This window comes from Galleria mellonella, unplaced genomic scaffold, assembly GCF_026898425.1.
Source record: "Galleria mellonella isolate WM207_F2 unplaced genomic scaffold, CSIRO_AGI_GalMel_v1 utg117, whole genome shotgun sequence".
Taxonomy (NCBI): Eukaryota; Metazoa; Arthropoda; class Insecta; order Lepidoptera; family Pyralidae; genus Galleria; species Galleria mellonella.
The window spans coordinates 2,396,507-2,535,607 of NW_026441980.1; the positions used below are offsets into that span (position 1 = coordinate 2,396,507).

A 139,101-nucleotide genomic window follows, 5' to 3' on the forward strand; every position below is an offset into this window, starting at 1 on the left:
TAGTATATCTTTCTATCGAATTTAATTGTTTAAAAATTTAGGATTTTATTCTGCAAAAAAAAAAAAAGACTTCACTTGTGACAGAAATACTTATTTTGATTTAAAAAATAGAACTATTTAACCAACTGAGATAAAATTTCTATACCACATAAGGCCCCCCATTTTATTAGTTATAAATTGACTTAACCTATGTTAGTTGCATAGTATATCTTGCATTGACAACCTGTCCCACCCAATATTTTAGGATAGGACAGTTTATTTTATCAGCAGTTGTCTTCAGGACACTGTTTGAGCTAACACGCACCCTACCCAACAGCGAAACAATTGGTTTGCGCCGTATTGCGTAAAAATCATCCGTACGAACTCGTGCAAACATGTGTGACGCACTACAGTGACTAGGTAGCCCTAACAGTGCCCTGAAGGCATTATTATATTGCGACCAATCTGCAAATTTATCCTTTCAGATAAAAAAAAAATCTAATTGAGGTAGATAATAAACATAATAAAATACGACCGAAGTGAGAACCTGCTTCTTTTTCTTATGAAATTGCGTTCCGAATGAGCGGTAATGGAAAAAATGACTATTGACTATTGAGAAAACAATGGGCGACCTTATAGCTAGAAGCGATCTCTTCCAGGCAACCTTTGGATGGAGAGGAGTAATTATAAATAGTTTGCTGCTTCTTTATTACGAGTATAGACGTTTCGAAGAAAATTTTTAGGCGGTTAAATTCCGATAGCGTGCTTAAAATGTCTCTATTTATTTCTAGGTTAACTTTTAACCCAATAGCTAGAAGTAAACCTAGAAATTGACAGGTAGTTAATGCAAATCTAAAATGACTTTCCACTGCCTATTCTCGATCCATCCATACGCCATTAAACCATCATTTCACAATAAACATATTGACCGAGTATCAACAGTAGGTCGCAAATGGAGAGCTGACATTGCGAATCAACTAAAACTTTCTTCACACTATAAAATGTTGGACATAAATCATCATACATATTTATCTAACACTCGCTCTTGCCCGCGACTTCGTACGCGTGGACTTCTTAGATGACCTGTTAAGATAAAACATACACTGTATCCTAAGTTAGTTTATTGTGGAGTGCTCTCGCTTGGCTGTGAAAAGAAGTGGATGGAGACACATTGCAAGGATCTGAATCGCGAAGAAGAGCATCAACGACGATCCACTATCATTATAAAGAAGACCACAAAAAGGATGGGATATGGCGTGAATTTACTAGGTCAGTTAGCCCATCGTGACAAATTGCACTAGAATCAATCATGATGGTTTCCAGGGAGAACCACGTGGAGGTCGACCTGATTGTATTGCTAGCAATGGGGCAGTTAGCCCCATTAGTAACAATTCCTTTCCCCCCTTGACATATATATTATAAACTATTATTATATTTAACTCAGAAAAAAAAAAAACAGTAAATGTATAAGAAAGTCAATATGAAAAAGATATGAAGATTGTCGCATTAAAACATAGCGACAGAAGTATACATACGTAAATATATTTTTTTTATATACATAAAAAAAAATCTTTCCCTCCGTCCGTTCACTGTATTAGAATAATATAGTCCGTATGTCATAATAAAAGTAACTATATAAAAGCACTTCTTATAAATGATATATACTATACAGCCATTTATTACTGCCTACTTGTTGTGACTAATTAGATTTTAAACAAAAGGCTTTGATCTAATATTCTTTCTTACAAAGGAGTAAGCACTTACTTGTGAGTGCTCTACATACTTTTTTTCCATTTGTTACTACCTATGTACCTACTTGCTTTTCAATTTAAATTGTATGCCGCTTCTTATATTCATTGTTATAATGTCATATATTTTAAAAATGTTTCTATAGCCTTAACAAGGCTCAGACTTAAGTATCTCCTGTCACTCTATTGAAAATTCTTATTGTCGGATTCATTACTGGAATTCAATATTGAAACTTATGCTCATGCAATATAGTTTAATATAACGTAATACGATTTGTTAATAATATGTTTCAATTGTTGGTATTACTTATATTATATTACTTTGTACAAAAGTCGATTGCTTGGGTACCTCTGTCCCATTCGTGTTTCTACCGTGAAGCAGTTGTGATTGCATGGCTGTGTTTCGGTTTGAAGGGTGGGTTATGGCGTGAATTTACAGGGTACAGAGGAATAACATCTGAATCCTCAGGAATGGCAACGCATGGGGGGTATCATGGGCGAAACAGTATACCTACTCTGTTATGTCCATGGTACTGTTCATGTCTATAGGCGACGGTTACCACTTTCCATCAGGTGGGCCGTCAGCTTGTTTGCCATTCTAAGTTGCATAAAAAAAAATTGTAAAAAAAAACTTGGCGTTGGTGTTACAAAGTAGATACATTTCATTTCATTTCGTACTGTCTATTTTGATGTAAAAAACTAACTTTGCTAGGTGGCTATTGTCACTTATTTGTTTCACAGAATAACTAGTGTACTTTTTTTATTTTTCTGGTCTGATCTTAAGATTTAGTATGTTCTAGTTGTTAAGCCATCACATTGTGTAAGATCGATGTGTATACTTGAATCGTGCTATATGTATCGAATTAGAATAAATAAATAAATAAAATAAAATTAAATAAAAATATCCTTTTTGTAAAATGATTATGTTGTATATTTATAGCATCATTATATTAACCATTAACTATTCACAGTTAAATATAGGCTTCCCCCTATTAAGAGGGTTTGCCAGTAGTTACTATATTTTAAAATATTTTTTTTTAATTCTTAGAACCAAAGATAAAAGAAGTTTGCATACAATTAGGTTTCATTCTCGTATTTTATGCATTATAGACTTACTAAAAAATTATAAACATTTTGGTCTTGACGAAAATATAAACAAAATTTTTTTTTCTGTTTATATTTTCGTTAAGAACACAGTCAAGCAGCTGAATTTAATATCTAGCTATGAAATCCATAAATAAAATTATTACCTACGTCAGACTAAGCTGTATAGGCTTTGTTCCCTTTGCCTATTAAATAATGAAAAGAAAGAAAATAAAAAAATAATAAACACCTACGAAATGGATAGATAGTATTTAATATTAATAAATCTCTTTCGACGACGACGTATTGTAAATCCGTTGGTTATTATTATTTATCTATGGAATAAATGATAAACATTAAGAAAAAAATACTGGCCGAACAATATTAAAAAGTTGAAAAATTAAAATGGCAGATTATTTCCATCATATGTTGTTTGAAATATCTCTATTTCTTAATTTCAGCTTTTTATCTTGTTGCAAGAATACTTAATGTAATAATAACATTTTTCTCATTTCCAGAACCACATCCAGACATGAGTTATTTGGAAAAAATGGACAAATATTTGGATTCCTTAAAAGTTGGTAAAAGTACGTAATTTATATCTAATAGTAATCTTAATGTTGTATTAAAAGTTATATTGGTAATGTTTTTATAATATTCGTGTTTCGATTACTGATAATTGTTGATTGCTGTCTTATTTTAATATAAGTGTAAAAATATTTAATGTTAACATACTGCCCTGGCTCTACACGGTTTTTTTTATTAATAAAATCAACTCAAGTTATTCGTTGATAATATAGCTTTCTTTATGTATTTTTTGAGTTTACCCAAAAAAGCAATAAAATCTTTCTTTATAATATTAGAGAATATTAGTTAAGAAGAATATAATTTAATAATCTATTCAATTCTGAGAATTGTCTGTTCCCCTAATAAAATATCGAAAATATAATAAAATAACAATACCTCCTAAAAATTATATAATACATCAGGATCTATGCTTATTAAAGTTAAAAACATATGCAGCAACTAAGAGCACTAATAATACTGAATGCTAATTTAAAAAAAAAAATGTGTATTCGTATTTTTATACTCTATCAGTTTTATAAGACTAGAGCTTCAGACAAAAAGATTTCTTTATAATATATAACGCCTATACTTTTATTTCGGCAATATACTATTTTGACAACATTGCTATATAAAACTTTCAGGCGCTTTAGTGGATTCCTGGTTCATGATGTCCGGTCCAGTGCCCATAATGTTAGTGGTGATCGTATACTTGATAGTGATACGTGTTGGACCCAAGATCATGAAGAACCGGCCGCCTTTAATAATGAACAAGCTGATTGCATATTACAACGCAGCACAAGTACTTTTAGCAAGTGCAATTTGTACTAAAGTGAGTAAAACTAAATATATTTACTTTTTTTATGAAACTTAGAATCGCAAACAAGTTGATTGTCAACCTGATGGAAAGTGGTAACCGTAGCCTATAAACATGAACAGTACCATGAACATAATAGAGTATACAGTGTCGCCCATGATACCCTAATGCGTTGCCATTCCACCTTTGACCTGCCTTTATCCTCAACATCTCACCCTCCACTGGTGCCGCGTTACTCAACTGGTACACCGTTAGCATAGAGGGTGCACCATTCCATCTTCATCCATTAAATAAAAGCTGCGATTGCTTATAAAAAATATCACTCAAGAAGTTTCAGAAACTTTTTCCTCCACTCGCTTAGGTTATGGAATGAGGGGAGCTCAGCTATCGAGGTTTTTTTCCAATAGATTGCAGTTTGGGGTTCTTAAAAAAGGGATAGAGGGTTAATAAACGCGCGTGTAATTTAGCTGGTAATGGAGACGTTCATAGCTTACGGTAACAGCTTACCATAAGGCGGGCCGTATGCTTGTTAGTCACTTCAGTGGTATAAAGAAATATCACTCCAGAACTTTAAGTTATATATGGTCAAAGTGTCACCACCTCGTCTTAAATAAAACTGTTTACTTTTCAGGCATTTAAACTGGAGCTATTCAAAGACGGAATACTTTATGCGGGATGCCGGTATCCTCATTTCAATCAAAACTCATCCGTAAGTATTAAGTTTAAAGTATCCATTAACAATTTATAGTAGTTCGATATAATTCAAATTTCGAGTTTGATCTTATCCAATTGCCATTTTACCTTTAATCTATCAAACAAAAAGTTATTATTGTATCATTTATGATGTACAGTGAATTTATTTTTTCACCTAAAAATCTGGCAAGTATTTGAAAAGTAACACAATAATATTATTCGAGAACTCCACTTACTCGCTGCAATGCATTTGTGGTCACCATTCCATCTAGTGGGGGGATTTTTTTTTATGGGTGAAAATGATATGGTAACCCCGCCTGCGCCAACGGTATACGCTGGCGAAACACCAGTGAAGGGTGATAGATGAGAATGAAAAAAGGCCAGTTAGTCCATTATGATGAATTCATCAGAAATTAACCATGATAGTTTCCAGGGAGAACCGCGAGGAGGTCGACTTGGTTGTGTATATTGCTAGCAATGGAATTCTCAGTCTCCATTACTAACAATCCCTTTCCCCCCTCTAGTGGGGGGATTATCCTACTCTGTATTTGCCTGTACGGAGTCGCCACTTAAGAAACTTTCTTCCCCATTGTTTGTCGATTCTTCGAGCTATGTAACTAGACCATTGTCACTTTGGTATCGTATTAGCTGTTAACTGTCCACACCTGAACATAGACTTCCATCATAAATGAAGATTTTGTCAAGAGTTACCATGCTAAGCAGACGGGTTGGCAACCGCAATTGGTTTTTAGTTGATCTTTTAGGAGTATTATGTTCCCTTACAACGCCCATGACAAACGAAGTAGCATATATACTTCAGATAAATTCATAGATTTTTTAATTAATATGTCAAATAGTGTGAGCCTAATTATATAATTCTCCCCAATAAATGAGCTATCAAATAGAAAACTAACCTTTCTAATTCTACTCTTTTGCCGAAAATTATGGCGTTAAAACAAACGAACTCTGTTGTCTATATTAGTATAGATATTGTCAGAGACTTGTGCTTTAAAAGCAAGATATCTAGTTTTTTATGGTTGAAAAGGCACCGTGTTCGTGATTTCGCAAATATGCTAGCCCTGTTGTAGAAACATGCCATTTCCTTTAATATTCTAAACTTGTTATTTTATTGGACACGCTGTGAGTTTTATATCGCCGGCATTTCAATTTTCTATGACCTAAGTTATAAAGCTAATAGTTTGTCCACCTTTTCTTCTTTTAAGTAATTTTAAACAATTTTTTTTATAAATTTTCTTTTATGAATTCCTTAAAAAAAATTTAATTTTTTTGAGGATTTCATTTGGTTGTGGAATTTCTCGGTTAATATCTCGAGGTTTAAGAATTTTCTTGTCCGATTTCTCTTGTTTATCAAACTAGAAAAATCAGTGTGTGAAACTTTAAACTTCTGATCCCATTAACTTTGTTGTCCAATTTCTCTAATTTGATAACTAATCAGTTTAACTATACGATAATTCTTAATATTGTTTTTTGTTATACATTACAGTTAATGGATCTAGGCTGGTGGTATTTCTTCGCAAAATTCACTGAATTGTTGGATACAGTATTTTTTGTACTACGAAAAAAAGAAAAACAGGTAACTTTAAGATTGCTCTATAAGTTTGACTGGCCTGTAATGTTTCTCTTAGTATTATTTTGATGTAATGTTTACTTAATAAATCTAATAAACTTAGCATCTAGGTATTTAAGAACGAAATATTTTAATTTTACACAATCCTTGTTAACATATAGTATACTTTTTCCAACATTCTAATATTATTGGAACTCTTAATAGCGTTATACTTATTAATATTAATTTATAAGATTTATGGATCATTAATTGGTATAAACTATTTACAATCAACTTTAATTATAATTCCAACAAGCCCTTATTATAGACCCCTTAATTATTTAAATATATATAATTTAATAACTATCCAATCTGTTTCAGATAACATTTCTCCACGTCTATCATCACGTGATAATGGCGTTATATTCTTGGAGTTATTTGAAATTTGCAGCAGCAGGCGACGGTGCAATATTGGCCCTCTTAAATTCTATAGTGCATGTGGTCATGTATACTTATTATTTGCTATCTGGTCTCGGACCAAGATTCCAAAAGTATCTTTGGTGGAAGAAGTACGTGACTAAATTACAACTGGTGAGTTATTGATTGAAATAACGTTTAAATGTAAGCAAACTGGATAAGCTTCCACAGATCAGTTTTTTTTTTAAACAACTAGATCGAAAAATATAAAATTTTACATAAAGATTCCATAAATAATTTAGTTTTCTACTAACAGTACCTATCAGAAATATTTGCGATGGAAACTTTAATTTCCAAAAATTTAAATCAAAATTTTAATAGAAATAAATAAGGAGTACCATATAAAAATAAGTACCATAGCAAAAATTTAAATGCGAATATATTTGCTAATAATTGAAGAAAAACTGTCAATTGAAATATAATTGAAATCGGTAATACGATAATAGCGTTTAATTTTATATCTTCAATTCTAATATTTAACAACAAGTGTTTTCTACACCTAGTAGTCATTCTTCTAGGCATATAAAATTAAAGCGTGCAATCCTTCAATAATTCAAATTTTGTCACTTAACAATTCTTATATTTTCAAATTATATTCATACATCAATTTTACAATATCTATTTATTTAAATACATAGAAATAATGATGTTTCTCAAATTTTTATTCATATTTTTAAAAATTACTAAGAGATTGTTGCCTTATCTTAAATTTAATATAACGTTTGTCTTTCTAGACGCAATTCATTTTGATGCTCCTGTACTGCGTCTGGACACATTTCTCACCGCGATGCCAATACGCTGCTCCATTTACTTACTTTATATCAGCTAACGTGACAATCTTTCTTGTACTCTTCTTGAATTTCTACGCTAAAAGTTACAAAAATAGAAAAGGCTCTGAGAAGAAAATTGAAAGTGATCAAACTACTCGAAATGGATTCTCAAGTGGTATCTGTAAGCCTAATGGAATAACACCAGATAAATTAGAGGAAAACGGAGTAAGCAAACGTGATTGCAAGAGTAGTGGAGAATTAGAAGAAATTCCCTATGAAGTTAATAAAGGATGTGGTGACTATACGAAAGACGGAAAAGTTTTTATGACAAGACGCACAGCTAAAGCTGCTTTCGGTCCAGAGTATGATTTCGACAGTATAATAGCTAAATGATTCGCTTTCAGAGACTATGGTTAGGATGGTTCAATTGAGACTGATGATTGTGATGAACTGATGAAGCCGGTTTTAAAATAGATATAAGACATAGGAAAGGAGGGGTAATTTTAAGTGCTCGTAGGTTTGTACTTAGTTACAAGTATAATTTCCAAGTAAGAGCTCTTTCCATTTGGGTCCAGTAATGAATTATATTCGTGGAGGAATACATTAAAATTATAAGTGTATAAAATTATGATTAGGTAAGATTGACTGGTTCTTTGGTTCTTAACAGGAATCTAAGATAGTGAATTATTATCAGAAAAATGGCGCGTTAAGTAGAATTGCTGTCTCTAAAGATTAACCCCTTATTCATAAAAATATTAAACCTTATAAACATAAATTTATTTTAGCTATTAAAATATTTTCTTCCTTTTGTGCAAAATTTTTAGTTTGAACGAAAATGGCAAGCAATGTGGTAGTTAAAATAAGTTTGTAGAAAGCATTAGTTTTCATGAACTAGCGGGTAAAGTTCGGTTAGTTTTTGCCATTACATTGAAAATATTGTATAGTAGCATTGAATTACGAATACACGTTAAATTTGAAATCCTAATATTCGTAGATTACAATTAAATATTTCCTTCAATTGATCTCTGAAGTTATAATTGTATTGGAAAAAATGGTATCTAAATTATTAATTTGGTAAATATTTTTAAATTTAAGTCTAATTTAATTTGATCCGTTAGGTTTATATTATTTTCATTACGGACGTCAGAAATAATTTATATTTTATTATATATCTAAAACATATAAAGCCCTATTTATAAGCTGATCATAGATTTATTTAGCTTATTTGGCATTGTTTTTAAGATTATTAAATTACTAGAGTAATATAGCATTGCTTTAATTATTAAACTTGATTGATATGTTAATTTATTTTGACATGTAATCCAAATTCACTGCTAATAACTGGGTTGGATAATGAGTAATAAAAATCAATGAAATTAGATAAAATTCGAAAGAGCTCTTGCCCATGTCTCGTTGTTATTTGAATTCCAAAAATGATCAAGTTACAGGACAAATTCTAAAACGTTGGCATATCGTAGTTTATAATCGCAAATGAATTTTACGCTGTTGAAACAATTTAAACCTTAAAAGTGAGAATAAACGCTTTACCGGGAAAAAATATATATAAATATTTATAATAATTGCCAATCGCACAATTAATTGTAATTTAGTTTGTAAGATTAACTACATGAATGCCTTTGCTATTAACTATATAGAAAAAAGCTTAAAATTTCAAAGTAGATTTTAATTTGCAATGAAAATTGGAAAAACATTAATTTCTTCTTTAATGAATTAATTGCTTGACTAGAACTTTCTCTCTTAGTAATATTAAATAGTTCAATTATCTTGTAGTTTGTATTTAGTAGTACAATAATAATTTACATTATTCCCTCCTCGATTAAAATCAGTTTAGTTTCTTTTAATTTTTAGATTAAAAAAATCTCTTTTGTGTGATTTTAATTAAACTGTTATTAATTCATACTAGTAATTATGGCTGTTAAAACTAACTAAAACTTTGTCATTATTTTTATATTAGTTATTACTTATAACTAATTTTTCTTATCTTAGTGTATAAATTTTTAGAATCCCAATTCATAATTTGTAATTTTTTCAAGGATACTAATATAGAGGATAATAAGTCACAATAGTTATTTGTTCTTATTTAGTAATAGGTATGTCACTAACTAAATTTCTTAGTTTTGTTTCCAAGTTCTTACTTTGAGGCAAAATTTTCACGGACACTAAACGTAAAAATACCAAAATATACATATTTTTAATAGTTGTGCTTGGCTGTGTTTCGGTTTGAAGGATGGGATATGGCAGTGAATTTACAGAGTACAGAACAATAACACCTGAATCCTCAAGAGTCTTAGGAAGTAAGGCTTTTATTAACTTTGAAAATTCATCATCATCATTTCAGCCTTTAACTGTCCACTGCTGAACATAAGCCTTCCTCATAAGGGGAGTTTTGCCAGTAGACGCCACGCTTGGCAGGCAAGTAGGCAACCGCAGTTAGGCTTTGGGAGATGTTTTAAGAGGGACACTGCTGCCCATCTCTCCACTCTAAGTTCTCTTAGTCGCCTCTTACGACACCCACGGGAAAGGAAGGGGGGTGGCCTATTCTATGCCGGGACCACATGGCTATTTTCATTATTTAATTTTTAATATAATTATAACTGTTAAGTATCCGAGAAGATGTTTTTCATTAGTTAAATAATTGCTTACAATTCGTTCTCTGTTTACTATTATTGATATTCGACTATACTTGTACTAATCGGACCAACACAATATTAAGTTTTAGTGTTATATAATTTTTAATTCAACATATATCTTTGTAAAAACAAATTGCGTAATGACAAAATAAACATGTAACAAGAAACTTCAACTAATAAGTATTGAATTGTTTGTGAAATGGGACGCGTAAAATATTGTGAAATTGTCAGTGTGTTGTGGTGTTACTACCTAGCAACTGTTATTATTTTTAAACTGCATACGCTTTGTAAATAAATAGATTTAATTCAAATTTTCAAAAATTCTACTAAGTTTCTAACGACACCAAATTACGATTACCATATATATATATATATATATATATATATATATATATATATATATATATATATATATATATATATATATATATATATATAAATTGGTGTCAAATGTATACAACAATATCCCAATGGTTATAATTAAGTACTATCTAATGCTTCTGACTACTCTTTCAGGGATTATAGTTTGAAGATATTTTATTATTTATACAGTCAAATGGCATGCAATGATTGATTATATATTAAATTGATTTTTTTATTTAAGATTAAAATAATATGTCTTTACTTTAAAATAGTAAGTTATATTTTCTTTAAATCTAATTTACTGTAGCATTAATAATTAAGGTACCAACTTTCCCTCCATCTCCTTTTCCCAACCTTTTTCCAATTCTTTGTTACTTAAATAGATTTTTTTTTTTTGGAATTTCGCAATGTAACATTATTTTTTGTTGATTATTGAAGTACTAGTTATAATAAAAACAGGTTACCCAAGTAGGGACCACGGTTTCGGATGGCGAAAAAAGGTGGTATTATTTAAAAAAAAAATATTGTATAAGTTGCGTCGAATGAATGATGTGCTAAGTTAGTCTGATTCGAGTACTGACCGAATAATCAAGCTCATAACCCACTTGGTGGTCGAGTGACTTCTTCTTATACGTTCGTATTCGTACCTTCTTCGTTTCATATTATACGTGTATACCAAATTTCATAGTGTTTGGTAACAAAAACAAACTCATTTTAACATTTATAATGGAGGAAACGAAAGAGGTTTATTTGAATCGAAGCATTTGGCGTTCCATTGTTTCTCCCTACCCTAATGGGAGACGGACGTGACAGATATGTAAGTATGTAAGGGTACGGATGAACAAATAAAATATAACAGTTAATATAAATGAGAAACAAAAATAATATTTGGTTTTAAAAAAAGTTTATTTATATAAGTAATCTATCAGTTATTTCAGTGGTTTAAGTTAATTATACTAAGTTTTGTATAACATTGATATAATAACAGTACAAATAATGTTAATTTAAGATGAAGGAAATAAAAAGTATTCAACATTTTGTCTATTTATTATATACACACATACAAACATTTCTACGTCTACTATAGTCACTCAGTGGCGACCGCGTACGGTCAAACGCAGTGTAGGACGACCTGAAATTCATTCCAGGGAGTCAGAGGATGTAGGTGGCTCGTAAACGGAGGCTTATGTCCAGCAGTGGACGGATAATGGCTGAAATCATGATGATGATGATAGTGACTCAGGATATTTACTGAACTCGGAACAGAATAGAAGATATTCTTAGCTTTGTTTTGTACGGGTATTGTAGGGTTATTTTATAATTAATGATAATGGAATGGTAACCCCGCCTGTCCTAATGGTATACACTGGCGAGGCACCAATGAGGTATGATAGGTGAGAATAAAAAGGCAGGCCAATTAGCCCATCGTAATGAATTCACCTGGAATTAAGCACGGTAGTTTCCAGAGGGACCACGTGGAGGTCGACATGGTTGAGTATATTGCTAGGATGGGACTGGCAGTCCGCATTACTAACAATCTCTTCCCCCTTCCAGGTTTATAAGGTTTTATACAAAAAGATGATAGAGGTATGACTGAAAGTTAATGCAATGACATGAAATAAGGAAGTTGGGTTAATTATTCAAAGAGATGGTTGAAAGAAGAATTACGAAAAAGATTTATTGACTTTTAGACTATCGAATAGCATGGTTTATGATTTATAAGATTTTGTGAGAAAACTTTATGAATAAACGCAATCATTTGGTAAACTATAGCAGGTCAACCTACACGCGGTCAACCCTGAAAACATTGTCGTTAATGATTGTTAAATTCGTCACTAGAATCAACTGACCTGGGGGCCTACCATGAAATGAAATTCCGAAGTTCACAATTCGGACTCAATTTCGTGTTTTCGTTCATACCTAATATGGCCCAACAAATGGAGCTTAACATTTCCTTCGTCACAAATCCTACCATAAAAGTATAAAGGAATAATATTTTAATATTTTTAATGTTTTTAAACGGTAAGTATTATGTAATTTTAACATCAAATTTGTGTTCGTTCGGTTTCGAAATTTCGGAAAACATTTCATGGTAGACCCTCTACTTTTATACTCATCTATCATCCTTCACTAATGCCCTGTCAGCGTAGCGATCAAGCAGGCGGAGTTACCATTCGATTCTCCTCTATTAAAAAAAAACCACTGACAAAGTAGTTAATACTTACAGAAATTGATATGTAGGCCAAATAGGTAATATGCTAAAAAGAGGCCAAATTAGAAGTACTCCTAAGCAGTAAACTTGTATAAATGGATTGACTTTAATCCATTTATACAACAGTAGTTTTTGCATGATGCCGTAACATACGTTAACATAACATTACCAGAGGGAGACTTTGTACAAAAGTCGATTGCTTGGGTACTTCTGTCTCATTCGTGGTTCAATCGTGAAGCAGTTGTGTTTGCATAGCTGTGTTTCGGTTTGAAGGGTGGGATATGGCGTGAATTTACTGGGTACAGAGGAATAACACCTGAGTCCTCAGGAATGGCAACGCATGGGGGGTATGATGGGCGAAACAGTATACTCTGTTATGTCCATGGTACTGCTCATGTCTATAGGCGACGGTTACCACTTTCCAACAGGTGGGCCGTCAGCTTGTTTGCCATTCTAAGTTGTATAAAAAAAAATACAAGCCGTTCGAGAACCACCATATTCACCGGACTTGGCCCCCGCTGACTTTTTCCTCTTCCCAAAACTGAAGACACCGATGAAAGGAAAGCGTTTTGCTACGATTGAGCAGATAAAAGAAAAATCGAAACAGGAGCTGTTTGGCGATACCAAAAAGCGCGTTTCAGAAGTGTTTCGAGAATTGGAAAAAACGCTGGCATAAGTGTATTATATTTGGGGGGAATACTTTTTGAAAAAATTGATAATAACGGTTATTTTTTTATATTATATACAGAGAGGCAAATATTTTGTAATAATTTAAAATTGTGTTCCAAAAAGAAAAACTGACTTCAATTGTTGCAAATACAATTATTTTGATTTAAAAATTAATCTACAGAAGCGATTTTAGTAAAATCTCTATGGGCCCAATCTATAAGTACATTCTTTTAGATAAAAAACAATTTTCCAAATTAGTTCATAATTGGCGAAATTATGAGGTAACAAACATATAAAAATATAATCGAATTGACAACCTCCTTTTTTTAAGACGGTTGAATATTACTGTTTTGCCATCTATTGGTATTAGCATCTTTCCCTTAATAGTAAAATAAATTAAATAATTAAAATAAGTTTTTCTCTTTTATATTATTACTTTTTTTAAATAGGTACCTATCTCTCATGTACAAACATCGTCGAGTTACAATTTTATTATACTACTAGTAAGTTGAGAGTAAGATAAGCGTAAGATAAGGGTAAGATAAGAATAAGATAAATATAATTATTAAAATATATTATCGTGACCTTCAAGAACGAGCGTATTCCTTTTTATAAAGCCGGTAGCACGTCTGCATTGCCTATGATTTTGCAAGCGCTCATGAGCGACCATAGTCAATTATCACCAAGTCAGCCGCATGTTCGTTCGCCTTATATGTTATATAGGCAGTATAGTATATATCTCCCCACGGTTCCTCCTAAAAAACATCATGGAAAATTCTTGTTGAATTCGATGGGCTACCTGTTTTCATTCTCACTTGTCATTCCTTATTGGTGTTCCGCCAATGTGTACCGACAGCGGGGACAGAGTTATCATTTATACCACTATATATAATATATACCATATATATATATATATATATATATATATATATATATATATATATATATATATATATATATATATATATATATATATATATATACTATTATCCTATTATATATCCTATTAGGTGCAGCTAGGAGTTCTATGATACATATATGAACAGTTATTTCACTTTAATATAATACACAATCAATAATATATTTTTTATTATTATCTAATTACTGGTTGCTATTGATTACATTATTGACATATTGCATATTGCAAGAGGAGCATATTGCAACTCAAGGAGGTAAGTACTTACCTAGTTTTTGTGGTCCTCGATTGAATGTGGGGATGATTCAACTATATTCGATATTTAGTTTCTTTAGCGTCTGTAGTATTACTACGTAAAAGGAAAATACTTATTCTATACGTATTTTATGTTTTTCGTGTGATTATTATTATTCAACATTGACAACGTCACAATTTATCATTCAATATATACCCACTACAAATTTATTATATTTATTTTATTTTTATTTTTTACACAAGACACTTTAAGCACACCACTGTGTTGGTCAAGTTTTCAAACATTATTGTTATTATTAGGACCCCGCGGGTTGGCGAGGCGCGTGCTGAAAATCAGCGCTGTAGTGTCCCTGACACTACAGCATAATGCTGAGCACGCGCCTCATTTTGCAGGTATTGCGACGCACGTACACACACACTCATTTTTGATGAAATTGTTATAATACGAATCGTTTTATTTTTCTTTTTTAATTTTATATATTTTTTTTTTATAAATATTTTTTTGTGCTGTTTCTTTATTATAATTCTTAATATATGGATTTTTTTTAACCCCTGTGTGGGTGCCGTCGCATATTTCTTGTAAAATAAAGTTTTTTCTTTCTTTCTTTCTTTCTTTCTTTCTTTCTATTATACTTAATATTTCTCTCCTTTCTCGTGGGTGCTGAAAAACAAATTAAATGTTCCTTGTTATCGTGTTAGAAAAGTCAGTACATCTTTCATGGGGTACTGTATAGGTTTTTATAATAAACTTCCAGATAATGTTTTACATTTAAATGAAAGAAAATATAATAAGATATATAATAAAAAGGAATCTAGCATATTACAAAATAAATTACTATTTAAATGACAAAAATCCATGGACTTAAATATAATATTAATGTGAAGTGTATTGTAATTGTAATTATTGTAATTTTTTTTTATCAATATTATTTTATATAGTAATTATTATAATATATAAAATGGCGTATCATAAAAGTTTGTAACAGATGTATATGAATAAAGATCTTTTGATTGATTGATCGAATGGCTTTGCTATTTCCTGTGTAATTTAAATAAAACCCCTATTTTCACATAAGTCATTTTTAAACGATTAACAAACTATTTAAGTGAAAAGGTATTAGCATTTATTAAGTTTAATTCTATTTTAGAAAGCTCAACGACCCGGACCGTTACATGACCACGTCACTATTATAAATAAACTACTATAATATGATTTAAATTGTTAATTGTCATATACAGTTAGAGTTACAGTTAGAAATAATTTTAGTAATGTCAGTGTATAAAGTACATACATACATACATATCTCTCACGCCTATCTTCCATTTGAGTAGGCAGAAACAATGGAACGCTAAATGTTTCGATTCAAACAAACCTCTTTCGCTTCATTTACATTCATCAATCTTTTCATACACGCTCGCCGGTTACGGGTACTTTTAACTTGGCCCTTCTTCAGCACGTCGCCTATTTGGTCGACATACGTCCGTCTAGGGCGGCCTCTACTGGCATCTCCATTTATTCTTATTCGATAAATCCATTTCGTAGTTCTTCTTTCATTTATTCCCTCCAAATGGTCAAACCAACGCAACATTCTCTTTTACATCTCTATTTCGTCTTTCAATCCACACTTATCTCTAATCATACTACATATTATAAACATACATATGTTAGACAATTGTTATTACAAAAATATATATACAAGTAAGCCTAGTAATATATTTATAAAGATTTTTATTAAAACCAGATAATATTTTTGACTAAAGCTGTTTATAGTCTGCAGAACTAGACAAGTTTGCAACATAATAAGATAAATGCTCCAATAAACCTATTTTAACTATTTTAATTACGGAATAATTCATAGTTTATGAAGAACTCTGTATAAACGTTAAATAGTGTTATTTGACGTTTTACCCAAAGAGCTCTTTAAACCTACAATGAGATCTTTTATGAATGAGTACTGTAAGTTTATACGAGTCATCGCTAGATGGCACTCTTCGTATTTTAAAAGACGACATCGTTTCGCTCTACCCTGAACAGTATATGATGATTTAGCACAAATAATCTTTATAGAATAAGTTCCAAGGTTTGATAAATCAATTTTTTTAGTCCCATCTTATCGTTTGGAATAATATTAATGTCTAATGAATATTTCTTGACATGCATTGCATTCTAATTTACCACGAATTCTTAAAAAGAATGTACTCGAAATTTCAACAACAACGACATGGTCTTCTCTTGGCCGCCGGATGATGTGTGGGCGGGCGAGGTAGGGGCCTCGGGGCGTACCCCATTACCTCGGCTTCTACTCCGTAGGCGAAGACCTCCGGGTCACTGGGTTTGCAACTAGCATACACTGTTGGTCTGTGAATGCCGGCGTGGTGTCTTACTCGAAATTTCAATTTCTGTTGAACATAAGCTACCCTTTGGGGGTTTTGCCAGTAGTTGCCACATTTGACAGGCTGGTTGGCATCCATATTTAGGCTTTTAGAGATATTTTAAAAGGGACGCTGATGCCCATTGCTCTCGCTCGTTTAGACGCCTCCATTTGGATCCATATCCATATCTGTTTTAATAGTGTGCAGGATAAATTCATAGGTAATTGGATAAGTATCAGTGTTCTGAAGGACAGATGGCAGGAGGCGGGATATTTCTTTATTTTTAACTAACTTTTAAAAAAGGAAGTTTTTAGTTAAGTTGTATCTTTTTATATTTACTACCTCAAAACTTCGTCAGTTGTAAACCGATTTGCAATATTTTTTTATTTTATCTGAAAGAATATATCTAAATATATGCTTTCAGGTAGTTCCATAGGAATTTTATCAAAATCAGTTAAAATAAGTGGTTTTGCCAGAAAATGAAGTTTTTTGTAGATCAATTTTCATTTTTTTTATTATATATAAGCATTTATACTGCTTTTTAACTCATTTACATCAAACTAGAACTACCAAAAGAGCAACTTTACATGAAAATCAAAAACCGAGAGTAAAATATTTAAACTGTATTTTATGTATTTATTCCATGTTATGCGACTAAGGAGCGTATTCTATGTTGGGACGACACGGTATTTCTATAGTAAATTTATTAAATTCCCATTGTCTGGTTATCGAAATTAATTCAAGAACTATACCAGTTGGTATTTTTTTTTGATGGGTGAAAATGGTATGGTAACCCCGCCTGCGCTAACGGGATACGCTGGCGGAGCACCAGTGAAGAGTGATAGATGAGAATGAAAACAGGCGAGTTAGCCCATCATGATGAATTCATCAGGAATTAATCATGATAGTTTCCAGGGAGAACCGCGAGGAGGTCGACCCGGTTGGATATATTGCTAGCAATGAGATTCTCAGTCTCTACTACCAATCCCTTTCCCCCCCATACCAGTTGGTAGGTACTGTTAGTTTTGTCGCCATGCAATATTTGAAATATTACAATCCACACGTAGTGTGATACCTACAACGCGCATCAAGGGGGGAAAGGGATTGTTAGTAATGCGGACTACCAGTCCCATTGCTAGCAATATACCTTATCGGGTTGACCACCATGTGGTACTCCCTAGAAACCATTGTAATGAATACACCTGGAATTCAGTACGATGGTTTCCAGGGATTTTCACTTTCTGCTGAACATAAGCCGTCCCCTTTGGGGGTTTTGCCAGTAGTTGCCACGCTTGACAAGCTAGTTGGCAACCACATTTAGGCTTTTAGAGATATTTTAAAACCATCGTGCTGAATCCCAGGTGTATTTATCACGATGGGCTAATTGACTTGTCATCCTCACTTATCATCCCTCACTGGTGCCCCGCCAGTGTATACCGTTAACGCGGGCAATGTTACCATTCCATTATCATCCATGAAAAAAAAACACACGCTCAATGCTTCTTCGTAGGTAATTTTCGTACACTGTGGCGTTGACCTTACACAGCTGATTCCCTGCGTCACGGTAGAATTTTAATACGTACATTACATTGCTGTTTTTTTTTCGTATTTCATAGTATTTCATTATAAAATATTATTATTTATTTATATTCTGACACAATATCGTAGATTACATGATTCATAATGTAAAAAAAAACAGGACAAAATTTGAAATTTTCGGAAAGAATTTCCACTGTTTTTCAGTTCAAAATAATGGTCTGAATTCACTTTTTCAGTTTTTGCCAACCTGTCCCTCACAGCTTTTGTAAATATTTATTATTAATTGACATATTTTTGTTTTATTTAAATTTATAATAGTTTATCTTTATGTTGTAACTGTTGTTAGTCGGGGGGAAGGGATTGTTAGTAACGGGGAGGTTAGTCCTCATTGTTATCAATATACCCTATTAGGTTGACCTCCCCGCGATTTACCCTGGAAACTATCGTGACAAATTTATCGTTGAATTCGTCACGATGGGCTAACTGACCTGCATTTTCATCCTCACCTATCACCTCTCACTGGTACCTCGCCAATGTATAAGCCGATAGTACAAGCGGGATTACCATACCATTTTTACCCAATAAAAAAAACTATCATTGGTCAAATAAATGCGTCAAATAAATGTTTTATTTTTCTTTCTTTCTTTCTTCTAAACGATGTCAAAACTCGTCGAAATACATGTTTAAAAAAATATTTCACTTCTATCAAATAAATTCAATTCGATTTATTCAACTGCGCGACATTTATAACTTAACCTAACAATCCATCGTGTCGCAATAGATCTAGAAACGGGTCAAGTTTCTGTTAAATAGAGCAACATTACGATTAACCAATCCCTTAATTAGGTTTAAGTGATACTTGTCAAGGTTATTAAGTACACATTGTTAGCTTAAATGTTCTAGAAACATTAAGAGACATTTTTTTATACCACATCGGTGACAACTTTCACATGTTTTTGATAATATTCATGGGAAATTTTAAGTGTGGATAGATAGGATAAGGATGTAAGGATGAATAGATCGATGTTTGTTACTATTTGTTATTGTATTTCACTGTGATGAATTGTGAAGAGAAAATAATTATTTGGGTACCTCTGTCCCATTCGTGTTTCAACCGTAAAGCAGCTGTGTTTGCATGACTGTGTTTCGGTTTGAAGGGTGAGATACGGCGTGAATTTACAGGGTACAGATGAATAACACCCGAGTCCTCAGGAATGGCAACGAATGGGGGGTATTATGGGCGAAACAGTATACTCTGTTATGTCCATGGTACTGCTCATGTCTATAGGCGACGGTTACCACTTTTCATCAGGTGGGCCGTCAGCTTTATTTGCCATTCTAAGTTGTATAAAAAAAAATATTATTATTTTACGCATATTAATTGTAATCTTTTGGAGGAAGTAGTAAAGAGAATTTATCTATCTCTCATCTACTGAGATATATATATATATATATATATATATATATATATATATATATATATATATATATATATATATATATATATATATATATATATATATATATACAGCCCCATCGCAAACAATATGCCTTATCAGATTAATCTCAGGTGGTTCTTCCTGAAAACTTCCTGAAATAATCTTGTCGAACTCTTCATGATGATCCAACTGATCTGCTTTTATCTTCATCTATCATTTATTACTAGTGCCCTGCCAGTTTATACCGTAAGCAGATGCGCAGTTGCTACTGTCATTTTCAGCCATTAAAGAAAGCATAATTACTGTTTACCATATTAGCCGTTAACTGTCTAATACTGAATATTGGGGTTTTCCCAGTAGTTGCCATACTTGGCAAGTGGATTGGCAACTGCAGTTAAGCTTTAATGACGTTTTTAAAGGGGCATTGATACCTATCCCTCGATTATTCAGTTTTCTTAGCCGCCTCTTACCACACTTACTGGATAAAAAAGCGGTGGCTTATTCTATGTCGGGACCACACGGTACATATAAGTTCTATAATTTGTTTTAATGTAAGTTAATGAAAATGTAAATTAAACGAATAATTCACCAGATAAATGCGATATGACATAACTAAATACTTTAGTATTTCAGTATGCCCATTTTTGCATGAACTAATTAATAAGTAATTTAATTAATTAATATAATAGACAATTATCTCAATTTTTTAGTTAATGATACGCTATTATGACTACCTAATGGCGTATGAAATATATTAGCAGTTAAGTTACATTTAATGAACCATACCTGCTCCATCATTCAACGGGATCATTATCATTAACATTTATCAAAGGGAGAATATACAAAAATCGCGTGTATGGGTACTTCTGTCCCATCCATGCTTCTGCCTTGGAGCAACTACTCTTGCATGGCTTTGTTTTTGCTTCAGCCTTAGAGCAACTATTCCTGCATAGCTATCTTTTTGCTTCAGCCTTAGGGCAACTATTCTGGCATGGCTATGTTTTTGCTTCTGCCTTGGCGCAACTATTTTTGCATGGCTATGTTTTTGCTGCTGCCTTGGGACAGCTATTCTTGCATGGTTATGTTTTGGTTTGAAGGTTTTTTTTTAAATGGGTGATAATGCAATGGCTAACCCGCCTGCATTGTTGGTATACGCTGGCGAAGTACTATTGAGGAATGATAGGTGGGGATGGAGTAGATCAGTAAGCCCATCGTAACGAATTCCATAAGAATTAACCATAAAGGTTTTCAGAGGAAAATGCGTGGTATATTGCTAGTAATAAGTGTCAGTTCTCATTACTAACAATCCATTTCCCCTTGGTTTTTAAAGTTGGTATATGATTTTTTATGCAACTTAGAATGACAAACAAGCTGACGGCCCATCTGATGGAAAGTAGTAACTGTCGCCTATAGACATAAGCAGTACCATGGACATAATAGAGTAGTGAAATTATAGAGTAAAGAGGCATAACATGTTGCCATCAATACACCCTATTAGCTCGACCTCCACACGGTTTCCTCTGGAAACCATCGTGAAAGATTTGTTGTTGAATTCGTCACGATGAGGCCAACAGACCTGCTTCATCATCACCTAGCATGTCTCACACCAGTGTGAGTGGAAAAAAAATGATAAAATGAATAAAATAAATTAATTACAGGGACCAGATAACATCGGTTCCCACAGGCAGCACTCGTTCACGAGTATGACGGATATTCTAGCCGTAACTGTACTTGGCGATACTTTAGGGATGTCAATAACCTGGTATATCACGCCACCACATGCCTTGATATTTTAGTGGGCATGCCTTATTAAAAACACCTAAATCAGTATCTATTAATAGATTCGATTACCATTCAATTACACATTTACCTAATCTGCATTAAACTAGTTTAAACTAACTTTTACCAGCGAGTTCTTTTGCATCTTAATCTTAGCAAAATATATCGTATTTTTTTACTCCATCCAATATAGTATATGTAACTATGCATATCAAATTTCATGGTGATTAATTGGGTAAATATGGCGCTATAGTAATATAGGTAACAGACAAACAAACTCAATTTCACATTTATAATTTTATTAAGAATTATCATAATTAATTATTAATTAATCCTTCCTATTCAAAGGTTGCCTGGAAGAGATCGCTTTTAGTAATAAGGCCGCCCATTGTTTTCTCACTGTGATCATTTCCTGTAATTGTTTGTAGCTATAATAAGTTTCAGCTGTGTGGTCCTAGCGTAGAATGGGCCACTCCTTCCTTTTCCGTGAGTGTCGTAAGAGGCAAATAAGAAAGCTTAATGGTCCATGAGGGGCAGTGGTGTCCCCAACACAAACTGTGTTAAACAATGGACAGATAACAGCTATGATGATGATGATGATGATGATGACTATTGTCACACACCGAGTAGTCTATAAACATTCGCATTGTATATTAGTTTTATTAACCTTGCATCTTGCTTACTTTCCAGGCACTACTGTATTACAAATGTGGTCGGTCAACGTTACTATCATCATTACTACTACTATCATGGTTAATTCCTGATGAATTCATCATAATGAGCTAACTGGCCTGTTTTCATTCTCATCTATCACTCTTCACTGGTGCTCCGCCAGCGTATCCCGTTAGCGCAGGCGGGGTTACCATACCATTTTCACCTATCAAGAAAAAAACATGATTTAAAGTATACCTTCAAAAACTATATAATCGAACCTAGAACCTCATTATTTTTTTAAGTCGAATTAAAAAAGCCGTTTAAATCCTCTTATTAACTTCAAGATCATTAACAAGAAATCATACATACACCTAATTAAGTAGTTATTATACATATTTCAATGCCGGTTTTAATACAATAATAATAGTTTAAAAATAAATCATGTAATTTGACCACTATGCTAGGAATTCGGTTTTATTACAGTTACATTAAAATCCCTAGAATGCAACAATAATGCACATAAATACCTCTACATTTATTAATTATTAACCTGAATATGATTTTATTGAACTTTATATCTTGCAAAAGATGTTTTACAGGTTTGCGTACTACATTATTTTTTCATTTCTTTTTTCAGCTAATGTTCGATCAAATTTTAAAGATTTATGAGTTTTTATTACCATGTGGTTCCAGCATAGAATGTACCACCCTTTCCTATCCCATGTGCAGCAGCGTCCCTCTTAAAATATCGCCAAAGCCTAACTGCGGTTGTCAACCCACCTAGCAAATATTCCAAGTACTGGCAAAACCCCCCTTATGAGGGAGGTCTAAATTCAGCAATCAACAGTTAACTGATTTTTTTTTATAGGTGAAAATGGTATGGTAACCCCGCCTGCGCTAACGGGATACGCTGACGGAGCACCAGTGAAGGGTGATGGATGAGAATGAAAACAGGCCAGTTAGCCCATCATGGCGAATTCATCAGAAATTAACCATGATAGCTTCCAGGGGGAACCGCGAGGAGGTCTACCTGGTTGGGTATATTGCTAGCAATGGGATTCTCAGTCTCCATTACTAACAATCCCTTTCCCCCCTAGTTAACTGATATGATATGATTGAGTTTTTAGTATAATATAAAGAATGCATAATTTCTTTACTGAATTCCGTCACCTATTTCATACAGCTCACGCTTAGGAAAGTTAAATGGTGTTAAATACATATAAACGATGTATTCCAAAATAATACAATCTACTTCTGTAGTTCCACTAGTGTTTTCTATATTCATTTTCATATTAAATTTACAATTATTAACATTACATTAAAACATACAAGAATGGTATAATAGACTTCAAAAAAAATCTTTTTCTTTTTTTTAAATATACTACATATATGGCTTTTTTATGAAACTTAGAATGACAAACAAGCTGACGGCCCACCTGATGGAAAGTGGTAACCGTCGTCTATAGACATGAGCAGTACCATGGACATAACACAGTATACTGTTTCGCCCATGATACTCCCCATGCGTTGCCATTCCTGAGGACTCTTTTTTAATTATATTACAGTTGTAATTCTTATTTTAATTTTTACACGTTTGAATTTTTATATTCAAATCAAAATCTGGCTGCATTCTATTATACTTAGTAAAGCAGTAATCATTTGTTTTTGAGTTATTCAAAATTCGAAGATTGATATTAAGCTATTTTGCATTTCTATCCAGACTTTTTTTTTATACAACTTAGAATGGCAAACAAGCTGACGGCCCACCTGATGTAAAGTGGTAACCGTCGCCTATAGACATGAGCAGTACCATGGACATAACAGAGTATACTGTTTCGCCCATGATATCTGTACCCCCCATGCGTTGCCATTCCTGAGGACTCGGGTGTTATTCCTCTGTACCCAGTAAATTCACGCCATATCCCACCCTTCAAACCGAAACACAGCCATGCAAACACAACTGCTTCACGGTTGAAACACGAATGGGACAGAGGTACCCAAGCAATCGACTTTTGTACAAAGTCTCCCTCTGGTGCACCCAGACTTTTTTCAGTGTAATTGTGCAACTCATCCTAATATAATATATAACAACTCATCCTAATATAATATATAACAACTGCTGTATGGTTGGCATACCTAAATATTTTAGCGTTATCAATTTTGATGAGAACAATCTGTTTAACAAATCGGTTTAAAACTTATGATCGAGTTATGAGGTGACAAACATAAATACAACCGAACTGGGAATCTTCTTCGTTTTGAAATCACTTTGAAACTGAGGAAAGAGTTCCTGTATAGATGTCGGTTTTTTCAATGGATGATAATAGAATCGTAACCACGCCTGCGCTAACGGTATACGCGGGCAGGTCACCACTGAGGGATAATAGGTGAGAATGAAAAAGAAGGTCAGTTAGGCCATCGTGATGAATACATCTGAAATTCAGCACGATAGTTTCCAGGGGGGACCACAGGATGGTCGACCTGACAGGGCATATTGCTGGCAATGGGACTGGTAGTCCGCATTACTCACAATTCCTTCCCCACTGTATAGATGTTTGTTACCACTTATCGTCAGATGGTGGCCGTGCGATTACCATTCCGTAGCGAATAAAAAAATTAATCGATTGCATTGATTTCGATAATCGAATCACGTGTAATTAATTTCCGTGAACTCATCACGAATATGACCCCAGACAGTTAAAAATGTCACTGCAATATATGTACATATTACTGATTCGATCAATCATTTGTATACAGACAGTGCACGCAGTTAGTAGTGTAATTGTTTGGTGAAAATATATATATATTTATATTATATATATATATATACGTATAGTGTTCTATTTAAACTATTATATAAATACAAATATTTATTTTATTTACATTATACAATAAATTAATAATTTCTTTAAACAAAATGGAATATAAATATGCGTTAAATAAAAGTGACATTGACAGTATTTGGAATTTCAAATCTAAGGGTAAGTCCATTTTTTACAACAAATATGGGTTTACTTATAGCCACGAGTTTTATTTCATAAGTGAAGTATATTCAAAAGGTGGCCACGTGGCTTGGAATAGTTTTATTTCAGTATTTTTTCTTTATTTTTTTGTTACTTTTGTGACATACTTGTGAAGCAATAACTAAAATATTGGTCTAGAAATAACGTAAAGGGTACAGATTCAAATCTTGAGTACTTAGATTTTTTTAAAATTGTTTCATCAATTTTTAAATTATTATTTCATATTTTAATGAAATATTTATATTTTAGTAATCATCAAATTAAAAGTTTATTTTGTCTCAAAAAACAAAATAAATTTATATTTTTTAATTTCTTTCTTTTTTTTTTTTTAATTGATTGGCAGACATGTAAACATTAAAGCTTGTTTGTAAATAAAACATGATATTCTCGAAAACCGGGTATCTGTATGGATTTATTTATTTATTCATCATATCTGTCTTTAACTGTCCACTGCTGTACATAAGCTTCTCCCTTGAGGTGTCATGCCAGTAGTTGCCACGCTTGGCAGGTGAATTGGCAACCGCAGTTAGGCTTTAGAGATGTTTTAAGAGGGACGCTGCTGCCCATCTCTCACCCTTCCTTAGTCGTCTCTTACGGCACCCACAGGAAAGGAATTGGTGGCCGATTCTATGCCGGAACCACTTATGGGGGAGGCCTATGTTTACCAATGAACAGTTTACGATTAATATAATAATAATAAAAACACCATTATACAAAAAAAATAGTAGTCGTGAGTTTGTTTCTTTTATATTACCATATAAGGTTGTGGAATGAGCTCCCTGCCGAGGTTTTCCCAAGAGACTACAGCATGGGGTTCTTCAAAAGGGGAGTAAAGAGGTTACTTCAGGGTCGGCAACGCATGCGTAATACCTCTGGTATTGCAGGTGTTTATAGGCTACGGTAACCACTTACCATCAGGTGGGCCGTATGCTTGTTTGCCACCTCAGTGGTATAAAAAAAAATTATTAATGAAGATTTTTTTTTTAATATTTTTCAGAGGAATACGTGGACAAATGGTTCTTGATGGAATCCCCAATACCCATACTGGCGATATGGGTGGCCTATATACTGTTTGTGTTAAAAATTGGTCCAGAAACGATGAAGAAACGTCCCGCCTTCCAATTGAGGAATGTAATCATTCTATACAATGCAGTACAAGTGATAGTTTCCATCTTACTTTTTAATTTGGTAAGTGTTAATTTATTTATTTATCTGTAATAAACATAGATAGTGCAAATGGCGGACTCAATACCATTCGCGGTTAACTACCAGTCGACCGTAGACAGGAATAACAGAAAATATAATTGACGGTACAACGTGGTGAGCAAATATATAGAAAAAATAAGACAATATTAAAATAAAACAGTAATTTAAAAATAACATATATATGATACTTATATTATTTACATTATGTATATATATGGTTTAAAGAGTGGGATATAGCAGTGAATTTACAGGGTACACAGGAATAACACCTGAGTACTCAGGAATGGCAATGCATGGGGAGTATCATGGGCGAAACAGTATACTCTGTTATGTCCATGGTACTGCTCATGTCTATAGGCGACGGTTACCACTTTCCATCAGGTGGGCCGTCAGCTTGTTTGCCATTCTAAGTTGTATAAAAAAAAATAGGGACCCCATTGCTAGCAATTACCCAGTCAGGACGACTTCCGCGCACTTACTCCTAGAAACCGTCGTGCCTGATTTGTTGTTGTATACATCGCGATGGGTCAATTGACATATTACATTCTCACCTATCTTCCATCACTGATGCTCCGCTAGTGTCGATAGAACAAGCAGAGTCTTAAAAAAATACACGCTGTCAAGTTGTCTTCCACGGTCACGGTTCCTGCCTGGAAACTATAGTAGTAAAGTCATTCTCAGTGATTATCCCTCATTGGTTCCTCACCATTTTGCTATCACCCGTTCATACTTAAAAAATCTCCTCCCCCCATACATCTACCTCATCACGATAGACCAACTGGTCTGTTTTCATTCCCATTTCATTATTACCCGTTCTTATTTTAAAAAACCAATCTTCTCTCCCATACATCTTCATCATCACATCAGCCATTATCTATTCACTGCTTTACATAAGCGTCGCCCTATTTGCCACCAGTTGCTATGCTTAATAGGCGGGTTGGCCACCTTAGTCAGGCGTTTGGTGATGTTTTAAAAGGGACACTGCTGTCTGTCCCTCGACTTCCTTTAGTCGCTTCTTAAGACATCCACGGTAATGGAAGGTATGGGCCTTTCTATGCCGGAATCACACGGCAAGTACCCTTTGTTACGTTAGAACAAACAGTAGGCACTGTCCCATTTTATTATTCATTTCTTAGTATAAGATATAGGGGGGAAAGGGATTGTTAGTAATGGGGTCTGACCCATGCCTAGCAATACACCATATCCGGTCGACCTCCACGCTGTTCCCCCTGGAAACCATCGTGGTTAGTTGTAACGAAATTCATCACGATGGGCAAACTGACCTGCTTTCATCGTCACCCACCATCCCTCCCTGGTGCCTCGCCAGCGTATACCGTTAGCGCAGGCGATCTCATCATACCATCATCACCCATAAAAAAAATTATAAGACATAAATATTATTTTTTGCTATATGTTGCTGTTCTAACAATATTTATTTATAATATGCTTATAGGTGATATAAATCATTACATATCATAATACTGCTAACATGCAATTCGTCTTGATAACTGATACGACCACGTGTTCTATATTATTCATAGAATAATAGAAATATTGCATACTATAGCCAATTAACTACCTTTTTACTCGCTGCTTTGTTCACGTGGTGTTTTTTAATGGATGATAATGGAATGGTAACCCCACATGTGCTACAGTATACGCTGGCGGGACGTCAGTGAGGGATGATAGATGAGAATGAAAAGGCAAGTCAGTTAGCCCATCGTGATGAATAAACCTGGAATTCAACACGACTGTTTCTAAGGGGGACCACGTGGAGGTCGACCTGACAATGTATATTGCCAGCAATGCTAGCAATATACTTTGTTAATAAGTGCTCCCCTGTACGTGTGGTTAGCAAAATGAATTAAATAGATCATTTCTGAATGATATATTAAAATAAAACGTACTTCAGTTTTTAAGTTAGACCTTCAGATATACAACAGCGAGAGTCGCATTCAATTTGGTACAGTAAGTTTAGCATGATACCCGAACAAATATACAGCCATACATAACAATTCGAAAAGAGTATCTGGTTCATCTCTTACGGATTATTCTCAATACATAACAATATTCCGAACCTAGCAATAGAATTAAAAAAAATATATAATTTAAATGAACTCGTAAACATGTTAAAAGACATTATAAAATATTGTAAATTTAAAATATGTCAAATTATATAAAATATTGTCTGTGTAAAATAATACTGTAATTGTAATAGGAGAAGATGACGCTGCTCATTTGATTATGTTGCATTAAAAGTTACTTTATTAAATTTCAGTGTAAACGTTATTGGATATTGTAACGTTTTCATAAGTATGTAAGCCACAATAAGTTATTTGAGTATTCACTGAGATACGAATACAGGTTCGACCTAGTTCTTTTAGTGGGGGGAAAGGGATTGTTAGCAATGGAATTTGACAGCCCCGTTGCTAGCAATATACCCTATTAGGTCGACCTCCATGTGGTTCCCCGTGGAAACCAACGGGAAAAATTCTTGTTAAATTCGTCACGATGGACTAACTGACCTGCTTCATCCTCATCTATCACCTCTTATTGCCCCGCCGCACAGTGGGAACTCGCCTAAGAAAGCCATCTCATAAATACTTTTTACAAAACTCTGTGGATATGCATGTATAATACCTCAAATTGTAGCTAAAGAGTTACTCTATCATTATAAGTATGATTCAAATCTGTCACTATTCATACTTCATAGAACAGAGCATCTAAAGTCAAGGAATGAAAAAAATACAAAAATAATTATGTAACTTAAATTTCGTTTGGTATAATTTTATAGTATCAAAACAATAGAAGTCATATAGTGTGATACCATTTTAGAATGCTTAGAATGTGTACTTTACTATAAAATAAAAATATATTTAGTTTAGTACAATATTACTTAACCAAAGATCCATATATCGTTATATGTATTATTTTCTTTTCTCAAACATTCAGTTGGAGATTTGACAGTTGCCGAAGTTTGCCGAAGTTCTGATTTTGGTTTAATTTATTAGGAAATATAATGTAATTTGAGGGCAAAAGATTTTTTTTTGCAGTTTTACTGCGTAATATATTTAAATCTAGTATAATATCATGGTGAGAATGTTTTTTTCTAAGTACGTATATTAAGATTTTTTTCTTTATTTGAGATTCTCTGTCTGGACACTCAAAAAGATACTTTTGTCTCAATTATTATTTTATATTTTATTTTTTGCGTTACTTTTATCAAATATATCACACAGTATTTAGTTCCCATTTCCATACAGACCTATTCTTTACCGCATAACCGCATAATGGTGAATTTTTTAAATCAAGTAATTTTGCACACGTCTATGATCATTATTAAGTATAAAATAATACATTTACATATGAAATATTACAGTTCTTTATAAGCATTTGTCATTTCTGAACAATTGTTAATTACTTATCTCTCCGCAATGAGTGAAATCTCGTGTACCGGACGTGACTTAAGTCTCTTATTGTTGAAAGTGATACAAATTATATTGATTCTATCTCAAACTATGTACGAAATAATATTACCGAATCTTCAGATGCGAATATAGCAAAAATTATCGCAAGTATTTAGAAGTCCTTCATAACTCAGTTTCGTCAACGCTATACGAAATGTGGTCGAAAGAAAAAACAGTTTTTAAACCAAAATAGCAATTGGTTTAATGTCATTTTTACTGTAAATCTAGAAAAAACTACATGCGAACCTGAACTTTCTACTTCGACAGAGAAAAGAGGAAGACCTTCTAAAAGATACGATGACAGTTCAGAGAGTACAAAGAAACGGAAAAACAAGGGACTGCTTGATACCTGTGGACTTGATTTCATACTGAACTCATATGTACAGGGTTTAAGGTCACGTGGTGAAGTAGATGAAGCATTCATCGTTGATATTTTACGACCATGGCCGTCAGAAAAAAAGAGTAAAATACGCAGTAATCTTCGTAATGAACCGACACTTATAACAGCATATTCAAAAGATGAAGATCTTAGCATTTTTGTAGAATTGGATCTGAACAAGGCACAGTATGAAAATATGATGAGTTGTTTGATAACAAAGAATTGCTTATTGTTTCCATTATACAAGTTGATTCGTGAAGTTACAGAATCTTGTATCCGCCAAAATCACAAGGTGTTGATTCATTGTGAAAGTGTGATACGTTACTTTTCTGTCTTGCCTCTTGGGCAACTTTCAGAAAATGCTCAAGAGTCACGGAACAAAGACTATAAACAGTTAAAGCTTCATCATGCAAGACAATGTTCGAGGGTAGCCACTAACGAAGATATTCTACACGCACTTTTATATACCTCTGACCCATACATAACAAGTTTAAGAAAACCTTCCAATAAAAAATATTTAGAACTTTTTGATGAAGTAAAGGAGCTCTTGAGTGACTTCTAAGTTATCTTTATAAGAGTTTTTGTTTTTTACGCAGATACTTTTACTTATTCCTGTATAAATTTCTTAGGACATAAATGTAAGTCTACAAAATTTATATTTCTTGTATTCCTATATTATTTATAACTATTAGAAATAAATTTTTACTCACAAAGCATACATAATTTAAAAGCATATAGGCAATTTTAGTATTTAAGATTATCAGAAAAAAAAAATCATGTACATATCTTTATTAATACGGAAGTTATAGATTTATGAGATGAAAAGGAGTCAAAGTTCCCACTGTGCGCCGGTGTATATCGATAGCGCGGGCGGGATTATCATTCCATTATCACCAATTAAAAAAAAAAGTTCTGTTAGTAGTAAATCTAACTAAATGTAAATGTATTTTTTTTGTAAGTTATATATTTTAAATTAATTTACACATACATTATTAAACAATCTACATTCAAATATCATTGTTATAATTTAAGAATGTGCACCACAAAAAAATCGGCTTCAATTTTGACAAAATAATTATTAATTGTAATTTTGATTTAAAAACTAAACTACTGAACCGATTTCGATAAAATTTCTATAAAACTAATAAGAAAATATATTCATTCAATTAAAGAAGAATGGCCGTGCAGTCCCGGCATAGAATAGGCCACACTTTTCTTTCCCGTAGGTGTTGTCAGAGACGAATACGTGAACTTAATGATAGAGGAACGGGCAGCAGCGTCCCACTTAAAACATCTCTAAAAGTCTAACTGCGGATGCCAACCCACTTGCCAATAGTGGCAACTACTAACAAAACGCCCCTTATGAGGAAGGCTTATGTTCAGCAGTGGACAGTTAACAGCTAAAAATGATTGCCATCCCTGCGGAGTAAGTGCTGGCGTGTATCTTCGTACGCTGTAATTTTACTCCAACACTCTTATGGGATTATTTAGTTATAATTATTTTTGGTTAATTCCATTACCATTAGTATCTCACTGCCAATACCCGAAGGTTGTCGATGCATAAATTAAATTAATCAATTCCTGTCAAAATGTGACATTTGCATGCTATTCTGTAATGGCTAAATAGGCACGAAACTTTATGTAATGTAAGACCACCGATACCTACCCTATTTAAAGCAAATAAATTTATTATTATTATTATTATTGACCACGATTGTTAATTAACAAACATACTAATGATAGCGGAATTAAACAAAATAATTCTAATTAAATTACTAGCAATTTAAACTTCCAATTAGACATATAGATTACAAATACGTTTTAGTAAAACTCTTATGGGAAAATTTGAAAAGTTTCATTCTCCATATCTCCCACGCACAACCACCCTTTGGAATCAACTTCCAGCAGCAGTATTTCCGAACCGATACGACAACATAACCTTCAAGAAAAGAGCATATTCCTTTTTAAAATGCCGGCAACACACCTGCAATGCCGTAGGTGTTGTGGGTGACCATGGGCGGCGGTAGTCACTTACCATCAGGTGAGCCGCATGCTCGTTTGCCCCCTGTGTTGTAAAAAAAAAAAATATCCAATGGTTTCCCTGTATCTCCTTTCTTGAGCTCATTATTTAATAAATATATTAATTTTGATTTTCAGGGTATGTCTATATTACAAGATGTCGGATACATGCACGTGACTTGTCAACACGACGATAAAACAGAAAGAAAAGTAAGTAAATCTTATCTTATCTTACTTTTAGCTTATCTCACTCATTATCTTATCTCACTTCATATCTTATCTCATTCCTTATCTTACAATTATATAAAACTATAATTAGACATCAAGATAGAGATATTTAAAAAAAAAAAAACGTGGGATTTACTACGAACAAGAGCAAAAAAAGCTGACAAAATATTTACTTTAATTTTAGTTTATCTATCTGTCTGTATTTTTGTTTCAATATCAGATAAAAATTATACATTGCCGCATCAAATTGAATGCGTTTTTCACGGTTGTGTTTCTAAACGTGTACGTTACAATCTAGCGTGCATGTCTTATCTTTAATACGCTATCTATGTATCATTTATTTACATACAAACTTGCGAACGAAAGATAAAATTCATTAATATTATAAAAGTGAAAATCCGTTTGTTTGTTACTACTTGGAATTTTGAAAATTTCACGATTAGATTTTTTTAATCGTTAGAGAGACAAACGAGCGGACGGTGAATGATGGGAAGCGGCTACCGTCACCAATAAACGCCTGTAACACGAGAGTTGCTTGTGCGTTGCCGACCAAATATTTACTTTGTTAAACGCCAAGAAATAATAAACAGACAAACGCTCGTTCACGTTTATATTAATAGTCTAGTTTCAAAAAAACCCGCGTGACCAAAATATATTGATTGACCGAAATAAAAAGTAGTTTATTAATATTTGTTTTAATGGATAATAATGGATGGATGGTAACCTATATACTCGTAGATGCCCAATATTTTGGTACACGTTAAAAAAAATGGAATCGAATCCTGAATCGAGACTGAGGTCTCGGACAGGTACTTGTACAAGTATTCGAATAATTTATATAAAAAATAAATGTTTAGTATTTTTTATTTTAGTAATTAAGTAAAGTATTAATAAATAAAATGTTGAACAATCATATCATAAGTACTCAAAATCTATATTTGAATACCTGAGTTCTATATGTTTAGTACTCGAATACCAATTATACTTTCCGGTAGTACTTCAATCAGGACTTGGCACATCACTACGATGAATTACCAATCGATTGATTCGTATCTGAAAGCAGTAGAAGAATGGAAACTTAAGCCGGAACCAAATTGGAAAGGAACAAATTGTTTTAATTATAAAATTAATTAACAAATCGGTCAATGACACTCTATTGTCTGTTTGACGTCGATATAGGATGAATTTATTGCTCTTAATGACATATAAATCGAGGAGGATCCATACAATGGGTGGTCGTAATATTTCTTTATTTGGTAATTAATTATGATACAGAATGCCCAATTTGAATGCAACGTTGTTAAACGAAATTTAATTAAACAATTTGACCATTACTTAATTCGATCAGTAAATAACTTAACCTGACTTTTTAAATGGCGACCCTTCTCAAATTGCAAGTGTTCATGGGTATCACTTTTTTTTTAATGGATGACAATGGAATGGTAACCTCGCTCGCACTATCGGTTTACATCGGCGGGGCACCAGTGGAAAATGATAGGTGAAAATGAATACAGGGCAGTTGGCCCACCATGAATTTGACAAAAATTAACTGTGATGGTTTCCAGGTGAAAACGCGTAGACGTCGACCTGAGGATAGATTGCTAGCAATGGGGGTATTAGACCTCATTACTAACGATTCCTTTCTTCCCTAACAGTAGCCACTTTCCATCAGTGAGACCTTCAACACGTTTCATTATCGTATCAGTCGTTATATATCCACTGTTGGACATAGGTCTCCCCTTTGGAGGAGGGTTTGCCAATAGTTGCCATGCTTGGCAGGGAGGTTGGCAACCGTAGTTAAATTTTGATGACGTTTTAAGAGGGACTTTGCTGCGCATGCCTCAAACATTAATTTCCATTAGTCGCTTCTTACGACATTCACGGGAAAGGAAAGGAAAAGGTGGGTGGTGATGAGGCCTATGTTCAGCAGTGAACAGTTAAGGGCTGATATGATGATGAATTCATTATCAGATCATGAATGAACATGGCGACTAAGGCAGGGCGAGACATGGGCAGCAGCGTCCTTCCTAAAACATCTCTAAAAGCTTAACTGCGGTTGCCAGTCCACTTGCCAAGCATGGCAACTACTGGCAAAACTTCCCTTATAGGGAAGGCTTATATCCAGCAGTGGGCAGTTAACAGTTGATATAATAATAATAATGATCATGAATAAGTCGGCAATGTTTTATGCTCATATCTCGAAACTTGATTTTATCAGACAGTCGCGTTTTAATTATAATATGGCAGTTTAATTATAGAACAGAAGAGAATAGAATAAAATAGAATTTTATTACTAACTGTGTATATATATATTCTTTTCAGCTATCCTGGGCCATCTACTTGTACTTCCTGTCGAAATTATCCGAGCTTCTCGATACAATTTTCTTCGTTCTTCGTAAGAAACAGAATCAAGTGTCATTCCTGCATATCTATCACCACAGTATCATGTTGTGGTCGACATGGTTCACGCTAAAGCTGGAGCCCTCCTATTATACGACCTTTTTGGGTACCCTGAACACGTTTGTACATATTATTATGTATACATACTACGGATTGTCTGCATTTCCGCCAATAACCAAGTACCTGTGGTGGAAGAAGTACATCACGTCTTTGCAATTGGTAAGTCGATATTTTTTCTTTTATTTCCATCACCATTATCCTCCGATCCTCGTCCCAACGGCGTGAATTTACTGGGTACAGAGGAATAACATCTGAGTCTTTAGGAATGGCAACGCATGGGGGATATCATGGGCGAAACAGTATACTCTATTATGTCCATGGTACTGCTCATGTCTATAGGCGACGGTTACCACTTTCCATCAGGTGGGCCGTCAGCTTGTTTGTCATTCTAAATTGTATAAAAAAAAAATATTTGAAGTCGGCGTATATGTCTCTTCTATTCTTCCTTTTTTCAGTCATTTCCTCATCCACTCCTATTTTAGTTATATCATCTTTCATACCATCCATCCATGTCTGTTTAGATCTTCCTCTGCCATCAAAATTCAAACTTAATATCTTTGTTGAAACATGCTCCTTATCCCTGTACATCACGTCTCCATATATTTCTCTTTTATCCCAAATTTTTCTTTTATTTACATTTCATATTAATAATATAATATAAAATATGAATTTGGTGAGTAGGTTTTTTTTTTTTATACAATTTAGAATGGCAAACAAATTAACTGCCCACCTAATGACAAGTGGTAATCGTAACCTATAGACACTAACAGTACCATGGATATAACAGAGTATACTGTTTCGCCCATGATACCCTCCATGCGTTGCCATTCCTGAGGAATCAGGAATTCAGGTTATTCCTCTATACCCTGTAAATTCACTGCCATATCCCACTTTTCAAACCGAAACACAATTGCTTTACGGTGGATACATGAATGGGACAAAGGTAGATAGATAGATAGATAGATACTCTTTATTGTTTCCTCCAAAAGATTACAAACGTAAACTTATTATAAATATAAATAATTACAAGAAATAATCACAATATCAAAAGACTAGGTATATTTGTATTTGTATATTTTAATAGAAGTGAAACTACAAGGTACGGAAGCATAATACCAAAATCTTCAAAAATGGCAACATATGAGGGGTAATTTGAGTATTATAGAATATTCTGTGGTGTTTATGGTACTTTTCATGTCTACCATATGTGCGACAGATACCTCCATAGCATATAAAAGACAGTACCTGCAGTTATCATTGATTATATTTGGAAACTCTGGCGCGTACCTCATGCTATTATTCAGACACTTCATATATATATATATATATATATATATATATATATATATATATATATATATAATATCTCACAAGTACAGACATTATCTAGTTATAGTATATATATTATATATATTAAATAAATAAATATTAGTAAGGTAATTTTTTTTTTGTTTTTCAGATACAATTCGTCATGATCGTGATACATATGGTCGCAAATTACATAACTACTGACTGCCCACCGTCATCAATATTGTCATCAGTAATATTGGTAAACGGTATATTCTTTATATATCTCTTTGGAGACTTCTACAAGAAGTCATACAATAAAAAAACAATACAAAATGACAATCAATTAAACAAATCCAACGAAACAACAGACGGCGTGAATAAAAAACATGAAAATGGTATAATATCGGATAATTTAACTAAAAGAAATTCTAGTACCAATTGTGGTAAAATTGTAAATTAAACACTCTGAACTTATTAAATTAATTGTGAAATTTTTTTCAGAAGACTTTACTATTAGATTTATATGTTATATTTATTAACAATACATTATATGTAGTAAAATTAAAAATAGGGTTAGACGGATGGAATGTTATGTGTTTAATAGATTTTTTATTAAATAATATAGTTATATTTTTTAAAATAAATTTTTTATATCAAAAATAACATTGTGTATTTTTTATTTCATCAAATTACAGAAATAATAAATTCTAAATAAAATATATTTATTAAAAATAAATATCGTGAGATATGAGGTAACTTTTAGTCATATTATGTTGGTAATATATAATAGATTAATTATTTTGTTTAGAAATTTGCTCTATTTATATTTTGTTATTTTTTTTTTTAGAATTTATATTTTATATATTCTGTTAAGCCCAATAATTGTGTTTTATCTACAAATTAACTCAGTCCAAAATAATTCAAATATAACGTTATAATATGATACTTTTTTTACGTCCAAAATTTTTTTATTACAAATCTGATACGCTCCACATGATATAGATGTATGATAAAATTAGCAATCACATTGTTTTTTGTTCAAACAAGTACAAAACTGTTAACTGTCCACTGCTGAACATAAGCTTTCGTCAATAAGGCAGTTTTGTCAGTAGTTGCCACTCTTAGCAGGCGGATGAACAAGCGCAGTTAGGCTTTTAGAGATGTTTTAAGAGGAACGCTGCTGACCATTCCTGTACCATTAGGTTCTCTCAGTCGCCTTGTACAACACCCACAGGAAAGGAAGGAATGGCCTGTTCTATGCCGGGACCACATACCCAAATTTCATTATATACGATACATTTAGATAAAATCACAATCATAAGGTACGAATCAATTTGAAGTAGATATACTTAAGTTATAAAAATAAATACGAATTTTTACCAGTATGAAATTCGTTTAATACTAATGATAATACCTAATATAAATTACAACAAGCTATTATTTTAACTTAATACATTATTTATTTATTTAAATAACTTTATTGGCCAAAAACATATGGTACAAAAGGCGAACTTAATGCCAGTATCATTCTCTACCAGTCAACCTTTGCATATGTAAATATATTCATATTTACCTTCAAAATAAGTTAAAATTTCATTTTAAAGTGTTTGTATTATTGATATCAGATGGAGACTTTGTACAAAAGTCGATTGCTTGGGTAACTCTGTCCCATTCGTGTTTCTACTGTGAAGCAGTTGTGTTTGCATGGCTGTGTTTCGGCTTGAAGGGTGGGATATGGCGTGAATTTACAGGGTACAGAGGAATAACATCTGAGTCCTCAGGAATGGCAACGCATGTGGGGTATCATGGGCGAAACGGTATACTCTGTTATGTCCATGGTACTGCTCACGTCTATAGGCGACGATAACCACTTTCCATTAGGTGGGCCGTCAGCTTGTTTGCTATTCTAAGTCGTATAAAAAAATCTTTCTTATTCTATTGGAAATTGAAGTGTCTCGCTGGAATAAGATTATTTTGAGTATTAAATCATAAATCTATCAAATTACAAGATATTATGATGGTTGCTAAAGATTGGTGATCTTACCACATAAAAAAAGTTTTTTTTTATACAACTTAGAATGGAAACAAGCTGACGGCCCACCTGATGGAAACTGGTAACCGTTGCACATAGACATGAGCAGTACCATGGACATAACAGAGTATACTTAAACTTGCGATAGATACAATACGTGTCTAGACATCTTAATACAAAGCGTATTTGATACGTTTTCATTCATCATTCACATCAGCCTTTAACTGTCCACTGCTTAACATAAGCCTCTTCTTTGAGGGGTTTTGCCAGTAGTTTGCATACTTGGTAGACAGGTTGGTAATCGCAGTTAGGATTTGGAGATGTCTTAAGAGGGACAATACTGCCCATCTCTCGTCCTCCTTTAGTCGCCTCTTAGGACATCCACGGGAAAGGAAGGGGTGGCCTATTCTATGCCGGGACCACACGGTGAACCTGATACGTGTTTATGTCTAAATAAAAGAAAATCTGCCTTATTAAAATCTAAAAAGCTATTTAAATCAATACAATTTATTACAATAATTTATAAATTTTGTCACAAAAAAAATTAAATTAAATATTTTAACTTAGACCAAATAATGTTTATTCACTTACCCCTTTATTCATAAAAACTAAAACACTTTTAATTAAGTTGGGTTGGTATTACCTCCATTAAGTTTGTAAAAATTGTCACTACCACTATTAAGAAAGGTAGGAATTGATATTCTGTCTAATAACTTGAATTATTTGAAATAATAACACTCATTACTCACACTCATAAGATTGGATGATATGAAATTTTTTTAATGGATGATAATGAAATGGTAACCTCGCTTGCGCTATCGGTATACACTGGGGGGTCACCAGTGAGGGATGATAAGTGAGGATGAAGCAGGTCAGTTAGTTCATTGTCACAAATTCACTAATGTATCAATCACGATAATTTCCATGAGAAACCCGCTAGGAGGTCGACCTGATATACCTTATATTACTATTTATGTGATTGCTAATCCCCATTACTTATAATCTCTTTTTCCTCTGAATGATATAAGTTGTACTTACCTCCATTAAGTTGAAAATCAAGAAAAACAAGAGGAAAGAAAAAAGAAGTGCATTCAACTATAATGTGGAAAGACAAAGCCCCATTACTAGCAATATAAGAAATGGAAACCATCGTGAACAATTCTTGTTGAATTCGTCACGATGGGCTAAGAAATAAAAAGTGGAAAAACCATTGATTGTCACCCATTAAAAAAATATAATGTTAAAGAAATGGAAAATGAAGAAAAGCAAAGAAGTAGAAATAAAAAGTAAAACAGTGATTGTCAATTTAGTTTAATTTGTCATGGGCGGTACTCTGTTACGTCCATGGTACGAGTCTATAGACGACGGTTACCACTTTCCATCAGGTGGGCCGTCAGCTTGTTTGCCATTCTAAGTTGTATAAAAAAAATGTTTCATTCATGAATTCATAAACTATTTTGATAATCACTTTTTTTTCCTATTACGCATTTTCTTTACGCATGTTACGTTAATGTATTACAGTTCAGGATGTTTACTGGGCAACAATTTTTAAGTTTACCTGACACGTTAGTGTCAGTTCGTAAAAAGGTAAGTAAAATAGAAATAAATTATAATATCAGGAAAATGTTAACACCTTTTGCACATACCTATAGTATGGGTCTCGTTTTTTAATTATGTATGTATAAGATATATTCTAAACTGCCTATTTTAGAAAAAAAATAATAATACCATAATTTATTAATTAAATTGATGTACCATTTGAACAAATATTAGTTTCACTGTGGCTAACTATTGTTAGCTAGATTTTATAATTTTTGTCTTCAATGGTTGTGACAAAAAATTCTAAAAAATATTGTTTTGGCTTCTATTGCTCATAATAAAATACCTTCCTTAATTTTTTTATTAAATATCATCCATTTACAAACCACATATCTTTGGAGATGTTTTAAGATCTTGCCTTACCTTAGTCGCCTCTTACGACACCCACGGGAAAAGAAAGGACGGCCTATTCTATGCCGGTACTACACGGGAATATAAATGTAAATGAATGAAATCCATTCTGGTTTATGTCAATCGAAGTTTATACATATATAAATTTATATAAAACAACACTTAACGATAACTACGTAGAAACTATTATTTGTTAACGATTTTATTAGTAACATCAAACAATCAGTAAGTGAAGCAAGTAAAGATATGATGAACTTGCAAAAGTAAATATCGTTGAAGAACTCACATAACAGTTTGTATCAGTTGCAGTGTAACAAAATAATCGTAATAAATTAGGTAACATTGTTGTAAACTTTACAAAATGGTTGCGACGCTTGTAACTAAAAAAATAAAGTTGTGATGTACCCTTATAATAATACATCCTTCACAAGAGTACTTAGTGTACTTAGACTTTTCTATTATCAATTAAATGATTATAAATTGAGATTAGCTTATTTATTAACAGTTCCAGAAGTCTATGTGATTCAATTTTAGCAGCTTTACAGTTTAGAATACAATGGAGATGCATGTGATATTATAGTAAATGCAGGATGAGTAGGTATACTTGCTTGCACAACGGTGTTCATTACTAAAAGGAAAATTAAAACTACTATGGCTATTACAAAAATCTCTCATCACTTCATTTACAATTCAATTAGTACGATTACAGATAATAAGCAGTTGTTTGATATTTTAGATCACAAAAAAGAAATGCCTAAAATATGTAGTACATAAGAATGTCCATAATATTGCCCATATTGTATAATATTTTGCTCAAACATGCGGTCGAGTGTGACAAAAATAAATAGTTACATACTTTAAGGATACTAAAGTTACCAATAATAAAGCTGTTAATATCGAAATCTCGATTTCTTAAAATTTTAAGAAAAAAAAGATTCAGCAGATTAAACTATGCATACAATACTGATATATTTTATATCTGGTAAACATACAAAAAATAAATTGATAATATTAGACAAATGTTGAAAGAAACCCAATACTGCTAAGAATGTTACAATATGCGTAAATGGCAAGAAAGAAAGTAAAGCGTAAGTGGCCTGGAAGAAAGACAAGAGTAACAAAATATAACAGTAGCCTGTTTAGATACAAAGTAAATACTGAAAACCATGCTGTAGTAAACAGGTACGTTTATTATTTAGTCAAAACTAAATTACAAGATCAAAGATCTAAATCCATACAGAATTAATTAATGTTTAATTCAGAAATAGATGAGAAATTTTTTGATTTGTTCGTTTTCGATAAAGGAGAGATGTAGTGTATGGATAGCTTTACACTTGATCTTTACTTCTAGATATTTACACTGTCTTGAGTGAATATACATACACGAGGGTACATACGTCACAAATGTCAATAGCGGTCAGTATTGCGGGAGCGATGCTCGAAGACAGACGTTATACCGCGGAGTGCGTGGACCAATTTGTGTAACCAAGCCAATGACGACAAGACTAACGATTCTTAGTGCCTCTATACACAGTCGTATCCCTCATACATACATACCCTTCAAATTGAAATACAATTGTTTCATGTAGAAAAACGTTCCGGGGAGGGGTCTGACAATATTTTCCAACTTTGCCTAAAATTACGAGATATCAAACTAAATAAATATTGTATAATGAATTTTATGCTAAATTATTTATTGGTGGATTTTGTACGTCACTTTTTTAAATCATTGAAAACCGCCTTTATTTTAATTAATACTAGTATATTTATTAAAATCAACACGCACATAGGTATATTAATATTACATCAGAAAAAAAAACAGGTCCAAATTTAAATTTAAATATTCAACTTGATTTGAGGCATTTTCAGTCTAGTTCTTTGCAACACTGAAAGAAAAAGCGCCTGTTCTTCTGATTTTAATAATATTAGTCAGCCAAACGTCAAATTAGCTGAGTAAATTTTGAGATGTTTTTAATATTTGATGCTCTTTTTATATAATCTAAAAAAAAAATAGTTTTAAAATGTACAAATGAAGCTTTTTCATGTGACGCCTCACTTTGACTAGTAGATCAATTTTGAAATTTTGAAAACCCCTTTTGTAGTAAATAAAATATCATTTATTTCCATTGAAATATATGTGGTCTAAAAATATGTAAAACTATTCAAAATTTAAAATCGATAGTTTTAGTAATTTTTAAAATGAAGGCCAAAGTCTCACTATGAAGATATTTAAAGTTTCTTTGCACCTTTTTTGTATGAAATCCTAAAAAAAAAACAAAAAAAATAAAAAAAAAAGCTATTTTAGCTACATTCCAAACCTAACAGTAGAATTATAAACATCGACGATTTAAAAAATCTTGTAAACGAATCTATTTGAACAAAGATTATTTTTAATAATAATAATTATTTATTTGTTTAAGTTTGATCTTTATAATTGGGCTTAAGCATTGATAGTGCTAAATATTTCACTTTATCTAAAGGCATGCAATTTATTTTTTATCTTAGTATAATAATTCTTAGTATTTATTATTTATATAAGTATATTTTTTATATCACTGAGGTGGCAAACAAGCTTATGACCTACCATCGAGTAAGCCTTATGGTAAGCGTTACCATCAGGTAAGCGGTTGCGGTAGCCTATAAACGCCTGCAATACCAGAGGCCTAACGCCCGCGTGGCTAACACCGAAGAATCTTTACTCCTTTTTTGAAGAACACCATGCTCTAGTCTCTTGGAAAAACCTCAACAGGGAGCTCATTCCATAACCTAAACGTTGGTTGAAGGAAATATCTCTGAAACCGCGCTGTACGCGACCATCCCAGTTCTAAGGTATGGGGGTGAACTCCCTGCCGATGGTGAGCTGTACGATAGTAAAAAGTGGCCATGGATGTCACATTGAACAATTCCTCTGAGCACATTCTGTTGTACTAGCGGTAGAACTCGCAAATTGAGGTATGACTTGAACAATTACTTAAGTCCAGTTATCATTTCAAACACACGAATACTTAGTCAACATTACGTTTAGTTGGTTAAATGTAGTACTAGTAACTTACGTAACATTACATATGTTTATAATTACAACATTTGTAAATAATAATCACTATTATTTAATCAACATTGTTTTTTAATTTTCTATTCTATTCCAAGAAGTCAACGAGTCATGTCTTTGCTCGTTTGCAGTATAAAATAAATCTATTATTAAAAGTAGGTCATCGCATTTTGCGTATTCGGTTGTTTTGGCAGTATTTATGTACATAAATTGTCAAGTTAATATGTTTTGCAAGTTATAGGTGTTAACTCCTTAATTTGTTTGTGGTGAGAAATAAATAAATATATTACGAATTATGAATGTTACCCCTACATTAAACAGCATAGTTGAGAACACTACATTTTGGAATGATTATCCTAAAAATTCAAATAATTACATTACCTTAAGACAAAGTATTGTAATTTGCTTTTTATTTATTAAAAATTTAACCAAGTGGCAACAGTTTTTAAAGTTATAAATGGAAAGTTTCAATTTATCGTGGCCTAATTCTGGTAAGTATTTTTTTCGTATTGGAATCTTGTGATTACTTGTAGTGTTATTCATCACAGCAGACATTAAGTGTCCACTGTTCAACATACGTCTCTTTAAAACGAAAGGGTTTTGCCAGTAGTTGTCACGCTTGGTTGGCAGGTTGGCCATCGCAGTTAGGCTAATGTTCTTAAATTCTCCTCTTAAGTTGTTAATGTTCTTAAGCTGCCCATCCCTCGACTGTTAAGTTCCCTTAGTCGCCTCTTACGACACTAACGAGAAAGGATGGAGTGGCCTATTCTATGCCGGAGCTACACGATAGTATAGTATTTTTATTGGGACTACAATTTTTATTTTATATTATTACCACTTTATTTGTATCAATCGTTAAATATCCACTGCTGAATATAGCCTTACGAGAGGTTTTGCCACGTAGTTAGCCAGTTTACTTGTGTTTTGATGTCTTAAGATGGAGCGGGTTATGTCAACCGCATTCTATGCTATTGCCTACGAGTTCTATTATCATTATCCTAATAACAATCATTACCAATGTATAATCGTATCGCATATATCTTTTATAATTGTTGCGTTACCGACATTAAAATTCTGATAAAATATTAATACGGTATAATAAATAAATATTTAAATGAAGAACCGTGATTCACTATTCTAAACAGTTTTTTTTTGTAGTCTTCAAGTCTGATAGAACTCGGTATTAGTGTTGCAACATCCTCCACAGCTAGGGATATATGATCGTTTGAGAGAGAAAACCCATCTTATAATTTCATTTAGTAAATTTAATTTTTTTTTATTCCACTGATGTGCCAAACAAGCATACGGCCCACCTGATGGTAAGCGGTTAACGTAGCCTATGAACGCCAGCACTGTCAGAAGTATTATCAATAAATAAATAAAATAATTTCTTATGTTGAATCTCAACTATTGTTAAACACTGAACCCAAGCGTGTTTTTGGTGATGTTTGTTTAAATTTTATATAAATAGTGCTAATTGCAGTTATTTTTCTTGTAATATTCAGATACAAAAATATATAATCCGTAATTATTTTAGATTTTTCGCTTCAGAGATAAGAAGAGATCTTTTTTTTTTATTATTTTTTATCACAACTAAAAAGCTAGGCAGCATATAAATAAATCAGCCCTATCATACATATGATACCCCATAAGTACTAGTAAGTCACTTCTAAAAACATTTGACAACCCTTTTTAAGGGCTCCCTGGTATAACAGAGTTATGGGGTAACTAACTTAAAAGCAAAAACGACCAAATTAAAAACCCACCACCTTTTTTGAAGTCGGTTGATTTAGACAAAATTATGACGATAATGAAGTACATCTCTTTCAAATAGCACAAATGTCTGACCGAATTGTAGGGTAGTTGTGTTTTTTTTGTAATTGTCAAAAAGTCCATTATTGACGGTAGGCACACATTAATTCCATAGAAGTTTCTAGTCTGCCAAGTGACGCGTTCTCAACACGTATCGGTTTTTAATCCACAATTTTATTAAAAGGTAAGTAAAAATAATAGTTACTATGATTTTTTTTTTTTTTAATATTTGTAAAGATTCTCTTCTCTCTGTGTCTTATTCATATTAATAGAATTATAAAGTTTGTCTAAATACTTTTTCGTTTCTTGAAAAAATTTACATGACATTTCAAGGTCGGGTTAAGTGAAAGGACGATTATGTAATAGAAAACTGTTACATAATAAGTAATTATCTTTAATCTGTTTTTTTTTTTTTTTAATAATAATAGGCTAGACATAGGCTTCCCCCATAAACTGCCATAAGGAACGGTCTCGAACCCCTTGTATCTACTGACTTCTTGCATTTAAAGTTGTCACTCTGCCTAGTGGGATGTAGTCTTACACTGCATTTGCCCGTACGGGGTCGCCACTCGAAAACATTTATATATTTTTAATAATATTTTTCCAGTAATGGTATGCATACATTTTCTTTTTTTAGGTAATATATAGATAATTTAAATTTATTTAAATAATAATTAAATACAAAGTCATTTTTTTACGTTGGGTCTGTTTATACTCATTTCTTTTAAACCACGCAATAGATTTTGGTACAAGCTTCATTATTGTTTAGACATTTTTAACCGACTTCAAAGTTAGGGAAGAAAAGGCAAGTCAGTTAGACCACTGTAATTATTTCAATTGGTAACAAACACGACGTATTCCAGCAACGACCGCGTAGATGTCGACCCGACTGGGTATATTGCTAGTAATAGAGTTTACTCCTCTACTACTAACAATGCCTTCGTACCCTTTTATTAATATTATAAAGTTTTATTTGTTTTTTTTACTTCTTGACCTTATAATGGCTCGTTATGAAGAAAAAGACATAGGACAAGTTTAACTATGCTTATTTTACACTTATTTATTATTTATATTTTCAACAGGATGGATACTCTTAATTCGGTTGTAATTTTTATGTAGATAGATAGATAGATAGATACTCCTTATTGTTTCCTCCAAAAGATTACAATAGTAAACTTATTATAAATATAAACAATTACAAGAAATGTATGTTACTTATATTCCTATTTACAACTCCGTCAATTCTAAAGCGATTTGGATATTTTTTTTTTATTTAAAACTATATACTTACGGATTATTCTCGTAGAAAATATATCAAAATGGATTCATTAATTTAGTTTTAGACTAAAATAACTAGTTTTTTCTTTTTTTTTTCTGCGAAACGCAATATTTAAATATGTAAAATAGATGTACAGTTTTGTATCAAAATAATACATCGGTAATAGACTATTGACCCGGTGTTATTGTACTTAATGACTGTACAAACATTATTCTATCAGTCATTTTCATTATCATTCACATAATGTGTACGTAGGTTTTTTATTTTGTAAATTAAATATCAAATAAAATGTTTTATAAATAAATATATAAAAGAAATATATTTGCGTGCATAATATTTGTACAGATATATGATCATTGTCGCGTCATCGTCATTATGTCAGCCTTTAACTGTCCACTGCTGAACATAAGCCTCCCCCTTGGGGGGTTTTGTCATTTACAAAGATAGCTCTTAATGCAATTAGCTACAAATAGTTAATATATAAATGTGAATATGCGTTTATGTATATATATATATATATATATATATATATATATATATATATATATATATATATATATATAGAGACTAAATACAATGTAACATTTGCATACCTCTACGGGGTGCTGCATGTTATGTACCTACTTGTATATGTAACTTCTTATTGTACCATGTAGCAAGCGAATAAATATGATTTGATATGATTATATATTTTTAATGGTTGAAAATGGCATGGCAACCCCGCCTGCGCTATCGGTATACACTGGCGGAGCACCAGTGAGAGATGATAGGTGAGGATGAAAAGGCAGGTTAGTATAGCCCATCGTGACGAATACAACGATAAACAAGTCACGATAGTTTCCAGGGGGAACCGGGTGGAGATCAAGCTGATAGGAGAGTATATTGGTAATAATGGGGAATAACCTCCCCATTACTAACAATTCCTTCCCCTCATTTTTATATATTACCCTACACAGAATATTTTTCTTGAAAATTTTATATATTTTAATCTATATCTTGATATATTTACATTGTTTTAATGGTGTGGAGGGTAAATCCATAGATAAATGGGTAATTATAGGAGTTCTGAAGAATGGATGGCAGTCATAGAAGTATTTTTAGGGTAGAAAGTAGTTTATATGGTCATTTGTTTCTAATCATAAAAATATTGATGACATTCCTAATCGGTTTACTATAAAAATGTCTGATGAGGTGGGGTAACACCCAGGGATACTTTACTAGGAATAGATAATATATGGTAATCCTTACTACTTATAACATTATTATTTTTTATACAACTTAGAATGGCAAACAAGCTGACGGCCCACCTGATGTAAAGTGGTAACCGTCGCCTATACACATGAGCAGTACCATGGACATAACAGAGTATACTGTTTCGCCAATGATACCCCGTTATTAGGTGTATAGGTGTTATTCCTCTGTACTCTATAAATTCACACCATATTCCAACCTTCAAACCGAAACACAGCCAAGCAAACACAACTGCTTTACGGTAGAAACACGAATGGGACAGAGGTGGCCAAGCAATCGACTTTTGTACAGTCTCCCTTTGAATGTGAAAAAGCGTTTGTTTATTACCTTATAACGCCTTAATAGCTTTACCAATCATTATGAAATTTGAGACGGAGGAGGATATAGGCTAATTTTCATTCCGGTCAGTAATCATCTCAGTCACGAGGATGAAGTCACGAGTAAAATCTAGTATCTATATATTGCAGTTATAATATTTATATACCAGTAACGACATATAAATTATATAAATTATCCAATATATTATATATAAATGAAGCACCTAATCGAAATGACCAACAGAGGGAGACTTTGTACAAAAGTCGATTGCTTAGGTTCCTCTGTCCCATTCGGGTTTCAACCGTGAAGCAGTTGTGTTTGCATGGCTATGTTTCGGTTTGAAGGGTGTGATATGGGGTGAGTTTACTGGGTACAGAATAATAACACCTGAGTCCTCGGGAATGGCAACGCATGGGGGGTATCATGAGCGAAACAGTATACTCTGTTATGTCCATGGTACTGCTCATATATATATATATATAGGCGACGGTTACCACTTTACATCAGGTGGGCCGTCAGCTTGTTTGCCATTCTAAGTTGTATATAAAAAAAAAATAATGAATCTTGATATCCAACCATTATAAGTGATATCGAAATGGTCGATGACCTTTTTCCAGTTATAAAGGACTAGAGGAACCCAATATAATATATATATATATATATATATATATATATATATATATATATATATATATATATATATATAATATATATATAATATATATATATAATCAGAGCGGTAGTAATATTACCTATTTATATCTTACTATTCCAGAAGATTATAAATAGATAGATAGATAGATAGTCTTTATTGTTTTCTCTAAAAGATTACAAGTGTTATGTTTCAGTACATTGTAATTTCACTGCCCTTAAACCAAAACACCATGTGGAAGGGAGTGTTAGTAATTGAGATCTAAAATCTCCATTGCTAGTAATATACTCTATCAGGTCGACCTCCACGCGGTTCCTCCTGGAAACTATCTTCATCAAACATTCACTGGTCCGCCATCATATACCAATAGCGTAGGGGTTACCATTCCATTATCAACCATAAAGAGAGACCAAAAAATGTCCATGCGAATACAGCTGATAAGTGGTAAAAAACGAATAGAACATTTAAAAATTACATTTTAAGGGGAAAGGGATTGTTAATAATGGAGACTAAGAATCCTATTGCTAGCAATATACCCACCAGGAAATTATCATAGTTTATTCCTGATAAATTCATCATGATGGACTAACTAGGTTGTTTTCATTCACACCTATCACCCCTCACTGGTGCTCCGTCAGAGTATACTGTTACCTCAGGCTAGGGTTACCATACCATTTTCACCCATAAAAAAACGGTATTTTAAAACATATAAAATAAATATTACCACAGATTATTTAGTTTTTAATTAATTTATCTGTTTAGAAAAAGTTTCTTATTTTATAAAAGCATGCATTAAAGATATTCCTGCAGTCCTTTCTATATTTGAATGACAGTGTTTTTACAATATGTCATATTGACTTCATTTTTTGCTTGTATAACAATGTACATGACCGAACGCAAGACTATAGAACGTTCAGAAATGACACGACATGCCTACCTACATTTTCATGGTAATGATTCATACACAAAACGAGTCACAAATTCGGGTATTTAATAATCGTTACATTAATTACTGTAATATAAATGTATTAAGAGACTTATAGTTAAGGAAATATTTTCATCAGTTAGTTGCGAATGGCCAGGCGAGAAGTCAGCTTGTCTAGTTTAGTACTGAATAGTATCTACTACCGTAAGTAGTATATAATATAACGAATAGTATATACCTATCTAAGTAGGCATTTATAATATAAAACACTTTTGTACAGATTCATTAATACAAGTCGCAAGTGAATATTCATCCACAATGGGTGTTGGATTTGGAATAAAAAATCCCAATTGGGATTTAAACAAAGGAGCATGTAAGTACTAAACTATACTTATATTAACTCGTATTTTTCCTTTTTCTTATTATACGAATATATTATATATTTATATGAATTTAAAAACAATATTTTTTGTAATAATAATTTCGCTGTGATATTTAAATTTAATATACTTAAATATAGATAAATATAATATTTGATATATTTTTTTTTATTTTAATTTATTCATTATTATTTTAGATATAGTGTTATTTTGTCAGTTCGTTTTAAAAATTATCAATATACCTACAAAGTATGTAATTTTGCAAAAATTCTTTTCTGTTTTGGATTGTATACACAAATAGGCTAAATCCAGTCTTTTTTTTTTAATAAGTATATTTTTGATTTACATGTGATCTTATTTCGAAAATTCATTACTATGCTAGCGTTTATAAAAATAAAATTTAATTTGGTGTTTTAAATTGTTTATAAAAATAGGCGGACATAACGGAGTATACCGTTTCGCCCATGATACCCCCCACGCGTTGTCATTCCTGAGGACTATTATACAGTTAAAATATATTTATACATAACACAGATATAGCATAAACTACTATTGCTTAGTTTACCTGTTTACCTGAAGAATAGTTTATAGGTTTCTATTACCTAAATGCACTTGCTTATAGTCTCATTTCTAAGTATAGATTACACATACTTTTCAATACACACTTTGCGCATTAGTAACGATAAAATTTAACACAGTTACAATAGTTGCGTGTTATTTTTAAATTAGTGTGATTATTTTGAAATTCCTGTGATGTGTCAAACCACAGACTTAGATACTACTTAAGTTACTATATTCTGTCTACAAAATATTTCATTTTGTAAGTTTATTTACAAAGATGTATTTCGTATTCAGTTTAGTTTTTACATTTACAGTCTACAATAACCATTTTGTTAACTATACATAGGAGCTTATAACTAGCTTATTATTGACTGGCTGTATTCCACGCCTTTTACCTACGAGAATCAGTATATAAGGTATCCTATCTGCTAAGTTAGGATATAATATACCATATTCGTGTACCAAAATGTTATTCAAATACTTTCAGAAGCTTTTGTGTACAAGAGTATTAAATTATCTATCTATCTAGCCACCCACTCAATCATTAATACAAATTTCGCATTTATTATATTAATAGGATATATATTTACTGATAAAGTTTTTTTTTTTTTATGCCTTTGAGGTGGCAAACAAGCATACGGCCCACCTGGTGGTAAGTAGTTACCGTAGCCTATGAACACCTGCAATACCAGAGGTATTACGCGTGCGTTGCCGACCCTGAAGAAACCTCTTAACCCTCCCCCCATTGAAGAAGTAACTTTTTTAATATAATTTAATTATTATTAATAATAATATTTAATTAAAAACAGTAAATTACAAAATTGCTTAACAATGGTCCCCATATGGCTCAAGCATGTATCTGAAGAACCTATTAAACACATATAACTTATTACACTGACTATACCTTATAATTTATACACTATTATAAATTTTATATTCTTAATTATTAGTAGTATTATTAGTATTCTTAATAATTATTAGTAGTATATTAGCTAGTTTAATTAGTCATTATATAAAAAAAATCCATTTGGTATGGTTGTATTGCACTGTATTGTAAAATCTCTATTGTACGTAATTTATGTTATATTGGATGCATAATTTAATTTATATTTATTTATTTATTTATTTATTTAACACTTTATGATTTGTTAAAACAATTTTCAATACGTATAGTATAGTACAAAAGGCGGTCTTATTGCTAATTAGATTTGTACTAATTTTATCCCATTCAAAGACATATATGTGGAATTAATTTTTAAGTTCTTGTGTGTATATTACGAGAATTATCGTTAATTATGAATCTATTGTGATAACGGCTATACTTTAGTTTGAAGAGTAGGACATGATAGTAAATTACAGACTACTGAGGTATAACACCATACTTAGAATGGCTAAGAAGCTGACGGCCCACCTGATGGAAAGTAGTAACAGTCACCTATAGACATGAGCAGTACTTTGGACATAACAGAGTATACTGTTTCGCCCATGGCACCCCCACGCGTTGCCAGTCCTCTAAGATGTTATTAATCTGTACCCTGTATATTGACTGCCATATCTCACCCGTTCAAATCGAAACACACACACCATCCTATTTTAATACACTTAAAAAGTGTAAATGGAGGACTTAACACCGGATGGTGTTCTTTGCCAGTCAACCATTGGTCAAACCAATAAATCCCCGTTTTGATCTCATATTGATTTTGTTACAAGTTAAAATGTATTTTATAGAACAATTTATTATAACATATCTTGAATTTTTTCATGATTTTTTTTATCACCAGACCCAGAAGTCGATGAATACCCCTTGATGGCAACCCTTGGTCCAGTGGTTATGATAATAGCTATATATTTGCTGTTCATATTGAAAGTTGGGCCTGCATTTATGAGGAAAAGGGAAGCGTACAAATTGAAAAAAACGCTCTTAATATATAACGCCATACAAGTGGCGGCATCTGTATATCTAGTGGGCAGAGTGAGTATTTATTTATTGATTTAACACTTTATTGCACCATAAATAAAAATATACAATGACAAGTGAATAATTCAAGTGAAATACAGTAACAAAAATATAGATTAAAATATACACATAAAGGTACAAAAGGCGGTCTTATCGCTAGGGCAATCTCTTACAGATAACCTTTGGTTAAAGGAGAACAGATAGAAATGGGCAGGTATTTTTTATTAGTCTAGCTTTTTGCCCTTCATACGTATAGATTTCAGATGTAAGAAAACGAATGAAATATACCATGTTGAAATAACGTATCAATATAAAACATACACTTGTTTTTAAGTTACACCTTCAGGAATACAACTGTGAAAACCTCACTCATTTTGGTTTAGTTGTTTTTGCATAATGCCTGTCTAATGCGGCGTAATGTTGGGGTATATCTATTAAAATACTTGGTAATATAATTAAAACTATTGCACCGTCTCTTGCTTTTATTTTTAATAAGTACATATATTAATTACAAATTGTTACATTAATTTTCTTACCATTTAATATTTATATTTTCAGTTCACCAGCGATTTGTTGCACATGGGTCTCGTGCCCAAAACATGTCACATGGATCAAGAAGGTACTAGAAAACAGGTATGTCAGTAATAACTACAGGAAGGACTTTTTGATAACTCACTTGAGATAGAAACTCCGAATTGCAATACAGTTTACTGAGTAATTTTACTAATAATACTCAGTAATATTCATAAAAAAATTTAAAAGTCATAAAACTAAAACATATTTGTAATTCGGTTCACAGATTCACTACTTTTACATAAGAAGTCTCTTAGTAATTGCTATGAGGGTGGGAAATTAAAAGATGTGCACATCACACCGCCATTTTTTAATTAATTCTCAGTAACAGGAACTCAGTATTATAATATTACTGAGTAATTTTACTACAAATGCCTCTTACTGAGTAATATTATAGCGAACAGCAAAATAAATCACGATAGCTTCATAATTATAAAACGTACATATTCGAAATTCAATTAAAGGGATTTTTGTAATATTTAGGACTGGATTTTCAAGAATTCCTGTTATTATATGATGTAACACAGTACAAGTAATTATAAAATTATAGCTGTATTAATGTATGATAAATGATCATATTAGTCAATCAAACATGGGCTTTTTAATGACCTTGTAATTTTAGACATAGTACATTTAAATAAATACACACAATGTTAAGAGATATTTAAAAGAGTAACAGTTAAGTATCTTGCGGATTCTTCTCAGTAGGTGACAACTTTTTAAACCTTTCAGTAGATTAATAAAAAATGACGATTTAAAATTAGAAGTGTATTTGAATAAAGATAATTTGAATTTAATATATATGAAATACCAATTGCGATAACATTAACTTTGATGGATTTAATTAATAATTCATGATTATACATCATTTACATTTTATTTTAATATGTATGATGTGTGCATTAGGGTGTATATTGCATTGTATTATTATTGCATTATTTGCAAATGGAAGTTATTGATTAATTTATGACATAATTTTATAGTTACATATCTACTTAAAAATAAGATGATGACCCATCTTATGTAAAGTGTTAATGTTATGTTAATCTACAGACTGATAGGTGAGAATGTAAAGGCAGGTCAGTAAACCCATAGTAATGAATACAACTGGAATTCAGCACATTAGTTTCCAGGGGAGACCACGTTGAGGTTGACCTGACAGGGTATATTGCTAGCACCCCCTCCCCCCTCCTCTCACTGGGTATACTGTAACGGTCGTGGTATCCGTCCCAATCGTGCGTTGTTATTCATGTAGTCTTCTTATTATGTAATCTCATTACCACATACGGATATAATTGCTCCAACTGAAACACAGCTATACTAATAAGCTAAATGACTTTTTTTTAATAGTAATTGTATAAAAAAAAAACTATCGCATAATACTAATTGAAACGAAACGTAATCTGCTAGTAAATACACGATTTCACTAAACAAAATTTAGTTCAATACATTAAATAAAGAAAATACATATAAAAGTATTTATTATTTTCTATTTACTATATTATATTTTCTATTTTGTATATTTCCTTTTTTCTGTATTTTTTCTCACTCAAGAGAGAAAATACAAAAAAGGAGAGACTACAAAAAACATGCACAGAAGAGAGTGTGTAAGAGAGAGAGAGAGAGAGATAGAGAGAGAGAGAGCATAAAAACATGCACAAAAATATTTTTGTATACCTATCTGTGTTTGGTATTATTTGTGTACTGTACGAGTAAATAGTACAACTAAATTATTTATTTGTCTATCTATGTTCTATCTAATATATCTACGAAACATCAAACAACGTTGAAACACAAGTGGAGCAAAGGTGTCTAAACAGACGCCTTTGTATATTCTAAATCTGGTAGAATTACTAATGATACTATATTACATGTACATTAATACATAAAATTATTTACAGGTCATCATGGGCATATGGTTGTACTTCGCTGCAAAAGTATCCGAACTTCTAGATACAGTGTTCTTCGTGTTAAGAAAGAAGACTAGCCAGATCTCTTTCCTCCATCTATACCATCACACGGTCATGGTGATAGGCACATGGGCGATGCTAAAGTATTCACCATCGCACACCCTCATATTTATTGGGTTTCTGAACTCTTTAGTACATGTTTTCATGTACACTTATTACGGACTGGCGGCTTTGGGGCCAAATATTGCTAAATATCTTACATGGAAAAAATACATGACCAGTTTTCAACTAGTAAGTAAAGTTTTATTATTTATTTGTTATGTTAATAATTTATTATTTATGCCAAGAAGGTAAAATTTTATAATTCGTATTTCTACCGTGAAGCAGTTGTGTTTGCATGGTTGTGTTTCGGTTTGAAGGGTGGGATATGGCAGTGAACTTACTGGGTACAGAAGAATAACACCTGAGTCCTCAGGAATAACATCAGCAATGGCATCAGCTTGTTTGCCATTCTAAGTTGCATAAAAAAAAACGTTTGGCAAGCAGATTGGCAACCATAGTTAAGCCATGGTGATGTTATTAAAGGGACGTTACTGCCCTTCTTCGATCATTACGTACTCAATGCTGGAACCACACGGATATAGTCTGTATGGGTTTAAGGATATATATATATACTAATAACCTTTTTCATTTCAGATACAGTTCGTTTTAATAATCATGCAATACTTCAGCGCCGTAAAGACATCGGACTGTCCGCCATCTAAAGGCATTGCCGGATTTATCATAAGCAACACTTTCGTATTTATACTTCTTTTCTCAAACTTTTACAAAAAGAATTATAATGCAGAATATAAGAAAACAGAGAAGTGCCAATGAGAGTACCAATATGTTAGCGAAACTTATGTTAAATTTACACGTCTTGGTACTTGTATAAAACGTGTAAAAAGGTTCAATGTATTAAGTCTGTAAATACAACAACCATTTCAAACATAATGCCTATAGGTTTGTGCTTATGAGCATTAGCAATAGTTTATCAATGTAAATTCAATGTTATATTAAAACTAGCATTTTGCCTTTTAGATTTTTTGTTTTATATTTATAATATTAGTATTTAAAAATAAATACATGTTGATGTAAGGTTTTATTATGTATTATATAGGAAAATATGTAAAATACACTCTTGATGAGAAGTATTTGAGTTTAAGGTAAAATTTTAAGTAACATACTCACATAGTAAATATAGTATGTAAGTCACATTGAACAAGATTCATTACTATAATTTTGTTATAATTTTTACTATAATTTTATTTCTCTTGAGATAAAAATCTAAACGTCAAAATTCACTTTTAAAGTATATTTATGCAAAATAGTCTGATAATAATACTATTTTGAAATAATTATTTCCGAAATATTTTTTATTCAATTACTTTTGTGTAAAATAATCTCTGCATGATATATTTTATATTATATTGAATTTTATATTTTATTATTTACGTAATTAATTAATTTAATTTTTATGAACACATCTTTTTTTTTTTTAAAAAAAGAGTTTATGTGAACATTATACAAAATTAATTATAATAAATAGATGCCGAGTTGTTTACTTTTTAATAATTGTTATTTATAATAACAGAAAGTACACATTAAAATGCATTCCAGTATGTTCATGAAACTGAACGAGTTATATCAAAAAAATAATTTATTAAACCTGCGATCACGTGATCCATTTGATATATGTGACTTCATATTTCGCTTTCCTTAAAGAAAGTATTATTTAGTTTCATAAATTCACAAAATTTTCTATTATTATCAAGTGCCTATGTATATTGAAATGTAAAAATTTCAAATTGTATAAATATAATAAAAAATAAATATAATAATATAATATAATAAATGTATGTTTACTTAAGGTAGGGGTTTATAAAAATAAAAAAAATGCCTGCTACTTATTTCTTTTTTACGGACAAGAATATCAAACTAGCATGCGGCTTACCTGATGGTAAGAGATCACCGCAGCATATCACAAGCAACTTCTGTAATTACCCTCAGATTCTCCTCCTCCTGATTTCTTTATTGAATGTCTCCATGTCGAATTTGTTTGAAAAGGTATTTTATTCTACCTTTTATAAGAAACAGTTTTTTATACCATACTAGCGACCCGCCCCGGCTTCGCACGGGTGAATTATTATTACACTTTAAAATTATCAGTGTTTCTCTACTATGTATATTATGGATGTATTATACATATAAACCTTCCTCTTGAATCACTCTATAAAAAAAAAACGTATCAAAATCTGTTGCGTAGTTTTAAACATTTAAGCTGTATGCTTGTAGCTGTAGGGACGGACAGACAGCGACAGCGACTTTGTTTTAAACTATGTAGTGATCAGTGCCAAACAAGCATATAGCCCGTTTTATGGTAAACGCTTACTATAGTCTATGGATACCTACAACATTCTTAGTGGACTATAATCGAATAGTAACCTCACCTATTACCGTCACCTATCAACATCACTCATCATCCCTGCTTCATTCTCACCTATCTAGTCAGTTAGCTCGTCGTGACGAATTCAACAATAAATCAATCACGATTCTTTCCAGGGAGAACCGCGAGGTAGTCGTCCTGAAAGTGTCTATTGCTAGCAATGAGGTTGCTAACCCTCATTATTAATAATCCTTTCTCTGTCAGTAGGTACTGTCAGTGTTCTAAACAATTTTTGCATTATTAGTCACTTGGTAAAAAATATATTACAAGATGGCTGAACTTAGAAGCGTTATAAAGTCAGCCACCCCGAGTGTATATTTTTTTTACTCAACTTAGAATTGTAAACAAGTTGATAGCCCACCTGATGGAAAGTGATAATCGTTACATACGGGCATAACTATTTAGAATTTGTTTGATTATCATACACTAATATCAGCCTACTAATTATTTTAATAACTATATATATTTTACTGTACCTTAATATATTTTACAATACTTAAATTGGCTTTAAAGAGTAACCAATATCGAAATATTGCAAAATTCATTTTAAAATGGCAAAAACGCTTTATTTGACATTATCTTATAATTTTAATGCATAATTAAAATGTGGTTCATAAAGAAAAATTGACGTCAATTGGACAAAACCAGTCTCAAGGTGGCTGATCTTTGGCGCAGGCTGAACTTAGGGGCGTATCCTACATAATTTTCAATTATTACTCTTTTTTTTTTCTAATTTTCAATAAAGATTTTATATATTTTGCTTATTCAATAATATACCTCTTTAAATTTAATGTATAAGCAATGCAAATATTTTTCATTAAAAACTTGAAATAGATCAATGAGTATAATAATAATTGATAATTTTAACGTAAAGGATGAAAGAAACGACAAAATTGTACAGAAATTATTTTATTTAACACTAATGATCAGGCCCGGCTTCGCACGGATAGATAGAATTTTCTAAAATAAAACATACTGAGTGATAATGTAGTTTTCTATAGGTGATTTTTTTTTTTTAATAAAACGGCTGAGTAGTTCTTAAGTTTATCCGTTACAAATAAATAGTCAAATCTTTCCTCTTTATAATGTTAGTTTAGATAATATACACAATCTTCTATTCTCTATTATTTTTTATAATGTGGATATTTTAAAAAGACATATATAGACCAACATTTTTAAAAGAAGTCACATTTTTGGTATTGGATATATGTACATACACATATCCGTATAGGTCTCGATATAAAATAGGCCACTTTTTTCTTTCCCGTGAGTGTCGTAGGAGCTTATGGTGGAGGGATGGTTAACAGTGTCATTCTTAAAACATTCCCAAAAGCCTAGTCTGCCTGCCAAGCGTGGCAACTTCTGACAAAACCCTGACTGGGGGAGGTTATGTCAGCAGTAGGCAGTTAACGGCTGGTACAAGAATATGTATATACAAATATAATAACTATTCTTTATTTCAAACATTTATATGTTGAATAATTGATGAAGTTTTATTTATTATTAGAGTATGAGTACTAACGACTCTTCTTAGCTTTGTTTTTGCGTAAAAAGCAAGCATACTTATTGTTGAAATGTTTTTTCAAAACGAGGACGTCTTCAATTTGTTCAAATGTCATAACTTCCCTATATTTCGCTTTTAATTTAATGTTAATGGTGGCACACTTTATTGATATAATTAAAGATTGTGTTCAAAAAAAAAAACGAGTTCAATAGTTATAAAGCCAGTAATTTTGATTTAAAAACTAAACTACTGAATCGACTTTGATGAAATTTTAATAGCACCAATCTGTTAGTATACCTTTTCTGATGGAAAATAATTTTCCAAATCGGTTTAGAACTGCGGAGTTACGAGGTAAGAAATATAAAAAAAAATATAACAAAATCCTTTCATTCCTTTTGAAGTCGGTTGAAAATGAATAAAGTACGCCTAGCATTTTTTAGTTTGCATTTTTTCTTCGCTCGCATTGAGGTATTGATTTGTGAAATAGTTAATTGATTTAAAAAAAGGTCTCCCCCAGTACTTGTATCCATCCACCTTCAACACACACAAAAATACACAAAAGGATAAACGTTTTAATTTAATTAAAAGTGTAATTAGCGTATATTTATATTGTTTCAACTTTTCTTGCACTTTTTAATATTTTTATGATACAACATACCTAAGTATAATATTTTGAATGCGTCATAATTATTAAGGGGACTGATCGGATATTTTTTCATACATCAATACATAATTACACTTCCAATACGAGAAATAGATCTATCAAGAAAAAAATAACACTACTATTTCCATTGACCTAATTGGGGATTATAATCATTAGCAAAATATTTTACTACTTTTCCATATATTTTTTTATACTACTTAGAATGGCAAACAAGCTGACGACCCACCTGATGGAAAGTGGTAATGATCGCTTATAGACATGAACAGTACTATGTATATGCTCGTATCAAAATATACTGTGTCGCTCATGATACCCTTCATGATGAATGTAACCTATTATATTTTGTAATATAAAACCCAAAATATCATAATATTTATATTACATAAAGCGTAAAATATAAGTATAGAAAAATCTTACAGAATTGCAGTATCTAGCGCTGAAATCGGAGCAATATTACAAACAACTCTAGAAGTTCATAATATTAATTTCATATTAAAATTCATTTCACTTTATTTAGAACACACTTTTAACTTTACCATAATGAATATATATAATTAAATGAAGTTTAAATCAAATAACTTATTTATTAAAAATTTTAATTTAATATTAGAATTTGTCTGTACAAGTAAGTTAATTAAATTATTAATTACATTTACAAAAAATGGTAACTGATTTTGTTACTAAAAACAATATTTAAACCTATAGTTTAAAAATAAATTTAGTAATTGTAGATAAATAAATTGAGCACGGTCCTTATAGCAGCCACCTACGACCTACCAAGCGGGTATTTATTGCTTAAATTTACGACTATTTACACTTTAACATAACATAAAGTGTATCAAATTTTCAACAATAATTAAATTCATTTTAAATTCGCTTATAGACTTTGATAGTGTATTTTTACAAACAAATTGCAAATTTGATTAGGTAATCGAAATATTATTTTTAAAACCTTGCATTTGTCGTAAAGAAATTATTGTTAAATATAATTTTGTTTAATTATATATCGGAACCATGATATCATGTTTTGTTGTTATAAAGTGTTAAAATTTGTATAAATTCTTTGGACAACCTATATATACAAACATATTGCTGTTACCGATTTTAATTAAACAAATAAAATAAATATATTAAAATCTGAATAAAAATCTATTGACTCAAAATTTACCGTAGACTTTTGAAGTATTAAGTGAACAAAGAATATTTTACTGAACTGTTATTTTTTACTATAGAAGTCTATATAATTGGTTTGTTGATTACAATTATTTTGTTTAATTCCGCTACCATTAGTATGTGCGTGACTGCCAACATTAGAAGATTGACCGCTATTATTATCAGTCGAAGTTAGCACATACTAATAGAAGCGGAATTAAACAAAATAAATATAATCGACTAAATAGTGAACAGAGAAAAGTTTAAGCATTTCAAATATCAAGTAACGAAATTTTATATCGATAATTACATTGCTTTGCGACTACTAATTTTGTAAACAACTGTAAATTGCATAATTAGAAATATCTAAATTAAATTACTCATGTATTTTGCACGATCTATGATTTTAAATGCTTTAGTTTGACTTTGTCCAATTGCATTCATTTAAAAAATATCAAAGCATATAATAATACTAGTAATTAGTACATTACAATACACAACTTGTTACACTTTGTGAACATCTTTCCAAAAAATAACCAAACCTATGTAACCTAATCTTAATTTTCAGTACCAAACAAAAATCCGTATGTTTTAACTTCATCTTGCTTAATTCAATCACTTATCTAATGTTCATATTTAGATAAATTCATAACTGTTATAATATTTACAATAACTATGTAACCTAGATCATTTTAATCGACTTTCTTCCCATTATTCTTTTCATTCTTGATTCCATTGGTAGCTTTATATTCATTTTTGACGTGTTCTATTTCTCTTTGTGTCTCTGTACCATTTATTGCATTTCCATTCTCTAATTTCTTCTTCGCCTTACTTTCATCTTTACCATAAGCTTTATAGTAGAAGTCGTAGAATAAGTAATAGAAGAATATGGAATTCGGTAAAGTGAACACAACAGACCATCTAGGGTAACCGCAGTCGTAGAACAGTAATTGTGAAGAGTGCAAGAAAGCAATGCAGAATTGAAGCTGGAAAAAAAATAAGGGGTCAATAATTAATAATATGCATACAGAAAAAATTACTCGGGTACTAATTGGAACATAAAAAGATGATATTTGCACTCTTACAAATGTAATATATGTAGTTCTTATAGTTCTTTTTTCAAACAGTCATATTTAAATTAAGAGAATTACTAATTAAGATTCATGTTAGCTCGAAAGAACGGCAGGGAATGACTGCATTTTATAATACTATAGAAATCTGAACTATGAAAAACAGTCTAGTATGACTCATCTGAGTGGGATCATCATCTTACCTGTTTCTGTCCAGCTACAGAAACGAAAATAAAGGTAGTAAAACAAAAGATATGACGTGGAAAATAAAATTAGAAAACACACGAAATCGTGTCTTTTTTGTCGTTCTTTTTGTGATTTATGACTAAACGTAGTGAAAATTTATACTAGTTCATAACTGCGTAAAAGTAAAAGAAATCCTATCTATTTGGAAAAAACATTTTTACATTTGGGTAAAAGTAAAAAATTGCATCTGGCAACCCTGTACGTATATTTCTGATGCACGTAGCGAATGATAGTCATGTTTAAATGATGCAAATATGATTTTTTTATGCAACTTAGAATTGCAAACAAGCTGACGACCTGCCTGATGAAAAGTGGGAAGAAGTGCGCTTATAGATATGTGCAGTACCATGGACATAACAGAATATACTATTTCGTCCATGTTACCCCCCCCGCGTTGCCATTCCTGAGGACTCAGATATTATTCCTCTGTACCCTGTAAATTCACTACCATATATATCCCATTCTTCAGACCAAAATACATTCATGCAAACAACTGCTTCACGTTAGAAACACGAATGGGACAAAGGTGTTGGGCAAACGACTTTTGTACAGTCTCCCACCAAACCAAATATGAATTTTAAAATTGAGAGTCTACGGTTTAATATTGGAATCGCCTGACCACAGTCAACTATTCGACTGAAGTATTACTGATTTTAATTTGTTTGCTTGTAGATAACATCTAGCTATAAGTAAATACTCACCATCTGCAAAGTTGTAATGTAACGCTTCCAAAATAAGTACTTCTGGAATTGGGGTCCCATGGCGGCAAACATGTAGTATGTGTACATAACGATATGTACAAAGGAATTTATGACCCCAATAAGGGTTCCGTGACCCCCGGGGTAATATTTAGTGCAACCCCACGAGATCATAGGCATGACTGTGTGGTGGTACAAATGGAGGAAGGTGATCTGTCTGTCCTTCTTCCTAATTACAAAGAAAACTGTGTCTAGCAGTTCTGACATTTTCGCTAGAAAATAAATGTAGACGCCTCGAGCTACCTGGAAATAAAGAAAAGTAAAAATCAAATACGCTCACAATTAGAATCATTGAATAAAACATGACAATAATGAAATTTGTTATTACACAATGATGGGTTACTGTTTATTTTTTTTTGTGCAACTTAGAATGGCAAACAATCTGACGGCCCACCTGATGGAAAGTGATAACTGTCGCCTATAGACATGAGCAGTACCATGGACATAACAGAGTATACTGTTTCACTCATAATATCCCACCTGCGTTGCCATTCCTGAGGACTCAGATGTTGTTCGTTGTACTCTGTAAATTCACTACCATATTTTTATTCAAACCGAAACCTAGCCATGCAAATACAACTGTTTCACGGTAGAAACACGAATGGGACAGATGTGCTCACGCAAACGACTTATGTACAAAGTCTCCTTCTGGTTATTCGAGCTATATATTTATATAGTGTCAATACAGTAGGTATTGATGAGATAGGATTTGATGTGATATTAATAATACTTCTTCTTTGCCGGTTCATTTTTAAACATGTGATTTTAACTTTTTATTTTGCATAACTGCCTACCTATAATGTCTGTACTACTATAATGTTGTTACTCGAAGTTTAATTCATTTATAGTTGATAGTAAGTATTAGCGATGTCATGTGCATTAGTTAAATCTTGTTTTAATTTGCGAATACCTGTAATTGGCTTTGTAAATGTTTTTTTTTTCTTATTATGAAATATTCTTATTATGAAAATTTGGCATTTTATTTTATTCTATAATAAAAAATAAAATAAAATGCCAAGAATAAGTACCAGGTACTTACATATACTAAACATTTACAATCATCATCATATATATATATATATATATATATATATATATATATATATATATATATATATATATATATATATATATATATGTGTGTGTGTGTGTGTGTGTATGTATATATGTATATATATATATATATATATATATATATATATTGACAGGTACCTACCTACCTATATGTATAATGTTCACGTGATTATAACGATTATGAATGCACAATAATATCACTGATCAGTTGAATGGGTCAATTGTGAAAGTAGTTGTTTTGGCATTTATACTTGTATGTTCCTTAAATAAGATATTTATCACAAAATTTCATAATACCACTTTTATATATCCTATAATACTAGTTGTTTACCGCATTTTTATTCGCTTTGTCCGCGTACATTGCAAGCAATACTTGGATATTCACTTCAATACAGAAAGGGATTTCTATAGGAAAGCATTGCAGTTAATTTGATTAGCTAATAAAACTTATGTGAAGCAATTATCTATTGAATCTAAAAAAAAACTTGAGGTATTTAGAATAGAATAGAATAGAATAGAAACATTTATTGCCAGTAAACTTACAATATAAAATATAAATGACATATACAAAAAGTGTCCCACACCCGGCAAAAGGAACCGGCTCAGCGGATGCTGTGAGTGTCCCAGCGCAATGTGAACAGCTGCACAGCGCTGGTTGACATATTTGACATAGGTACAGTTGATAAACAACTGTACCTATGTCAAATACCTCAAGAGATTGTTATACCATATTATTGTTTATTTGTTAATTAGCATGTTATGTTTCCTTTAAAATGATTGTACACTAAGTATAAATAGACAGTAATTTTAACATTAAATCTTATCAGTGTAACAATTGCTAGGAGACCAAATAAAGATAAAATAAAATACATTAGTATATAAAGTATTTTATGTATTAAATTAGGATATAACCTATTCGTATACCAAATTACACTATAATATGATATATTCAATATAACCGACTTCAAAAGAAGGAGGTCCTTTCTTTTAAAGTCGGTTAAAAACAGAACTAAGGTTATTTTTAGGATAAAGATGGAATGGTGCACCCACGTGTAATAATGGTTTGCAATAGGGCAGCAATGAGGAGCATAGATAGGCTTGAAATAGATACATACCCTTAGGGCCTCGGGTGTTTTGGAGAAATCAACCGGTTGACATTTCCAACTGTAAGTTCTGAGCCAGCCTGCTTCAAGCCCCTGAAATATTTAAATTACCTGTTATTAATATAGACTTTTATTTTATTAAGTTAATCTATATTTTTCTACGACTATTATGTAGAAAAAAAGCAGTAAAGTTCTCAAGTCGAAAAGCATATTTTTTAAACTAAGTATGCAGTATTAGTAGTAAGAGATCTCTTCTAGAGATAAGTTCACCTTTGCTAACATTGTTATTAACTTGTTATTGTTACTGTATGTTTTAGTGCAAGTGGGCGCGGTCACCGTTAGGCTTTGGCAATATTTTAGGAATTTAAAATTTGCTACCCATCTCTTGTCTTTTAAGTTTTCTTAACAGTTTCTTACGACATCCACGATGAAGAAAGGGGTTACCGATTCTATGCTGGGACCGCATGGCAATGATCACATAAGAAGCAATTTACAGTTGTACCCTGCACTTTGGTTATGTTTTGTTAAGAGAGGGACAGTCCCGAGCCACCTGCATCCACTGACTCCCTGCATTGCGTTTGAGGTCGTCGCTTCATTAAATGAGGATTACTACACTGCGTTTGCCTATATGGAGTTGCCAACTTAAACGTCGTTTGTATTAATTTTTTTTATTTAATAAAACAAAAAGACGGATGTTGTTATAAATTTTTTCGCTTTCCTTTTTTTTTTCAGAAAGATATGCTGAACTGTCTCTGTCTAACCGAGACAGATAACATCAACACTAAATTCATTTAAAATGTAGATCTTTAATATTAATAATCTCCCTAATGTTTAACTCAACAGATACTAACCTCATGAAATAGCCAACAGCTGACCAAAACTTGTATGAAGTTGTACACAATCAGAGTCTTCTGCAGTTGAAATGGCTTTTTGTTGGCCATGTACCTCGGGCCCCATTTTAATGTAAAACATAGGTACAGACCGATTATGGTTAGGCCAGGGATTGGGCTCGTAATCAGAAACCAGTCGTTTGTGCGAGGATCTGTGAATAGAATAATTTTAAATAAATAAAAATATTTTTATTCAAAGTATAAAGATTTCTCTATGGTCATTATTTATGAATACAATTCGAAGTTCAAATTCAGTAATAACAAATCAATAATTGTTTAAGTAAGGAGTTAAGAATTGGCGTGAATAAGGAGTTACACGCATGAAGCAAAAGTTGTGCCTATGCAAAGTTAAGAGTCTTTTACACTCAGTTCTGTCTGTTTACTCCGTGAGGAATTTGATATGAAGATAGACGGGTAAGCAGTTAAAATTCTGCATTTTCTTCCATCATTATTAAATGGTTAGAAATATTTTTGAGAATTCCAAAATCTCCCTGTTAGCTAGAAACAATGGGATTTGCCATCAATTTGCTGTATCATAGTGTTTTAGTTTTAGTGTCGTTGTACCTTCTTTACTGTATATAGATATGCATTCAGGGTAAGAGATATACGTTGAATGAATACATCGAATCAAGCAATAAATGGATCCCAATGGCTATCAGTGTGTATTCTATGATATTTATGATAGGGATGCAAAGGTCACAGATGAAAGATAACTTTATACAACTAATATACGAATTGAGATATATGTATAGTGTGACAACGATTGATAAGATCAAGAATGAGTATTTAAGAGGAAGTTTGAACATAGCACTGGTAATGGAGAAGTAGACCAGAGGGAGACTTTGTACAAAAGTCGATTGCTTGGGTACCTCTGTCCCATTCGTGTTTCAACCGTGAAGCAGTTATGTTTGCATGGCTGTGTTTCGGTTTGAAGGGTGGGATATGGCGTGAATTTACTGGGTACAGAGGAATAACACCCGAGTCCTCAGGAATGGCAACGCATGGGGGCTATCATGGGCGAAACAGTATACTCTGTTATGTCCATGATACTGCTCATGTCTATAGGCGACGGTTACCACTTTCCATCAGGTGAGCCGTCAGCTTGTTTGCCATTCTAAGTTCTATAAAAAAAAAAAAAGTAGTTTGTTGTAGTATGGACGTGTAATGCACAGGGATGAAGATAATGTAGTAATAAAAGTATTACGTATGAATGTGGATGGTTATAAGTATAGAGAGAAAACCTAGAAAGAGATTAATAGACTGTGTGAAAAATGACATGACCAGAAAGGTAGTGACTGTGAGCTGACTGCAAATAAAGATGGAAGAAGAAAAAATTATATGCCAACCTCAAATAGATATGAAAAAAAGACAGGAAGAAGTCGACTGAGACGACAGACTTTATGACGTGAACGTTAGCTAGTTCCAAATTCTAAATATGAGAATTATAAAAAAACTAATCAGAGGCATCAATACTCTCAATTATAAAAAAATACATACCAGCTAATTCAACAAATAAATGGTTGTAGGTCCTCGAAAAGGAATTATTTGTGAAAGACATCTTGATGGAATATCTGCCGTATTCACTAGGGTGTCGCTGTCATGAGAGGCTGATGGTCATTGTATAACTTTGCGCCCCGAATTGAACCTGGAAACAGAAGAAGGTAAAAGTAATTACAGAGAAATTATATATTTCTTATACAGGTAAAGGAGGTAAGCCAATATACTGTCCGTCAGATGGTAAACGGTAACTTATGGAGACCTGCAACATTAGGAGTGTCATATGCGCATTGCCGACTCTGAAGAAACCTTAACAGGCTCTTTGAAGTACCCCATACTGTAATAATATTACTGAAACTATAATGACAATGGATACGATACGACGTACTTATAAATATTATAATAAAGATAGAAGGAAGAAGGGGAATGGAAAGACCAAGATACAGTTACATCAGGGAGATCATAGAAAAAGTTGCTATCGTGTCGTGTCCAGAGCTGAAGAGACTCGCTGAGAGTCGTAGTGGGTGGCAAGAGACCCACCTTCAAGAGCTCAGCTCATAAAAAAAAAAATTAATGAAGACCAGCTTTAATTATAGAACACTTGATTAGAGAACCCTATTTGATGTATATCCACACGATTATAAGACTTATTTTTAAAATAAGTCTTATGGGACTAATCTGGAATACCTTTCAAATAAAAAAAAAAGATTTTCCAAAGTGGTTTATAAATAACAACCGTATGCAGAACCTCCTCCTTTTTTAGAGTCGGTAAAAAAATATTTTAATTTTTTTTTAAATATTTATGAGAAACTGTATCACAAATTTAGAAAAAGTTATAGAACTTAGAATCGCCAGAGCTATATTTTAGCATACACATAACTCAGACGAATTGAGGAATTCAATCTTTAAGAATAAATGTTTCCAAAAAATAAATTAGTCACTAGCTTTTATCCGCGACTTCGTCTGCGTTATCGGTATATGTTACTGACTGGGATATAAAATAACGTATATCATATATATAATTGGTCAAGCCTCTAATCTCTATATGTAAAGAAACAAACTCACTTTCACCTCTATAAAATATAACATGCAATAAATAATATTACGGATTTTGTTGTTCTTCAAACATTTACATGTTTGATTTTATTTCATTTAGAAAGGTCAAGATTCCATCCTTATATCATTCGAGATAGGTAGCGAATAAGTCTATTGATTTTGATACAAATCTTTTTTTCACAAATACTACACACAATTTCACAGTTCATGTTATTTTTAGCTATAACTTAATTTTTTCATACATAAATTACATGTCTGATTTGATGTCTTAAATATATTTTATATTATATGTAACAATTTATTGTTCTTACTAAAATTTTACAAATAAATCATTCATTCATTCGTTCACTAAAACATTGTTCGTTACGAAATTTAGTAAGGTAGGTTATCACGTTAGTGATCAAAATGTTGAAACAATTCGTACCACTATGTAATATCACCACTATATATCTACTACAGGTTATTAAATCTTTATTTTGACGTAATAAAATTTAAACAATATTTTTTGTTAAAAAAGTCATCTATGAATAAAACACCCAAATACTAATTTAGCTACAATTAAAGTGGCTATTTTTTGTGGTGCATTTTGCTCCACATTCTTATTATAATATCTATTAAAATTGTAATATTTAGATACAAATAAGTTCATATTATATACGAAATTACGTGTAAATAACATTTTGTAATTGAACAAAGCAAAAAATAAAATATTTTTTGAGATAACCACAAAGACAATATTACCTTCTAAACATAAATCACAATCATCCCAAAAATATTATTTTGGAAGACATAGTTGACAGTAAAACACTATTTTAGAACACTAACACATTTGAAATTGCACTCGGGTCAGCATTTTAATTAGTTCACGCACATCGCTACGCACGCGTGCGCTCGCCGCGGAAGCTGAAGCTAGACTGAGCTTTTTGGGCCGACCCTCACCCCCCAATGCGGTAACTTCTCACACCATATTGAGAGGTGGGTGCCGGGGGTGGTTTCATAAATAGGGTGTATTTTATTACATTATTTTTGGATATGAAATAAATATTCTTAACATTAATATTTATTTTTTTCTATAGTAATTCTCCGTGAATTAACGGACCATTTGTATAATATAATATTTCATATTATTTTTAAATTGTACCTTATAAACATCGTCGTCATTATTGTAATAATTTTTTTTTTTTATACAACTTAGAATGGCAAACAAGCTGACGGCCCACCTGATGGAAAGTGGTAACCGTCGCCTATAGACATGAGCAGTACCATGGACATAACAGAGTATACTGTTTCGCCCATGGTACCTCCCACGCGTTGCCATTCCTGAGGACTCATGTGTTATTCCTCTGTACCTAATAAATTCACGCCATATCCCACCCTTCAAATCGAAACACAGCCATGCAAACACAGCTGCTTCACGGTTGAAACACGAATGGGACAAAGGTACCCAAGCAATCGACCTTTGTACAAACTCTCCCTCTGGTAGAAATAATAAATATAAATAATAAATATCAAGCTTTTGTGCATTTCTAATAAAAATTAATTTTAATAATACTATAATAATAATAATGTACGTATAATACCTGTATTATTATATTATATCATAACATCTGTTATTAAACATAAAATCAATATTTTATTATGAATATTTATGACAGAATGTAATTAATTAATCACGTTTTGTAATAGTTATTTAACATAATTATAATGTTGTGGAATGATACAGTCATACCATGACTGTAATTTTATGATTAACTTTGCATGTATTCTAATCGTTCCTATTATTATTATTATTATTTTGTAATATATAAATAAATAACGAATCGGCCTGACGCCGCACGGGTATTTTCGAAAAAAAATACATATATGTATATTTTATGTCACTCACTGATATGTAGCTTTCTGTAGGTATTTTTTTTTAAATCTGTCGTCTTTGAGGTTATCCATTAAAAATAATAACAGAACAACCAAATTTTTTTATACATTGATGGATACAAAAACGGATAATTGCACATGATGAAAGCCATTGGAGAAGGTCTATGTGGAAAGATGCAGGCTGAAATGATGAAAGAATGACGATGAATGATGACAAATTAAATTGTAAACTATAAGATGAACATTTTAGTTCCTAAAACGAGTTCAGTAGCCATCATCTTTTTTTAGAAAAATGGTAGATAATTCTGACTCAAAATCAAAATTATTTGTAAATTTTCTAAAACAATTTTCAATATTCTAATCGATTATTTAAAAAGTGCTTTGATTTCTATCACTGAGGATTCCATTCTGATATAATATACTCGTATTCACATTCATAAGAATCGAATTCTGTTTCGATTATTTAAAAAGTGCTTTGATTTCTATCACTGAGGATTCCATTCTGATATAATATACTCGTATTCACATTCATAAGAATCGAATTCTGTTTCGATTATTTAAAAAGTGCTTTGATTTCTATCACTGAGGATTTCATTCTTATATAATATACTCGTATTCACATTCATAAGAATCGAATTCTGATTCGATTATTTAAAAAGTGCTTTGATTTTCATCATTCACGATTCAATTCTTATAAAATACTCGTATATTCACATTCATAATTGTAGAAATGTCTGATTGTATATAACTAGGTGTTTTTTTTTATATGTATTTACATATATGAAAACACATGTATACAATACTACTTGTAAGTACATATAAAAAAATTAAATATATATCATCAGTTATCTAGTACATGTAGACCAAAATCTACTTCATTTAGAACTAGATGGCGCTGTGTGTATAACATACATATATGTGTGTGTGTGTGTGTGTGTGTGTGTGTGTGTGTGTGTGTGTGTGTGTGTGTGTGTGTGTGTGTGTGCGTGTGTGTGTGTGTGTGTGTGTGTGTGTGTGTGTATGATTTTATATATTAATTATCATCCGCTATTAGTCTCATATATACATACCGGTCGGTTTTCTCATTTCATTATAACGTAATTTAATGTGCATTCATAAAATAGCAACCTGTTATACAAAGAGGTGGCGAGGATAGGGGTGACCTCATCCCACTGCCATCCCACAAACGTGTTGCCATCCGCGCAGAGTCTGTGCCTCGTTTGAAGAATAAAATAAAATAGAATTGTCAAATAAGCGTACTTATTTAGATATGTATTTATTATTAAAATTTGATATATATATATTCTTATATATTCGTATATGTTCAATTGTTCATGACAAATTTTTTTAAAGACATTTTTTTTGGTACAAAAATTACATTATAAATAACTTTGTGTAATATACTATACCTATATTTTATATATACAATATGTGGTATATTTATAACTAGTTATATACCGTAGCTCTGCTCGCGTGGATCAGTATATAAAGTATCCTGTGTGCCAAATTAAGATATAACATACCCGTGTCCCAAATTTAATTCAAATACGTTGAGCAGTTTTTGCGTGACAGAGTAACAAACACCCATTAATCCATACATTGTTATAAACTTTAGCCTTTATTATATTAATAGAACGTATAAATGCCCTAACATTAAAATTAAAATATTTTTTATTATTCTTTTACTTAAAAAATAAGATTTTGTAGTACTGATGTTATTTATGTAATTGTACCAGAGCGAGACTTTGTACTAAAGTCGTTTGCTTGGGCACCTCTATCCCATTCGGGTTTCTACCGCGAAACAGTGTTTGTATGGCTGTGTTTCGGTTTGAAGGGTGGGATATGGCAGTGAGTTTAAAGGGTACAGAGGAATAACACCTGAGTCTTCAGGAATGGCACCGCATGGGGTGTATCATGGGTGAAGCAGTATACTCTGTTATGTCCATGATACTGCTTATGTCTATAGGCGACGGTTACCATTTCTAAGCAGGTGGACCGTCAGCTTGTTTGCCATTCTAAGTTGCATAAAAAATATATATAATTGTATTTTCTATATTTATCTCTTCCAGTTTAAAATATATATCTGTAGCAGTTACTAATGACATTCTAAGTTGTGTTTATAATGTTCTTTGATGATTTTACCTATATATGTAAACATTATTGTTTGTATTTCTGTATTTACATATATATAACCATGTCAGCCGTTAACTGTCCACTGCTTAATACCTTTCCCTGAATGGAAGGTTTTCTTTTAATGGATGATAATGGAATGGTAACCCCGCCTGCGCTAACGGCATACACTGGCGGAGCACCAGTGAGGGGTGATAGGTGAGTATGAAAGGGCAGAACAGTTATCCCATCGTGATGAATATAGCTGGAATTCAGCACGATGGTTTCCAGGGGGGATCACGTGAAGGTCGATCTGACAAGGTATATTGATAACAATGGGACCGGTATTCCCCATTTTTTTTATACATCTTTGAATGGCAAACAAGCTGACGGTCCACCTGATGGAAAGTGGTAACCGTAGCCTATAGACATAAACAGTACAATGGACATAACAGACACTATTCTGTAATGCTTTTTTTCTGTCTTAATACTACCTATGATTTAAACACAACATAGTTAAGCTATATCAAAAAACAATACCCTTTCTTTCCCGTGGGTGTCGTAAGAGGCGACTCAAGGAACTTAATGGTAAAGAAATAGGCAGCAGCGCCCCTGTTAAATCATCTCGAAAAGCCTATTTGCGGTTGCCAATCCGCTTGCCAAGCGTGACTATTGACAAAACCTTCCAAGGGAGATGATTAAGTTCACCATTGAACAGTGAAAGGCTAATATGATGATGATGATACTATTGCCAATTTTGATTTAATTTCTTTTTTAATATCAACAGTATATATTCATTATAATATTTTTAATATAATCAAGTAAATAACTCATCGTAATTGTACATCCTTTATTACATAAATAACATGGAAAACAATTCTAATTGCTTATACACAGATGCTACCTAGATCATATGGTAATTTATAAAATTACAAATCAACATACAATGTGATTTTATTTATATATACTCATATTGTAGACTCATCTATCGTATCACATAAGTACATTGTATAAGTATAAACAAAGAATAATTATTAAATATTACACGCAGATAATTCATTGTCTTCTGAGAGACAAGTCTAGCAAAATTTATTAACGTTATTCTATTTATTAATGTATTATTTATTTCTTGTCCCTTATAAATCATAAAATCTACTATTATTTTAAAATAAGAATCATATAGTTATTAAATAATAAGTAGTTTGTAAAATGATAGATGGCGTTGTCGGACTAACCGCCATATAATGTTGATAATGATAAGCATCATCACAAGAGAATAATATCCAATTATATCTAAAACACAAAACTGAGATATATCTCAGATTTTTTACTACTGTTTTCACAGTTTCTGTAAAATATTATATTCCTAGCTATGATAACTATTACTGTATGTATATGGCGTGTGATCTCGGGATAGAATAAGCCACCCCTTCCTTTCTCGTGGATGTCGTAAGAGGCTACTAAGGAGACTTAATGGTCGAGGAATGGGTAGCAGCGTCCCTTTTAAAATATCACTGAAAGCCTACGGTTGCCAACCCGTCTGCCAAGCGTGGCAACTACTGGCAAAACCTTCCTTTATATTTCATTAACGTTTTTGTTATGTCACCAGAACAAATTACAGCTTATATCCCTCTACAAGTCAAATATTACTAAACATTTTGAAGATTGAATTCAGAGAAAACAAGAAGAAACTAAAGGTATATTTAATAAGTAACAATACAGATATCGTCATAGTCGTAGAATACTGACGGATCTGACAAAGATTACATATAAAGATCCGTCAGTATTCTACGACTATGACGATATATCCAATTGAATACAAGAGCAAGCAAATACTAGAAAATTGACAGATGTACAAAAGAATGATAATGAAAATATTAAAAAAAAAAAAAGAAATATATAAAAAAGTTCACGTCGTGAACAGCTGCACTTATATGTGTCAAATTTCCTCTATCAAGAGATAACAAACTAATTGAATTCCTTTGACATTTATTATTGAAAACAATCGGAAAAATCCAATCGTACAACCTATTACTACTTTTAACCAACGCAGCAGGCATTTATTATGAAAAAGTCGACCGTTACGCGCAAGCTAAATTGTACTTTATGAGTTTCGTTTAGAGTTGCTATTTATTTGTAGCGAGTTATAGTGTAGCGTACCAAATGCTACTATTAGGCATTTATTCTATGCTTGGGTGTGTCCTTTAAAGGTCTCTCTCACTCATCTGTTGCAACATATTCTTAGATGCACAAGTATACGTTTATGCTAATAAATGGCTATCTCTCGAAATGCCGATTGGTTTAATCGAATAAATTTTGTGTTACGAAAGATTTAAGTATTTATGATGGAATCGATTTGGTTAGGAAAATTAAGATTGATTTACCGCTTTTTACATTGACGATAATGATGATATCAGTTTTTTTTTATACAACTTAGAATGGCAAACAAGCTGACGGCCCACCTGATGGAAAGTGGTAACCGTCGCCTATAGACATGAGCAGTACCATGGACATAACAGAGTATACTGTTTCGCCCATGATACCCCCCATGCGTTGCCATTCCTGAGGACTCAGGTGTTATTCCTCTGTACCCAGTAAATTCACGCCATATCCCACCCTTCAAACCGAAACACAGCCATGCAGACACAACTGCTTCAAGGTTGAAACACGAACGGGACAGAGGTACCCAAGCATTCGACTTTTGTACAAAGTCTCCCTCTGGTGTTATTAACTAGTCACTGCTCATCATAGGCCTTCTCTAAAGGATTTGCTAGTAGTTGCCACGCTTGGCAGGTGGATTGACAAACGCAGTTAGGCTTTGGATATGTTTTAAGAGGGACGCTGCTGTACATCCCTTGCCCTCTCTTAGTCACTTCTTATGACACCCACGGAAAAGGAAGGGGTGGCCTGTTCCATGTATACAATTTGTATACATTTTACCAGAGAGAGACTTTCTACAAAAGTCGATTGCTTGGGTACCTCTGTCCTATTCGTGTTTCTACCGTGAATCAGTTGTGTTTGCATGGCTGTGTTTTGGTTTGAAGGGTGGGATATGGCGTGAATTTACAGGGTACAGAGGAATAACACCTGAGTCCTCAGGAATGGCAATGCAGGAGGGTATCATGAACGTTTACTCTGTTAGGTCCATGGTACTGCTCATGTCTATAGGCGACGGTTACCACTTTCCATCAGGTGGGCCGTCAGCTTGTTTGCCATTCTAAGTTGTATAAAAAAAAAGTCCATTGCCCTCTCTTAGTCGCTTCTTATGACACCCACGAAAAGGAAGGGGTGGTATAGATAGATAGATATCCTTTATTGTTTCCTCCATAAGATTACAATAGTAAACATATTATAAATACGAACAATTACGAGAAAATATTACACTAAGAAAACAATGGGAGGCGTTATCGCATAAGTATATCGGAGAAAATCTCAAAATAAAACACTAAACCAAGTTATCGGGTGAACTTAATAATAATATTATATAGTAATAGTAGGTACAATAAAGATTTTTTTTTAATATCACAAAGGTGGAAAACAAACATACAGCCCGTCTGATGGTAAACGGCCACTGTAGCCTGTGTTTGCTACAGGCAAAGAGGTGTCACGTGCAACGTGCACGTCGACCCTCAAGAAACCTTAATAATATGCCTTTTTTGAAGAACCCCATACTGTAGTCTCTAGTCAAAGTCTAGACAGGGAGCTCATTTCACGTTCGTTTGTTCGTTAATTCCATTATACGAGCGGTAGAACACACAAAAGAAGAAGGAAGTCTCACCTTAGACTTAAGGGCTCGGTACCTCCACATAATAAAAAAAAAATACAATTATAATCTATTTTCATAGATCCTAATGAAAATGTAAACAAATATGGACCCTTGGGGGGAAAGGGATTGTTAGTAATGGAGACTGAGAATCCCATTGCTAGCAATATACCCAACCAGGTCGACCTCCTCGTGGTTCCCCCAGGAAACTATCATGATTAATTCCTAATAAATTTATCATGATGGGCTAACTGGTCTGTTTTCATTCTCATCTATCACCCTTCACTGGTGCTCCGCCAGCGTATCCCGTTAGCGCAGGCGGGGTTACCATACCATTTTCACCCATAATAAAAAAATATGGACCCTACCCTAAGTCTACCACAGTCTGATTTTCAAATCAAATCATGTCAAATTGTTCTGAATATTTAGAAGAAGTTAATGAACATATTGTACGAATAAGCTTAAAAATTATACGCACGAGAACATATATGGAACCTTTCTTTGTGAACTCGGTTGTGGAGTACTTGAAAACATACGCACTTATATTCCGTACTTAATTTGATTTTCGCAACGAAACGGGTCATTCAAACTTATAACGACTATTGCTACCACCAATCAATATTGAACTCCGTTGACTCTCAACAACGCGAACTTTGTAAACACTTATGAACATTTTTATAGATCTTTTTAAACTGGTCATGTGGCGTACATACAGTATGAACACGTATACCTTATTACTATGCAGTAAGGTTGTTTATCGATTGGCAAATATCGATGTTGTGCCCACGGTTTCAACACCAATTTGCAAGGCTGTCTGTCCTAAATACCTAGGTCCGAGCGCCGTCGGAAATCCCTTAAACTCTCACTGTGGCTCACTGTTTACCACACAGTCGTGATTTTTAAGCGACTTCCATAGGAGGAGAGTCGCAATTTGTTTTTTTTTTTATTTTATTTTATGCGTGCACGTGAGGCGATGTCTTTATTGTATTATGAATTATATTATGAACCGATTTTGATAATTCTTTTTGTATCAGTGGGTAGTGTTTACTTCCATAGTAATTATATATATTAATTATTATAATTTATCACTATTAAATTTTATGTGAATGGGCCAATTGGCCTATCTTCGTCCTTACCTGTCGTCCCCCATCGGTGGCCCGTCAATGCATACCGATATTGCAGTGTTACCAATCCATTTTCATCCCATAAATCTCTTTGTAGTAAATGATAAGTTACGACTTACTATATAATTACCTATGTATGTTATTTTCCGCTATATGATTACATAATTGGTTATCTTGTTTTCAGCTCGGTGTCTTACTGAATGTGTACAACGTAATATGAACTTTGCCATGACAATGTAATAAAATTTATTGCGCACACCTTGTTTAGAAATACATATGTACTTTAACATTAACCTACATATATATAATATGTTACCAAATTATCTGCATTCCCTGCTACAGGGAATAGTATTAGATATATATACATCACTACAATAAAAAAATTCATGTCGAAAATAGTATGAAAACATCCTATAACTAATATATATATATATATATATATATATATATATATATATATAATTATATATATATATATATATATAAATATATAAACCGATTTAAATATTTTACCCCCAATTTATTCGTTGTAATATCAAGGTGGTTTGAACAAACTAAAAATATGAAAAAACTCCAAAGTTTAGCTGACAAGTAAAAATTTAAATAGGTAATTTTGTATAGGCATTGCTATTTCGAAATATTTTTAATAGATAGCGTTGTTGGTGATATTACACTCACCTGGGCAGCCAGTTAATTATAATAACTTATATATTAAAAAAGCTGGTGAAGTTTAAGTTAGGCTCTCGCAACGAGTGTTCCGTACAAAATCATCAAGTTTTTTTTTTAAATAACTACAAATTTATAAAAGTTTTCAGATTTTTTCTTTTACTTGTGCTACATTACTTCTTACTTCGGTTCTAGGTCAACTGTAAGTACTCTATAGGTTTTGATTCCCTTTGCGAATGTCAAAATATGCGATATAAATGATACATAAACGACCTATATCTTTTGATTGCGTCGATTTAGAAGCTTAGCTTTTTTACTGCTTTAAGAGATTGCAGACTTGAGTATATGATATTAATTTTGACTTAATACCTCCACGCGTTCCTAAGAAAAAAGGTCTTGACAGACGGATGAACAGACGGACGAACTATCTTTTTTTTTTATACCACTGAGGTGGCAAACAAGCATACGGCCCACTCGATGGTAAGTCGTTATCGTAGCCTATTAACACCTGCAATACCAGAGGTATTACGCGTTCCTTGCCGAACCTGAAGAAACCTCTTTACCCCCGTTTTGAAGAACCCCATGCTGTAGGCTCTTGGGAAAACCTCGGTAGGGAGCTCATTCCATAACCTAAGTGTTCTTGGAAAGAAACATATCTATGTACAAAATCCAAATATTTTTAACATAATATATTTTAAACTAATTGTATAAATATATTTTATACTAGCGACCCGTCCCGATGTCGCACGGGTGGACATTTTTACATTTTAAAAAGTGGCCATTAAGGCTGCACACGTGATGGAAGCTTAAAAATGGAGTAACTTCTCCCGTTTTCCCAACATTTCCCTTCACTCCTCTGCTCCTATTGATCGTAACCTACCCAGGAGTATGTAGAATAATTGTACCAAGTTTCATTAAAATCCGTCGAGTAGTTTTTGTTTCTATAACGAACATACAGACAGACAGACAAAAATTTTACTGATTGCATTTTTAGTATCAGTATCGACCACTAATCACCCTCTGATAGTTATTTTGTAAATATATTTCATGTACAGAATTGACTCTCTACAGATTTATTATAAGTATAGATTATATGTACCTATATATTATATTTTATTCAATTCTTGAAGGTTCTGTAGCATGAATAATAATATATCGAAGAACCTTGTGCCTTCATATACATTTATTAATTACTACAAGTTGTAGACATCACTTTTGACAGGAGCAGGAAGTGTCTAGAATGAATGAGTATACCTTATTTTACACTTTATAGATGCATCATCAATCGCCATGCTTGGCAGGCGGGTTGGCAACCGCAGTTTAGAAGATATTTAAAGAGGGACGCTGCTACCCATTCCTCGACCATTAATTTCCCATGGTCACCTCTTATGACGCCCACAGGAAAGAAAGGGTTAGCTCATACTATGCCAGAACCACAGACAAGAAAAAACTATTATCTGCAAGTGATAAATTTGAAATTCGAAGTAGCATTCCTCATTATTATTGGACTTGGAGTAAAATTTTTTACTCAGAGCAAAAATTTAAGTATTACTCTTGAAAGATAAGTAAGAATATAATTACTAAAGTTATAAGTAGTAAAAATATTCTAATTTAATATAAAATAATTTATTTTCAATATAAATAATTCATGTTATTGAATGATTGATGTAATACAAGTACATTAAATTAAATTAAATATTATTTTTATACTTTGAAGAACAATAACAGTATGCTTTACAGAAAAGGTGCAAAAGGCGGAGTTAATGCTATATAAAATTCTCTCCAAGTCAACATTTGAAAAACAGAAACGTAATCATGCGGTCAGTAATATTAAAAAAAATAAATTTTGTAGGTAAATAGTTACAGACCTATCTATATTGATTCACAAATTTTATAATATATACAATGAAATACTAAACAATTTGATCATATAAATATACTTACACGAATACGTTTAATTCATACAATACTTGGATATGAATTCTATACGTGTTATACATATTTTAATGTAATAACGACCGGATTAACTTAAGTCACTTAACTAACTTAACTTTTAGTCAAGAAAGCTTGATTAGTTTCGCGACTATCCGGTACCTTTAGTTATGAGCGACCATGACGCGAATACGAGCTTGACTACGTATCCACATAAATTCCAATTTCAAATTTACTTTCCCTGTTCACGAGGCGATAACAAACAATTTCCTATTATTTTAGATTCAAAATTAAATAGCGTAAAACTATTAGAAACAAGGGCTTTACTTTTACAGTAGGCAAAGCTATGATTTACATTATTATCAATATTTACTCTAAGGAAATCATTAAAGTATATGTTATTATAGATTATCAACACTTCTGATTAACGATCAGACGCAAATGTGTACAAAAACTAAATGACTGCGCAAACAACCCTTTCACTGCCTCAGGCATTTTACGCATCGAAGTTAATGTCCATCGGGGATATGATTGCACAATTGACTTTAAGATTAGGGTTGCCTACAATAGAATACTAGTATGCTATTAGGAATATTAGCAATTACAAAGGGTAGTCTTAATTTGAGGTTAATAATTAAAATTAAGACTTCATTTACTTATAAGACATCGATAGACATTTAAATGTTTCTAGTTTATCTTCTCATAAAGAGAACTAAGTCTGTTTAGACTTAAATAAATGTTAGAAACGCTTTTGTAGTAAGTCGTCTAAACAAGTTATGTACAGCTATCTACTGTATGTTTAACTTATTTGTAATAAAACGCCAAAGGTTCAGGCCGGGATATCTGGACTGTAGACAAACGTAATCCCAATGGGGTCTCACTACTTGTAGACAAATTTTGCTAGTACGTTAACGTACATATTTAGTTAGTTATTTCATAGTTAAAAACATTTTAATTTTAGACCTTGTATTTTTCGCAATAAGTGAGAATATAATGGTAAGTGTCTACGCTATCAGTATACGCTAATGAAGCACCAACGAGAGATATAGGTAAAGTCAAAAACAGTTAATTCAAAAACCTATCGTAAAGAATTCTACAAGAATTAACCATGAGGATTTCCAGAGCGAACCGCGTTCACGTCCAATTATTAGCAATGGAGCTCTGATAATCTTCATTACTAACAATACCTTCTCCCCAGATTTTGGAATCGTAATTATGATGTATTTAGAAAATATTTCAATGAGATCTAATAAGATCTTAAGTATAATTTATCATTTACCTATGATTCCCAGGGCACAGTACGACTATTAAACAATTAAATCCACGATTTAAATATACCTGAACGATTATCTTTGCCAATTTTGTAGGCGGTTGAGGACCGTGTTCATGTCCAATTATTAGCAATGGAGCTCTGATAATCTTCATTACTAACAATCCCTTCTCCCCAGATTTTGTGATCGTGATTATGAAGTATTTACGAAATAACTTGATCTGGTCTAAGAAGATCTCAAGTATGGACTTATCATCGACCTAAGATTCTCAGGGCACAGTACGTCTATTAAACAATTAAATCCACGATTTAAACATACCTGAACGATTATCTTTGCCAATTGTAGGCGGTTGAGGTGTGCGGTTTGCTAAAACGTACTAAAATCTCTTGCGGTCAACATGGCACCTGCAGCGTTTAGCGGTTTGAATCGTTTGACACAACGTTTACTCGTGCGTTGTTAACCTAAAATGTGCAATACAAAAACGGAATCGTGCTTCTTACGTCATTACCTTAACTGCCTGTGCAGTTCGAAGGTGCAGGTATCTATGGTGCATTTTGTTTACATACAAGTTTTATTATTATATTATCGAAAAGAGAATGTTGCGTTGGTTTGGCTATTTGGAGAGAATGGATGAAAGAAGAATTACGAAAGAGATTTGTCGAGTTAGAATGAATAGAGATGTCGGTAGGGGCCGGACATATTATGTCGACCAAATAGGTAACGTGCTGAAGAAGGGCCAAATTAAAAGTGTCCGTAAACGGTGAGCATGTATGGAAAGTTTGATGAATGTGAAGGAATCGAAAGAGGTTTGTTTAAATCGAATCATTTGGTGTTCCATTGTTTCTGCCTACCCTAATAGAATACAGGCGTGACTGATATGTATGCATGTAATAGTTCACCCATTAACCGATTTCAAAAATGGAGGCGATACCCAATTCGTTTGTATTTCTTTTATGTTTATATCCTCAGAACTCCATCATTTAAAAATAGATTTGGAAAATTACTATTTTTTCATATTGATCAAAATTTTATTAAAATCGATTCAGTAGGTTAGTTTCTAAATCAGAACGATTTGTTTTGCCACGATTTAAGTTGGTGTTTTAAATAATGGAAGATTCTTAAAACTACTATTTACTGCTTATGTGCTATGCGGTCCTGGCATAGAAATGACTACCCCTTCCTTTCCTGTAGGCGTTATAAGAGGCCAATAAGGAAACTTAATGGCCAAGGGATGGGCAGCAGCGTTCTTCATACAACATCATCAAAGCCTAACTGCGGTTGCCAACCCGCCTGCCAATCGTCACAACTACTGGCAAAACCGTCCAATAGGGGGAAGCCGATGTTCAGCTGTGAACAATTAGCGGCTGATATGAATGCATACCCGTATTTATTGTGATATTTTTATGTATATTTGTGTTTTACTTATATACCTACTATATTGTAAGCTGACGGTTCACCTGATGGAAAGTAGTAACCGTCGCCTATAGACATGAGCAGTACCATGGACATAACAGAGTATACTGTTTCACCCATGATACCCCCCATGCGTTGCCATTCCTGAGGACTCAGGTGTTGTTCCTCTGTACCCAGTAAATTCAGGCCATATCCCACCCTTCAAACCGAAACACAGTTATGCAAACACAACTACTTTACGGTTGAAACACAAATGGGACAGAGCTACCCAAGCAATTAACTTTTGTACAAAGTGTCCCTGTTATTCGCAAAGGATACGAGATAACAATACTACGTTTCGTCCACGACTTTGTCTACGTGATCGAGATATATTAATTAACCGTGATGAAAAGTAGCCTATATCCTGCTTACTAACTAATATTTGATTAGTTTATACATAATTTAATAACGATTAATTGAGCCAATTAGGCTTTTAAATATTAAACAAACAAACCTACTTTATGTTTTCCATTTAATAGTTGAAATAACATCCTTATGTTATTCTTTATTACCCTAGTTAAGACGTGTCATCTATGTCACTGCATGTATCTAATTAAATTACTTATGCAATTAGATTTAGGTGGTATATGAATATTTGAATTTCGAATATATTTGTTTTTAATCGATTTCAGAACGCATGAGATTCTTAATTCGAATGTGTTTTTTTTATTTTATTTTTTAAATCCCTAGATTATATAGATAGAGTATCGAGTCTCAGAAACGGGTCAACTTGTTGTCAGCTAATTGTCAAATTAGCTGACTCGTTTTTTATCAATGTTCTATATATTTAGGCAAACAATATATCACAATCTTGACGTAATTAATTATTTAATAAATAAAAAGAGTTTTTACGCACTAAAAAGATGCAGAATTTATAAGACAAAATAAATATATAAAAGTTATTAAGGAATCACTCATAACTACATATTTATCACGTAAAATTGTATGAAAAAGTCGACCCGCATTTCTTGAATCCTTTGTATGGAGATACTCTATCTATATAATTTAAGGTTAATTCATAACTCCATCAAATCTAAACCCATTTGAAAAAATCTTTTTTTTTTTTATCTAAAAGGACATACTTTTAGATTGGTCTCATATAAAATTTTATCAAATACGGTTCAGCGGTTTAATTTTTAAATCTGAAATAACTGATTTTGTCACATTTTCATTTGGTTTTCTTTTTTTGGGATACAATCTTTAATTATTAATAACATTAATAGCATAGATTAAGAAATACAATGCAAATGGAAATTTTATTAAATAAAGTTCCGTGGTTTAATTTTTTAATAAAAATGACTGATTATGTCACATTTCAAGTCGATTTTTTTAAGACAATCTTTAATTATAAATATTAATAGTTATAGATTAAGAAATATCCCCCATGCGTTGCCATTCCTGAGGACTCAGGTGTTATTCCTCTGTACCCAGTAAATTCACGCTATATCCCACCCTTCAAACCGAAACACAGTCATGCAAACACAACTGCTTCACGGTTGAAACACGAATGCGACAGAGGTACCCAAGCAATCGACTTTTGTACAAAGTCTCCCTCTGGTCAGTTTCTTCTGTAGACTGGCAATAAATAATACCAATATTAATATGATTGGCTGCTTATTAAAACAAATTTATGAAGGGAGATGTTGTAATTGTTTACATAATAAATCACAATTAATACATCGTGGTGACTCTCGGGTCCGGTTTTGGTGACTTTTATACTCGTCTCTTTTATGGTTTCGTGCTAACGAGGTTTTATAATTATATCATATAAATTCTTAAATATTGTTTAACAAAAAATTTTAATTGATCTTGCAAAAACGTGAAATGCTTTTATAATTAAATCATCATCATCTTAGCCATTACCTGTCCACTGCTGAACATAACCCTCTCCCATAAACACCCATAAGGAACGGTCCTGAACCATCTGCATCCACTGACCTCTGCAATGCATTTGAGGTCGTCACACCATCTAGTGGGGAGTCGCCCTACACTGCGTTTGCCAGACGGGGTCGTCACTCAAGAACCTTTCTTCCCCATCGGTTGTCGATTCTTCGAGCTATGTGGCCAGCCCATTGAAAATTCAGCGAGCTTATCCTTATAATTATAAGGCTAAGCTCTAATTTAATTAAATTAGATACAAAAACATTTTTTAATTGACTTCAAAAAGAAGTAAGTTCTCAATTCAGATGTATTTTTTTTATGTTTTTTACCTTATAACTTCGTCAGTTGTAAACCGATTTGGGAAATTCTTTTGTTATTTTAAAGTATATATGTATATAGAAAGTATATTAGGCTGAAATGGTGATAGTAACGGATTGATTCCACAGAAGTGTTATCAATACACGTTTTATCAAAATCGATTCAGTAACTTAAATTATAGATCAAAATAAATGGTTTTGTCACAATTTAACTCCGTTTATTTGTGGGAGACAATTTTTAATTATTTAATAACATTACAATATTTTAACAACTTCAACATAAAGCCCTTTTTGTATAGTCACGTCCATTCAGACCTATCAGTTTTTTAATCAAAAATATGGATCAATATAAATGTAGAGCACATTTCAAGGCGAACCAGTCATCGGATCGTATATTACGAAATGTTTTTACATATAAAGAAAGGACACTTCTGTTACTTACATATACAAAATTAAAAAAAAAATTGAATTTAATTGTGAAAAAGCCACTACAAAACCGCTTAGACGAAGTCGTAAGTAAAAACGATTTAAAAATCTTACTATATATTAGTATAACAAAAAGTATAACTGAACGATGTCTGTATATGAGAGGCATTTCAAAAAAAATAATATGAAAGGTATATATGATATTATCATCATCATCATCTCAATCATCACGTGTTCACTGCTGAACATAGACCACTCCCACAGAATACCATAAAATAATTAATTACCTACCATAAAATTAATTGCCATAAAATTATTAAAAAAATATTGCGCTTACATTAATACATTATATATATATAAATAAATATATATATATATATATATATATATATATATATATATATATATATATATATATATATATATATATAATGTATTAATGTAAGCGTGTATATATTCTTAAAGGTCTTAATTAAAATCTGGTATATCTTTTATCTTGACCGCATCTAGAACTGGAATATTTAATTAAAAAAAAAAAACAGTTTATAGTAATATAAATAATTAACAGATTCCTGTCACGATTTTTTTTTTTAATAATCATTACATACTTGACGAGTTTTTAATTGCGAATTGATTATTTACTTATCTTTTATCTTTATTAAATCTATCTTTTAAAATTATCTATCTTTATTAAACCTTTTGAGTGCGTTCTTTCTTATAAACGTAAAAACAATAGCATATCTTAAAATTATAATAATTACATGGTGTGTTCACTTTTTGTGTTATTTTCGTTTAAACAAAAACAGAGTATAGAATCAACTCCCAGCAACAGTATTTTCGAATAAATACGTCATTGAAATCTTCGAGATTTTCTTGAGCATATTACTCATTAAAAGGCAGGCAACACACTTGCAATATTTCTGATGTTGCACGTGTTTCTACGTGTCGACAGTTATCACTTTCAATCAGGTAATGCACATGCTCTTTTGCCTTCTATGTTATTAAAAAAAGAAGTTAAATACTTTAGTTTTCAAAATTCCCTGAATCACATTTTTACTAAATATTTTTTTTTTAAATATTTGAAATTTAACGAAAATAATTTAGTATCTATCTAATAGTCACTTAGATAGAATTTAAGAGAGTTTTCGTTCGATTTCCATGAAACTGGTAACGAACACTGACTCGGCCAAGGCCCTAAAAAAACTAGTTTTGTTTGTACGTTTGTTCAAATCACTTAAGTGTGCGCAAACATTATCTATGTTGGTTTAATGATAAAGTATGAAAACGGGCTCTTTGAGATGTGACTGGCCATTCTGTACACAGCGTTTCCTAAAACACAAATTTGGAAACTATTTTCAAAAAAAGAATATAACAAATTAATTTTTTTTATAATGAAGCCATTATTATACAATTACATGGCCAATTCTGAATCGATTTTTTTAATTCCATATTTTATATATTTTACCGCCATTGGACATACAAATATTATTATTATATAGTGTCCCTTAAATTTTGGTTTTTAGTAGTAACAAATACATATATATTACAATAAATAACAAATTTAGTAAAAATAAATATAAATTAATTGCCCATTGTGTGTAAGCACATCACTTCAGAACAACTGCACTTATTTGGTAGATTTTTTTGTTGCATTTGAAATTATCAGGACAAGATTTGTATAAAAAAGATTATTAAAAAATTGTACGGAAATACGAAAAATTCGGATAAACTCATGCAAATCCGGCGCAAAGGACTAGTTTATGATATTAATAAGGATTGTTAAAGATAAGGAAATGAGAATTACTTCTTAAGGACAAATAAATATATACAGTGGAAAATATGTCCTTAATCACCTTAGATTAAGGTCGTCCTGAATATTATATTTTTAAAGCACTTGGACACAAGTTTTATTCTAATTACGGATTATACGAGCTGAATGGCATTAGTACTGGATTATATTGAATTTTAAACAGATCGAGAAATCTAACGAGGAAATAGAACTAGGTATTCAGATTTATTGAAGGTTGTAATATATATATATATATATGATCGGCAACGCGCGCGTAATACCTCTGGTATTGCAGGCGTTCATAGGCTACGGTAACGACTTACCATCGAGTGGGCCGTATGCTTGTTGAAAGGAGAGTCCGACTTGAACTTCACCAGCTTTTTTAATATATAAGTTATTATAATTAACTGGCTGCCCAGGTCAGTGTAATATCACCAACAACGCTATCTATTAAAAGTATTTCAAAATAGCAATGCCTATACAAAATTACCTACTTAAATTTTTCGACATGTCAGCTAAACTTTAGGATTTTTCATATTTTTAGTTTGTTCAAACCACCTTGATATTACAACGAATAAAATGGGGGTAAAATATTTAAATCGGTCAAGCTGTTTTTGAGTATATATATATTTGATATGTATATATATATACACTCCTCGCAAAAATTAAGGGAACATAAAAATTTTTGAAATTTTTGGGTGATTTTCAACAGGCTGTATTTCAGTGAAAAATAATCGTACAGGAAATTTAAAAAAAGGGTTTTGAAGCTTGAAAACTCTAGTTTTCAGATTTTTTGGTGAAAAAATTTTTTGAGCTCCGGTTTCCATGCAATTCTTAAACAAAGCTGAAAATAAATTTTTTCTAAATTTTCTAGGTTTCGTTTTTCACTCTATGGGCATGAAAAAATTTTTTCGAGCTACTCCATTGTATAGGTCTCTTAGCGTGTTTATTCAGCTTCAAAAATCGCTTTGGATGGCTCAATTACGACCATTTGTCTCCGAGATATCGAACTTTGAATGTAAAAGCATCCTTTTCCATTCAACTGCTAATATCTCTGGAACTACTGGTCGCACAGCAAGCGGGCGCCGAGTTTCTTTATCTGCATAAAATTTTCTTGATTTTTTTCGATTTTTTTTTGATAATGTATTTTTAAAAAACAAAAAAATGAGTAAAAAGTGAAAAACAAATGAAATTATTGATTTTTGAATGGATTAGGGTGAGTTTAAGGGACAAAAACCTTGTTCCCTTATTTTTTCCAAAATTTCAATCAATTGGTCCGGGAAAAACCGTTGAACCGATCGCTCCAGGAATTTAGGGGGTTCTTTAAGGAACAATAGACTGTAAAATTTTCCTCAAACCTTAGCTTTCCCGCCCATATTAGCGAAGATACAGCCAAGTAACCAAAAAAGGAGAAAAAGTCACTTTTTTCCACTTTTTTCAATTCAATGTTAGAGGTGGAAAAAAATTTTTTCTTCACTAACTCTTGACTGTGCTTAATTGGAAATTTTATGCAGATAAAGAAACTCGGCGCCCGCTTGCTGTGCGACCAGTAGTTCCAGAGATATTAGCAGTTGAATGGAAAAGGATGCTTTTGCATTCAAAGTTCGATATCTCGGAGACAAATGGTCGTAATTGAGACATCCAAAGCGATTTTTGAAGCTGAATAAACACGCTAAGAGACCTATACAATGGAGTAGCTCGAAAAAATTTTTTCATGCCCATAGAGTGAAAAACGAAACCTAGAAAATTTAGAAAAAAATTATTTTCAGCTTTGTTTAAGAATTGCATGGAAAACGGAGCTAAAAAAATTTTTTCACCAAAAAATCTGAAAACTAGAGTTTTCAAGCTTCAAAACCCTTTTTTTAAATTTCCTGTACGATTATTTTTCACTGAAATACAGCCTGTTGAAAATCACCCAAAAATTTCAAAAATTTTTATGTTCCCTTAATTTTTGCGAGGAGTGTATATATATACATATATATATATATATATATATACATATATATATACATACATACATACATACATACATACATACATACATATATATATATATATATATACTAACTGACTCGGCAAACGTTGTTTTACCATATACATCATTTCGAGAACTATACATGAAAATTTATCCTACTACAATTATATTCGATTGCGGTATATAAAAATCGCAATTAAAAGACAGGGGTTGATCGTAAAAGCGTGAAATTTTGAATTTGTATGTATTTTTCAATGCTAAATCATAATAAAATAAAAATAAAAAATTTCGTTCAAAAAATAAAAAAAAATCTTTAGGGGTAGGTCACCCTTATCATTAAGGGGTATGAAAAATAGATGTTGGCCGATTCTTAGATCTACCCGATATGCACACAAAATATCATAAAAACCGATAAAGCCGTTTCGGAGGAGTTTGGTAACAAACACCGTGACACGAGAATTTTATTCTTTATTCTTTATTCTTTATTGTACACAAAACATACTGGTAATTACAATTCATTATAAACATAATGTACAAAGGCGAGCTTATCTCTAATAAGAGATTTCTTCCAGCAAAACCTTTCCATGTTAATGTGTTATTTTATAAATAAAAATAGGCAGTCATACGATCTGCATATATTGCATAAACGCATAAGTTATGTATACACAAAGAATAATACAAACTACACATTATAAATTACATAAAATACCCTGTAAACATACACATATATTTACACAAACATACATATACACATACATATATATACACATATAAACATATATAAATATACATACACATATACATAATACGTCAGCATAGTGATAAGTAATGCTCTCTTAGACGACGCTTAAACATGCCTATACTTGCCGATTCCCTTATTTCGGATGGCAGACTATTCCATAGTCGAATGGATATAACTGTAAAGGAATTCCCAAAAGCCTGAGTATGATGTGGTGGAGTTCTTAGAAGTAATCGTGTCTGAGGGCGAAGTGGTTTATCTCTTGAATATAAATATTCATAACGCTCGCGGAGATAACAAGGAATGGAGGGATTATGCAAGATATTGTAAAGAAGCGTCAGTATATGGACATTCAATCGAAAACGTGAAGGTAACCATTTCAATTCTTTTCGATATTTGGAGACATGATCAAACTTACGCAAACCATAAACGAAACGAATGCATAAATTTTGTAGACGGTCAATTTTAGAAAATAACTCTGAAGTGGCGTCAAGAAAACATACATCTGCACAATCCATAAGGGGAAATAATAATGTTTGGGCTAAATTGACCTTTGTTTTAATAGGTAGAAAATTTTGTAGACGTCTGAGTGAGTGAACAGTCGCATGTACTTTTTTACTTATCTGGTTTACGAGAGACGTCCAGGAAAGATTTCTGTCAAAAAGTACGCCCAGATTTTTAACGACATTTGTATATGATATTATTGTCCCCTCATACACCACAGGTGGAACAGTCATACGATCTAATAAATCTGTCATGTATCTGCTTCCGATAATAATAACTTGTGATTTTGTTGGATTCACTAATAGACCATATGAATTTGCCCATCTTGAAATGTTTACCAGATCATGATTAATCAAGTCTATAGCAGTACCGATATCACAAATGTCAAAAAAACTGTACAGCTGCAAGTCATCTGCGTATAGATGGAAGTAGGATGAAAAACGTCCTGCCAAGGAATTAATGAAAATAGAAAATAGAAGTGGTGACAGGACGCCACCCTGTGGAACGCCGGCAACAAGACCACACCAGTCGGAGCTGGTTTCATCCGACCGAACACACTGCATACGCCCCACAAGATAAGAATTAAACCATGCTATTACCAGTGGAGATATATTAAGTGAGTCAAGGATACCGAGAAGGATATCAAAATCTATTGAATTAAAGGCACTACTAAAGTCGAGTAAAGTGAGAATACATAGCTGTTTCCTATCCTTAGCAAGACGAATATCCTCAGTAACTTTTAGTAGTGCAGTGACAGTACTGTGAGCTGTACGAAACCCAGACTGAAAAGGAGTAAGGAGTTTATTTTTAAAAAGATAAGATGACAATTGATCGTAAACTAGATTTTCAAGTACTTTAGATAGAACAGGTAAGATAGAAATAGGACGATACTCGGAAAGGTACGTGGGATTGTTGGTTTTGGGAAGCGGAATAACGTAGGCTTTTTTCCAGGCAGCAGGAAACGAACCTGTTTCCAGAGAATAATTTAATATGTGAGAAAGAATCGGTGCAAGCTCATCTAAGAGAAGACGAAGCATCTGAATACAGATTTTGTCATCACCAACTGCTTTGGAAGTAATTGACAAGATTGATTTTTTAATATCACACGTAGTAATAGCTAGGAAAGAAAATGGTTTACAATTGGGTTTAGGCAAGTTTTTGAGTTCTCCAAGAGTAGTCTTTTTAATATGGTCCTCCATAATTACCGGAGGCGTCGAAAAATGACTATTCAATGCGTTGCTATCTAAATTAACTGGACACGAGTTTAAACATTTACCAATCCCTTGTGTTCTTAGGAGTTTCCAGAGTTGAGCTGGCTTAAGACTTTCAGCTGATTCATGAAAGTAGCGTCTCTTAGCATCTCTGCACATTCGATTACTTCGGTTTCGCAACCTCTTATATTTATTTAAATTTTCGATGGAGTGATTCTTTTTATACCTACGTTTAGCCTGATCACGTTTTGCCATTATATTGCGTATGTTTTTGTGACAACCACGGGGCCGGTAGATGCTTCACTCTAACTTTTCGGATAGGAGCATGTTTATCGAACAGATTATTTAAAGTTTGATTAAGATATGTGACTTTTTCATCAATAGTATTTAAATCATAAAGTATGAACCAATCAATCCTGCCAAAATTACTCCGTAATTTCTCCGAATCAATTTCCCTAAAATTTCGAAGCTCAAGAAATTTTACTCTCGGCTTAGGCATACGAATTTTGTAGGACAGATAGATTAGATCATGATAGGAGAAAGGTGCACAAAACTGACCGAATGTAGTAACCTTACCAGGATCTGATACAATCATGAGGTCGAGAAGTGTAGGCGCACTGTTTGGAGGCGAGTGTGTAGGTTGAAGTGGAAGGAGATGAAGATTAAGAGAGGAAGCAATAGAGCACAATCTTAAAGAACGTGAGTCATTTTTGAGTAAGCAGGTGTTAAAATCACCAAGAATAATAGTTTCATTGTATATGGGACAAAGTGATTCCAGAAGAGCCTCAAAAGACTGAAAGTAGTCCACACGAAGAGATGGACTATAATATACGCCAAGTAAGATTTTCGAATGATGGATACACAATTCCAGAAAAAGATACTCCGCTGAAGCACTATATACTGAGTCAGATTGACTAATTATTCTGTAAGGGATATTAGCACGCAAAAATATCGCAACACCACCCCCACCAGCGCCAACACGATCATTGCGTAAAAGATGATAACCTGGCAGAGAACACAAAGTTGATGAAAAAGACGGTTTAAGCCAAGATTCCGATACAAGAATTGCGTCAACCTGCTGGTCTGAAAAAGTGGAATATAAATCTGAATAATGAGCTAATACACTCTGCGCATTAATGTGAGCAATCTTTAAGAACTTTTTATGGGAGGCAAAGGCAGACTGTAGTTTATCTTTAAGTAACATATCAGGATCAGCATCATCATCACTCACTGCACTATGAAATTCATCGGAAGAACTGCTGAAAAAACTATCACTAAAGTTTAAGGACGTATTCATACTAAAATAAAATAAATTATAATAAGATAAATATTATATATATAAATATAAATTATTGGTAACAAAATATATTATAAGGACTACACTGACTCAATAATTCAAATTCACAAAGTCACAGACCCAGCTCTGCAACACTATTGGGTAGAACTGGAAAAAACCTCAAAAAAAAAAAAAAAGAAATACAATTACAAATGTCTATCCTCTGGAATAGACGATACATGTTATAACTATTAATATTTACATAAGAAATCGTAATGGATTTATCAGAAATAGAATCATGTGGATGATATGTAAGAAGTAAATAATTGACAGAAAGAGAGAAACAAAAATAACTAAGTAAAAAAAAAAAAAGCTGTGCAAGCATTCTTAATCTATGAATAAAAATGTCTGATTTTATTTGGATGATTGACAACAGTATATGAATAACAATAATAAACACAATCCAAGCATAAGTTACTACGAATAAAACTGTGCAACCATTCATACTAACAGAATATCATAATCGAAAATTTTATATTATGCAAGTTACTTACATATATCTTTTTAATATCTAGTAATATTTTAATTTCAGACAGAGGTAATAAACATAACACACACACACACACACACACGCACACTCACACGCACACACATACTGCACATACACATACTGCACATACACATGCTGCACATACACATACTGCACATATACATACATACATACATACACATGCATATATACACACACACGCACACACATTAACATATAAAGTTTTTAATACTATCTAAGTATTCATTTGATCGTTGATGTTAGCAGATGGTTGCACAGATAGATCACTTAGTCTTACTTAAAAGAGAGTTAACTCTTAAACAATACATCAGTTGCTTGCTAAGTGACAGTGTTACACTGAATTGACATATGTATTTGATTAACTATAGAGATATTTTAAAAGTTTAAAATTAACAACTGTAAAATAACCTAAATGCAAACTAGGAGACAAAATATAACTTCACACTTCAAAACAAAATGTAACTACCCCTTATACATTCTCTTTTTATTTCTAAGAAAACAAGTTTATTTATTATTTTATTCTCCACCCACCCTCACCAATCCAGAATTTAATGAAGGTAAATAAAAAAGAAAAAAAAATACTGCTCATAACTGCACACAAGGCAGGAACACTACTATAGTATAAAATTCCACAGAAACGGTATCTTACATATCCCTACGTGCAACTTGACGTCTGGTGGAGGCCAAAGCTCCCCTAGCCGACTTCATCGGGGCCGCCGCGGCTTTCGTGTTTATTTCTTTTGTTGGATACTGTGTACTTAACAGACGAAACTCACTCATTTGTTCGATCTTGCGACGCGTCTTATTAGATAATAATATTACGATTTTGCCATCAGAAGTCCAACAGTTCTTAATTCCAAAATGTGCTCTGGCTGCCTTAAATGTGTCATACCTTGATTTTGTCAAGAATTCAGACATCGTGACCTGCGTCCCCTTTAAAAGAGTCTTACTTTTCCAAACTTGACTACGGATAGCATAACTCATAAAACGCACCAATATAGGCCTTGCTTTAGTTTGCCCAAAACCAAGCCGATGAACAACAGATATATTAGTGATACAATCTGACGTCATTTTTAATTGTTCCGTGAAGACTTTTGTAACCAAAGTTTTAGCATCTTCATCTGTATTTTCGGGAATACCATGCAATAATAAGACCTTTCTTCTAGAGGACATTTCATGACGGTCCAGACTTATCAGCATAAGCTCCATTTGGTTTTTCAACATTGCAACTGATTTCCAAATAAGCTGCTTAAAATCATAGAACTCACGTGTCAAGGTTTCGAGATTTGGCTGCGAGGGTTTGGATGTTTGCTGCTCCTGAATATTTCGCTCCATTTGCTCCATCCGCGAGTTAAATAAGTCAACAATGGCCTCCATGTTAGAACTCAATTTTGCATACAGATCCATATTAATAGTATCAAGCTTTCTTCTTTTCTTTTCTTTTTGAAAGTGAGAGTATTTAGGGAATTAATAATCCAAAGTGTTACAGAGCTAGTAAATTACACAATTCCTTGTTTAAAACATAGAATAGATAAAATTAAACTATATAAATAATTAAAATATTACGGACCTAGTTAACTTTGATGTTATTCGTACGGCTACCCTCTTTTTTTTTTTACCTCTCTTTTTATTTTATATATTAGATGTATGAATATTTCACAACAATATAATTTTTTTACAACATCATTTTACATATTAACCAATAACTGCTGAAAATAGGCTTCCCCCTATTAAAGAGTGATGCCAGCAGTTGCCATACTTGAAGATCTTCTCGATAAGCTGGACCGTCTCCTCAACCAAGCTATACGCTTTATCTTCAACCTCCGCAAATTCGATCACATTTCTTTATATTGGTCTCAGCTCAAGTGGCTTTCCATTCGTCAACGCAGAAACGTTAGAACTCTTTGTACCCTCTACACTCTTCTTCGAAACCCCCAGTCTCCTAACTACTTAAGGAGTAAATTCCATTATCTTTTTGAAACTCACGAACGTAACCTTCGTTCCAATAATACTCTCCAATTATCCTTCCCCTCTCACCGTACTGGTTACGCTTCAAACTCTTTTCTCCTACATTCTTCACGACTCTGGAACGCGCTTCCTGATGCCATTAAGAGACTACCGACTAAACCGTCTTTCAAAAAAAGCGTTAACGCACACTTTTTATTTTTATCCGAGCAGTAAGTACTTTATATTATTCTCAATTTCGTGTATAATATAGTATATGTCATATATGTGTAAGTATATTTGTTATTTATATATTTATTCGTTTATATATGTAATTTTAGTACGTATGTATATTAATAATTAGTAGTACCGCATTCGAGTATTCTGACACTTCCCTATGGTTGACTGGGAGAGAATGCTTTTAGCATTAAGTCCGCCATGTACACATATTTGTACTAATGAATAAATAAATAAATAAAATACTTGGAAGGCGGGTTGGTAACCGCAGTTGGGCTTGATGCTTAAAGACGCTTCTGTCAATCTCATCCATTAAGTTCCCTTAGTCGTTTCTTAAGGAAAGGAAGGGGTAGCCCGGTCTATTTCGGGACTACATAGCATTTTTCTATATACAGTTAAAAATATACATATATAGTACGTAAAACGTAAAGTTTAGCGATCCAAAGAGGCAATGCTGCCAGTATCTTGGGTACGCTGTTTCTATGTGCTTCGTTGGAAGATTACGTTAGTATGTTTTTACTAATATTATAATTTTTTTTACTGTAAAATAAAAAAAAATATCTTATTGTTAAATACATTGAACAAAACATAGCATACAATGAAGTCTGTGATTCCTGAACTAGTATAAAGATATAATGCATTTCAGAAATTACTTCCTTCCCGATGATGATAAAATATTCGAAACTAATGTCCCTAGCTTATTTAACCTTTCTTTGCATGATTTTTTTTTTACTGGAAATAAATCAAGGTGATATAACTTATGTTCAAAATTAAAGGAAAAATAGATAAAAAAAAAATTGACAAAAAAATTAAATTTTAAATGTATCCAGACACGACCAACTTAAAGTGAACTTGGTCTTTTATATATATTTTGGGCATTCAATGTTATGGTGGAAATTTCCACCATAATTATGCAAAGAAGGGTTAATTGTCATTAAAATATTGCAAAATAAGTAAATAGCTCATACAGATATTTCTCTTTAACCTATTGCCCTAGTTAATTTGCAAACACGTCAACGGACACACGTATGGCTTGGTAACCTTCGTATAGGTATTGCACCATACTTGTTCAGTGTAACTACCTGAACATTATTCGTGAATTAGGTTCTAACGTCCCACTGGTGGGCACTGATATTTCTCCTGAGCAGATGACATTACTCTAGTACTTATAAGTTTGCTAGTTCAGAAAGGATCAGTTGGTTCTGAAACAAAACTTTTCAGGTTGGGATCAAGTTTTGTTTTAGACTTTCTTCTCTTGTACCAATGTTACTTTTAGCCAAGTCTACATATACTATATAGGTATATTTATATCTATTTATAAATAAATATAGTAAAATAAATAAAACATTATAAAATAAATATTTATTATAAATTGAATTAAATACATTACAGATATTTGTTGACAATAACATTAAATTATTATAATTAATAATTAACAATAAAATATAAATGATTGTATATTAAATAAAATTATTTATTTCTTTCTAAATTAATTTTAACACGTAATGTATATCTATAAAATATATTTTGATTGCTCAAAATAACGTTTGGTAGAAATAAACCAAGCTGTGTTACAAGTCGCGTGCTTAAATTTAAGCTTAGCACCTTTTTTACCTTTTCAACCGACTTCAAAAGAAGGAGGTTCTCAATTCGGTTGTATTATTTTATATTTGATTTTAGCCGTTAACTATTCACTGCTGAACATGGGCCTCCCCCATAAGGAGGGCTTTGCTAGTAATTGTCACGCTTGATAGGCGAGTTAGCAACCATAGTTAGTTCACAGTTAAGAGGGACGCTGCTGCCTAAATCTCGACCATTAAATTCTCTTAGTTCGCCTCTTACGACACCCAAGTATCACTTATAAAGTAAGATTCAGAACAAATATGTAGTTACTAATGTGCACACTACTAACTAAGACACATAGAAAATGGATATTCGATTCAAAATGAATATGGGCCAATAAATACTCCCACATAGTGGGCCTCGTTAAATTTGATTATTCATTGTTGTTAATTTAACATAAGTTTGACCGACTTAAACGAAATTGTCAATAGGTGACACAGTGAAGATGTAAAAAACAACAATTATTTGAAGTTTATTCATACAGGTCAAAGACGAGTAACCCTTCATGTTAATATTATTCATTTATAGGAATTAGAACGAAATTATTTACCTATTTAATTATATTAATTAATATTTATCACCATCAGTCGTTAACTGTCCATTGCTAGACATAGGCCTCCCTCATAAAGAGGTTTCTTTGCTAATAGTTGTCTCGCTTGGCAGATGGGTTCACGAGCGCAGTTTGCCTTTAGTGATGTTTTAATACGGACGCTGCTATTCATCTATCGACTGTAATTAATACTATTTAACGTTATTTTTCTACTAAAATTTGACACTGCATATAAAAAAATATACATATGATTGATGAATTAGCAACATTCAGCATTTATCAAACATTAGCAACTCTATAGATATTCAATGATAAAAAAAAAGAAAAAAAATTTAAAATATTTGAATATAGAACACAAAATTATATTGAGACATTTAAATATAGAATGCGATTAAAAAAAAAACAAAAATAATAAAACGGCATCTTCAGTCAGCACAAAATTTATATGTGAACAACATGGCAGTAACGAATAGTAGATTATAAAAAGAAATATGAAAATCAGTTCAGAATTAGTGACGTCAACGCGTAATAATAATAGTAATATAATAAATAATAATATATAATAATAGTCATGAAATATATGTAAAATTTCAAACCTCATTTTTTCTGGTAAAAATATTATTGCTGGGTTTCGATTACCTTACCTTTTAAGAGTAAACCAGTCTATATTAGAAGATTAATATAGTATTCTGTCGAGATAATACCTAAGGCATTAAGTTCTTCTTTTTTAATGGGTGATGGTGGAATAGTAACCCCGCCAGTGCTATCGGTATACACTGGCAGAGCACCAGTGAGAGATGATAGGTGAGGATAAAAAAACAGGTCAGTTAAGCCATCGTAATGAATACACTTGGAATTCAGCACGATGGTTTCCAGCGGGGACCATGTGAAGGTCGACCTGGCTGAGTATATTGCTAGCAATGGGGCCCTTAGTCTCCATTATTAATCCCTCCCCCCAAGTTTACCTTTTGTACCGCTTTTTATAAATCGATAAAGTTTTAATAAATTTAATAAATGTACAGATATACATGTGTGCAATGTAGTATTACGTGATAGCAATTTTAATACACTCGTACACTAATTTGCTAAATTAACTGAATATCCCTAGATCACTTCGTCCGACGCTGCATTTTCACCAGCCCATGACACCGATTTGAAACTCGCTGCGTATTTTGTATCTACACTTGCCACATTTCTGTTAAACTGTTTTAGCAAACGGCGCGGTTAAAATGTGTATTGTATTGTAAAATCTTTATTGTACATAATTAATAATGGACACATTTAATATCCAATGGTGGACTTATCGCAAACTTATTTTGACTACTGCCCACTTTGAGTATAAATTATTTTTAGCGACCCCATTTTTTTGCCTATTTAAAAACCACTATTACTTCAAATATAATAATTAATTATTGTGTAAATTGTGAAAATTAATCAATTTTTTTTTTGGGTCTCTTACCGGCCCCCGTTTAGGCCTGCAGCGCCCACAAGGGGGCGTTATCGTCCACTTTGGGAAAGGCTGCCATAGAGAGATCTCGCACAGTCAATTCTTGTGTTTTAAATAAAATACTTATTGAATTTAAAAACAATATTGCCATACTGTTATATATTTTATCAGTATTTTTTATATCTGCATATAAAGTGAATTGGTAATAATTAACATATTTTTAAGTAAGTGTTTTATTATTAACTCTGAAAGGTCAAAGGTCAGAGAGTCGGGGGTCAGATTTTGGACTTAAAAAGTATTAAAATGTAAAAACTATTGCCTGTGTCAAAATTATGTCCGTTATTTTTCCGGTCTTCGTCCTAGTCATTTGTTTTGTCAAAGGCCGTCAGTTTTATCTGTAGAATGTCTTAGCGGCCAGCCAGAAAACTGGTCAAAGAGGTCTCAATATACACTAAATATTATTCTATCTGTACACAATCAACCAAGTATGTACAAATTGCCCTAGAGATAAGATGGCCTTTTATACCTTTATGTCCATATTTTGATGTTTATTTTATGCTACTGCATTTTATTTGAATTTTCTAATTGTTATTATATATTTTTGGATATGTCAGGGGTGTCCTTCATTATCACCAAAAAGAACAATTTTTTTTTTATACAACTTAGAATTGCAAACAAGCTGACGGTCCACCTGATGGAAAGTGGTAACCGTCGCCTATAGACATGTGCAGTACCATGGACATAACAGAGTATACTGTTTCGTCCATGATACCCCACATGCGTTGCCATTCCTGAGGACTCAGGTGTAATTCCTCTGTACCCAGTAATTACACGCCATATTCCACCCTTCAAACCGAAACACAGCTATGTAAACACAACAGCTTCACGGTTGAAACACGAATGGGACAGAGGTACCCAAGCAATCGACTTTTGTACAAAGTCTCCCTCTGGTAAGTAACTTAAAGATTAAACCAGTTATTTTTTTTATGGAACATAATATACAAGTTATAATGTAAACGTAACAGTCGTTTCATGATAACGGATTCATAATAAACTGCGTTACACCTGTTTTGTTGTGAATCAAACTTACTGATTCAATATACACAACAAACACAAAATCTACCTTATGCGTTATCTCCCACGGTTTAAATTTCATCGTTTTATTACAATAAACAGCGAATGCTTCGCGTGTTGGTGCGACATTGACAATTATTGTTAGTTTACGGTTAATTAGGCATTTGATTAAATTATTACACCATCAAATAAATAGGTCAATATCGCTATTAAAACTGTGTTAAGTCCATTTTTTTATAATATGTACACTATAAAGATACTTTAGTCGCGTAATCCCGGCGTAGAACAGACCACCCCTTCCTTTCCCATGGGTGTCGTAAGAGGTGACTAAAGCAGGCGAGAGATGGGCAGCAGCGTCCCTCTCTAAAGCCATACTATGGTTGCTGATCTGCCTGCCAAGTATGGCAACTACTGGCAAAATCCCTCAAGGGAAAGGCTTGTGTTCAGCAGTGAACAGTTAAAGGCTGATTTGATGATGATGATGATGATAATGCTACACCACAATTTTAAAGATAAACACCTGATGGAAAGTGGTAACCGTCGCCTATAGACATGAACAGTACCATGGACATAACAGAGTATACTGTTTCGCGCCCATGGTACCCCATATGCTACACATCATAATCACATCCTTCAGCCATAAGGATACGAAGAAGAACAATGGTGTTTTATGTCTGCGGAGAGTTGATAAGAAATTTTAAATGATCCATTACAAACACAAATGTTTGTAGGGATGTATGAATGTTTATTACTCTTTTATGCAAAAACTACTAAACGGATTTGAATGACATTTTACACACGAAATGTTTATATCCTAATTTAGCACATAGGATATTTTATGTATTGATTCATGTAAAGGAAACAGCGGGAAACAATAAGTAATTTTATAATGTGTATGGGAGCCTGAGATAAATAATCTTACATGGATATCCCATAGATTTTGTATGTTATAGTACGTTTACTATGGGTCCCCTTTAGGTTATTTATCTGAGGTAAGCACCGTCAAATCTTGTATATTGTTTCTATTGGTAAAAAACCTATAAGTGGCGTCATTGTTGATATCCTGTGGGATCTTTTTTTATATAAATAAGTCTTAAATTTCTGTTTATAAATAAATAAATTAATAAATAAATAATTATTCATAAATAAATTGTGTATTTTATAATATAAGATTTATAGTTATTTATTTATTTATATCCTATAAAAAACTGCATGAAGATTGAACAGTTTTATTTACAGAATAAATATTACTTAACTCCCATCCAAGTAGGTATTTATCTTAAAAAAAAAACTTTTCACTTATAATTGTAAAATTATAGCGAGACATCACGCACAGTGTTTGGTATGTAATTTCCCTACTTATGGTCAAATTTCGTTTAACTTTCACTGCAGAAAGTAAAAATAATAGCTCGCTTTAGGTCGTTAGAAGAACTATATTAGATATTTTTTTTTTTATGTTTAGACATGATGTAATAAAACAGGTAAGTATTCCGGCTAGGTAGTTTTTTTTTTTGTAATGGCTCCGAGGTAATTTTTTTTAATGGGTGATAACGGAATGGTAACCCCACCTGCGCTGTCGGGATACGCTGGCAAGGCACCAGTAAGGGATGACAGGTGAGGATGAAAAGGCAAGTCAGTTAGCCCATCGTGACGAATTCCACTAGATTTAACCACGACGGTTTCCAGGGGGAACCGCGTGGAGATCGACCTGGTAGGGTGTATTGCTAACAATGGGTCAATTAGACCCCCTTACTAACAATTCCTTTCCCCCCTCCGAGGTCATATTTTATCTAGGCAGTAACTCTTTTTTTTAAGTTTTTATTCATCAACTTTATTGATATTTGAGAATATACCTACTTGAAATACTTGAATCTTTAAAAATGTATGTGTTTTAAAGGCAGGATATAGCAATAAAATTACAGGGTACAGAGACATAACACCTTATTCCTCAGGAATGAGAACGCATAATATGTATCATGGGCGAAGTAATATACACTGTTATGTCCATGGTACTGAGCATATCTATAAGCGATGGTTATCAATCTCTATCAAACAATAGTCGTTTATTTTTATTACAATTAAAAACAATAATACTGCAGAAATGTTCCAAAATAGACCAGCCAACAAAACAAGGAATCCAACTGAATATTTCTCAAAACCAGTGGATTTTTTGCAACTTTTCTTTCAACATATAATGTAAATTTTCATAACATTTTTTATGCAACTTAGAATGACAAATAAACTGACAGCTGAACTGATAGAAAGTGGTTATCATCATATTCATGGACGAGAGAGAGAGATACTATTTCACTTATGATTCGCGTTGCCATTCCTGAGAACTAAGGAACAAACATTTATAAAGAAACAAAACTATATTACAAACACATAATAATAATTTAATACAGTAAAATTAGAAAGCAGAATGTCGTCTATAATTATACACGTCAACGTCCTATTTTTTTTAGTTCATTGAGTATGTAGGAAATGGTCGGATATGTTAGAACTGATTTCTCACTAAACCGTGAAACAAGATGTCTTGAGTCTCTAACGAATGTAGTTAAATAAAAAAAAAAAAAACTAAATAATAAAAAAAAATTATAAAAACTTTAAGTTTTAATATCAGCCAGCATTAATATGAAATGTCATACAGCAAACAGCAATAGAAACACAGCTCAGTTTGGAATTAGAAATTGCGCTTAATATACTCAGAACACACTCCAAAAATATTTCCTATTACTTCTCCCGTTACGAAAAACCTCGCTAATAAACTAAATTAGTCCTAACAATGCCAGTCGCTTCGATTTCCACTACGATGGTTACAAATAATGCGTTATGCTCATCACAACAGCAACACACAACAAATACCTCAAATACACACGCACACGTACAAAACACGCATTTTTCATAAAAAAAATCTCACAACTATAATACTTATAGTAAATTAAGCTGTATAACATAGTATCTTTACCTATCCTGTCAAGGATAAACGCACTGAACAAAAAATCGACACTACGATATTTGAGAACCGGCACTGAACTTATATTGACGAAACTGGAAAAGCATGTAGGTAACCACTTAAAACACAAATAAAAATATGAACATTCATAGTGTTATAATAAGTACAACTATTTACAATATGGATCTGTTAAAAATATTGGTGTCTCTAATACAATCGTAAGTATATATATATATTTAATTTGGTAACGTAGCCATAAATAAAAAAAATCTGTGGTGTGAGTACTGCAATTATCATCGTACCAGCCGTTAACTATTTACTGCTGAACATAGAGCTCCCCATAGATTCAAGAACATTCCTGAGTCACTTGCATCCACTGATTTCCTGTAAAGCATGCTGTACTGCATGCACAAGTATTGCAATGTCAATTTATAATTAGCGCACGATTCAAACTGAATGTGCAATACATTTTGCCAAATATCCCCTAATCACTCAATTACATTTATCCGGCTGATTCGAGGAAGTATTTATCCGGAACGGTCGAGTTTACAACACATAAAACAACATCCGATAATCCTTCGTAAGGATGTGGAGTTACTATTTGTTGCAATCGCGTATAGAAAAAAAAGTTTAAACAATATAAATGCATGAATGCATACTAATGCTTTGCCAAAAAACAGGTCATTTTTTTCATGTGTGCGTGAATAAGGTTACCATAATAAATATTTATATAGTAGAATATATAGGAGAAATTATATATATTTTTTTTATACAACTTAGAATGGCAAACAAGCTGACGGTCCACCTGATGGAAAGTGGTAACCGTCGCCTATAGACATGAGCAGTAAGGTTAAAATTAGTTCCTAGAAATATATTTGAAAGAACAAGATAAAAAATGCATAGTGATTCATGATAATATAGACTTAAAACGCCGTGTGATCTTGGCCTAGAATGGGCCACATTTTCCTTTCCTGTGGGTGACTAAGGGAACTTAATGGTTGAAAAATGGGCAGTGGCGTCCCTCTTAAAAAATCACCTGATTTCATCCTCACCCATCATCTGCCACTGGTGCTCAGCCAGCGTAGCACCGATAGTACAGGCAGGGTTACCATTCTATTATCGCCCATATAAAATAAATCGCATTATATGCAATCATTCAGGTTCTAGCGTATGACAATGATTTTGTTGATGGCGAACGTACGTACGATGATAAAAAATGGATGAATTTGAACAATTTTCAGAGCACAATATACAAGCAGTAGAACACATAAAGTGACGCAGTCTCACTTAAGACTTAAGGGCTCGGTACCGCCTGTAAACTTGGGATAGTCGATAATTCTCACAGCCCGTCTTTGAATCCAGTCAAGATAATATAATAATATAATTAACTGTATATACATAAAATTAATGTGAAGAACAATTAATTTTAAACGTAATGTACAAAGACGAGCTTATCTCTAATGAGAGATTTCTTCCAGCAAAGCTTTTTAAGTGAAATAAATTATTTAAAAATAAAAATAGGCAGACATATGATTTGTGTACATTGCATAATATATATATATATATATATATATATATATATATATATATATAGCAAAATTTTACATTTATAAATATATGTGTGTTCACATTTATTTTTTATTTATGAATAAAATATAACTTGTTTTTCTGATTCATACGGACAAAGCCACGGGTTAGAACATAACGAATGATATGATAAATGATGGATTCACAACACTGCCATTGTAAGTGAGCATTGATCCTTTGTCATTAGGTCATTACTAACGGCCATTTGTATCTATAGCCTACAACTTACTGCCTGTCATCAATCTTGCAACTGGCGACATACGTTAAGAAAGTACATTTTTAAACGACTTCTAAAAGAAAATACGACCGAACTAAGAACCTTCGTAAGAAAGACTTCTTAAGAAGAAGGTTCTCAATATTTATATTTAAAAAGTATATTTTTTTTAAACCGATTTCTAAAAGAAAATTTAACCGAACTAAGAACCTTCTTAAAAAGACTTCTGAAGAAGTACGTACTCAATATTTATATTTAAAAAGTATTTTTTTTAAACCGACTTCTAAAAGAAAATTTAACCGAACTAAGAACCTTCTTAAGAAGAAGCTTCTCAATATTTATATTTAAAAAGTATTATATATTTTTTTAAACCGACTTCTAAAAGAAAATTCGACCGAACTAAGAACCTTCTTATGAAAGACTTATTAAGAAGTACGATCTTAAATCGGTTGTATTTTTTGTGTTTGTTACTTCATAACTCCGTTAGTTGTGAACCCAATTGGATTTTATTTTACTTTATATGAAAGAATATAATATATATATACAGATTGGGATAATAAGTGAGAATAAGACAGGTAAGTTGGTACATCGTGACAAATTCAACAATAAATCGATCACGATGGTTTCCGGGGGGAAGTACGTGGAGGTCAATGTGTTATGGTTACGGGGTTGCTAATCCCCATTACTAACAATCCCCTCCCCTCAGTTTCGGAGATTAGCTCGCATAAACAAACAAACAATACGTGTTTCTAGCGTGAAGCAGTTGTGTTTACATGGCTGTGTTTCGATTTGAAGGGTGGGCAATATGGCAGTGAATTTACAGGGTACAGAGGAATAGCACCTGAGTCTTCAGGAATGGCAGCGTATTGGAGATATCATGGGCAAAACAGTATACTCTGTTACATCAATGGTACTGCACATGTCTATAGGCGACGGTTACCACTATCCATCGGGTGGGCCGTCAGCTTATTTGCCATTCTAAGTTGCATAAAAAAACAAGCTTTTCCGTTTTATATTTATTATATTAATATAGATATATGTTTGTATTTTATTATGATATAATCACATTCCGCACAATAAGAAGATGGTAACTGCCTAGTGATATTAGTAAAATTCGCAAACGTAAATACAATTATGTGTTATTTTTATGTCATTACTGTGTAGTGAAGATTCTTTGCAGCTATCTCCGGCATTAAAGAAAGCAGATTCTTATTACGTATTTCTTGGTTCAACGTAGTTGAATAACTATAATAGATTTTGTTGCAAAATAGTTATGTTGCTTTATAAACCAAACTATTAAGCCAATTTTGATGAAATATCTATGTGACCAATCTGAATGTATATTTTTAGAAATAAAAAAAGGTAATTTTCCAAATTTTTAAAGTAGCTAGCTATACTAAACAAGCTAATTGTCGCGACTTCGACTTCCTTTCGTCGTGTTAAATAGTCTTATATGTTGAATATTCGAGAAACGAGATATTAAATGCAATAATTAAAGCAAAAAAAAATTACTTCAATTGTAACTAAATTAGTTAATTTGATTAAAAAACTAAATTGCTGAATGGATTTTGATAAAATTTCTATAGGGCCAATCTGTAAGTATATCCGTTCAGATAAAAAAATAATTTTCCAAATCGGTTATGAACTGACAGAGTTGTGAAGTAACAAACTTAAAAATTCATTTATTTATCTAATACAAAAATCTACAACTCTAAAAAACAACTTACTTGCTAACTGTAACTAGCTAAAAAGAATATATATATATATATATATATTTTTAAAGAGTACCTACCTTTGTATTATTTTAAAGAGATGTGATTCGTTTGCAATTTATCTGCTGGGATTTGATTGTCTATGACTCTGACAACAGTTTAAATGAGAGGCCAATGGTGAATAATGGAGTACTTAACTATATTTACATTTACAAGTAGTGACGTCAAAATGGGTCACACCTATTCAACCCAAAGTGAAAAGGGCACGAATTTTTAGCAATTTAAAATAAGTGAAATTGTCAACAACAGCAGCGTAATAACTAATTCATTAAATTTGAGGTGAGTAAATTGAAATTACAATTATTCTATTCGAATAATTACTCTATTTTTACACAATAAAGATTTGAAATTAAAATTTGTGTTGTTCCAGAAGCTGTTTCCTAGATTCACGTGTATTTTTTTTTTGAATGTCTGTTACTAATCGCTAACCATAACAATAAATAATTAAGAGAAGAAACAAAATATATTAATATACAAATATATTAATTGATGCTCCTTTCCACTTTTGGTTTGCTGGAAGAGAACTCTGATAGAGTTAAGCTCGCCTTTGTACATTTGATTACCTCTGTCATATTTTATAAACAATTAATGTGTACAATAAAGAATTAAAATTAATAAATAAAAAATTGATATTTGGATAGACAAGACTAATTGAATAATTAGTTTATAAAATTTATTGTTACTTATTATTGTGGTCCTGGCATAGAATAGGCCACCCCTTCCTTTCTCGTAGGTGTCGTAAAAGCCGAGTAAGGGAGGGCGAGAGATAGGCGTCCCTTTTAATACATCTCTAAAACCTAACTGCCATTGTCAGTCTGTCTATCAAGTATACCAATTACTGGCAAAACCCCCTAAAGTGGAGGTTTATGTTCAACAGTGGACAGTTAAAGGCTGATATGATGATGACGATGATTTATTAATATGTAGCAAAGAGTTAATGTAATGTTCTAAATTTCATTTATATTCGAATTGCACATTTTTTTTATACAACTTAGAATGGCAAACAAGCTGACGGCCCACTTGATGGAAAGTGGTAACCGTCGCCTATAGACACGAGCAGTACCACACAACTGCTTCATGGTTGAAACACGAATGGGACAGAGGTACCCAAGCAAACGACTTTTGTACAAAGTCTCTCTCTGAAAAAACATGTATAGTTACATACTCATATACGTACTTCATGCTCAATGGGATCATTGGGGTATACGGAAATAAAGGCACGATAAATACCCTAATGCAAAGAGACCTCTTTCGCCTTTTCAACATTCATCGATCCATTCACACAAGCTCACCAATTATAAGTACTTTAAATTTTGCTCTTTTTCACTACATTGCCTATTTGGTGGACATACGTTCATTTATGGCGACCTCTATCGGCATATACACTCATATTTATCTATATTAATATTATCTACATCATTACAGATCATTGTTATATTATTATAATATATAATATGTATATAACTAGTATATTTATATTATTATATGTATCACATTTCCCATATTTAGAACTAACAAAATTTTTCATCGTGCCTCCCACCAAATTGTTTATAATTACTCCTCTCCATCCAAAGGTTGCCTGGAAGAGATCGCTCTTAGCGATAAGGTCGCCCATTGTTTTCTCATCTTGATTATTTCTTGTAATTATTTATATTTATAGTAAGTTTACTATTGTAATATTTCGGAGGAAACAATAAGGAATATCTGTTATCTATATTAATATTATATAGAAGGGAGATTTGTTAGTTTATCTGTTTATAATGAATAAACTCTAAAACTGCTGAACTGATTTTAAAAATTCTTTCACCTATAGGAAAGCTTTAAATGAATATCAGTATTAAAAATATATAAGTATTAAAGTTAGCATCCCTCTTAAAACATTATCAAAGCCTAACTGCGGTTGCCAACTTACCTCCCAAGCGTGGCAGCTACTAGCAAAACCCCTTATGGGAACACGTATGTCCAGCAGTGGACAATAATATAATTAAATTAAAGACTTTTACTCATAATCCCCAAAACCGTCAAACCTGTTATAAACCTATTTTAACAATTGAAGCATTTTATGACTTTGATGTGTTTTTTTTTTATTTACATAAATGCAAGCCATGCTAATAAGTTTATTATAGTTTTAAAATTATTATGAATATAGAAAATAAATTGTACCATCTATTAATGAATAATATACTTAAAAATAGTATACTTAAGAGTAATTTTCTCTTGTTTGGATATCAACCGTTAACTGTCCACTGCTGAACATAATGGGGGCTCTTCCCCCATAATGGGGACTCTTCCCCCATAATGGGGACTCTTCCCCCATAATGGAAACTCTTCCCCCATAATGGGGGCTTTGCCAATAGTTGCCATGCTCAGCTAGCGAGTTGTCAACCGCAGTTTGACTTTTGGTAATATTTTAAGAGGGACGCTGCTGCCCATCCTTTGACTATAAACTCCCTTAGTCGCCTCTTACTACACCCACGGAGAAAAAAGGGGTGGCCTACCCTATGCTGGGATCTACATGGCTTAATTTAAAGTTTTCTCTTGATGTTAAAATATTCTGTTTAGTTTATTTATTACCTACTAGCGATCAGACCCAGCTGGGCCTGATCTCTAGTAGGTAAGGTAAGAAAATAATTATCAACTCGTGCGAAGCTTCGCACGACTTGATAATTTTTTTTTTCGAACATAATATGAAACCTATGTTACAGCTTGATAATATATTTTTCTATGGATGAAAAAATTTTTAAAATCATTTGAGTAGGTTACAAGTTTATTTATTAAAAACAATCTTTCCTGTTCCTTCCAAACGTTGTCTGGAAGAGATCGCTTTTGGCGATAAAGCCGCCCCTTGTTTTATCACTGTGATTAATTATGGTAATTGTTTGTATCTATACTAGGTTTACTATTATAATATTTCGGAAGAAACAATTTATATCTAATATATTAATTTAAATATATTTTTTGCAAATAATGATTAATATTCTGTATTAATTATAAAACTAGGTACTTAAATTTATAGTAAGCGTTTTTACCAAAAAAAAAATCTTACACCATCGCTCCAAGAAACATTATTGTCAAGCTAGGCTTAATTTTCTAACACACAACACAAATGGTTGCAAAACTGGGTTACCGATCTTCATACATCATAACTTAACATTAATATATTTTTATGTATAAAATATAATAAATAAATTATTCTACCACTGACCTTTTATACTGGGTGATGGATTTTGTATATAAATCTATATTTCAACATACACGTTAAATACCGGCCAGTATAAAGTTAAGAGCGATTACGACACGTCTACTCTGCCGTGCGTTCGGGTCGTGACTGATTATTGTACAGGTGTAGTGCAGTGGAGCCTGCGTAAGCGCAACCTGTATGCGAAACCTACGGATGAATGATTCTACGTCCATTGAAGGAACTGATTACTAAGCAATTACCTGCTACTAACTAATACAGCGCTACAGTGTTAGGGGACGTGAATAATTACGGGAATGTATATATATATATATATATATATATATATATATATATATATATATATATATATATATATATATATATATATATATATATATATATATATATATGTATATATATATATATTTTTTTTTTTTTTTTTGAAGCCTTCTTTCTTAATTTCTCTTTGTGAAATCTTTCCGACCACTTACTTAAGATTCTAAATAAATCAATATATTATACTTCAATCCAGAATGTTTTTTGACATTTGCTATCTCCAGATAATAGAGCGTAATATCAGAAACTCAAACAGATCTATCCATCTGAATTTTGCACGAAATATAAAATTTTAACCTACATGAGGTTTGTAAAGAAATGGTAGTGAATAAATGGGGCATGAGAAATTAAATTATTTTTTATGAATATATTCTATTTGGCGATCAGAAAAATCTAGAAATAATGGAGTCCATCCGCTTCAAGACGGATAATATTTTTTTTTCTGTGCCTGTATAATTAATAGTGGCCGCAATCTTTAATATTAGGGTCAGGTCTTTAATATCAGATTAAATATATATTATTATTAAATTTTTTTTGTAAATTAGTTTTCTATGAGTCTATCCCTCTTTTCTCTAAACAAATTTTTGTTCAATCAACGCCATCTAGTATAACAATACTAAAATAGTAATCATTTGCCAATTTTCCATTTTAATCCCTTATTCCTAAAAATGTAGACCCTCTTGTAAAACTATTTTGGCTATTGAATTGTTTTGTTCTGTTGTCTATTTTGTACTAAAGAATTAAAATTCCCAATTTCATAAAAAAAATGAGAAAACGGTTTATAGAAAATTTTAGTTTTTATCAGTAAAGTAAGTAAGCAATTGTCAAAAAAAAATGGATCTCGAATGCTTTTGTTTTTTTTTTTTTTGTTTCATTCGGACTCCCTCAATAAAACTCAATTTATTTTTATAAATTTATTTTAGAGATGTATTTCATGGGTTAAATCATATTATAGATGTTGAAGTCAATACTCTTAACCAGACAAAAGTACTATTGACTAGCAAAATCAGTCAAAAGTACTTTTGATTGAACATGTTGGTCAAAAGTGGTTTTTACTACAAATTATTGGTATTAGTACTTTTGACTGCAAATTTTGCGGTTAGGTTAGGCATTTTTAATTGTTATTTCAGTCAAAAGTATTATTGACTAAAGCATACGGTCAAAAGTACTTTTGACTGGTTAAGAGTTTTGACTGCAACGTAGATATATATCCCAACGGCCCGGCCCACCATGCCGCCACCAATCTCGGCACTGAAGTGAGCATGACTTGTTCCAGCTTGTTTGCCATTGTAAGTTGTATAATATATATATATATATATATATATATATATATATATATATATATATATATATATATATATATATGTGTATATATATATATAATAAATTAATTTATTTTTTTATTATATCGATACATCGCGAAGGGGAGAGTATATGATATTAAGAATGGCACTTATGAAACTGAATCATTTTAATAAATCCATAAAAGAAAAACATTTAGTGATAAGTTTTTTATACCACAAAGGTGGCAAACCCCCGTCTGATGGTAAACAATCACTGTAGCCTATGTACGCCTGCAACACTAGGGGTGTCATGTATGCGTTGCTGAAAAAACCTTAATGTACACTTCTTGAAGAACTCCATGCTGTAGTCCTAGTGAAAAGCTCGACTTAATAATTTATCACATATAACCGTATTTTTATTATCTGAAAGATATTATAGTAAAATTTTTTTTTAATCTTTTTTTAATTAGAGACTTTTAACCCAACGTTATATAATTTATTTAACAATGCATATTATATTAGCATAAATCATTATCACTTTATTTATTTTATATATATATTTTTTTTATTTTATATATTTCGTATACAAACTCAATTCATTTCTCGTTGATTATCATTTATTCATATTAATTAATTTTTGAATTAACGGATATTTTCTTCTGTTTATTGTAACTGTTGATGTAGAATTTCATAAATAAAACAAAGAAACAACTAATGGTGGCTGTGCAGTAATATTGGAAGTACCACGGAATAGGACACGGCGACAGTTTCTGTTGGTAATACAAATTTAGTATTACTAAAATGAATTGGACCTGAAAAAAAAAATAGATACATTTAGTTTTAAAGGGCATATAAAACTAAAGCTATTTGCGGGTAAGCTCTATCCTAGACTACATTACCTCTTTACATCAGGTGAGACCGAAAACAATCCCTTCCATAATAAAAAATAACTTAAACAACATTTTCTAGACAACTTTTAAAAAAAACACCGTGATGAAAAAAATCGTTGTCATCTATAGACTAGACTAGAATATATAAAGGTAAAGGTAAAAAAGGTAAAAGTACACTCATTTATCTACTCTATCTACTCTAAAACATCATAAGGAAGAAAAATATTGGATATTAGAACATTATCTGAGATACGAGATACACCAGCGCCCTCTACTACATGTAGATATACTACGTGTATACAAGTAGTTACATGTAGTTACACGTAGATATACTTACTAGCTGGATTTTAGTCAGATGCTTCTTCCACCAAATGTATTTGGCGAATTCAGGTCCCAGCGAAGATATTCCGTAATAGGCGTACATGAGTACATGCACAAAGCTGTTCAACAAACCCACCACGACAAAATTATCTGTGGGATAGTGAACGTAATGCAACCACGTCCATGTCACCATAGCCGTATGGTGGTAAACATGGAGAAACGTGGCCTGGTTATCCTTTTTGCGGAGTATGAAGAACACTGTGTCCAAAAGATCCAGATGTTTGGCTATGAAATATGGATAGATTTCTTCGATCACCTGGAATGTAAAAATATAAAGAGCAACTGTTGAGTTTCTTGTAGATTCTTCTCGACCAGGGCCGTAGTTAAATTCAAGTTTAAGGTAGAGCAAAATCATTTTTTGTGACTTCGAAAAAGCGAATCTGTCTCATTTTTTTGAATACTTTAATTTTAAGGTAGGGCATTGAGACTTTTAAGGTAAGGCATTGCCACTCAATACTCCCTTCTAGCTATGGCCATGTTCTCAACAAATAACAATATTTAGAATCTAGTTGAGAGCTTGTAATCAAGTACATTTGATTAAATATTATTTCTATTCTATATTGGCATTAAACATTTATAATGCTGATTCGATGTTCAACACAGAATTGCAAAGGAATTGACGGACTACCTGATAGCGTGACAGTCACCTGTAAACATGAACAGCGCCTTAGAGAATATACTGTGATACCCATTGCATCCCTCATGTATTGCCATTCTTGAAAACCAAAACGTTACGTAAACAGTCAAACAAGCATAACTAGTTAGCGATACAAACTCTATTGGAACAATTCATTTAAAGAGAAACTGTAAGATTGGCTTATCGAGAAAGGCTTCTATAGGGTTGAAGAAATCTTAAAATATAAATAATCTTTAATACTAAATTTTATTAATGTAATAGCAATTTGCAGTGACGTAAAATTTATTATTATTATTGTTATAAATTAATATTATATTTTAAACATTACTATTATTATATAGAAAACGATATGTTCTCGAAATTAAAATAAAATATGACTTGCAAAGGGAATGACATAATTCATTGAAAATGGACTTTTTTTACAACACGGAACAAACGAGTACGCAGCTCTCCTGATGGTAAGTAACTACCTCCGCCCATGATCACCCACAACACCAACGGCATTGCAGATGTGCTGCCGGCCTTTTAAAAAGGAATATGCTCTTTTCTTAAAGGTTATGATGTCGTATCGGTTCGGAAATACTACTGCTGGAAGTTGATTTCAGAGTAGTTGTGCGTGGAAGAAAGTGCTTTGAAAAACGCACGATGGAAGACCACCACTCGTCCAGATGGTTGGGATGAAATTTTAGTTTATGACGGGTTGTACGGTAGTAAGTTTTATAAATTATGAATAAATAATCTGTATCTATAATAAAATTATTAGAAATAGTGTCTAACATAGTATATAGTCTAGGAACCGTAACTTACCTTTTGCAATTCTTGTCCTTGAGGACAATTCGTTACAATTACTCCGTGTCTAAGGGCATATCTTGTGTACTGTAATAACAAAAAGTATGTAAGTAATAAACTGTATAAATAATAACAACAATAATTTTTTTTTTTATACAACTTAGAATGGCAAACAAGCTGACGGTCCACCTGATGGGAAGTGGTAACCGTCGCCTATAGACGTGAGCAGTATCATGGACATAACAGAGTATACTGTTTCACCCATGATACCCCCCATGCGTTGCCATTCCTGAGGACTCAAGTGTTATTTTTCTGTACCCTGTAAATTCACGCCATAGCCTACCCTCCAAACCGAAACACAGCCATGCAAACACAACTGCTTTACTGTTGGAACACGAATGGGATAGAGGTACCCATACAAATGACTTTTATACAAAGTCTCCCTCTGATAAAAATATTTATATATATATACTAATTTATATCAATAGCCATGTGGTCCCGGCATAGAATGAGCCACTCCTTCCTTTACCCAGTAAATTCACGCCATATTCCACCCTTCAAACCGAAACACAGCCATGCAGACACAACTGTTTCACGATAGAAACACAAATGAGACAGAGGTATCCAAGCAATCGACTTTTGTACAAAGTCTCGAAATTACTTGCAGAGCAATGGGGGAACTATGTTCGTAGTTTTCATTGCGTGATAGAATCCTAAATGAGGATTTCCGCAAAAGAACCAAAGTGACCGACATACCCTGAAGGATAAGTAAGTTGAAATGGCAATAGGCTGATCACATAGTTCAAAGAACCAATAGCCAATAGGGAAGAAAGGTTCTCGAGTAGCGATCCTGTTAAACACTGTGTAGGACGACTCCCCTTTCTCCCACTAGATGGAGTGACGACCTTAAATGCATTGTAGAGAATTAGTAGTTGCAAGTGGCTCAAGACTGTTCCTTACGGCAGTTTATGGCGGTTTATGATGATGATGATGATGATGATTAGATTATAAACAATCAATGTTACTTACAATAAACACTAAGTACGCAGAATATGCGACCTGAAATGCATTGTACAACTTCAATGTGTTTTTCAACTCATACGCTGGCTTGCCCTTCATAAATGCAGGTAAAATTATTTTTACTAGAACTAGATATAAAATCAGGACAATGGAAAGGCCCGGTAATGTCCGTGACAAGGGCCATCCTTGGATCGAATCTGAAATATGAAAGAAATTTTAAATTATTAGCAAAGTCTTGGAAATTGTACTGAAATTATTTCTTATCGATTTGATAGTCTAATGAATTTATCTATTATATCTATAAAATTTGTGATTAGATTTTTTATGTAGTGATAAGCTGATGGGTCAAATAGTGAAAAATGGTAACTGTCACCTATAGACTCACGAAACACTTCATGGCATCCGTGGTACCGAAGGGATAAGACGTTGTGATTCCTTTAAACCGAAAGAACTATGCAAGCACGCGATTTCGTGGCAGGAATGTGATATAACAAACAACTTTTGTATATTTATTTATTCTTTATTGCACAATAAAACTTTGTACAAATGGCGAGCTTTAAAAAAATTGCATTCTCTATCAACTGCTATTACTAGGTAAAAACAGCGTATCAATTGCAATGGAGATGAAAAGATATAACATAATAATTGTAATATACTAAAATAATTATACGTACACACTATACACAAGAAAAACACATAACGAATATACTGACATATATATTATATTATATAAAAGTTCCTGAGTGGCTACCCCATACGAGCAAACGCAGTGTAGGCCAACTCCCCATTAAATGGAGTGACGACCTCAAATGCCTTACACGAAGTCAGTGGATGCAGGTGGCTCAGGACCGTTCCTTATGACTTATAAGTCCTATGATAAGGGAGGTCTATGTTCAACAGTAGACTGGTGATGACTGAGATGATGATGATGATGATGTCTTTGTAAGGATATCCCTATCACATAACAAATATAATCTCCATTCGATGGTATTGAAAGTCAATCTGCTGATAAAATTAATACTGAATTGATACAATTTTATAAGTAAATAAAAAAATGTATTAGAGTACCTGGATTATATATGTCTTCATATACCCCAATAGTCATTTTGAAGTTATTAAAATATAATAAAACCACTGCACAGTTTCCACAGAAACGATTTCGGCTAGTCAGGGCCCGCATTCATTTGAACCGACATATTTAATCTGAATTAATTCTATAGCGCAAAGATCGATTTCTATTGTATTCAAATTTTTTGACTGATTTAATTAGAGTTAACGGCAATTTTATAACAGTGGCAATGTTTAGTTTGTCAGTTTAGTTACATTGTAACTATTTATGGTTATATCCCATTTAATTATTCGAAAAAGATGTCATGTTTCAGACAGTTATGATCGCGATCCTAAAATTATTCTTTTATTCTCTATTGTACACAAATATAACGTTAAGAATAATTAATTTCAAACGTAGTGTACAAAGACGAGCTTATCTCTAATAAGAGATTTCTTCCAGCAAACCTTTTCATGTCAATTAATTTAATATTTAAAAATAAAAAGAACGAAAGATTTGTGTACATTCCATAAACATATTCGTAAGACAAGTATATACAAAGAATAATACCCCTGTAAACATTGAAGTAAATAATATATAAAATTGTGTGTATATATATATATATATATATATATATATATATATATATATATATATATATATATATATATATATATATCTTTCGTTCTTTTTATTTTTAAATATTAAATTAATTGACATGAAAAGGTTTGCTGGAAGAAATCTCTTATTAGAGATAAGCTCGTCTTTGTACACTACGTTTGAAATTAATTATTCTTAACGTTATATTTGTGTACAATAGAGAATAAAAGAATAATTTCAGGATCGCGATCAAAACTGACTGAAACATGACATCTTTTTCGAATAATTAAATGGGTATAAGTTACATATACAATAATCAATTTATAAATATTGTGAGCAAGGGTGGACTTATCTCTGACAGAGATCTCTTCCAGTCAACCTAGTACAGTAAGAAAGCATTTCGTTAACGAAGAAGAGAAGAGACTAAATGTTGAGCGATCGATTTTTCGTTTATTTTTCGACCAGCAGACCGAATCATTTGTTTTTATTTTCATCAAGTTTATTGAAACAGAGTATACATGTTGAATCCATAATAATTTTATGATGATAGTAGCATTTTTTCTATACGGATCGAAAACCTGCTTATTTGCGAAGCAAAATCTTTTCCTAAATGAATCTCTCTTTTGTATACGAATATTTTCAGCGTAATAATAATATCTTGTCATTATCTGATGTGTTTTGCTATGATTAAAGTTGCTATTTATATCGTCATAAACGTATTTAGAGAGGGGACCGGGCGGACCGTTCCCACCCTATAATCGACTGATGCTCACCTCATCATAGGAAATCTACGCAAAGACGTGTCTGAGAGTACATGTGCGCATCAATCTAGCTGCCTCCGCCCTCCCCCCTGGAAAATAATCATAAATACGCTAATGGTAATCATTATGATATTTTGTCACCCATTAGTATAGGTACAATTTTTTTTAATACAACTTAGAATGGCAAACACGCTGACGGCCCACCTGATGGAAAGTGGTAACCGTCGCCTATAGACATGAGCAGTACCATGGACATAACAGAGAAAATAAATTTGCTGAACTTTTAACGACAGGCACCTCATCCACAACGAAGAAAAAGTATTTAAAACGTATTGTTTGACTCAATAACGTTATAAATAAAATAACAACTTTAAATAAATTCACATTAAATTTTAATAATAAAAGATAAGATACGCAACGATGTTATTAAAAAAAAAAATATGTTACGCGATATTGCTACCAATTCTATGACAATATCTTTGACAATGATTAATTCTTATATTGGATACGTGAAATATTCTTTATTATAATTTGAAATATCTTAATTATTAATTGAAAATTAAGGCTTAATGAAGTCAATTGGATTTATTTCCGTTTTAGTCGCATACTACTTTTATTTTAATTACATTTATTATTTTTAAATGTAATCTTAAATTATTTGTTATTATTTTATATTTATTTATTATTTCGGTTTGAAGGGTGAGATATGGCAGTGAATTTACAGGGTACAGAGGAATAATACCTGAGTCCTCACGAATGGCAACGCATGGAGGGTATCGTGGACGAAACAGTATACTCTGTTATGCCCATGGTACTGCTCATGTCTATAGGCGACGGTTATCACTTTCCTTCAGGTAGGCCGTCATTTTATTTGTCATTCTATGTTGTATAAAAAAATCTAATTTTAAATATAATTAAAAAATTTCGGTCCCTATTTCTGACTGTTGTTTTAAAATAAATCTGTATTATTTTGAAAAAAAAAAGTCATACGCAGTAAGATAGAATTGCCATTATATTTAGACCAGGCGCCCTTTTTTCGCACGAGAATATCAACATGTAACAATAAGTAAATTCAGTAATAAAGATAATGGAATAATGACCCCGCTTGCGCTAACGGTATACGCTGGCGGGGCATCAGTAAGAGATGATAGGTGAGAATGAAAAGACAAGTCAGTTAGCCCATCGAGATGAAGTCCACAAGAATTAAGCACGACGGTGACTTGGGGGAATCGCGTGGAGGTGGAGATCGATGTAATAGGGTATATTGGGAGGAGAAAGGGATTGTTAGTAATGGGGTCAAATAGCCCCATCACTAGCAATATACCCTGTCAGGTCGACCTCCACGTGGTTCCCCCATGGAAACCATCATGGCTAATTCTAGTTGAATTCGTCAGGATGGGCTATTGTATACCGATAGCGCAGACGAGGCTACCATACCATTATCACCCATTAAAAAAATAGGGTATTTTGCTAACATTAGAGTTGTTAATTTCAATTACTTACAATCCCTTCCCCCTTCCCTCCAGCTTGAAGGATAAAATTGGCATATTAAATTTTCGCTACCGCATCTATAACATGTATACAAATATACCAAGCCAACAGGCCATGGACGAAATCATTTTATCAGTTTCCCCTCATGAGGTGTAAATATGAATCATTACTTTATAACTTACTATTATTAAGTCATGATTAAACTAGTTATGAGTGAAGGTAGGAGCGGTGATGAAATAACTGATCGAAATACTAACGACGTGAGCGGTGGCCGAGCTTTAAACATTGCAATAAAATGCGACTGGCCCCAATTTTACAATTAAGTAGTAATTTTAAGAGGTCGCTTAATATCTGTATAGCTTCCTACACATCGAAATCGGTCTGTTTTTATAACAACGACTAGCTTTTACCTGCGACTTTGTACGTGTGGATTTTCGAAATAGATAACCATTTACAGACCAGAGAGAGATTTTGTACAAAAGTCGTTTGTTTGGGTACCTCTGTCCCATTTGTGTTTCAACCGTAAAGCAGTTGTGGTTGCTTGGCTGTGTTTCGGTTTGAAGGGTGGGATATGGCGTGAATTTACAGCGTACAGAGGAATAACACCTGTGTCCTCAGGAATGGCAACGCACGGGGGGTATCATGGGCAAAACAGTGTACTCTGTTATGTCCATGATACTGCTCATGTCTATAGGCGACGGTTACCACTTTCCATCAGGTGGCCCGTCAGCTTGTTTGCCATTCTAAGTCGTATAAAAAAAAACACACTACCATATATTTGACACATACACGCATATATACTCTTTTGTTTATTGTTAAAGTCTGTGGTCAAATTGAGAATAGATTAACACTGTTTGTCTTTAATATTATTTGTCTTTAGTTTTTGTGAATGTCAAACATGACTATAACAAATTCATTTATTACAATATAATATGTTATGGTCGAATTTTGACCACTACGCGACCACTAGTAGCTATACATAATTTAGTAAACAAAAGTGAACTAGTAATCTATCTGAGGGAATTCTATATTTTCCTTATTAACTTTTGGAATTATGAATTGAAATTGTTTATATTCCAATTTACGAGTACATAGGGCACAATTCCATGTCCCTTCACAGGTATATCATTAGTACAGAGTTGAGCAACATCTAAACAACTTGGTCGCACCAGTTGCAGTGGACAGTTGCATTATGACATGTGAAATGATATGCAATAATGTTTTCTGCACGTCGATTGCCCAATTGTTCCCTTACACTCGATACTTCACATTAATTTTATTTAATCAAACTTCAATGCACAATTATATTAGTAAGTGAACATATGGCGGACTTAACACATTTTTTTTTAATGTATACACCGAAGAGGCATATGTATATATATATATATATATATATATATATATATATATATATATATATATATATATATATATATATATATATATATATTCTAGAGTGGCGACTACATTCAGGCAAACGCAGGGTAGGACGAAACCTCCACTTGATGGAATGACTCCTTAAACGTAGTACACAGGGTGGATGCAGGTGACTCAGGACCGTTCCTTACACAGTCTATGGGGGAGGCCTATGTAGTGTAAGCAGTGAAGGGATAATGGCTGAAATGAAGAAGAGAATAATTCCTCACTTACAACATCCTAGAATGAAAAGGAGCTGTGACATTTATATTCTTACTTCGTCAGCGTCGTAAACTTTTTGGTTTAGTTTTTTCTTTTTTTATTATAGTACTACCAACATTAAACTGTATCAAGTTAACAAAAGCGCGCCAAAGCTGATGCAAGGCGTCTTACATAATGCAACCAATAAAAATATACGACCAAAACTGCTTATACTCATATTATGTAAGTTGGTTTGTTTTATTTGATACGCGTCTAATATTTTTTTTATAAGTACTCGTCGTAATCTATTAATAAGTATTTGTTAAGCATATGCTCACGACTATAATCCATAATGGGGTAGTCATGTTACATTCAAAATGATCACATTTCGTTGAACATATTAGAATTCAACGTCGTAGTAGGTAAGCGTATCGGTGTCTTCAGATCGATTTGATTTGTTATTGGTGTTTTCCATTACCGGAGAGTTAATCATGCCAATTTCGTCCATATCATAAAATAGATTTCTCAAATCCTCAAGTAATTGTTTCAAACCCTCAAGATATTAAAGTCGTTTTTTTTTACATTAATAATGTACCAGTAAATAGTTTTTCCGAACCATTAATTTTCATTACAAATCCCATAACAAGAAACCTCTCAAGCGAGTATGGAGTTTTACAATGAACCACGTTCCTTAGTGTACATAGTGTACAATCACTTCGAACCAACCAGGGTTGTGAAATCAACACAGTTCGCGCTGCACGCTCTCAGTAGTTTACCAGCAACAGTGAACAGTGCCGCTCCTGGACGGCTGGACGACCTTGGCGACCTTGGCGACCTTGGGGTGAGTGGTGCAACATAAACTTGACCTTGGATTTTGGATTGCTTATGAAATTTGCCCAGAAATAAGCATTATATTCGTGACCTCAACGATGCACGGTTTTTGTAATCTGATTGAGAAATCTACACAGGCGTGTGTTAGTATATACTAAAGTATGGATTGCCCTTGCTTGAGTTGTATTTATATATTTTTTTTAATAATTTATAATATGTCCATAGCATAGACAGTGAATATTCTCCATTTTATTAGCATTAGTATTTATCATTCCGTTATGTATATACTTAATCTTTTACATAATCGACATTAACTAATTAATTATAAATTCTAGAATAAAAATATCTTATATTTTATTCTATTTATAGCTAGTTTCTCTCTCAACATCGTTCTCGTGAACTCGTACTAAAATAGTAATTGTGCCACAATTATTTTTCTTCGACATTTTTTTTATACTTTAATTTTTTTGCGCCATCTATCGTTTTGTAGAGTAAGTACTTGACAATACATAATTTAAAAAAAATAACAATTTAACCCCTTTGGACAAGATGTATTTTTTTTTTTAACTTTTCTACAGTATATTGTATGTTGACCTATATTTATCTTAATACATTGTGATAATTTCATTCATTTCCGTCATTTTTATGTGTAACACAAACATACGAACAAACGAATCAACTAATACAAAAATAGAGAAAAAATTTAATAGCAGTTGTTTTTGCTTCCATGTTGCACTTATTTTACAATAATATTTTTTAAAAATTTTAATGCACAATTTTGACTTCGTAACAATTTTATTATATATAAATTTAACAATGAATTGTTCAAAAGATGTAATTTAATGTTAAATTACAAAAATAATTAAAATAAATAAAAAAAGAATAATTTTATATTATTGATTAAAGGTGAAATATTTTACCAGCGAGACTTTGTACAAAAGTTGTTTGCTTGGGCACCTCTATCCTATTCGTGTTTCTACCGTGAAGCAGTTATGTTTGCATGGGTGTGTTTCGGTTTGAAGAGTGTAATATGGCGTGAATTTACTGGGTACAGAGGAATAACACCTGAGTCCTCAGGAATGGCAACGCATGGAGATTATCATGGGCGAAACAGTATACTCTGTTATGTTCATGATACTGCTCATATCTATAGATAACAGTTACCACTTTTCATCATGTGGGCCGTCAGCTCCTTGGCCATTCTAAGTTGCATAAAAAAAAAGATATGATAGTAAAATTACATGGTGCAGAAATACGACACCTTAGTTTTTAGAAATAACAACGTATGAGGATACCATGCGTATTACAATATATTTTGTGACGTCCATGGTGCATATTCATGTCTATGAGTGACGGTTACTATTTCCCATTAGGTGAACAAACAGTCTTTCTACTATTAATTAAAAATATTTTTTATTTATAGAAATAAAAATAGAATTTAGTTTACGATATTACAATAAATAAAAAATAGAGTTTATCAAATAAATTGTTACAATTCTCGCTGACCTCATTTTAAACTGAAATGATGAAATTATTTAACAATAAACTTAACTTTATTACCTAGATTCAACTAGTAAAGTATTGCATTAAACAAGCTGTTATATCTATTTATTCAAATTAAATGGCTCTATAAATAATTTAAGGTTTATTTTCTTAAACAACCGCCTTCAATTGTGGAAAAATACCAGTTATTTTAATTTCGAAACCAAAACAGAATCGATTTTGATATTTTTTTTAAACCTGGCAGAAAGTAATCGTTTTAAAAAAAAGAATATATGGAATCGATTGATAAGTATATAAAAAAACTTTTTCAAATTGTTTAAAAACTGACGGAGTTATAAGGTACAAAACATAAAAAAATACAATCGAATTGAGACTCTCCTTCTATTCGAAGTCCATCAGATCTGATGATAAACGTCGCCTATAGGTATAAACAACACCATTCATATCATTCACGGTACCATATCGCTCATGGTACCACTCATGCGTTGTCATTATTATCGGCTATAGACATGATCTGCACCATCGATACTATAGAGAACACAACCATGACAACTCCCGTATGTTGCTATTCTTAAGGACTGTTATAACTGATTGAATGAATAAGTTCATTTGATCAAATAAATAATCGAGCGAATGATCAAATGAATGATTGAACAAATGATGAAATGAATAATCGAGTGAATGATCAAATGAATGATCGAATAAATGATGGAATGAAGAATCGAGTGAAAGATCAAATGAATTATCGAATAAATGATGGAATGAAGAATCGAGTGAATGATCAAATGAATGATCGAATAAATGGTGGAATGAATAATCAAGTAAATGATCAAATGAATGATCGAATAAATGATGGAATGAATAATCAAGTAAATGATCAAATGAATGATCGAATAAATGATGGAATGAATAAGCGAGTGAATGATTAAATGAATGGTCGAGTGAATGATTAAATGAATGATCGAGTAAATGATGGAATGAATCATTAAGTGAATGATCAAATGAATGATTGAATGTCGAATGAATGATAGAGTGTATGTCGAATGAATCGAATAGATGACTGAATAAAGTAATGAATGAATTAATGGTTCTCTACTTTGGAATTTTACTGCTATATCCCAACTTTAAAACCGAAAAATAACCAATAAACCAACCTTTTACGGCAGTAACACGAATAGGTTACTGGTACACATGCGGACGACTTTAGTACGAAGTCCATCTGCATACTTCCAGTAATGAAAAAAATTTCCATTGCTTTATTTTTTCCGGGGTCAATGTTAAGTTACTAATGATACCTTGACATAATAGCTTCCATAATAATTATGGTTGAGATTATGAGTCTCTATACGCATTAATGCACTTCTTTCTCATACACTTTATGATGAAATATATTTATTGTTATAAATAATAGTAATAATGTTTATAATTATTTTTAAATTAAAAACAGTCTGGTAAAATAAACCTTAAGGAATAAAACTTAAAAATTTTTAAGTACCTTTTACCGGAAAAAAAAAACGAATAAAAATTTTGTTTTAAATCTGAATTTAGAACGCAGAATCGTGTCTTTAGATAAATTTTAAAGTACCTTTTACCGGAAAAAAAAACCACGAACAAATATTTTGTTTTAAATCTGAATTTAGAACGCGGAATCGTGTCTTCAGATAAATTTTGGGATTTTGTAAACCAACAAAGAGTTTTTGCTTCTCAAAAAGAAAGAAAAAGAAACAGTAGTTTCGATAACAATAAAATTATAGGATATTTATAGATTTATATATTCATGTATGTGTTAACTATATGCTTAATTTTAGTTAAGTATTCCTGAGGTTTATCTTTAGCTATACGGTTTTTACCCTTGAACATACTAACATTCTTTCAGTTTCTCAAAGGTTGACTGTAAAAGATCATTTGATGGGATAAGTCATCATTATATATCGTTCAGTATCATCATCCTCATATCAACCTTTAGCTATCCACTGCTGAACATAAGACTCCCCCTTAAGGGGTTTTGCCAGTAGTTGTCACGCTTAGTAGATAGACTGGCAACTGCAGTTAGGCTTTGGAGATGTTTTAAGAGGGCCGCTGCAGCCTATCCCTCATCCACCTCTGTCACCTCAACTACAAAAAAAATATGATTTTCGATATGGTCTGACATAGTCACAGAGGGAGACTTTGTACAAAAGTCGTTTGCTTGGATATCTCTGTCCCATTCGTGTTTCAACCGTAAAGCAGTTGTGTTTGCATGGCTGTGTTTCGGTTTGAAGGGTGGGATATGGCGTGAATTTACTGGGTACAGAGTAATAACACCTGAGTCCTCAGGAAAGGCAACGCATGCGGGGCATCATGGGCGAAACAGTATACTCTGTTATGTCCATAGTACTGCTCATGTCTATAGGCGACGGTTACCACTTTCCATCAGATGGGCCGTCAGTTTGTTTGCCATTCTAAGTTGTATAAAAAAAAACATTCATCATAGTATTCGTTTAATATTTGAATAAATATACGAGACGATTATGAAAGCGGTATCTATAAATAAACCAGACGCTGTTTCAAGCTATTGTAGGATTGATGGATACCCAGTTTGTATCTAACTTGAATTACAATGAAATAAAAAAAAATGTCGAAGAAATAACGCTCTCATAATCTTAACAGACAGAATGTTTCGTATACATGTCATAAAATTAGTACCTATAGATATGCATGTATGCAAACATTAGTTCTAGTCTTCTAGTCTATGATAACCATTCGTGCTAACATTACCTGAAACAGTTTGCGTAACAGCTGTAACGTAAGTTGCCCGCGTTTTTCGTCTTGAGTGCGAAATAATCGCGACGCTTTGCGACATTATCAAACGATTTCCAAAAAGGAGACAGTTATATAATCTGCATATCTATATATATTTAAGAGAGAAAAAAAAACAATTACTCTCACGACTGTAATCGTTGATGAGGTAATCAGAGCCATCTGTCGACTGTTACTGTTGTAGTGTAACGACATGCTAACATTTCGAGTACATTAGAGTTAGGAGTTAGGAAACGAGTTTTTTTTTTATGGTAACTCCACCCGCGCTATCAGTATACACCGGCGGGGCACCAGTGAAGGATGATAGGTGAGGATGAAGCAGGTCAGTTAGCCCATCGTGACGAATTCAACAAGAATTGTTCACGATGGTTTCCAGGGGGAACCACGTGGAGGTCGACCTAATAGGGCATATCGCTAGCATTGGTGTTGTCAAACTCCATTACCAACAATCCCTTTCCCCCCGTTATGAGGCGAGTATACCACCGTCACTCAGAATCATTTGAATTGAAAATTATTAGTTGAAAATTTAGATATACAAATTTAAGATCTAATTCGGGTCATTTTACCACTGTGACACTACATACATACATATTTGGTATAGCATAGCACGTACATACACAGGTAAATTGAAAAATTCGATTTGAAAAGTGATATAGCAATAAATTTAAAAAATAAGAAGGTAGAACATCAAAATCCTTGGGAATGGATTGCCATTCCCAAGGATTTTGAATGTACTAATGTACGAATGGCAATCTCTAATTGTTTTGAAAATAATATATAGCCCATATCGTTCCCTGATAATGCAGCTTTTTATAGATGATTGAAATTTTAAAATCACTCTAGTAGTTGTTGAATTTATCCATTACAAACAAACAAACAAACAAAAAATCAAATCTTTCCTGCCTATAAAATTAGTATAGATTAGGTTAGATTATTATTAGTAGCATAAGATTTTACTTGAGTTCCTCTAATCCTATAATGAAAGAAGAGATAGAAATGAATAATAAAGTGCCACATAAAGTACTAGGAGAGTAGACACATATAGGAGGTGTTACATTATGACTTTCGAGTAATTACATTACAACATATAAGACAAATATTGTCCGACAACCTTCGGTAGGCCGGTGGGAGAAGTGTCCAGTGGTTGCAAAACGAATTGCGCCATTTTTGCTAGTTGCGTCCGGTTTATCCGTTCAGATATGCGTCGGTGTTAGATTGGGAAACTATATTCATTTCGGCACCGATTTAGTAAGTTCATCTGTTATTTTCATTGTTATTAGTTTATTTTTATTGTTTATTTAAATAGTAAGTTTATTATTGTCTATTTTTTATGGTGTTACACTGATTTTTGTTTATATAACGCGTTGTAACACCATGTAGAGGCAATAATGAAATTGTACACGTAATTCATTGGGTGTACTATAAAACCAGAAATTCTATTATTTTTGTTACATTCACCGAGGAATGATGGAAATTTCATGGTGGGCACAAAGGTTTTAGTAAAAAAAAAATTAGGGCATTGATAAAATGTATGAATGAATGAATGAATGAATTAATGTATGTTCTAGACTAATTAATTTCGTTTCTAATGTCTCAATTTTTTCATTATTTTTCATTAAAGAACCCTTAATAGTTTTTTAATAGATCAAAAGAAAAGACAATTTATATTTTTTTAGTTTACTTAGTTATATTGATACTATTATATTAAATATAATCGTAAGATTTACTCTTTAATGAAATTATATCCAAATTTTTTAAAATCCATTAGGATTATGTATACAAAAGTATAAATAAAACAGTTAACCGCCATGTTAACCTTGGCATTAACAACTAATTAATAATGATGTTACCAACTTACTATTACACTTCATACTCGTACATTAAATCATTGAAGAATTTGTTCCAAAAAAAAACCAACTTCAATCGTGGCAAAACCAGTAATTTTTATTTAAAAACTCAACTACTGAACCGATTTAGATAAAATTTATTTGCAACACATCTGAAATTACATACTTTCAGATAAACAAAGTATTTTTTAAATTGGTTTATAAATGACAGACTTATGAGGCAATAAAATGAGCAAAATACAATCTAATTAAGAACCTCCTTCTTTTTTAAAGTTGGTTGAGAAAGGATATCCTGAAAAATAAAAATAGGGCTACTAACATGTTAGTAAGGCAACAGTGAATGGATAAAAGTATGAATAAATATTTATTTGCAAAAAATATGGCAAATATACAGATGTTAATAATATGGCCCACATATTTCGCCCCCAAAAGAGGGGTTTGCCAGTCGTTGCCACGCTTGGCAGACAGGTTGGCAACCGAAGGGAGGCTTTAAAATAATACATTTTAAAAGGGTACTTCTGCCCATCCCTTGATTATTAAGTTAGCTTAATCGCCTCTTGCGACACCCACAGGAAAGGAAGGAGACACCCCTTCCTTTCCAGGGGTAGCCATTCTATGCCGGGATTACACAGCAGACAAAAAAAGACATAAGTTAATCAACAAGAAACTGTTTTGTGAAGACATTGTGTACAAAACTATAAGTTATTAGGTAATTACCTAATATCCATATTATATAAAGAGATGCATATTACTAAATATATATTTATGAATATATTGTATAAAATTAATTTAATGACATCGAATATATATATATATATAAATACGTATGTATAAATACGATATTCTAGATTTAATAGATACAATATCTAATATATATATATTGTTAATATAGACATATATTTTTTTAATGTCTGATAATGGAATGATTACCCCGCCTACGCTATCGGTATACACTGACGAAGCACCAGTGAGGGATGATAGATGATGATGATGCAAGTTAATTATCCCATTGTGATGAATTGGACAATAAACGACCTCCACGCAGTTCCCCTTGGAAACCATCATGACTGATTTATTATTGAATTCGTCATGATAAGCCAATCGACCGGCTTTATCATCATTTGTCACCCCTCGCTCGTGCCCCGCCAGTGTATACATATAATGGAAATTCAAAAAGAGTTTATTAAGGTTTCTTCAGGGTCGGAAACGCGCACGTGACACCCCTAGTGTTGCAGGCGTCCATAGACTATTTACCATCAGACGGGCTACATGCTTGTTTGTTATTTTCGTGGAATAAAAACAAATTAAAAAATATTTTTCATTTCTTTTCTACGGAGTCCAAAATTTGTACTCAAAATTTCAAAATGAACTTTCTAGTCCATTTGAGGTATCATATGAAATGGTTTCATTTGCACGTTTTTATTTTTATGATAAAACTATTTTTTTTTTATTTTTATGATACGTAATTCTTGACGTGACTTGACTTGACTTGAAAATCCATCTTCAAATTTGAGGAGCGGAAAAGCTGAAAAGGTATATATATGAATATTACAGGAAACATAAAATATTCCCAACTAGAGACTTTTTAAGGAATTATCGAAAATCTCCAAAAACAAATTTAGTTAATCGGTCCAATTTCAACACCAAATGGTCTAAAATGAAAAATTACGTATTGCAGTATCAAAAATAACAAATATTAGGTATCTATTTCGTATATGGATTGCAATAAAGGTTATCTTATCTTATATCTACAATATGGTAATACGGAACCCTCGAAATGTGAATTCAACTCATACCTGACCAGTTTTTAATTACTGCGTAGCTTTTTGGAATATTTTTGTATAATAATTATATATATTGGCCGTTAACTGTCCACTGCTTAACATAAGCCTCCCACAGAAGGGGGGTTTTGCGAGTAGTTGTCACGATTGGCAAGCGAATTGACAACAGCGATTAAGCTTTGATGATGTTTAAAAGAGGAATGCTGCTGCCCGCCTCTCGACCATTAAGTTCCTTAGTCGCCTTTTACGACGCTCAGGGGGAAGAAAGGGGTAGTTAGTTCTATTCCGGGACCACACGGCTCTATATAAAATAGAAGTTAAAAATTAGGAAAAGTTAAAAATTTCATTAGGTTCTCGTTAACAAGTGCATAAACATGGAAATGTCTCACGCTTTGAATTCTAGTTAGGTCACAAGCATTACAATGGCGCGACCTTGCACGAACAAGTTAAAAGAGCGTTAAACGACAATTGTTGCAAATTGTTAACAGTTGAATGAACTTTACGTGTTACAAATATTACTAAATGTCTCTTGGTGTACTAGAAAACTTAGGTACAAGAACTTAAATTACCTATATATACTACATAAGCAAGTATATGGCCAACTAGACTTATTGGGTATAAGTGTAAAAAAGTGTTTCCAAATTTTGTCACAATGAGGAAGAATCGCCGCAGCACTTACTGTATGGCTGTAGCTCACTCATACATAAACGACATATCTCCTTTGGAAAACACGTTCTATATCTTGAGGAGCCAGAAAAAAATGTTAAAATACCTATCACCGATAGGAATTAGCAGCGAACTTTAAAGAAAGGCGAACACAAAAGATTTTTTTTATACAACTTAATGACAAACAAGCTGACGGCCCACCTGATGGAAAGTGGTAAGTGTCGCCTATAGACATGAGCAGTGCCATGGACATAACAGAGTATACTGTTTCGACCATGATACCCCCTATGCGTTGCCATTCCTGAGGACTCAGGTGTTATTCCTCTGTACCCAGTAATCATAGAAAGGTCGTGTTACATAGTTTTCTGTCTGAAAAAGTTTTCAATAATAATAAATATTTATTTGTACATACAAGTCAGTTAATTATGGCAGTTATTAGAGTAGTTCCAATCAATCAACCGTAACTAGAGATGGGCAATCCACCTGGGTGGGTTTAAAGTCTGGTGGGTAAAAACCGGGTGTTTTGGGTTTATTGGGTTTAAACCCCATAAACACCCAAATTTTTGGGTGTTTATGATTTTGTACTTCATCATCGTCATCTCAGCCGCAAGACGTCCACTATACTGGACATAGACAATATTATTATGCAGCCTACAGAATAAAAAACTTTTAATTTGATTTTGAGTTTATTAAGAAAGAGATGAAAGTAAAATGTAAAACTACAGTCAATCACTGTCAGATTCAGAGTTATTACAAGCGATGAATTGTATAGGTTCGATAGGCTCTATTTCGTCTAAACTGTTATGTTCATTTACTTGCTCAATGAAAGCTTCTAAGGTATTTTCTTCATTAAACTGAATGTCCTCGCATTCAGCTTTATGTTTAAGATTCCAGTTATAACAAATGAATGAAATTTTTTCAGTTCTTTCAGTTGTAAGTCGATTTCTTTTGTTATTATGTATGTAGCCTTGGATACTAAAGGAACGCTCAGTGGCTGCCGAAGTACAGGGAGCTGATAGAATACGAATCGCTACTTTGCTTAACTCAGTGGAACCACAAATACCTTTCCACCATATTAGGGGCTCAATGCTATCTAATGAGCTCCATACAAATCCTCTGGCCCAAAAGTTTTCTTTAGCTTTATAACACGCCAAATCTGCCATTACATTTGACAAACTTAAGTGTTGGCTTAAATTGTAGATAAACTCCATACCCTTAAGTTCTTCCTCTTGAGTAAGTTCGACTCCTAGAGTCCTGGGGTCTAGAATATATGCTGCAAAATGTATTGGCCTCATTGCCATATTGCATCTTGAAGATACTGATGTTAGAATCTGCTGTTTGCTTTCTTCGCTCAATGTCGAAATCTCATTTAATGCAAAACGTATCTTAGCTTGTACATCTCTAAATGTAATGTATGTGCGATGCAAACGATTCTGGTCGCTCTCTAAGTAAAATATGCTTTCAGTGACTGGTTCCAAAATACTTATACATTCCCCTGTCTTCGTCCAGAAATCATCACTTAGAATTAAATCTTTAATATCTCTTGAAATTACCACATCTTCTCTAACTGTTAATATTTGCAAAGCTATCTTATTTGCTTTCAAACTTTTTAACGAAGTAACATGACTTCCCCATCTTGTAGCACAAGGCAATTTTAGTGTTTGTGTAGAATCTTCACCCTGCCTTGATTTTATCAACAAGGAACTTAATCGTTGACTCCTTTTAACAGTTTTTATTATATTTATGGCTTGCATAATAAACACAGTTACTTCTTGTATCTTTACAATATCTTGGCACAACAAGTTAAGGATATGTGCACAGCAACCGAGAGGAACAACATGTGGATATTTGAGTTTTGTTAATTCGAATGCCTTTTGTATATTTCTAGCGTTATCGCCAATAATTTTTTTTTTTTTTTTTTTACAACACAGGGGGCAAACGAGCATGCGGCTCACCTGATGGTAAGTGACTACCGCCGCCCATGATCACCCACAACACCAGCGGCATTGCAGGTGTGCTGCCGGCCTTTTAAAAAGGAATATACTCTTTTCTTGAAGGTTATGTTGTCGTATCGGTTCGGAAATACTGCTGCTGGAAGTTGATTCCAAAGAATGGTTGTGCGTGGAAGAAAGTGCCTTGAAAAACGCACGGTGGAAGACCGCCACTCGTCCAGATGATTGGGATGAAACTTTAGTTTGTGGCGGGTTGTACGGTGGTGAAAATCAGCAGCAGGTATCAATCCGAACAATTCCTCAGAACACTCCCCATGATAAATTCGGTAGAAGATGCACAGAGATGCAACATCTCTGCGCAGTTTCAGTGGGTCGAGTCGGACAGTAAGGCGTTGACTATCGATAATTCGAGCCGCCCGACTTTGAATGCGGTCTAACGGAAGGAGTTGGTACTGTGGCGCTCCTGCCCACAGGTGAGAACAGTATTCCATATGCGGCCTGACTTGGGCTTTATATAATTTCAGGCGGTGTTCTGGCATGAAATATCGTCTCACCCTATTGAGTACTCCTAACTTTTTGGAAGCTATCTTAGCCTTCTCCTCCAGATGACCGCAAAACTGGACGTCGCAAGATATATCAACGCCCAGAATTCCTAGACTCGACTTTTTATCAAGGGAAGTGCCCTGAAAGTGAGGAGATACGACAAACGGCGTCTTTTTTGCGGTAAACGCGCAGACTTGTGTCTTTTTGGGGTTAAATTGGACAAGATTTTGTTCACCCCAGATCGAAACTTGATGGAGTGAAGTTTCGATTTCAGACACAAGTCTATTCCGGCACTCATCGGTATGTGCCCGCGAGATCTTTGCATGACCGGTATATAATGTATCTCCTGTACTGTCGTCTGCATAGCAATGAATATTACTTATCTGTAACATATCATTGATATGCAGAATAATAAGTACAAGAAACTTATTTGCTCCATACACTTTCATTACTTTTTCAACTTCTTGGCTAAGGTATTCACTAGTGTGAGGATTACTTTCTGTATTCAAACTTTTAACGTATGCAGGTTGAGGTTTTGATATAAGAAAGTTTACTATTCCTTCATTTCTTAAATTAGACCAGCCATCGCACTGAAGGTGTAAGTAACTACAAGCATTTAGTTCCTCATTTAACTCAAAACGCATTTCTCTATATATTTTATCTAAGTATTTTGTCGCTAAAGCTTTACGTGAAGGTATTTTAAATTTTGGTTGCAATTTTTCGAAAAATTGTATCCATAAAGGATGTTGCACCATCGATAATGGCGTCCCTGTTACAAATATAGCTCTCGCTAATTCTGTTTTTATATGATCATCGGTGTCTTGTAACTCAGCATTTATTGTAGTGTTAGCAGACGACGAGGGGCTTATAAAAGAATCATTTGTCTCTATCTCTGACAGTCCAGACATTTTGGTTTTGGACGAGCTATCTTTTATAAGTTTCATAGAGTCTTTTAATGTTTCTGGAGATTTTGGACAAGTGATAAGATGTTGAAGCATTTTGGCAGCATTACTGAATTTGTAGACCTTATTACAAAGCTTGCAAGAAACAGACTTGTTTGGTAAAGTACGGTAGTGCTCCCATATGCGTAAATCTTTAGGTCTCCCCATTGAACCTAAAAAAATGAACGATGATTAGTTGGTCTGACGAAAATTCAACAATAGAGTGCCTATTTTTTTACAATGATTATTTCTTGTTATTTACAATAAATTTATTAAAAAAATAATAAAATAAATACAAAAAACCTTTGTAAAATTACATCTCCTCGGAGGATTAAACGCAGACGCTAGTTTATTATCGTATTGTTCTGTATTTTTCTCAGCAACTTCTTTAATTCGATTAGGTACTTACGCATATTATGTTAAAAATAAATATCTAGTACACATCTTAGGCTATCCACCATTATTATCCAATGACGACTCTCAGCTAACTATGCACTATCATCCAAAATAAACGTGTATGGAAAATTTTATCCCAGTCGGTTGAGGATTGAGGATAATTGCATCAACATACGAACATACCTACATACTTTTATTTACATAACGCAAGCTAAATAAAAGCTTGTAATAATACATCTAATTTTAAGTTAAAATTGTTAAGTGATCATGATATAATTGTATCATTCAAAAATCCACTTACCTTTAATTATTTCTTGTTAAGTATAAATATTATTTCAAATCTGCTCCCTTAATATGCACTTTTTTACTGCTTTTCCTACCTAACACGTTACCAGGAAGTCACGTTACCAGAGTCAGAGTAATAGTGAACACGTTTGACAGTGATTGTCGTCGCCTCATATTCAGCGTCGACGAATAGGGGAATCCCCAGTCATAATGTATTGCATGCGTGGCGGTCTTACTTCAAATCCATAAACAAAGAGATAATTACAGAACTCGATACTAGATGGCGCTGTTTTTGTTTGAAGAAAGTTTGCGGGCTAAAATACATAGAATTTCATCAATGACTTCCACAAAGAACAACATTTCTGTTTTTTCTAAGTCCGTATCTCTTCCGTATATTTCATAAGATATAAGCTTGGGCTACATTGTTATGCAACGTGATTTTGTCGCTGTCTTGCTAGCAGGGTTGACAGATATACGATTTAAATCGTACTCATACTATTATTTGTCTATTTTTTAATGTACGATCGTAAAGATTATGATCGTAATTCGCACAAAAACATACGACTTTTTGGTTACCTGGCAACATTTTTATTATGAAACGAACATGCTCACATCATCAGTCACATGCAACAATTTATTGGGGTTTTCCCCTTCACATCTGGCAGTCCTGCTTGCTAGAATATAGGTAAGTCAGCCACAGTTACTGACGATCGATATTTAAAGGGTATTGTTTTTGTGCTAAATATTTCATAAAAACGTTATTTAATACTTTGTGGATTATTAATTTAGTTGATAATCACTGGAAGTAAAATGGATGCTAATTTGAGAGATCAAGATCTTCGTATAAAACAGTTAATAAAAGAAAATCTACGTAAGTACTCTTTTTATACCTAGGTAGGTAAGGTATAATAAACACAAAAGGTACTTAGATCGCGTGTGTTCGAAGCATTTATTCTAATAAATTTAATTTAAAATTGTAGAAAGAAAAAAATGTCTGCCAAGCCGTAGCCGAAGCCGATCTCCAAATATATTTGGCGATAGTGAGACCCAGTGTCCAGATGATTTACCCAGCGTCGTCGCAACAAAGAAAAAAACGAGGATAAAGTAAAAGAAAATTTACTGAAAGAAGAAACAAACTGTTCTAAATGCTTAATTTATGGAGAAGAGGATAAAAGAAATGAGTATTTCGGACTGTTAGTGGCTCAAGAATTTAAATATATACGGCCATGTGTGCGAACGAGGTGTTATGAAGAAATTTTAAAGTATCTACGGGAAGCAAAAGGCCAACATGTTGATCAACTGCAACATGAAAACACTGAAAATTAATTACTTTCATTTTATTATATATAGATTTTTAAAATTTCCTGAAATATTATTAGTTAACGTTTTATTTAATATTGTAGAATTGATCAATACAATTTATAAAAATAATTTATTGGTATTACTTACATATTTTCAAAAAAATACGTAAAAACCTATTTTTTTGGGTGATTATGGGAGTTTATGGGTGTTTATTGGGTTTTTACCAAAGCACCGGGTTTAAACCCGGTGCTTTGCCCATCTGTAACCGTAACCAATCACAAGTCATGAAGATGTATATTACAGTTAGTATGTTAACAAAGATTTAAAAGAGTAAGTGTTGAGTTTCTTGTGGGCTCTTCTCAGCAAATAACAACTTACCAAACACTGCAGTAGATTTAAAAAAAAAAATTAAAAGTTTTTCTTATAGTAGTAATGGACTTGCCATTTGAATAAAAACGATTTGAATTTTAATTAGAATACTCTGGCTTATTAGGACTCTCTTTTCCGCGCTTAGCCTCTCATTTGGGCCGTTGTGCGTATGAGTCGTGGTTAGTACAGCCAACCCAGTTCCGCCCAGAAACAAAGAAGCTTCCTGGGATCTTCACAAGGCTCACGGAGCGACTTCACTGTTCCGAGGATTTCTAAACGTTGATGGGCCACAGCTTCACATTTCAGGATTACGTAAACAGCCGTTTCTTCGGCATTGAAACAGCCTCGAAATAGAGGGCTGTCTGTGGCTCCTATTGTAGAAACTAGGCAAGCCAATTCAAAATCTAAACAAAATTGACCCAATCATGAATCAAACTTGAGACCTCAAATACACAAAGCAGCTTGTGCACTACTTCGTACAAAGGTCATCATATATGTATTGTTCTCGTATTAATTTTGTCACGATTGAAGAATTATTTGTGGAACCAAATCTAAATTACGTCTCTATTATGCTAGCAGACAAGGCTATCTGTTCGTTTGTTTGTTTAAAATCTTGTTTGTCCGGTGGATTGATTTACTTTGTCTATTTACGAAATATCTGCCCATCGATACCGAGTAATATTATAAATATTTGAACGTTTTACCAGTATTTGACCTTTGGGGACATGAATTATGCTTATATTAAAAATATATAATACCATCCTATAGTTATTTGCGTGACCGAATCCGAAATAAGGATATCCGCAAAAGAACCAAAGTGACCGACATGGCCCGAAGGATAAACAAGCCGAAGTGGATGTGAACTGGTCACATAGCTCAAAGAACTGACAACCGATGAGGAAGAAAGGTTCTTTAGTGGCGACCCTGTACTGGTAAACGCGGCGTAGGATGACTCCAATTAGATGAAGTGATGTTCTCATCTGAGAATGCATCTGCTTTGCAGGGAGTTAGTGGATGCAGGTGGCTCAGGACCATTCCTTACAGCAGTCTATGAGGGAGGCCTATGTCCAGCAGTGGACGGACAATATCCGAAATGATGATGTTGATAAATACAGCATATCTGTATATTATTGTATATTAATAAATGAATTTTAGAATAACAAAGCAGGAATGGCAACGCATGGGGGTATCATGGGCAAAACAGTATACTCTGTTATGTCCATGGTACTGCTTATGTCTATAAGCGACGGTTGCCACTTTCCATCAGGTGGGCCGTATATATATATATAAATTATGAGTTGTATATAGTTACTCGGTTTTTCACTGAAATTTTTGTTATTATTAATTCATTAATTTAGACTAATTATTATTATCATATTTGTATGTGACATTGTTAATATGTAAAACTGTTGCATGTTCATGATTTCGCATTTGTACAGACTAAAAATCCTTTATATATATATTGTTGTAGAATAAAATTGAATTGAATTGAATATTTTCGCAAACAGCAGGTTTTGGGTCGTTTCAACCGGTCGGGGGTTACTGTGACATCTTATTGATGATCATTTACGTAAACTTTGTCTATTACTTATATACCTACTTGACATACACGACGTACTTTCAATATATATTTCTTCATAATGCATATGATTAAAACTATATATTATTAAATGTTATATATGTATTCATATTGTTGCTTATGTATATACCGACTGCCATGTAAAGGTCATGCATCGTGGAAAGTTACATCTTTACATTTACATTCTACTTATCAGAGGGAAACTTTGTAGAAAAGTCGATTGCTTGGGTACCTCTGTTCCAGTCGTGTTTCAACCGTGAAGCAGTTGTGTTTGCATGGCTGTGTTTTGGTTTAAAGGATGGGATATGGCGTGAATTTACAGGGTACGGAGGAATAACACCTGAGTCCTCAGGAATGGCAACGCATGGGGGGTATCATGGGTGAAACAGTATACTCTGTTATGTCCATGGTACTGTTCATGTCTATAGGCGACGGTTACCACTTTCCATTAGGTGGGCCGTCAGCTTGTTTGCCATTCTAAGTTGTATAAAAAAAAACATTCTAGTTATATATTTCGTCAAATTTGCTTATATACTTACTAAAAGTAATGCCTTTTTTTAAATGGAATAATAACTCCACTCGCGCTGTCGATATATGCTACCAGTGACATCAAAGAATAATAAATAATATAGCATAATACCGTTGTGAATGGCGGCATAGAATGAACCGTCCTTTGCTTCCCTGTAGGTGTCGTAAGAGACTAAGGGAGCTTATGGTAGAGAGATAGGCAGCAGCGTTCCTATTAATACATGTGTAAAACTCTAACTGCGGTTGCCAACCCGCCTGCCAAGTGTTGCAACTACTGGCAAAACTCCCCTTATGTGGAAGGCTTCTGTTCAGCAGTGGACAGTTAACGGCTGAAATGAATAGCATAATACCATAGTCCGGGAGCATATGGATTATTAGTAATGGAAAGGCTAAGGCATTGCAACATGCCCTGTCCAGTCAACCTCCACGCAGTACTCCCTAGAAATTATTGTAGGTCTTTCTATCCTTTTTCCTCCTATTCCTTTTCAAGTTGTTTACACCTATTATAAATACAAAATCGTGACTTAACGCGATGTAAATCTATTATATCGCATTATGTCCCGATTATGTACTTAAAATAATTCCTAACGTATTCATCACATTGAATCGACTGACCTGGTGGTCTACCATGAAATGAAATTTCGAAATTTCAGGATCAATTTCGTGTTTTTGTTTGTACCGAAATTGACCCAGTA

General features: G+C 32.6%; 6 protein-coding genes across 10 annotated transcripts in view; 3 read left to right on the forward strand and 3 right to left on the reverse strand.

Moving 5' to 3' along the window:
* Window positions 1-10,704, forward strand: part of LOC113511762 (elongation of very long chain fatty acids protein 7-like) — a 21,657-nt gene extending 10,953 nt beyond the window's left edge. The window contains exons 2-7 of the mRNA XM_026895477.3: window positions 3,329-3,397; window positions 4,019-4,206; window positions 4,823-4,900; window positions 6,389-6,478; window positions 6,833-7,042; window positions 7,663-10,704. Coding sequence (XP_026751278.1) covers window positions 3,343-3,397; window positions 4,019-4,206; window positions 4,823-4,900; window positions 6,389-6,478; window positions 6,833-7,042; window positions 7,663-8,091 — 1,050 coding nt within the window. The 5' untranslated portion in view covers window positions 3,329-3,342 and the 3' untranslated portion in view covers window positions 8,092-10,704. The remainder of the gene's footprint in view (window positions 1-3,328; window positions 3,398-4,018; window positions 4,207-4,822; window positions 4,901-6,388; window positions 6,479-6,832; window positions 7,043-7,662) is intronic.
* Window positions 10,705-25,265: 14,561 nt separating this feature from the next.
* LOC113517789 (elongation of very long chain fatty acids protein 7-like) lies at window positions 25,266-37,233 on the forward strand. The gene is made up of 5 exons (XM_052897309.1): window positions 25,266-25,529; window positions 26,569-26,759; window positions 32,781-32,852; window positions 35,193-35,489; window positions 36,790-37,233. Exons 1-5 carry the CDS (start codon window positions 25,466-25,468, stop codon window positions 37,078-37,080), a joined length of 915 nt encoding a protein of 304 aa, XP_052753269.1. The 5' UTR covers window positions 25,266-25,465; the 3' UTR covers window positions 37,081-37,233.
* A 6,531-nt stretch (window positions 37,234-43,764) lies between these two features.
* On the forward strand, window positions 43,765-57,115 carry LOC113519281 (elongation of very long chain fatty acids protein-like). 4 transcript variants are annotated; one of them, XR_008252984.1, is made up of 7 exons: window positions 43,765-44,142; window positions 50,169-50,261; window positions 52,611-52,801; window positions 53,345-53,419; window positions 55,261-55,560; window positions 55,966-56,407; window positions 56,521-57,115. XR_008252984.1 is itself a non-coding variant. In XM_052896274.1 (6 exons), the coding sequence occupies exons 1-6, from the start codon at window positions 44,109-44,111 to the stop codon at window positions 56,143-56,145; spliced, it is 873 nt and encodes a 290-aa protein (XP_052752234.1). In that variant the 5' UTR covers window positions 43,765-44,108; the 3' UTR covers window positions 56,146-57,115. The 4 variants fall into 4 exon arrangements, 3 of the variants coding, with proteins under 3 accessions (XP_052752234.1, XP_052752244.1, XP_052752237.1); XM_052896274.1 differs by having other exon boundaries at window positions 55,966-57,115; XM_052896284.1 differs by lacking the exon at window positions 43,765-44,142 and adding an exon at window positions 45,542-45,647 and having other exon boundaries at window positions 55,966-57,115.
* A 4,036-nt stretch (window positions 57,116-61,151) lies between these two features.
* Window positions 61,152-110,402, reverse strand: LOC113519280 (elongation of very long chain fatty acids protein 7). Of its 2 annotated transcripts, none has more exons than XM_031913645.2 (6): window positions 110,256-110,402; window positions 67,713-67,860; window positions 66,177-66,367; window positions 65,338-65,418; window positions 63,092-63,391; window positions 61,152-62,060 (listed from the first exon to the last, which is right to left on the reverse strand). In XM_031913645.2, exons 2-6 carry the CDS (start codon window positions 67,771-67,773, stop codon window positions 61,767-61,769), a joined length of 927 nt encoding a protein of 308 aa, XP_031769505.1. In that variant the 5' UTR covers window positions 67,774-67,860; window positions 110,256-110,402; the 3' UTR covers window positions 61,152-61,766. The 2 variants fall into 2 exon arrangements, with proteins under 2 accessions (XP_031769505.1, XP_031769506.1); XM_031913646.2 differs by lacking the exon at window positions 110,256-110,402 and adding an exon at window positions 69,510-69,671.
* A 1,586-nt stretch (window positions 110,403-111,988) lies between these two features.
* LOC113512775 (elongation of very long chain fatty acids protein 7-like) lies at window positions 111,989-116,782 on the reverse strand. Its single transcript, XM_026896691.3, has 5 exons — window positions 116,636-116,782; window positions 115,577-115,764; window positions 114,566-114,634; window positions 113,078-113,377; window positions 111,989-112,662 (listed from the first exon to the last, which is right to left on the reverse strand). Exons 1-5 carry the CDS (start codon window positions 116,745-116,747, stop codon window positions 112,477-112,479), a joined length of 855 nt encoding a protein of 284 aa, XP_026752492.2. The 5' UTR covers window positions 116,748-116,782; the 3' UTR covers window positions 111,989-112,476.
* A 15,582-nt stretch (window positions 116,783-132,364) lies between these two features.
* Window positions 132,365-135,655, reverse strand: LOC128200943 (uncharacterized). The gene is made up of 2 exons (XM_052896090.1): window positions 134,645-135,655; window positions 132,365-134,120 (listed from the first exon to the last, which is right to left on the reverse strand). The coding sequence occupies exon 2, from the start codon at window positions 134,113-134,115 to the stop codon at window positions 132,481-132,483; it is 1,635 nt and encodes a 544-aa protein (XP_052752050.1). The 5' UTR covers window positions 134,116-134,120; window positions 134,645-135,655; the 3' UTR covers window positions 132,365-132,480.
* Between the last annotated feature and the right edge of the window lie 3,446 nt (window positions 135,656-139,101).

Excerpts from the sequence above, each read along its gene's own strand:
- LOC113517789 (XM_052897309.1), top strand. The coding sequence starts at position 25,466 with ATGGAATATAAATATGCGTTAAATAAAAGTGACATTGACAGTATTTGG. Across the intron at positions 32,853-35,192 it reads ACGATAAAACAGAAAGAAAA|CTATCCTGGGCCATCTACTT; the intron begins GTAAGTAAATCT and ends TATTCTTTTCAG. Across the intron at positions 35,490-36,789 it reads ACATCACGTCTTTGCAATTG|ATACAATTCGTCATGATCGT; the intron begins GTAAGTCGATAT and ends TTTGTTTTTCAG.
- LOC113519281 (XM_052896274.1), top strand. The coding sequence starts at position 44,109 with ATGGAAAGTTTCAATTTATCGTGGCCTAATTCTG. Across the intron at positions 52,802-53,344 it reads CTGTATATCTAGTGGGCAGA|TTCACCAGCGATTTGTTGCA; the intron begins GTGAGTATTTAT and ends TTATATTTTCAG. Across the intron at positions 53,420-55,260 it reads AAGAAGGTACTAGAAAACAG|GTCATCATGGGCATATGGTT; the intron begins GTATGTCAGTAA and ends AATTATTTACAG.
- LOC113519280 (XM_031913645.2), bottom strand. The coding sequence starts at position 67,773 with ATGTCTTTCACAAATAATTCCTTTTCGAGGACCTACAACCATTTATTT. Across the intron at positions 66,368-67,712 it reads TTTATTTGTTGAATTAGCTG|ATCCTCGCACAAACGACTGG; the intron begins GTATGTATTTTT and ends TTCTATTCACAG. Across the intron at positions 65,419-66,176 it reads GCTGTTGGCTATTTCATGAG|GGGCTTGAAGCAGGCTGGCT; the intron begins GTTAGTATCTGT and ends TAAATATTTCAG.
- LOC113512775 (XM_026896691.3), bottom strand. The coding sequence starts at position 116,747 with ATGCGGGCCCTGACTAGCCGAAATCGTTTCTGTGGAAACTGTGCAGTG. Across the intron at positions 114,635-115,576 it reads CTGCGTACTTAGTGTTTATT|TACACAAGATATGCCCTTAG; the intron begins GTAAGTAACATT and ends TTGTTATTACAG. Across the intron at positions 113,378-114,565 it reads AAGGACAAGAATTGCAAAAG|GTGATCGAAGAAATCTATCC; the intron begins GTAAGTTACGGT and ends TTTACATTCCAG.
- LOC128200943 (XM_052896090.1), bottom strand. The coding sequence starts at position 134,115 with ATGGGGAGACCTAAAGATTTACGCATATGGGAGCACTACCGTACTTTA.